Source organism: Heloderma suspectum, chromosome 4, assembly GCF_057233095.1.
Source record: "Heloderma suspectum isolate Gila_16-S chromosome 4, 16-S_ref, whole genome shotgun sequence".
NCBI lineage: Eukaryota > Metazoa > Chordata > Lepidosauria > Squamata > Helodermatidae > Heloderma > Heloderma suspectum.
This window is the reverse complement of record NC_139461.1, coordinates 54,038,626-54,182,804: the sequence shown is the minus strand read 5'-3', so window position 1 is coordinate 54,182,804 and position 144,179 is coordinate 54,038,626. Positions and strand designations below refer to the sequence as shown.

At 42.6% G+C, this 144,179-nt stretch overlaps 1 long non-coding RNA gene across 1 annotated transcript; it reads right to left on the bottom strand.

The window, feature by feature from the left end:
• Nucleotides 1-31,202: 31,202 nt before the first annotated feature.
• On the bottom strand, nucleotides 31,203-130,985 carry LOC146346845 (uncharacterized). Its single transcript, XR_014789831.1, has 5 exons — nucleotides 130,901-130,985; nucleotides 124,711-124,824; nucleotides 82,468-82,546; nucleotides 61,175-61,349; nucleotides 31,203-32,289 (listed from the first exon to the last, which is right to left on the bottom strand). It is a non-coding gene; the product is annotated as an uncharacterized LOC146346845 (long non-coding RNA).
• Between the last annotated feature and the right edge of the window lie 13,194 nt (nucleotides 130,986-144,179).

Genomic DNA, 144,179 nt, shown 5'->3' with positions numbered 1-144,179 from the left:
TCTATTTTACAACTGTATAGATGATGCAATGTTACAGCTTAGTTCTAATTCACTGGCCATTGCCTAGAAGTATTCTGATAATTTATAGTGATGGCTTTAGAAAGTCTTCTGAAAAACAGGGAAAACTGCTCGCTCTCCATTTTTCAATTAACTCCAAGCGAACGGATCATCCTTGCATTCCTCAGTTAGGCAGACTCTCCCATTTAAATTCAAGAATGATGGTAGGGTAACTACTACCCCCATACACATAGAAAAAAATCAGTTATTCTTTGGTAACCAGATGCTAAAGCAATTTCTGAAAGCACTGATAAAATTTTCAAACACTAAACCTTAAGCAACTTAGGAAATCACATCAATAATAAACACAACTCACTACAAAAAATATGCAGATGGAAGGTTTTTCTAAAGTTCAAGAACAACAGGTGAAAAGCAAGTTTTTGATATCAGCACAGCAGCATGTAACTTTTACCTTATGTTACTGCCATATGCTTCTATAGAAATTTGCCTTTGGGTAGATAGAAGTACAGCTTTGAAATCCAACATTATTTAGAAAAAACAAGCAGTGACCCACATTTCACAGAACATCTTGATTCTAATTATCCTCAGTTGTTTGGTTGTGTTTTCTCTTGTGACCCACAAATTACCTTTCCCCTGTTCACACATACACACATACCAGCATGACTGAAACCTAAAACAAAACTGCTGATAATGTTTTTGGTTTAAGGACAGATATTTAATATGTATTTATTTACTTAATTTATATCCCACTTTTCCATCAAAGTAGCAGAAGATGTCTGATCAATGTGCAGTTAGACTGTGTACAACCATTTCATGACATCATAGCAGCTCAGCCAATAGCTGTGAAGCAGGTTCATTTCTATAAAATAAAAAGCATGCTTGATTTCAGCTGTTTCATGATAAATGGGTTTACTGTGAGATCTAAAAACATAGTAGAAAATGGATCGCCTCAATTAAGAGATCCTGAGTGGGCAGAGAGGTTGGAGGGGAAAGTTCATGCTGGAAGAATGTCCATTTTCTAAGTCCTGCCAGGTGTGCATTGGCCAGGGACAAGGTGGAAGATTGAGGGCAGGTTTTGGCTTTTTCTTTTCTCTCTCTTTTTTCTTTTATTAAACTCTCCCTCCCATTGGTTCCAGTGGAAGAAGTAATAACCACATCTGCTCTAGAGCTGGCATGAATTCCCCCTGCTCAATGGGCATGCCTGGGGAAGGAGGACGACTTGGATCTGGTGGATTCAAAATCTCCCCTGATCTGCCCCTGACATACCCATCTTTTGCCCTTATTTCTGGCAAAGCACTGCAGGCAGATCTCCCTTTGCACAGAAAGACTAAACTCTTCACCTGTGGAGGTCCACAGTATCCTATGGCTCATGGTATCCTATGACTATAGAATTGCCCCCTCAGCTGTATTGAAAACAAAGTCTCATTAAAGCAAGTCCCATTGAAACTGAAACCACTGATCTGCAAGTAGGATGTGTTTAGAATGTAAGTATCAATTGGCTTAAATACGAGTGGCTTTTGTTATCAACAAGCCAAATTCTGGCTTACATTTTAAGCCATTCTTTTTGAAATAGAAACTGGCTTCTGAATTCATTTAAAACAGGCTTATGGAACCTATGGTCCTCCGAAGTTGTTGGACTTCAACTCCCATCAGCCCTAGCCAGCATAGCCAATGATTGGTGATGATGGGAGCTGTAGGAAGGGCACAGGTTCCCCACCCCTCCTTTAAATATTTGCATTATAATTTTGAATGTTTTATTGTGCTCAGAGCTATGGAGGGTTCTGAAAGGTCCCAGGTGGAGAAAAAGAAAAATCCAATTGCACATGGCAGTTTCATCTTAGGTCTTCAGGTTCTGAAGGTGATAATATGAAACCTGCAGCATCAAATCCACATGTCCCATTTTCCTTTGGTAAGATTAGCTTCTATCACAATACATCCTTGTGTAGCACTATGTTAAAGGGAGTTCTTTGCCTTCCAAAGGAATTAGGCATGTGTTACATTTTAAAACTTTAAAGCTATGGACAGTTTGGTTTCCTTTAATTTGTTTAGGTGCTTTATTGACATTTTGGTTACCTTTGCTAAGAACCTTGAAGATCTTCTGAAAGGATCTGTCTTAAAGTGATAATGAAGATAAAGGCACAGAAAAGGGAGATAAGCTTCTATTTAACCATTCTGCACACTGAACATGTTCACTGCTGAGGATTAACTACCGCACAGAAAATTCATTCTAAACTGAGGACAAATTTCTCCTGTCAGATTCATATGGTGATAATAGGCTGTTATGTTCTATCTACCTCCATGCATACATTCTACACAGTGTCAATGGAAATGTGTGGATCTTAGGACAAAGAAGGGATATTATTCCGCCACTCATTTTCCTCATCTTGTTCTTAGTACTACCACTATAGCAAAATATTTATTCAACATCAGACCTTGCACAGTTTAGAATACAGATATAGTATGATCTCAGTGTGGTGCAGGAGACAAATTCATGGAGGATATATCCATTGGTTGCTAACAGCTATGGTGGCTAAACAGAATTTCTGTATATAGAAGCAATGTGCTTATTTATTTGTGGAACTGCCCTGTAGCTCAAGTTCTTTGGTCAGCTCACAAAACAAACATTTTTTGTGTTTTATTTTGTATCATGAAGATACAACATAAAACAATGGAAACGATTAAAGGTAAAAACCCAACTAAAACACAGATTTTTAAGCTGAGAGACCCAGGCTATGAGACAAAATTATTTCAAAGGGCCGAGTGAAAAAAAAAGGTCTTCACCTGGTGCTAAAAGGATTATAAAGATGGCACTAACTTAACTTCTTTGGGTAGGCTGTCCCATAACTGAGGTGCTACTACCAACCCCCCCCCCCTTTCCCTAGTAGTTACCTGCTTCACATCATGAAGCAGAGGCAATCCAAGCAAATTCTCCAGAGAATATCTTAAGGTTCAGGTAGGTACATATGGGCAAAGGAGGTATTTCTGGTAATCTGGTCCCAAGACATTTAGGGCTTTAAAGATTAAACACAGCACTTTAAATTAGGATCAGACATGGACTGAGAGCCAGTGCAGCTGACAATGTGGTCACATCCCCCGCCCCCCACCTCAGCTGGACTGACTGCAGTTTTCAAATCATTTTTAAAGTCAGTCCCACTTGCAATAGTCTAAACATGGCTGAAAGTACCAGGAATGGTGACAAATAATAGGGTATGGCTGTCACTACCATGCCTGGCTTTTTGAGCTTCCAGAGCAATCTGGCTCACTGCTATTGGAATTAAAATGTAGGGATGCTTCCAAAATTTTCCTCATCCAAATTTCACTTCCTGGATTTTAGAGTTCCAAAGTAACTCTGGGCTTGGATCCAGAGATGTCTTGCCTGAATGGAAAGGCACTTCTGCTTGCCAAAGGCAGTGCTGCTGAATTCTCCTGATTTCCATCCAAATTCTCTGGATTTCCCCAGTCCATGACAGCCCTCTGTGCCCCATCACACACTGTCACAGAGGGCTTGTAATGGGGGGAGCCCAGAAAACCCCAATGCACATGCAGAGTTCTGCTCATCAAGACCAGCCCAACCATTAGGCAGAGTGAGACAGCTGCCTCAGATAGGAGATGCGGCGGGGGGGGGGGCAGTGGGAACAACTAGGACAGCCCCTCTACTGTTCCTCTTGAATCCTCCAGGCATTCTCCTCTCTTGGAGGACAGAACTGTCTGTGCCACCTGGCCTGGCCTGCACCCTTAAACTAGTCTACTGCCTTCAAGTGTCATGGAAGACACTATCCTGTTGCCAGTGTTGAAGTAAGATTGAACTGCCAATCCAGTCAGCTTCTGCCCATGGAACAGAGGGGCCACCATCTTGTCCTCAGGCAGCAAAATGTCTTGGGCTGGCTCTGCTGCTCATTCATCTCTAGATACAACCCCTGTTCTTGTTTCTGAAATGAAATAATTAGAAATTTACCATTTATCGTGCGGGGGGTATTTCCACATTTTGTGCAGAACATTGTACATGTCCAGTTTGTCATACCTTGTCGACTTCCTTTAGTTTATTTCCCTTTCTACATTACCAATAAGCATGTGTGGATTGAGAAAACATTTCAAAAATATAAGGCTAAACTGAAAGTTCTCTGTAGAAAATCTCAGCTTAAATTTGGAGGGGGAATCAGAGTCCATGCAACTGGGGCTCTTTCCAATTTGGGGAGGGTGTGAAATGTGTCCATTAGGTTCTTGGGTGCTCATTGTTAGCAGCAGAAGTGACTTCTTCAGCTGAGAGGTTCACTTCTTCCAATTATGGGAGGGCATTTAAAAAAAAATGCTGGCAAAGAAAATGGTGAAAAATCACCACCCCACCAGCTGCTGTGAGCCAGCAGAGATCTGGATCTGGTGGTAGCTCCATCACGAATCTCCCACCACCACAACCAAAGGTACCTAAAGTTGCTCTTTTAATCCCATTGGGTAGTATCCAATGTTAGTCCTCTGTAGAATAAGCCCATTGAAATGAATTGTGACTAACTTGTTCGCTATGACTAACTTCTCCCATTCATTTAAATGGGTCTACACTATGTAGGACTAACAATGTAGATGTAAACATGTACTTAACTTTCCTACTGAAATCAGTGATACACAAAAGAACTTTACTTGGCTGCTAACAATGGCTAAAAAAAATTTGTTTGTTTTTTTATAACAAACATATCGTATTTGAAAAATATAAGTTTACTGGAACAGGAGTTCCTTTTTTTCTTTCTGAAACATTTATCCATTTTTCCAATAATAACATCTCATATCCCATGATGTTTTTAATCTCTGCCAGGATTAACAACCAATATCTTTGATCTTAGGTCAAATCAAAAATAGATAAATATTCAACTGACTTCATCTGCATCTCCAACACTTATCAGGATTAGGAGTGAATAGATATGTGAATGGATATCAAGAGAGCACCTCCTCCCCTATAAAACTGACCGATCACTGCGGACATCAGAAGGCATGCTCCTGGTGGTTCCGTATGGACCTATGGCCCAATTGAAGTCCACCCAGAGAACAGCCTTCAGTGTGGTGGCCCCCTTTCTATGGAACTTCCTGCCTCTAGAGGTCAAACAGTTGCCAACACTGTGTTGTTTCCAATGCCTCCTGAAAACAGCTTTATTCCAGGAAGCCTTCCTTGACTGACCAGCCACAGTTTTTATCTGTAATCTGTTGTATAAAATAACAATTTTTAATACTGTGTTTTATTTCTTTTATCTTTTTATCATTTTATCTTTTATTGTTCACTGCTCCAGAATCTGTTTAGATGTGAAGTTGTATATGAATGCTGTAAAAAACCAAATAAATAAATGTGTATTTATAATTGTGAACATCCTAAATTAACAATGACCAAGAACAAAAACAGCATGCATCCTACAAATTAATCGAGATGGCCTATGGTTATGCTGTATTCCACTGCCTACAGATTTGCCTTCCCATGTCTCAGTAATAATAAATAATACAGTTATGATTTTGTTTTCTATAGCACATTGAGTACTTTATTGTAGAAATGCAATTTAGAAATTTCAAGAAGGAATAAGGTTTCCACCAATCTATCATGTTATCTGTATACCCCTTTTCATGTACAGCAGGGGTGGAAATGTACCCCCTCCCATGCAGCCCCCACCATCTCCAAAGTTCAAGGGAATCCCCCCAAAATGTAAAAATAAATTGCAGACAAAATAGCATCAAGAGCTACTACAGTGCACCCAAAGGATCAAAATTAGCTCTGGATGCCATTTTCTTTTTATCCTTTACCCACCACCACCACTATTTGTGGCACCTGCATGGGGGGGCAGCCTGGGGAGAGGCCCCTGCACCTCCCGAAGCTGCCAACCCCTGATATACAGTATGTTCAAAGCAGTTCAAAACAAAGCAGGATAAAAACAACAATACATTCCTATCCATCTTAAATAAAAGTCAGAACAGTTTAATAACAAGAACAGAATGAAATGTCTATATCAAAACAATTAATTAATAATTCCATTGCCAATGAAAACTGAGTGAAACATCCTCTGACCTTGCTGGTTAGCAGCAGCAATAGTGTGTGGCCTTTTACAGAGCTTCAGAGGGAGGCAGGACCAGTTGTCCATTCCAGATGTTAGTAGGAACAGGGTGAAACATTGTCTGGCCTAGATGGCAAGCAATCATCTCTGGTGATGGTGAGAAAAGCAGCAGGAACAAAAGCAGCAGCAGGAGAATGAGGCCTTTCGAAACACTGCACAAGGAGGCAGGAACAGTCCTAGCTGTTAGTACGAATAAGGTGAAACAACCATGCAACTTCTATTCACACTGTTGAATCTTGCTCCAGGAACAGCTTGCAAATATGACCATGTGGAATGGTGCAAAAGTTGAACCTGGACAACTACAGAGAGATGAAGAACAGGAAGTACAAGTGTCTTGTAGCTCCTGTTCTTTGATATTATATTATCTCTAAGGATGGGGAATAAATTGTAATTTTGCACTTTTTGCACCACTATGTGAACTGAAACTCAGTTAGCCTTCAAAATGGACACTTCTCTGAATGTTGCAACGGAGTTCTCCCATCAAAACTTGTTTAGAAAAATGAGTATATTAGGTAAGAGCTCATTCACAAATGCATGATATTAGGGAAATTCCTTGCAAAAATGAGTATATTAGATTAAACTGCATACAAAAATGCATGTATTAGGAGAACTGCAGAGAAAAATGTGTACGAATCTTCGTGCAAATTTTCATGCAGGATGAATCAAATTTAAGATTGGAAAAATTCTCAAAGTTCAGATTGAACCGAATTTAAGACTGAAGAAAATATCAACATTTGAGACAAACCAAACTTGATAGGAAATATTAGAAACTGAATGTAAAACTGAGGGATATATCCATCCATAAACAAAGGAAGTCCAAACAAGCCTTTTTCAGTGAGAGTCCTCCACGGACATTGCAGGTTTTATCCAATGCTAGTCCTACTTAGAGTAAACCCATTAAAATGAATGGGACTTATGTTAGACTAGCACTGGAAATTATACATTGAATACAACCCTATATTTGGTACTACATAGCCAAGTCATTCTACAGATGGTTCCAGTTCCAGTAATATAGAGATTTTAAATTTGAAAATAACTAATGCCACCAATTTACAATGCAAATATGATCATGATTATATTTACATCTGGATCTATGAAACACTCATGTTAGGCTTTTTTTTAAAAAAAAAAAAAAGAAAGAAAAAAAAGAAAAGTCAACATGGAACAGGATGAAAATAGTAGAGCTCAGCTCAGTAGACATATATCTGAGTAAATTTCTGAGGTGTTTCTTTCTCCCCCTCAACCAAGAAAAAAATGACAGATTAGACTCAAGGGTGAACACATGCAAATGTGGCACAGACTAGATGAAGACTGATTTGCCCTTCCCAAAACAATAAATCATATTCTGTTGTAGCACACAGGATTTCGTGTGCCTTTGGGGTAAGCTTCATTGTACAACCAGGCCATCTCTACTGCAGTGCAATCAAGAGTTCTTTTATGCATGATGTTTTTCATCCACAAGAAAAATCACCATGTAGAAAAAACATGTATACTATCCCTTTGTAAGTGTGATGTGTGTGCTTATTCTGTAGTGAGTCCATGGGCCAGAAATCCTATGTCATGTGTGAAGTGGTCATAACATAGAGAGAGGCAGACATTGCGTTTAGTGCTGGCACCACAGAGCTAGTAAAGCAGGTTATTTACAGTTGTGTAAAATGAAATGCTGAGAACTACAGCTGAATGTGAAACAATGGTGTGTGGGCATAAATGGGGAAGCCAATTAAAAGTATTCTTCTGCACTCAATTCTCAATTCTGCACTCATTCCTGCTGTAAACCTTGTACAGTAACACAACAGTGAAACATATGAATTTGGGGAGCATAAGAGGAGGGAGAGAGAGAGGTCATCTGTAAGGGACACTTCAGAGCTGCATATGTTTGATAGGATATTTGTGTTTTCTTCCAAACATGGTTGTGTGCAAACAATCTGGCTTTCTATTTGTCTAAGTGGCTATAAATTCACATTGATCAGGACTTAGTGAAAATTAGAACACTCTCTATGAAACGTAGCCAATGAGATTGTGATTCCAGCAGGCCTTAACTCACGTTAAAAGCCCACGGGAATGTTTCAGATTGTTTAGTGTGTTCTCTTAAACTGTATATTACTTTGCAGTGTCAATACCAGAAAGACTATTGATTTGGATCACATGTTTGTTGTTGTTATTTTAAAATTCAACATTTTAAAATATTAAAAATGGCCATTTCTTAATAGATTGCATTCCTGAGTTCCCCTCCATTATTATTGTTTATGAATATATATGACAGATTTTAATCTTTTCAGCACAGGATGCAAAATTCATGTTATGGCCCACTGTCAGAAGTGTAATGTAATCATATAACTGATTTCTATACACTGTGGTCCGTCATTCATTTATAATCCAAATAGTGCATCCTGTTGTAGCAAAACCACTTGAATTTACAAATTCAAACAAATTCTGTTTCTATTAGTGGTGGTAACAGAGAAATTTGATTTTATAGAGGCTGATTCCGGGGGGGGGGGGAAGAGTGATAGATGATAGATAGATAGATAGATAGATAGATAGGGCTGATCTACATTATGCCCGCCATCACAATGAATTTGGTGTCCCGTCGGGTTAAACACTCTTGCATTAAAACGTGATTATTCACACTCACCCATTTTCCCCATTGCAGTGCTTCATCGAATGTGCAAGCTCGGTTCACACTTGAGCGCTGTGCTGTTTTCCTTCTGTTTTTCTGCACGCGCTTCTCTGATCTCGGATGCTAAGCAGGGTCGGCCCCGGTCAGTAGTTGGGTGGGCGACTGCCTGGGAATCAGGCTTCCTGCACTGAGCAGGGGGTTGTTCTATCCCTTCAAATGAGACTAAGTTTTACCCCCTCCTATCCCCCGCTCCAGATATTTTTTTTTAAATGAAGGCATTATCCTCACAGCATGGGGCTTCTCTGCAATGTTTTTTTTTTTCTAATTCAGGCATGATCTTCGAAAATTCGAAGTTGTGAAGCTTCACAAGACATGGGGCTGTTGAGAGCTGTGACTGGACAGGAGGGAAATACAAACACCGCTGTATATGGACAGGCGGGGGAGGGGACTACGACCGGATACAGTAGCGAAGGCAGAAAATCAGAGTACATCAAGGGGAAATACCGGGATATTAGGGTATTGAAAGTGGGAGTACGGAAGTGGAAAATTCCGGTTCCAGTTTGAGGCGGGTACTGCGTAGTGTGAAAGACGGGCGGTGAAACCTCATTGGAAGCGAAAAAAAGCAGTAAGTGTAGATCCAGCCATAGAGTACTTGTAACAGGAGCTATAAGATAGATAGTGATAGATCTCTGGGTGATTTGCAGTAGATCGTCAAGGTTTTCTGACTCCCAGTACTTTAACTATAGCTGCAACAAAATGTCTCCCTCTCCCACCTGTCCACCAGTTCTAAATTATACTTCTGAAATGAAGAACACTTGGGGTGGGGGAGGGAAAGATTTTTGTGTGGAAAGACTGTGAGCTCCATTCCATTCCAACCCAGCTCCTGGGGGTCTGAAATCTTTCATTCCATATATATGTCTTTTGCACCAGGCTCTGGCTGGTGCAGCTGAAGGTTCCAGTAAGAAACCAAAGTAGGTCCTGTCCTGCAAGTCTGAAGTCTGCCCACCCCCCACTCGCCTGTCCCTGCCTTATGATGCTTTTCCAGATACTACATTTTGATTCTTGTTTGGTGGTATTGGCAGAAGAGCTGTGAACAGGTCAGGAGGGAGGACTTTTTACAGATGCTTTTTGAGTTGATATTTGTGTGAGTTCCAGGAGGCCGCTAAGAATAAGAGAGATGTGAAACCAGGAGAGCAAAGAGGACAGATGTGAAACAGCAGCCCGGCATATGCTATGCAACTATCTGCAGACATGAAAATGCTTTCTAATTAGTAAACATCTAAATGAGGATTAAATCCATATTAGGAGGAATTAGATAGCAGGTCCCATCTGTATGAAATAAGCATTTCCAATAAAAGGTTTTTTTTTGTTTTTGTTTTGTTTTTTTAAAGACTAGTTAGTAATGCATCAAAGACTGGAAATCAGCCACGTATCAAAGATTGCCATATGTCACAGGAGTGCTCATCTCTGCAGTGAAGGCTTGTCATTGAAGGGCATTTTTCACATTATTATTCTGCATTTACACCCCATCCATTTATTCTAGAGTGCTGGCGTCTCTTCCTTGCCTAAAGTACTTCTCCAGTCCCTCTTCATGTCTTTTGATACTTGATGCACTGCCAGCTTATGAGGCAGAGAAGTTTGAATAAGTGGCTCCTCTGTACACTGGAAGATCCCTTCCAAATCATCCCCAGATACATAACCTATTATATTTGGCAGCAGCACCTTAATGCAATATTAGTGGGGGGAGGAGTGTCAGTGGATTAGCTTTTCTACACCTTATCAAAAATATCAGCACCTGTACCGGTTACATGCTACTTCTGGTAGCCACTAATGCTTCAATTCTGGTTGTCAGTGTGCACAATACTATATGGAATCATGGGGTCCACAGGCACTAGAAGCACCAGAGAAAGTTATAGTATATAACTACATATACTATAACAAAGAAAGTTATAGAAAGTTATAGGGAAAAGCAGGAGAGGAGAAGTAGAAGCAGGGCAGATCAGCAAAGCCCAGGGCAATCCGTACCCATTAGGCAGAGTGAGGGAGATCCTGGGAAGCAGGGAGTGGTGGTGAGATGTTCAAGGGCAAAGCTGTGTGGGCCATATGGCCTGCCCTTCAGCCCTAAGCTTGCTTCCTGCCCTCAGGAGGGTGCTGTGCCATCTCCAGTGTCAAAGTAAGATTCAACTATCTAGCCAATCAAGTTCTCTACATGGATTGGAGGCACCATCTTGTCCTTTGCCTTAGGCAGCGACATGTTTTGGGCCAGATCTGGCAAAGCCAGCCTAATAAAGCTCTTCTATTCTGTTGATAAACAGGGCATGTCACACAGGAACATGCGTGGAGCCAGTGCATGTGTTTTAGAATCCCATTGTCTTTGGCTCTGATATTTGTTATGCTGTTGGCCTGAAAAATAAACTGGTCTACACTGAGAGATACAAAGGAGGTGTGGAAATGCCACAGGAGCTAGGGAATATGGAGAGTAAGAGGGAAGGTAGCAGAGAATGTCTTCTTGCATGACTCAGAGGAATCTCCTAATGGGTACCAGTATGGTTAAAGGGGAAATGGGTGGAGGCAGGCCAGCTTTCTGTATTGTTTCTGGTGCCTTGAAATTTGTAAGGGAGTTGGTTTGTGATGACAGAGACCACCATGAGGTAATCTCATTTCCAGCTATCCAGAAGAGACCTACCCACTCTGTGCCCCAGTCCAGTCTTACCTGACTTGGACCCATCCCTTCTCCACATAAGAGACTAAGGAAATCACAATGTCCAAACACACAAAAGGGTGGCTGCTCTTGTCTTTTGCCTACTTCCTGCATGGCATCTCCAGGAGGACAGGCTCTTTTAGCATTAGTCAGGCAACCTCTAGGAATGAAGGGCTCAAGGACAGCCTCTAACATGAACAACAGCATTGAGATAAATTATGGATTACATAGAACCAGTCCATGTGTTTTGGTTTCCATTCTGTGCATATCATTGATGAACGGAGTTGCATGGTTTTCTTCTCCATTATTGCAACATTTGCAGATCTGAGTCTAGCTATACAAGTCCGGAACCTGATTTACTAAAGATCAGTGACCCATCTGACTGAGGAACATTTTCTGTGCTGTTGCTGGTGCCTTGAAATTTCTTGTATCAGTCACCAGATCATGATTTACTAATAGGGTTTCAAGGATTGCAAAATAGCACAACTCTTAACTGCATATTAATATTTAATCTGGCGTTTTAAGTGCACCTAACAATAGACCCTAGAGCTGCTGACAGAACCCTAATTTGCAAATTTCTGATGGATTTGAATGTTTCCACTGTGATTTCCTGTGAAAATGTGAACAAGAAGAAAGAAAGTGAGTGAGACCATTTTCCCTCTGACAGATGCTGTAAACTAATGGCTTTATTGCTTTCTCATTTTTGCTATAACCTGCCTCTTTGCTATGCTTTTTGCAGCCCCAAATTCTGTCACTGAGCAGCAAAATACAGTTCTGTATTATATGGCATTACACAGCATGTTTTGAATACGTGATTTGGTATTTTAAGGAGTGCCATTGCTTGACAACTCAGAAAGATCTTGTTACTGATACATTCCAAAATCCAAGGAAATTAGGCATTCCACATTATGGCTGTAATCCAATGTGGCTCTGAAACACACACACAGCTCTGTACATGCAATGGGAAGAGCATTCCCTGACATTGATTAGAAAGACATAGCCACTGGTTGTCCAGGGTTCTGTACATACATCATAGCCTCCACATGTGCACCAGGACTACTTGAGTATCTGTTATTTTTAATCAACAAAGGGAAGCAAATTCATATGATTTTTTTTTCTTGATTAAAACCTGGCAACTTATATAGTGGCTCTGAGTTGAAGGGCCTAACTTTCCCAAAATGTCTTGAACATTCTTTCTTTTTCTTTTTTCTTTCTTTTCCATCTGCAGTTATTTATGAAAGATGTTCCCTACACTACCTGTAATAACAAACTGTTTATTAGTGTGTAAATGAGGGTTATAAATGATGTTGCTTATCTAAGTAGCCAAACACAAAAGGCAACTTATTAGCAAAAGACAAATTGCTCACCAAGTTTGCAATGAGATGCTGTGTTTGTCATGAAACCCCCAACCCCCCCTCATTTATTTGCACAAGCGACTGCTTTTATAATCCATTTAAAATAATATACTTGCCACTAGGTGGCTATTTCTGATCTGATCATTTTACCATTTTAATTACATTTTTAATATCCTAGCTGCATAAACAAAGATAAATTACAAGTGTTGCACAATCTAGCCTCTAGCTCAGGCACAATCTGTAATAATATCGGCTTTTGTTTGTGCCTCCTCTTAATTAGATTCTGAAATCTCGGCTTTTATCAATCAATAATTTTAATTTCAGAATTGCCATTTGATCTTGCATTTCATGTTTGTTTGCGGAAAATGATCAGTAGGACAAAGCTGATAATTTATGCAGAAACAATCTCTCTGCAGAGTTACAAGCACATTCCGAGCCATCAACAGAAGAAGAAAAAATCCGCAGTCTAAGCTTGACACAGGTCTAATTAGCATGCAGATATGTTGCCTCATTGGCAATTCAAATTGCTTTTTTTTATAATGTACCTCAAATTGTGCTACTCAAACACTGTATTTGATTTCTAAAGCCCCCTGGGCATCCCATAATGTTTCCCCTTCATCCCGGGTATGAAGCATTTATTGAACAATCTGCTACTCTGGCTATCTTTTCGGGGGTGGGGGTGGGAACACACACCCCTAAACATTGTAATCCTGGGACCAGCTTTTCTTCATGTCAGACAGCAACTTGTTCTTCTGCGGAATCCTGTGTGCCACACGCTTGTAGGCTTAGCAATGATATGTTACCTTGTGAGTTTCCTGCTGCCACTGAGGCTGTTCATTCGTGTGCCACTCATTTCAAAAAAGGGGGAGGATGTCTCCCGAGCACATATTAATATGCGGCACATAACCACGTCTCTGAATGCCAGCCTTCCATTCTTCATTAAACAAAATGGCTGGATTGCAGTGATTGTTTTTCCCCTTCATTTACACACACATTCTCTCTCTCTCTCTCTCTTTCTCTCTCTCTCTCCACACACACACACATACACACACACAGACCTTTTCTCCCCCCCCCCCGCATTTTGGTATCATGCACACAAACATTCATGCTTGCCTTTAACAGAGCATATCGCTGTTGCTCTCGTGAGTTTTGTGTCCAAAGTTGCATGCAGATCGCATGATGTACAGGAGTCCTGCCAACATCAGGGCCTTTTTTTTTCTTTATTTTTTTTCTTTTTTGCCAAGCAGCAACAAGTGGCAGAATCAATGGTGTACAGTTATTCAGCAATGTAATTCATTTCACTGGCTTTGGCATCTAGCCAGATCCGCCATCTGTCTCTTGCTCTCTCTCTCTCTCTCTTTCTCTCTCTCTCTCTCTTGAATTTGTCCTACATTTCGTAACGTTACGTGCTTGCCATCCTTATTCTGTGCCAGAGATATAGCACGGCTCTCACCCCCATTCTGGTGTGGAGTTCTCAGAATTCGGTGCCACTCTGGATACTCCAGTTCAGTGCCAAGAGAAGAAAAGGGTAAGCAAGAAACAAAGGAATAACTGCAGGGGGGAAGATGGAGTTCCTGTATATCCAGTTGCCACTGCCTCGTAGGATTGTTTTTTTATTATTATTTAAAGCACTGAGATGGATCCGTCTCACAAGGGAACTTTTCCGGCTTCGTTAGTGTATCTTCATTTTCTTCGTCGGATGCTGGCACTCCATGCCACTGCAGCGCTTTGTTGGATACCTGCAGATCCCTGCCACCAAACAACCTCCTGCCTTGGAAATTGGGTGACTACGCCAGGATCTTATGCGTGCTTGCTGTTTGAAGCTGCAGAAAAGTGAATAATCAATTAAGTATTGATTTCTTGTAAGATTTGGTAAATTTCAAAGGCAAGACAAAGAGGATGGCTTAAGGAAAGCACTGCAGGGACTTGGCGTAAATTAGACAACTAACAGCAGTGCAGAATAAAATAACACCTCAACTGAATATTTCCTGAGAAGAATTAGCACTAGCTATTGGAAGAGGATGGTGGATTTAATCAAGACAGCAGGCACGCTCGAGTTTTAAACCGTGAACCTGAAAGAGGAGCTAATTATAACCACCTTTTTCTATATGGAGCTAATTTGACTGAATGGATGCAAATGTGCTTTATTTATGGATGAAGAAACAAGCCTTACAGCATTGACTTTAGGATCGTTGCATATGCTAAGCATCACAGTGTCTCTTAAAATTAAAAGCCACAGTACATTTTTGTATATTGAGAAGGCATTTATGTGTAGAGCGAAAGGTAACGGTGTCAGGGATTCATCAGAACAATGTACTGTAGCATTTAGGGAGTCTAATGATAATTTTTCCAGCATCTTTGTTTTCCCTGATTTAGTATTGCTCCAGTTTTGCATGCAATGGTCTACAGCAACCAATAAATCTTTGGACTGAATTATTAGAATTTACAGTGTAATGTATTAATTGTCCTTCAGTTCTCTTAATTATTATGTTTCTTGGTTATTCAATACTAATGTATGGTGAAAGAAGGAGTAGTGGTATGTGGTAGATGCTATTCTTGTTGTCAATAGTAGTAGTAATAATAATAATAATAACAATAACAACAACCACAATAATTTGTGATCTTCTTACAAACTGACTATAATGATTCTGCTGTCTGATGAACTCTATATTTGTTAAGGGAAACAAAAATGTTCTGATATTGAGGCACTGACATTACAATGGGCACAATATTGTATAATGAGTGAAAAGAGGATTGTTGTGCTTGGACTTTGAAGAATGTTCTTGGTCAGTTAACTCCTTCTCTTCTGATGGTGGTAAACAAATGTATGAATGTATATGAATGAAAATGCTGCAATAGAGGTATCATTCTTTTTGTGCTCTCACATTGAAAGTCGAAGCTTATTTTTCCCATTCTTTATTGGTCCTCTTACTTCCTTTTTATCCCATTTAAGTCTGTCATCTCCTTCTTGCCTTCTTCTTTTTCATATTTGTTGTCTTACAAGCTACATTCCCTGAGCAACCACAGGAACCAAGTTACATTAAGCTTCAACACAAAGACGATGTAAGAATAATGAATCCTCATTTGCATCGACATTTGTATTCAGATTTGCTAGGCTATAAACTTGGCAGATCAAGCGGAATATTAAGTAGAGGCTTCCATTGTAGATTGTGTGTCTTGCAACTGCTGAGTCGGTTTCCCCATTTTTGTGTTGTGTGTGTGCCCATGTGTATCCTGGATATCAGGTGGAGTCTCATGGTTACTCGATTTCTGAATGTGTTGGCCCTCTTACTTGTTCAGAATATGATGTCAGCATTTTAGCTCAAGATATTGCACGACATGTGACTGGAGTATTAACTTTAGTGTCTAGGGACCATGTGAAAGAATTCTTTAAGCAAACAGATAAACATGCTTGTGAAAGCAAACAGATCCCTTGTATCAACTGGAGATTTGATTTCAGAGCTTGGCTCAGAGAGAGGCCAAAGCACAACATATATAATCACCCTTAAATGCTGTGGAACATGATATATTATTTTATTAAGATAATATGACACTATTATTTTTGATGCCCTTGTAAGTGTGGGCCTGGGTCTCCATTAGAGGCCTAAGGCCTTATTTTGCTTTCAGATACTTATTGACTTAGACATATTCCATATTTACAGTCATGGTCTGGGAGCAGAGTGAGGCCCTTCACCACTGGGAACTAGTGAGTGAAACTCTCCCTGAGGTGGAGTTCAATATGCAAAATCATGGCAAATCATGATTATTGTTAACAACTTGTTTCCATCTGCTCAGTGAGTATAGACATTTTTCCCAGTTAATGAATATATTCCAAGAGGAATGTGTTATACTAAATTTCCTTTGCCACTATTTTAAATATCCTTTCATTTGAAATTGATAAAAAGGGGGATCTTTCCGTTAAAAAAAAAAAACCCACTACACGCTCATTCATTAATCTGGAGGACACCTCACATATACTGCTAGTTCTGATAATAAAAGTTCTAATTACATGGGATTTGCATTGTAAGAAAAGTACAGCAATGGACAGCAAGTGATTTTGAACAGTAAAGTGGTTCAAATAACCCTAATTTTGGATAACCGGTGCTCTACTGCAAATATTGCAAAATATTACTGATGTGATCAAAATGTGCATAGAAACATTTCACTCATGATCAGTTCACAGAATAAGTTACTTTGGGCCCAGTTATTTGTAGGGAGGGAGGGAGGGAGGGAGGGAGGGAGGGAGGGAGGGAGGGAGATAGATAGATAGATAGATAGATAGATGGAAGAAAGAAAGAAAGAAAGAAAGAAAGAAAGAAAGAAAGAAAGACATCTAGTATTGCTCCCATCTAGAGGCCTTTGGCCTCTAGAAAATATCCCCTGTCTATCAAGTCTCTCTTATCATTTGTGCTAAAAGAGTTGCTTGCATAATGAAATAACGTCCCTACGTCTTCAAAACAAATGCTGTTTAGATCAGTTAATGATGTAGGCTGCTTATTGCAGGACAAAACTGTATTGTATCACCAGTTAACATCTGGAGAGAGCTTCTGAACAGCACTTGGTTTCCACCCTTGAGATTAAAAAGATATGTTTTGAATCCAAACAGGAAAACATGCTGGATAGATTGCAATGCTCTGCTGTTGTTATATATTCCCAGTGACATTCTTTCACAACCACCTTATAACTATGAACTCTTGGGGTCCTGCCCACCCTGTTTTGTACACCTTTGATAACTTCAACCTACTTGTGTGTGCAGAATCCCCCATCGCCTCCTAAAATCAGAGTAGGAGGTAACAGGGTGAAAGTTGTTTTAAGCTCCAGTACATCCATCATATTCTGTGAGAGAAAGATAAAAACACCTGGCAAAAGGGGAGGTGTGAAGCTAATATCTCCTAGGAGCACCTCTAATTTTGTCTAGCCTTTTATGTGTACTGTGCTTCTGAATAAAGACCTGGAGCACTAGTCATAGTAAATGGTCTCTATGTGATAGGCATTCTCGGCAACTGGGAACGATGTATCATTGTAGACCTCAGGATAACACACAGTACCTTCTGAAAGCCATCACTCTGCCATGGCAGCCTCACTTATTCTAATTCCAGAGATGTAAAATCCTCTTGCTAGGTAACTTACTATTTTGTATGGGATCAAGGACCACTGCTTGTCCATTGGCCATACAGAGACACTGCCAACCTAATTATTCCTCCCTCAAGCTGCTTTTTGCCTACTTCTATTACAGGAAGCATCTAAGATATCAAGAGAGCTTTGAAACTCTGAATAGTGATTAATAAAGGGTTGGATCCAGACTTAGTCAGAGTAGACCCACTGAAATCAATGGGACTTAAGATAGTCATGACTAGCTTAAGTCCCATTGATTTCAATAGGTCTACCCTAAGTATGACTAAATTGGTATCCAGTCCATTGTTATTGACAGTGAGCTAACTTCTGCAGCCACATATAAATGCTGCCTAAAGTTATAAAGAAGGAAAGCATTGTAGAAAAATATTTTGGAGTATAGATATATGTTTACTGTTTACCTGGAGATATCAATTCATGTATGACAGGTGGGGTCCTACTGTAAAATCAAGGATTAGCCATTTTACCCAGAAGCCAGAGAAACAAATGTGCTTGGGTCTACTGTAGAAAAGGCAAGCAATGTGTGTATACAGTATGTGGACAGACATATCAGTGGCTGTAATTACATTTACTTTGTGTTCAATTGTGGCCAATGCACACACAAATATCCCCATAGGAAACCTGTCTGATCATCAACCTTGAGAGTATGGACTCCTCCAAGGGTATCTGCCACTGGTTTGCAAACTCTCAGTATCATCAGGAGTATGATAGCACTGTTCAAGTACTTGAAAGGTTGTCACAGAGAGGAAGGCCAGGATCTCTTCTCCATCATCCCAGAGGGCAGGACACGGAATAATGGGCTCAAGTTACAGGAAGCCAGATTCCAGCTGAATGTCAGGAAAAACGTCCTGACTGTTAGAGCAATACAACAGTGGAACCAGTTACCTAGAGAAGTGGTGGGCTCTCCCACACTGGTGGCATTCAAGATGAAGCTGGACAGCCATCTGTCGGGATGCTTTGACTTGGATTCCTGCATTGAGCAGGGGGTTGGACTCGATGGCCTTGTAGGCCCCTTCCAACCCTACTATTCTATGATTCTATGATCCTAGGTGGTACTATCATTTATTTCAGTGCATGGAAAGTTACCACATGGGGAGTCACTCACCACACAGAGCTGATAATGTATACACATGGGCAAAGTATCATGGAAGTTACTGTGTTTTTAGGTATCTTATCCCATGTTCTATCTACTTCATAATTTTAACTTTAGACATAATTCCAAAGCCTAACTGTGAATGCATGGATCACAGTCTTATACCAGTTTACCCAAAATGAAGTCCTATTAATTTCAGTAAGACTTACTCCCATTTATCAGTGATTTTAAGATACCTTAAAATCTTCAGGTTGCTTGTCTTCCCAATGTTACTGTAATTTGTGGAGAACTAAAGTGGAAGGTGTGGCTTTCTTGAGGTTTCCATGGCTGAGATTTGAATACAGATTGCACAAATCAAAGTGGACTGGCAACTACTGTGCAGTTCCAACCCTGCAAAACTATGGGTTGGATCCATACTAGCTTAGTTGAACTTGGTTCCCATTGAAACCAATGGGACTCAACTTAGTCATGTGCAACTTTGCACACTGCTTTCAATGGGACCTAATTTCAACTAATGTAGTCTGAATCAAGCCCTATGAGATTATGCTGGCACTGAAAGGGCATTATTGTGACAGCTAGGCCAGCTAGGGTGTCTAGGATCACAAGTGCAAATGGATTAAATATAAGTATGTTCGCCCAGGGTGTTTATGGATTCCTTTTTTTTTTTCATTCTGAATTGTAGTATATGCATCAGCACATGTTAGAACCCCTAGTACATGTTTTGTACACTCTACATGAAATAAATGTAAATTAACAATAATACTGGTAGAGGGGGTGGTAGAAGTGGTAATAATAAAATATCCATTACGTGCTGTGTGCCCCAGACAACGTCTGGGGGAGCATAGGATAGTTTGGTCTCTGGGCTCTGACCTCAGAGATAGGGCTCTAACCTCAGAGCCAGGAAACCCTTCTCCCCACCCCTGCCCCCTCATAACCGGCATGAAGAGATGTGTGCAGAAAACTGTTTAGAAAACTGAGAAAACTCAGAAAACAGAGCACAGAGATGGGGAAAGGGGGACATTCCTAGAGATGGGGAGGAGGGGATACTAGGGCAGTGGCTGTATGGCAGCCTATGTGTTCAGAAGCTGCCAACTGTCCAGATAGGATTGCGCCCCAAGGCTAAAATCCTATACACACACACAGAGAAGTAAGCCCCATTGAAATTAATAGGCTGTACTTCTGAGTAGACATGTATAGGATAGCCTGCTGATACAAGTGTACTAGTATGTCACTACTTTTTTACATATAAAAGAGCTTCTTTACAGTAATTTCACAACAGGTTCTCAAAGTGTCTATTCAGTACCAAATGGTGGGAATCAGCATCATACAAAGTCACCCTTGTTCCAGCAATTGTAGCAGTATGCTATTACTTTTTTTTACATACAAAATCATGTAGTCATTCCTCTTCACATCAACCTCCAAAAGTGTGTATTCACTAGGGATGGAGGAAAAATTCGTTCCATTTGTATTTTAATGTGAACTTACCCAACTTTTCAATCACTATGCGAACCGATATTCAGTTATCCTTCCAAATTCGCACTTCTCCAAATATTGTAATGGAGTTCTCCAACTAAAAGTATGTGTACAAAAATGCCTATATCAGGGGAAATAGGATTAAAAATTCATTTTGTTAGGAAAACTGCTTGCGGAAAAAAAGTGTAAATAAGGCACAAATGTATACAAAAATGCATGTATTAGGAGAAATGTACACCAAAATGCTTATGAATTTCCATGTGAACTTTTAAAAGAAAATTCTGAACGTTTGGGATGAAACAGACTTAAGACTGGAGAAATTCTGAAAGTTTGAGATGAACTGAACTTAACATAGGAAACATTAGAAACGGAGAAAAGGCAAAATTGATTGATTAATCCATCCACAGTATTCACAATGTCATTGGAATCCGCAATTGAAAGTCCAGGAGGGATTTTAGCAGAAGAAGCTTGTTTCCAAAAACCTTAGTGATGTGTCCAGACATGTCTGACCTCCAACAGAATGACATCCATTAGAGGAATGGATTCACCTTCCCCTTGGAGCCCCTTGATGCACCAAAATTGCTCTAGATTTGGGAGGCCCTCTGGAGCAAATTTGAGGGCAGGGGCTGTAGGAAGAGGAGGGGGAGTTCCATTGCATGGGTGCAAGTCTGCTCATAAAACATTGGATGTCACCCACAATTTTTATTGCTGTGGGAAATGAGGGGGAAATGGCAGCACACATTCATTGAGATGTAACATCTATGGGACCATGATCAAATGTGTAAGAGGTAACAATAACCTTAAACGCTGGTGGTATTAAAACAGTGAGGAAATTCAAGGATCTATAGGAATGCATAGCCCTCTCAAAAAAATCTTATCAAGTGTGGGGTTTAACCACACATTTCTCATGGATTCATAATTTATGGTGCATCCAAAGGTGATTCATACCACATGGAAATGGTCTTCGACTGCAGCAAATAAATCTAATAGCCTTTCAGCTACTACTAATTTAAGGCCTGTTCTACTTTCAGTGAAGCAAGCACAATTCCTTTCCCTTCCCCTTAGTGCTGAGACTTGCACTTGACGCATCACGCTACAGGAGAAGACCCCTGTGCAGTGACAGTGCAATCAATTCTGAATAGTAAAGATGATTGGAAGTCTCCTTATTCTGCCACTCCAAAACGAACTGAGAACTGAAATTTGTGATAGGGCAAAATGTCCATGCACCATGAAAACCTGGGACAGGGGCACTTGCTGAAGCAATTCCACAATGGTTTTGCCATGCACCAAACTCAGACTACATTTCAGCGTACTTTGTTGTACAAAGCAGAACACAAGCAATGCCATGCATGGTAAATGGTTATAAGAAGCTCTCCATTATAAATAGGCACATACGTTATAGTTCATTTGAAAAAAAAATCTTAGTGGCTACAATGGATCTGCAGTGGCTGCCAGTCCATTTCCAGGCCCAATTCAAAGTGGCATTACCTCCTCCCATATATACCTGCCCAGACCCTAAGATTGTCTTCAGAGGCCCTTGTCCAGGTGCCCTGGCCAAATGAAGTGAGATGGGAGGCTACTAAAGAGAGGGGCTTTTCTGTGGTGGCACCTGCTTGTAGGAATGGACTCTCCAGCTAGGCTCACCTTGTGCCTACACTGTGGTCTTTTCAGTTCCAGGTGAAGACCTTCTTATTTACCCAGGTATTTTAGTTTATTTACCCAGGCACTTGTATTTTAAATGTTTATACTCCTGCTGGTTTTTACTTTGCTTTTATACTGTAGTTTTAAATCTTTTTGAAGTTTTATATTGGGCAGTATCCAACTGTGCCATTCTGTTAACACAAATGCCATTGTGCTAGCAGAAACTAAGTTCCAAGCTATGCACAAGAAGAGAACCCAACTGAAATTACATTTGCACAAGCAGAATTGTGCAAGTGGTCATGCAACCAGTTGTGCATTATGCTTCTGCAATCCCTTGTGTAACCAGTTGTGCATTACTCTTGTGCAACCCCAGCGCTATTTGAGTTTGCAGAATGACACTATTAAATACCAGCCATTGTTTTTATCATACTGTACCTTATATCTTTAATTGTTGTGAACTGCCCAGAGAGCTTCAGCTGTTGGGCACTACAGAAATGTAATAAAAGAATGAACAAACCAAGGAGTTCTTTACCAGACATTCCACAGCTATATGAATTTTCTCCAGGCTCTTTCCCAGCAACAGCTCCCACATGTGACATCTTTGTATGAGCTGTAAAACATTTTTTCAAGTTTGCCAACTTATCCACCCTACACCTAAGTGCAAACTAAAATAAAATGAAATGAAATAATGATGATGATGCATGAAGTTGATTTGGCAATATGCATGAATGCTGGGAGTGTGGAAGGGTATGAAGAAAGTTCCACATCAGGAGTGCTGAATCTTTTTAAGATTCTGTATTTCACTTTAGAGAAGCTCTCGGGGGTGAGCAGTGAATGATGGTGAAGGCAAAGGGGGCGGGGTCAAAAATACTGAAAATATACCACCATAGTTCAGTTTAAAGCTCTTATTGCCAGCAAGTAAGCCTCAGGAGAAGCATCTCAGCCTTTTAGAGTGGGGAAACACCCCAGAAAATCTGAGAAACCACCAAATGATCGGTGGTCGGCCGGTCAACGGAGGATGAGGCCAGGACAAGGGGGAAAAGCCATCCGGGGAACTCCAGAGGGCTAGATTGGGAGCCCACATTGGCCAGATTTGGCCCCCAGTTCTGAGGTTCTGTACTTGTGATCTACATATATGTACAATGTCAAGATCTGAGGTTTACAAGAACCATACAATTTGATATGAAGTAGCTGCACTAACGGTACTAAGTCAGTGCATCGTTCAGCACATTTTATCCCCACAGTTGGTGTTTAGCTTGAACTAGCTTCCATGCACTAGTGTAGCAAATGGGATGGATAATGAGGCTGATAGCCAAAGAAGTTTGATCTTCTGTGTGCAAACAACACAGGAAGAGCTTGCACATGTAGTCATAGTCACATCTTTTGCCCATACAACATAACATGTAAAATGGACACTGATGGTGAAGTCAATTATTCTCTGAGCAGATTAGTTAGCTGTTTGAGAGGCAGTTTGGGCATCTCACCAGTTTGCACTCTTGCTGATGTTCCCAGTGTCAGGCATTCTGGACACAAAACAATCCACCAGCTACTTAGGAACTGGAACTATGAATGATTCTCACACACATACACAGTCCATAACATTTGTATAGATGAAAATGAAAATAACTGTGTTCATGTAACAGCATAATACATTAACATACATGTTTGTTATTTATGGACTGCATTTTCAAGTTGTAACTTGTATGTATGAAAGCCAGTGTAGAACAACAGCCCACACAAAATCTCCAGTGGAAACAATCCATGCCTTCAGCTGAGAGTTCAAGTGATTTAATATCAAATGATTTACCATATTTGAATCTCAAATTCTTATGCTGATATTTATTTATTTGTTTGTTTATTTATTTATTTATTTGGAAAGCACATACACACACTACCCTTCATCATATATACCCTTTGGGTGTTTACAAGTTAAAGTAATACACCAAAACAAAACAAAATGTAAATACATAAAGCCCTGAAACACATAAAATGACAGGGTGAGTTACGCAATAAAACTACCAGTGTTTTAAAAGTATTTTTAAAGTATTTTAACAGTATGTACAGGATTGCCTGAGCTTTTTTTTTACTGTAGTCCATTCATTTAATACTCTGTAATTATAGGGCCACAGCTGTGGCCCTATGTTAAGGGTGAGTCACAGCATTCCGCCAATATAACCCGAAATTAGGGAGGCAGTAGTTCTACAGCTATTGCTTACTTGCAGGCATGATGTTCGGATCCTGCACATAAGAAGGAAGAAGGAAACATATGAGCCCATATTTTATTCTTCAAACCTCAAGTCTTACAGGCTCCGATTGGGCCGTCATGTGCTCCTTATTACACCTTTGATAGCATTCACCATCATTCTACACTTGCCTGGCATTGTTCAGATTAAACCATACTTGTTTACTTAATTCTGTTCCAAAGTGAATTCCTTTCTACTAGATACTGAGCATTCAGGTTTCTACTGACATCAGCATTATTGGGGGCTCAAAATTATATGCACATAGTTTTGTATGTTCTTATTGTTTTAGGGAATCACTTTCCAGTTATATTTAAATGGGGCTCAGTCCTATCCAGTGTTTGTGAAGGGTTCCATATTCATGCAATTTTAAGTTCCACTCCTCCATTAAAACAACATTAAACCTGAAAAGGCAGTTTGTGGCTTCAGATTCTTTACTCCTGAATTCCCAGCATGAGGCATTTTGAAAAGGACCAGGAGATTTCTATTAGAATCGGTGATCTGAAAATGCTACATCTTGGGACTCCAAAATAAGTAATTTTGGAACTATTTTGGCTCATGGTTTACATTTGGGTAGTAAGATCCTATTTCCTGAAAAAGTAAAGGTAATTCATAGCCTCCTCAGTAATTTTAAACTGGAATGTATTTCAAAGGCTGGTGTGTGTGTGTGTGTGTGTGTGTGTGTATGTATATATACACACACATCCAAAAGTATTATTTTTAACACATAGATCATAAGCAGCACTAAAATGTAGAGAAGCAAACCCCATTCATATTGTTTCTTACATCATTAGACTGTGTTTTTTATTAACATGGAGGTGTAAAAAGCACACTGGGCCCCTGTTCCTGGGGCATATAGATGGAAGCTTCACTTTCTGCCTTAAGGGAAGGACTGGACAGAACTGGCCTGAGCACCATTCTCTTTAACAGGGTAAGAGGAGGGGTCTAGTACAAATAAAAGGAGAGAAAATATTCTCTTTTTATCACTCACTCGTTTAGAAAAGAAACCACAGGTGGGATTCATGAAAGCTTACAGAAGTCAAGAGAGGTCAAAAACCAATTTTCTCACTTGTTGAAAACACCCTACTGATTCTTTGAAGGGATTTTTTTTTTTTTTTGTATTCTTGGCCAGAGAGAGGCAGCTTAATAGACAGACATATGGCTGTATTGAATATTTGTTTCCCAAAGACTACACTGGCATTGTATTTTGCTTCTAGTCTCAGTCCATGATGTTAATATGGATCTATACAGTTGTCAGTGATTTGGATCTTGGTTATTTCTCTTATTGTGTGTGTCTTATTAATGAGAATACCAGAGGAAGCACATTTTTGTGTAGGGCTTTAGATGAGTAATTTCCTCTTTCCCCCTGCCCACCCATACTAAATTAGTCAGCTCAGGCAGTATAGGCGTTTGAAGATTTTAAAAGACCCAATATTATGCATTAATATCTGTATCATGAAGAATAACAGAATATTAAAAACATTTTTTAAGAACTCTGGTGTACCGCATGCCCACCGAGCACAACAACGGTGAAACGAGTCGCCTTATATGTCTTTAAAAAATAAAAGTACAACAAACCTCTTCACAAATGCAATTAAAATGCAATTCTTTGTTGGGTGTGTATGCAAGTGTGCAAAGTGTTTTTCTTATAAATTGTATCCCAAAATGCTTTGTAGATATCAAATGATAAATAATGTTGTGGGGCAGGAAGAAAGAAAATAACTAGTATAGCTCTAGTAGAAAATGTATTGCCCTCACCTTCAGCATTTGAAAATAGAAAAGTTCTCTTCATAGTGCTATGTGGAACATTTTCTCTCTCTCTCTGTCTTCTTTTTTTAAAACTTGAGATTATTGGAAATGCACTGCAATGCTATCCTCCATGTCAAATATTTTACTAATAAATTGTACAATGAAAAATTACAATCCAACACAAAGCTTACCAAGGTCTTCAAGAGGCTAGGTCTCAAAGATCAGGGTTGTAGTTGTGGTTGATTGTAATAACATATTTTTGTCAAAGGTAGCGAATGAGGCAGTTATTAACATTTCGATGTTCCAAAAACAAATAGTTCACCCATACATATGGAGCCAAGATGGACTGTTAATTTTCGCTTTTTTTCAAACAGACTCCAGAAGTCTACAGTTTTGTGTCTGCACAAATCTCCTACGTCTCAACACTATTACAGCAGAGAGAATGCAAGCAATTCAGTCCGACTGCAATATCAGAACACTCCTTGAACATAGAAATCTAACACATCAGGGAGAAGAGTAGGCTAAAACCCCTGATGTATTAGGTTTCCATATACAATGATCTTTTGACAAATTGAAGGATTCAAACATGCCACCTCCACCTACTTTCTGAAATGATACAGTCATTTCAGATATTTATATCCTGCCATCTCATGTGAAAGAACCTCAAGGCAGCTTTCAAATCACATCATAAACGTAACCCAACAACAACAAAACAAAAGCAGCAATACGATCAAAAAATTTAGCCTGTAGCAGAAAAACAAAAACCAAACCAGCTGCTCAGAGGACCCCCGCAAAAACTTAGTTAAGCAGACACTAAGGAGACAATCCTATGCATGTTTAGACATGCTGGGTGGGGAATGCTGGGAGTTGTACGACATTTTTTCTGTCTAAACATGCCTAGGATTGCACCCTAACCTAGTTAGTGTCTGCCAGCAAAAAAAACTCATAGAATACTCCTGCCCAGAAAACAGTGGTGGTGGAATAGATGCCATTGCTTATTGGCTCATTCCCTGGCAAGCAAGCAGGTTGTGGCAATAATGAGGAAGAAGAGGAGCTGGCAACCATGCTGATTAGAAGGGAGACTCACTGAGGGAGGGGCCCAACTGAGGATATCTTGCCCAAGGGTCCTCCAAAACTCAGAGCTAGCATTGGCTTCAGGGCTAGCAACAGGTTATTCTGCATTTGCCAAAGCCGTTCATTCTAGAATTAAAACCCAATAGTGGAATTGAAGAAGCATTTTTGTTTTTAAGTCCCTACATTTTGTACATTTGTGTTCCAGTTTCCAACTGCAACTATCATGATAAAGTCTGGCAGCTGTTCTAACCTGTGCACTCACAGTTGCAGTAGGCTTGCTCTGGGAATTACCACTACAGATCCCCCATAGCTCTTCAGACCCAGTATGGTGTTCACTGATGCAGAATTCAGCTGGCAATCTGTTCCCCTGTGTGTATGTTGGGAATTGGAAGCAAGATGCTTGAAATCACACATTACTTCAGATTCTTGGGATTCAGGCCAGGCAAAAGATCTGTAACTATTTCTTCTCGATTGATAAATGAGAAGAGGAGAAGTTTAGTGTTTTAATCTTCCACTGATTACAATTCTGGGGGCCGGGGGGGGGGGCAGAATAGATATGAAGACAATGTACTGGTAACAGTAGTAGTAGCAGATAGAGATGCTGGAAAAATTCGAGACAGATTAAAAAGAGCCCGGATTTCTAAGAATCTGACCTACGCAATCTACTGCGGTGCGCCCCCCTCAGGCTGCGTGGACTCCATGGACTTTGGGATTTTTTTTCTACTTTCCCGAAATTTAAGCATATTAAGCAAAATTAATAATTTTAATTAATAATAATTAATAATAAAATTAAATAATTAAGCAAAAATATGTACATTTCTGCTGAGGAAATGTTGAATGGAATGGGGCACAATACACTAAATGTTACGTACTGAGATAAATTCTGTAAATATGTAAATACGTAAGTAAATATTTCCATATTTTTCCACATGATGAAAAAAAATATTTGCATCTGTCTGTGGGCAGTTGACAGAACAAAAGGTGCCTGACAATCCACAAAACACAGACGGAGCAGATTTTACACAGTCCGTACATCCCTATTAAAAGAGGCCTTTCACATAACACTCACCACCACTGCTACTGCACTTGGGCTGCCTGCACTGTAACTTAGATAAACTACAATATTCAATTAATGTACTGCACATTAATAATAATAATAATTAATAATATTATTATTAATTATTATTAATAATAATTAATAACTAATAATAATAATACACATGGAAAAGGTGAAGCAAATGGAAAAAACCAATGTTAGACAGCGTTGAGACACCTGTTAAGTAAATGTGTTCCAAGAGCTTCTGGAGAATGGGAGAAATAATAAAGTTTAAATGGGAAAGGAAGTTCCATGTGGGACATAGTTGGAACCTGGGGCTGAGCTGCTAAAATACTGTTTTAAAACGCTGTTTTAATGTTTTAATATAATTTTGATTGTATTGTTGTTTAATTATATTTTAACTTTTGCATATTTTCATATGTTTTAATTGTATATATGTTTTAATGTTTGTAAGCCGCCCTGTGTCCCAGTACTGGGGAAAGGGCGGGGTATAAATATAATAACAACAACAACAACATCAACAACAATGTGGTAAGAATACACTTTGAGAAGATCAGTAGAGTCAACTACAAGGTAAACATAACACATTTACTGGCAATATCTTTCCTCTAGAGCAGACATCAAACTTGCCATGTTCAAAATGCAGGAAATACAGATTCTCATCCTGATATTTACTATATTCTATCCTTTTGAAAATAGTATTGCCCAAGTTTCCAAGTTAGCAAAAACCAAACAAACAAACAAGGAAAGAAAAACACCACAGAGTGCTTTCCATGCCCAATTTCAGATATTTCAGGAATTACAGATGCTCAGTCATTATTACAGATGCTCAGGCTTCATTCGCATAGGTTAGAATCATAGAATAGTAGGGTTGGAAGGGGCCTACAAGGCCATTGAGTCCAACCCCCTGCTCAATGCAGGAATCCAAGTCAGAGCATCCCTGACAGATGGCTGTCCAGCCTCGTCTTGAACGCCTCCATTGTGGGAGAGCCCACTACCTCCCTAGGTAAGTTCCTAGGTTGTCACTGTAAGAAATCTGAAATATTTGGAGGTAAGTTCCACTGGAAAAAATTAGTCTTATCTTCAAATACACGGATTTAGAACTTGTGTTCCAAACAGGATTCCAGTTCCACCAGCAGCATTCTCTCATTTGCAAACTAATAATAGTGTTTGATATCACAATTGACTAAAAACTGGGTTACACGTTCCACTAATTATGTTCTAATTTTTTATACTCCTTCCTACTGGCAGTTCCTACAGCCTAAAAAACTAGAGAAGCTTGAATGCACTCACCTGTACATCACATTCCCATGTGTTCACCCAATAAATAAAACACACCCACACCCCACAATCATACTGACAGGGAAGCAAGAGCTGCTGCCTTCCTCTCATGCAGAGCTAATCTTCTCTAACAGTTGGGTGGAGGAAGGGCAGGTAAGATTAGCTGTATGAGAGTTAATAAAGGAAAGGAAAAGTTAATTCCTACCCATGTAATCTATTTATACTTTTTTCATGGCAAAAAAAATGTGTAAGGCCTTCTTGAGTACAAATCTGTGTTTAGGCCTCAGATATACTCACATGCATTTGTATAGTTCTCTCAGACAGTCATGCTTGTGATCCCTATAAGATGAAATGCAATCTATTCTGTTTCAAAGGCATCTAAATAACAAGTGGGGGTTGCATTTTTATGGTTTGTATGGTTCATGTTCATGTGAACGGCAGCTACCTGACTGACTTTAGGATAAAGAGTTTTTTGTGACATTCTTTCTACAAATTAACATGGCAATTATGATATCGTTTATTTCACACAAAGAAAAAATGTTTCTTGGAAGAAAATACTATAATAAATTATATAAAACTACATAATTAAAATAGCTGGTATAAGTATGTACCGGTTAATTCCTGGGTTTGTAGTCCCACGGTATCGGTAAGTGGAGGACAACAGAGAAAGAGAGAAATCTTTGCATGTTATCTCAACTGTTCTCTATGGATAATCATCAACATTTCTAAATCAAACTTTTCATAATGTGAGCTGTGATGCATGTGGGCATATGTCAAGATGTTTGGACAGTTGACATTCACACAATATTTATATTCATATTTCAGGTAGCATATCTTCTATCCATTGTATAACTCTGGCTTAACAGTCATGTGAACTGGAAATACAGATGGATGAAAAGCTTAGAATGTTTCCACTTCCTTGTAAATCCATAATCAGATTCTATTATTCTGGTTTCTTTTCTTCAAATGTTTTTAGTCCACTTATAATGGTGAAGCTAAATTGTATGTCATTTATTGCATAACAAAGTATTGTCTCATTATAAAAATGTCAAGATGAGCTAGATAAACCATTGCTGTTTCTGAAATTCTAAAACAGAATCTCAGAACACCATTAAAAGTATATATTCTAGGTTAGTTTAGACTTAACCAATGAACTTTGGGCAAGTTCTGTTTCTTTAACAGAAAGTTCACCCAAACGCCATCAAAATGAGCTGTAACAAAAAGAACTGCAGCATTAAAAAAAAAAAAAACCAACAACTTGGATAAATCTTAACTTGTGAAACTTTTGATCCAACATATGTTGTCCATAGGCTTCCTTACAGAAATTTTTGATAGAGGAAATATATCCTTCGAGTCCCAAATACAAATCTGGAAAAGAGGTCATGTGGGAAGCATACACTCTCATTAAAAAATGGGAACATTCAGGTCATTTTCCCACAATATGATCTATTTTCAAAGCCTACCACTCATTTTCTGGCTTCTGGGTTTTATATTCTTTGGTATTTCATGGCAATTTATCTTCCATGTCATATTTTAAAAAGAGGATTCCTTGTCTTAAAAAATGAAAATGTTACAAGATTTTACTCTTTGCCTGTACAGTCTAATCATTTTGTATATAATCAGCACACTATATAGCACAGAGTATGAAATATGAAATCTAAAAGAATACAGATCTTAATCAATCCATGAACAGTAAAGTATGCTGTTTATTTCACCTGCCTTTTAAACATTAACATCCAATCAATTTCATGGGTTCTTTCTTTTTAGTTCCTTTGTTTTCTTCTTCCATTTTTACTGATAATGACCTTGTAATGAAACCTTGGTTTGAATATACATTGTAAATTCCTTCCTCTGTTAAACCAGTAATTGGGTTTTGGAATAAGTTGGATTTTCATGGAACCAAGACTGCTGACTACCATAGAGCTAGTTGGACAGGTACGTCTCGGACTCATTGCCAATGAAATCCAGTTGGTTAACTGCTGATTAATGAAACAAAAAGGTGTGAGAATGCAGTATCATATGGCTGTCTTTGTAAGAATTTTTTCTGACTTGATTAATTTGTTGTTGTTGTTGTTCAGTCGTTAAGTCGTGTCCGACTCTTCGTGACCCCATGGACCATAGCACGCCAGGCCTTCCTGTCCTGCGCTCTCTCCTGGAGTGTGCTCAAGTTCATATTCATTGCATCGGTGATGCTATGTAGCCATCTCATCCTCTGCCGTCCCCTTCTCCTTTTGCCTTCAGTCTTTCCCAGCATCAGGGTCTTTTCCAGGGAGTTTTCTCTTCGCATTAGGTGGCCAAAATATTTGAGCTTCAGCTTCAGTATCTGTCCTTCCAATGAGCACTCAGGGTTGATTTCCTTTAGGATGGACTGATTTGACCTCCTTGCAGTCCAGGGGACTCTTAAGAGTCTTCTCCAGCACCACAGTTCGAAAGCATCAATTCTTTGGCGCTCAGCCTTCCTTATAGTCCAGCTCTCACAGCCATACATTACTACTGGGAAAACCATAGCTTTGATTAGACGGACCTTTGTCGGCAAGGTGATGTCTCTGCTTCTTACTACGCTGTCTAGGTTTGCCATAGCTTTCCTCCCAAGGAGCAAGCGTCTTTTAATTTTATGGCTGCAGTCACCATCTGTGGCGATCTTGGAGCCCAAGAAAATAAAATCTGTCACTGCTTCCATTTCTTCCCCTTCTATATGCCAGGAAGTGATGAGGCCAGATGCCATGATCTTAGTTTTTTAATGTTGAGTTTCAAACCAGGTTTTGCACTCAATGCTGTTGTAGAAAACACAACAGGAAGGAGAAAGTTATAGCAGTGAAAAATCTGTGTATTCAAGGAATCTGACAAATGCACAAATATCATTTTCCCTCTTAAAAATCAGATTAAATTGGGAGACATATTTCAGAGAAATTGGGTCCAGTGGTTCCGTCGAGTCTTCTTTTACTACGGAATTATACCTAATGAGAAGAAATTCCTTGTCCTTATCTTCAAAGCCCTGTGTTGCCTTGCCCCCCCACCTTATCTCTTTGCCCTCTTATCCTGATACATTCCTTCCTGTGACTTTTGCTCCTTTAACTCTACAAGCCTCAGCCACACAAAGATCTCATATTTTATTTTCCTGATCACAGGGTATGATCTGCAGGCTGGTGAAGAACCCACCTTGCTAAAGCTAAGCACATTTGGGCCTGGTTAGTGCCTGGATGGGAGACTGCCAGTGAACTGCATATGCCTTTGGTTCCAAGATGGAAGAAAGGTGGATATAAATGTAATGATTATCCCTATTCAGTCATTCAAAAGTTGAAAACATGGAAGGGAGTGGGGATATATGCTCTGGTCAGTTCTTCATGTTGATGGGAAAAGATCAGAAATGTAAGAGCATATTTATTTATTTATTTATATCCCGCCTTTTTCCCAATACTGGGACTCAAGGCGGCCTTACAATGTTAAAACTTCTACAATTAAAACCTATAAATAGAAATATAAATACAACTGTATAAAAGTTAAAAATATAATTAAATCATCAATATTAAAATTGTAAAGATATTAAAACATTAAAAGACAACCAGAACAATAAAAATGGTATCCATACGTCGCATTTTCCCAGGTCCAGACTAGTTATCCCCAAAGGCCTGCTGGAACAAAAAAGTTTTTGCATGCCTACGAAAACATATCAAGGAGGGTGCCACTCTCACCTCCCTGGGAAGGGAGTTCCAGAGCCTTGGGGCAGCCACCGAGAAGGCCCTCTCCCACATTCCCACCAGGCATGCCTGTGATGATGGCGGGATGGCGAGAAGGGTTTCCCCTGAAGATCTCAGGGCACAAGTAGGCTCATAAGGGAGAATACGGTCTTTCAGATAACCTGGACCTGAGCCATATAGGGCTTTATAGGACATAACCAGTGCTTTGAATTGTGCCTGGAAACAGACTGGGAGCCAGTGAAGCTGTTTTAACAGGGGAGTTTTATGCTCCCTGTAGCCAGCCCCAGTCAGCAGTCTGGCCGCAGCTCTTTGAACCAGCTGAAGTTTCCGAACACTCTTCTGAGGCAGCCCCACGTAGAACGCGTTACAGTAATCCAAACGGGATGTAACTAAGGCATGTGTCACTGTGGCCAAGTCAGACATCTCAAGGAACGGGCACAGCTGTCGCACTAGCTTTAACTGTGCAAACGCACTTCTGGCCACCACTGAAACCTGGGCATCCAGGCTCAGGGCTGAATCCAGAAGTACACCCAAGCTGCAAACCTGTGTCTTCAGGGGGAGTGTAACCCCCTCCAGCACAAGCTGTATCCCTATTCCCTGATCTACCTTTCGACTAGCCAGGAGCACCTCTGTCTTTTCTGGATTAAGCTTCCATTTGTTTGCCCTCATCCAGTCCATTACTGCCGACAGACACTGGTTCAGCACCCCAACAGCTTCCTTGGAATTAGATGGAAAGGAAAAGTAGAGTTGGGTGTCATCAGCGTACTGGTGACACCGAACCCCAAAACTCCAGACAACCTCCCCCAGTGGTTTCATGTATATGTTAATAGCATGGGGGACAAAACAGAACCCTGAGAGACCCCACAAGCCAATGGCCAGGGAGTCAAACAGGAGTCCCCCAGCACCACTTTCTGGGTCCGCCCCTCCAAGAAGGAATGGAGCCACTGTAAAACAGTGCCTCCAAGTCCCATCCCAGCGAGGCGGCCCAGAAGCATACCATGTACCATGAGTGCATGTACTGGAGGTTGGGCCCGAAGGGCAGTCTGGGGATTCTGCTCGTGTACCGTCCACCCCGCTGCACGACTGACTCCCTGGCCGAGGTGCTTGAGGTGGTCTCTGATGTGCGTGTACAGTCCCCTAACTTACTGGTGTTGGGGGACTTCAACGTACATTCGGAGGCCATCCTCACAGGAGCACCTCGGGACTTCATGGAGACCATGGCCTCCTGGGAGCTGCACCATATTCTAACTGGGCCCACCCATGTAGCCGGTCATGCACTAGACCTTGTGTTTGTTTCTGGAGAAGCGGGGAGTGATCTGGAAGTTGGGGGTATATCCACCACCCCCTTGTCATGGTCAGATCACTATCTGGTGACGTTGGACTTCTCGGTTCCACAACCCCTCCGCAGGGGTGGAGGACCCATTAAAATGGTCCACCCCAAGCGTCTTATGGATCCAAATGGATTCCTGAACATGCTTGGGGATTCTCTGGGGCACGCCAATGGCCACTCGGTTGAGACCCTGGTGGGTGGGTGGAATGCCGCAATCACTGGAGCATTAGATCGGGTGGCTCCGAAACGCCCTCTCCCCCTGAACAGGGCTCGGACTGCACCATGGTTCAATCCGCAGTTACGAGCTCTGAAACAGGAGGTGAGACGGCTAGAGCGCCGGTGGCGGAACTCTCGCTCCAAAGACGATCAGACACGGGCTAGAGCTGTATCTTCAGCCTATCACGTGGCGGTGAAGGCAGCAAAAAAGGAATATTATGCTGCCTCCATCGCGTCTGCAGAGTGCTGCCCCAGGAGGCTGTTCCAAGTGGTCCGGAGCCTGGTCGGTCCTGTGGCTCCGGAACCACTGGAGCATTCTAAGGCCTCCTGTGAGGCTTTGGCAAGGCACTTTGCAGATAAAATTGATCAGATTAGGTGTGTTACTCTGCACACTGTGGATACAGTTAGTGAGCAAGAGGCGGCCTGTGGCAAACCAGTTTTGTGGGATCGGTTCCAGCTTCTTCCTCCTGATGAAGTGGACAAGGTGCTTTCATCTGTAAGGCCGACCACCTGCTTACTTGATCCTTGCCCATCTTGGCTCATTATGAGCTGCAGAGAGAGACTGGGTGAGGGGATCAAGGCGGTGGTGAACTCCTCCCTTGAGGAGGGAGTGATGCCATCAGCCCTCAAGGAGGCAGTGATAAGACCGCTCTTAAAGAAGCCCTCCTTGGATCCTCAAGTTTTGAACAACTTTTGCCCAGTCTCAAATCTGCCATTTTTGGGCAAGATGATTGAGTGGGTGGTGGCGGTGCAGTTGAAGGCACACTTGGAAGAAACTGATTATCTAGACCCATTTCAGTCGGGCATCAGGCCTGGGCAAGGGACAGAAACGGCCTTGGTCGCCTTGGTGGATGATATGAGGAGGGCTCTGGATAGGGGTGAATGCTCCTTCCTTGTTCTCCTCGACCTCTCAGCGGCTTTTGATACCGTTGACCACGGTATCCTCCTGGACCGCCTGGAGGGGTTGGGCATTGGAGACACTGTATTGCGGTGGTTCCGGTCCTTCCTCTCCGGCAGGTACCAGAGGGTAGCACTGGGAGAGGAGGTTTCGGACCCGTGGCCCCTTACATGTGGGGTGCCACAGGGTTCCATCCTCTCCCCGATGCTATTTAACATCTATGTGAAGCCACTGGGGGCTATCATCAGGAGGTTTGGGGTGCAGTGTCATCAATATGCGGATGACACACAGCTCTACCTCTCATTCAAATCTTCACCAAGGTTGGCCGTAGAATCCCTGTCCAAATGTCTGGAAACGGTGAGTGGCTGGATGGGGAGGAATAAGCTGAAGCTGAACCCTGACAAGACCGAGGTACTTTTGGTGGGAGACAAGAGGAGGCTGGGGGATGTTGACCTGGTGTTGAATGGGGTACGGCTACCCTTGAAAGACCAGGTCCGCAGCCTGGGGGTCATTTTGGACTCCCAGCTGTCCATGGAGGCTCAGGTGTCAGCTGTGAGCCGGACAGCGCTGTATCAACTCCATCTGATACAGCGGCTGCGCCCCTTCCTTCCCGACCATCTGCTCCCATTGGTAGTACATGCCCTGGTCTCCTCTCGTTTAGACTACTGTAATGCGCTCTATGTGGGGTTACCCTTGAAGACGGTTCGGAAGCTGCAGCTGGTACAGAACGCAGCCGCTCGCCTGATTAAAGGCAGCTGCCGGCGAGATCACATCACTCCAGTGCTGAAGGAGTTGCACTGGTTACCAGTTATTTTCCGGGCCAAATTCAAGGTGTTGGTTTTGACCTTTAAAACCCTATATGGTTCCGGCCCAGCCTATCTTAAGGAGCGCCTCCAGCAACACCAGACAGGCCGCTTAACAAGATCAGCCTCGGATGGCCTTCTCTCTGTCCCATCAGCCAGGACAGCTAGACTGGTGGGGACGAGGGAGAGGGCCTTTTCTGTGGTGGCCCCCACTCTGTGGAACTCCCTCCCTAGGGAACTCCGTCATGCCCCCTCTTTAATGAGCTTCCATCATGCATTAAAAACGTTGTTGTTCAGGCAGGCATTTGGGGTGGGTTAGGGTATTTTAAAAAAAATGTTTATGGTAAAATTTTATTGTTTTAAATTGTTTTATGGTGGGTTGTACATTGCCCAGAGTGGCTGGGTGACCAGTCAGATGGGCGATTAATAAATTTAATAAATAAATAAATAAATAAAATACCATGGTTGAAGGTATCGAAAGCCGCTGAGAGGTCCAGCAGAACCAACAGGGACACACTCCCCCTGTCTAGTTCCCGGCGTAGGTCATCCACCAAGGCAACCAAAGCTGTTTCTGTCCCATAACCGGGTCTGAAGCCAGATTGAAATGGATCTAGATAATCTGTCTCATCCAGGAATCTCCGGAGTTGGGAGGCCACCACGTGCTCCAATATCTTGCCCAGAAATGGAATATTGGAGACTGGCCGATAATTATCCAATATAGTGGGGTTCAGGGAGGGCTTTTTGAACAAAGTTCTCACCACTGCCTCCTTCAAGCAGGCTGGAATTCTGCCTTGCCTAAGGGAGGCATTAACCACTCCCCTTACCCACTCGGTCAGTCCACCTCTGGCTGCTTTTATGAGCCAGGAAGGGCAAGGATCTAGAACACATGTGGTGGCTCTCACCTCTCCAAGGATCCTGTCCACATCCTCAGGCTGTACAAACTGAAAAGTATCCAACAGCACTGGACAAGCAGGGGCCAAAGTTACATCCTCTGGGTCTGTAGCATCTATAGCATCCAAGTCAAAACGGATCCGAGCAATTTTGTCTGCAAAGTGCTGAGCAAATTGTTCACAGTGGGCTGTCGAGGGGTTTAAATTATCCTCTTGCAGGCTAGCGTGTAAAAGACCCCCAACCACTCGAAACAGCTCCACTGGATGGCTCTTTGCAGACACAATAGTGGCAGAAAAAAATATTTTCTTTGCTGCCCGTATTGTCACAGACTAGGCCTTCAAATAGGATTTAGCCAATTGTTCAATTGGATTCACTCCGAGTTTTCTGCCAACGTCGCTCCAGTCATCTTCTCACTCATTTCTAGGGATGTACGAAAGTTCCGCCACGGATCTCGGGGAGGCCGAATGCCAGCGCATTCAGCCCCCAAAATCGGTGGTGGAACGGCCCGCCACCCCCCCGGGACGAGACTTACCTTGGGCGGATGTTCCTGGCGGTGGCGGCTCCGGCGGCAGTGCGGCGGCGGCGGCTGCAGCGGACGATCTTCCGACCGGCTGCCGCCACCGCCATTTCCAGGTTAAACAAAAAACAAAAAAACGTGATAGGCTACGTAAAGATTTATGTAGCCTATCACGGCTAGATTTTTAAAAAACACCGTGATAGGCTACGTAAATCTTTACGTAGCCTATCACGGCTAGATTTTTAAAAAACACCATGATAGGCTACGTAAATCTTTACGTAGCCTATCACGGCTGACTTTAAAAACAAAACGCGTACGCAAATGGCGGCGGCCATGGCCGCCACCATTTGCGTTCTTTATTTTGGCACGTCTTAGTCTACGTAAACATTTACGTAGACTAAGACGGCGAAAATAAGGGGAACGCAAATAGTGTAGCATCTACGCTATTTGTGTTCCCCTTATTTTTGCCATCTTAGTCTACGTAAATGTTTACGTAGACTAAGACATGCCAAAATAAGGAACGCAAATGGCGGCGGCCATGGCCGCCGCCATTTGTGTACGTGCGTGTTGTTGTTTTTTAAAAATCAGCCGTGATAGGCTACGTAAACATTTACGTAGCCTATCATGGCTGACTGCAGGGACGCAAACGGCGGCGGCTACAGCCGCCGCCATTTGCGTCCCTGCTAGCCAGTGGCCAGATGTCCGGCTGCTGGCGGAGCCGGCCGGCGGCTCCGCAGAATTGCTGCGGAGCACAGCCGGCCGGCCAGGATTCAGGGGGGGAGGGACGGAGCGCCTCCCCCCCCCAGCCAGGATTCTGGGGGGAGGGACGGAACGCCTCCCCCCCACCATCAACATAATCCGCGGAAAGGTAAGTCACTTTTGTACATCCCTACTCGTTTCATCACTGCCAGCTCCCTAGAAAACCAGGGTGCTGATGCAGCTCCACTTCGTGAGAGAGGACGCTCAGGAGCAATTGTGTCCACGGCCCTGGTCATTTCTCCATTCCAAAGATCGGCCAGGGCTTTGACAGAATCGCCTGCCAAGGCAACATGAAAATCCCCAAGAGCCGTCAGATAACCATTCGGATCCATCAGCCTGCTGGATTGGACCATCTTAGTCAGCCCTCCACCCGTGCAGAGGTTCCGAGTGCCAGCAAGTCTAAATCCCACCAGGTAGTGATCTGTCCATGACAATGGAACTATGGAGAGTACCTCCATTCTCAGATCACTATCACCCCATCCAGCACAGAAAACGAGGTCCAGAGTGTGCCCAGCAGCATGGGTGGGGCCAGATACCTTCTGGGACAGACCCATGGTTGTCATGGCAGACATGAAGTCCTGAGCCACTCCCGACAGGGCAGCCTCAGCGTGGATGTTGAAATCCCCCAGCACAACAAGCCGAGGGGTCTCCAACACCAACCCCGAGACTACCCCAGCTAGCTCAGGAAGGGAAACTGTTGAGCAGCAGAGTGGACAGTACACCAACTAGGGGTGGACGAAAGTCACTTACCTTTTCTCGCAGCTTGTTCGCGGTGGGGGGGAGCGCTTCGCTGCTCCCCCCGCGAAGTTCAGGCCGGGGGGGAGGCTTCCCGCCTCGCCCGGCCGAAATTCAGGCCGGGGGGGAGGCTTCCCGCCTCACCCGGCCGAAATTCAGGCCGGGGAGGAGGCTTACACAAAAGTTAAAAAAAAAAGTCCCCTGATAGGCTACGTGACGATTCACGTAGCCTATCATGGCTAGATCTGGAAAGTCAGCCGTGATAGGCTACGTGAATCGTCACGTAGCCTATCACGGGTGACTTAAAAAAAAAAAAAAAAGTGTGTACGGATAATGGCGGCCCCCATAGGGAGCCGCCATTCGCGTTCCTTATTTAGTTGCTGTAGTCTACGTAAATGTTTACGTAGACTACGGCGAAAATAAGGGCAACGCAAATAGCGTTGCCCTTATTTTCGCCGTAGTCTACGTAAACATTTACGTAGACTACAGCAACCAAATAAGGAACGGGAATGGCGGCTCCCTATGGGGGCCGCCATTATCCGTACACACTTTTTTTTTTTTTTTTAAGTCACCCGTGATAGGCTACGTGACGATTCACGTAGCCTATCACGGCTGACTTTGCAAATCTAGCCGTGATAGGCTACGTGAATCGTCACGTAGCCTATCAGGGGACTTTTTTTTTTCTTTGATTGCAATGGCGGGGGCGGCAGCCGGTCGAAAGACCGGCTGCCGCTCCCGCCCCGCTCGAACACCGGACGAACCGCCAGCCGGACCCGCCGCCGGGAGGGACATTCAGGGAAGGTAAGTCCCGTCCCGGGGGGGGGGGGGCGGGAGGCGGGGGGGCGGAGGATTTCTCCCCGAAACTTGTTCGGGGGGCCGAACACGTTGGCGCTCGGCCCCCCAAAGTTTCAGGGAGAAATTCTCCACCATCCCTAACACCAACAGAATCCCTATTCTGTCCCGGGCACCCACCTTCAAATACACACACTCGAACCCAGCAGACTGCGGGATAGGGCACCTGGTAAGGGGGATCGAATCACGACAGACCACTGCCACTCCACCTCCCCACCCCCCAGGTCTTGCCTGCTGCTGAACAGAGAACCCTGGAGGGCAAAGCTGAGAGAGATTAACTCCCCCAGCTTCGTCCAGCCAGGTCTCTGTAATACAAGCCAGGTCAGTGCGTTCATCGAAGATCAAGTCCTAGATAGCAGTTGTTTTACCATTCACTGACCTGGCATTCAGCAGCAGCAGTTTCAACCCAGGAGGTCTGTTGCCAGGGCCATCCAGGTTATTTGAATTGGGGAACAGTTTAGGGACAGTCAGCACCCTATTGTTACACACTCTGCCTTTAGAGTGTGACGGTCTCCCCCCTCCGTATCTCCCTCTGCCCTGTAGAACCGTAATGGCCATTCCCTGGCTCCCAACACCTCCCTCCTTCATTGGAAATCACATATTTAATGCAGGCAGTCCAGCAGGCCACACTGAGGCAAACTGCATTCAATCTAACATGCTAAAAGCACCATGTAATTGGGAATGCTGATAAGGGTTCAACTTTTGAGAATGTTATTATATTATTAAACAACTCCATCCATTCTATGTTGCTGCCCTTATGCCTGAAACTCCCTTTCAGAACAACTATGTTGTGCTACATCAGGCTCTTTGACCCACCTCCTTCATATGCCCTTTGGTCTTCACTCTTCTGCCCTACTGAAACTCAGCCTACATCTACATAGCATTTGTGCATATATTATTATCCTATTGTCCAAGCCTCTGTCCTCCTTCTCCTTCCCATCCCTCCTTCTGTCACCTCTTCCTCTTTCCAGTTTAGATTGAAAGCTCCTTGACATTGCCAGCTCCAGATAAAGAGGTAGATATTGGGGAGGGGGGCTTTGGGCAAGACACCCCTCAGTGGATTCCCTTAAAATGTCAGGTATTGAGGGCATCAGTGGAGGCTGGTGTCTTGTATTTCAGTAGGGCAGTGCTACCCTCTAGATTTCAGTCAGAACCAGTCAGAATTCTAAAGGGGTTATCCAAAGTGCTGAACCCTAGTCCCAAAATGGTTTCAGAATCTTGGATAGCTCCTTCAGAGTTCTGACTGGTTCTGATGGAAACCCAGAGTGGATTCACCATCCCATTGAAATAGGAGTCACTAACCTCCACTGTAGGGCATCTAGGACCTCACATGAAGCAGAAATAGAACCTCACCTGAAGCAGAAGTAGCAAAGAGGACCTCACATGAAGCAGAAATAGCAAAGAAGACTTGGGTCTGTGGAGAACTCAAATTTCACTACAGCTTCTTCTTCCTTTTCACCCATACCTTGAGGTGACGGGAGGCTGGAGGGTCCTTGATGCAATCCTATACAGTAGGGAATTGAGTCCCATGTTTCCCCCAAACAGTCCAGGTTCCCCAGCCATGCCTCCCTTTTCTAAAGTTCCAAGCTTCTTCTGGGTCCAGAGGGTAAGATGGTGGGTAAGCAGTGAGGAAGAGGAGCAGCTATTTTTCCTTCTGCCCTCTTTCCTTGAGTCCTATCCCTGCTGTTGGATAATAGTGGTGGACCCTCCCACTGCTTATTCTGCTCCTTTCAAGTGCAGGCCCTACTGTCTATCTAGCAGCTATTTTCAGAGTCAGCTGCAAAATGCTGGATCTCTGCTGGTACACAGAGGTTCATCACATGGGGGCAGAAATCCACATCAATACTGGGGCGTTCTCCACCCAGTTTCATTGTGGGATTAGATCAGGCTCCTTTACACAGTGGTTTCTAGTCATTATATTCCATTCCTACCTTTTCACAGGGTGGCTACTTTTCCGTGAAAAGCCATTACATGCACTGGGGGCATCGCAAAATTTCCTCGCTGGTTCCTGCCCCTTTTCCTCCCCTCGCAGATTACTGGTGGCTTGGTTGTGATTGACATGCAATGCAGGTGGACAGCAATCTCCACCAAACTGTCCAAACCCCACCCCACAGGCACTGGTTTCCTGGCAAACTGCTGGCATGCCGGCATGCTGGCCATTCTATGTTGTGGAGTAAGCAGCAGAAGTCGGGAGCAAAAGTCAGTGCATTGCATTTAGTGATGGCATGGCAGCAAGCTGGCATGGCAGTAAGCTGGCAGGTCAGTGTACCGACACACCCACCACCCCAACATCACTTCCATCATCATCATGACCACACCCCCAATAACCCCAAACAAAGTGCCATGGGATAAGTATATGGGCAGGCCATGGCGCTCCTGTTGTGCAGGCTGGAAAAATACCGCTTTTTTTCCATTTGGGGATAACACAGGATAGGCAGAGGAAAATGGCAGGAAAATCATTGGAGGGTTACGACGTCGTGTAATAGATCCGCAAACTTCCATGACTGGCTAATCATGAATGTGTGATAAAATTTAGATGTAGAGATGCCCATAGACTCTGGAAGATGCCAGGCAATACTGAGCGCTGATGCTGGGTCTGCTCCTTGGGACTTCCCTTTCCCCCCTATTTGTGTATATTAATCTGTAAAGCAGCATGTACATTGACAGCACTGCATAAATAATAAATTATAATTTGGAACATTTACAGTGTTCTACATCGTGCATGGCAGTCTTGTACAAGAATAACAAAGGTGTCATACTAATTAGACAGACACAAAAGAGGATGAGATAGATCCTATCTCCAATTACAAACTCTAAGACAGACTTCCCCAGCCTGGTGCCCTCCAGATGTTTTGGACATCAACTCCCAGCAGCCTCAAGAATGCTGGGAGTTGGAGTCCAAAACTTCTGGATGGCACTAGCTGCTGTAATATTTACAGAGTGCTTTCATAACTGCACCATTTGTGGATCATTTGTGACCTGTACCCCTGTTAACTACAGCCTGGCCACTTCAAGAAGTAGATACTCATTGACTAGATGGACATTTGGTCTGATCGAGCAGGATTCTTCTTAGTTTCTTAAGTTTCTTTAAATAAGAAAATATTTTTGCCAAAAATGAGGTGCAGGAAATACACTTCATCTCAGGCAATAGATGAGTAAAAGCAACATTCATGAAATCATGTACATTTCCAAAGAACAGTGTATGTCATTAGGAGGAGAAAGGTGTCTAGAAGTCATCCAAGCAGCAGGAACAAAAATGCTAGTTGTACTGAAATTATGTCAGGTATTCCGAGCTGATGCACAGGACAATTGCCAGTTGAGAGCTCAGTAGTAAATATGCATAAATGACAGCTAAGCATCAAGGTTTAGGAGATTATTTTAATATAGACAGACATATGTTTGTTGCTTATTCTTATTACAATATTTTTATCCTACTTTTCAGACAAAGAATTTCTCCCAAAGTGGCTCAAATCAATGTTTCAGTGGAGAGAAACAGAAACCTGTTCTCAGACTTAAAAACGAAAAAGACAAGAAACTCAAGCAAAGGGTGATGGAGGAGAAAAGGTGATGACGGAGATCGATTTGATAGTGCCAGATCTAAATGATGAGATATAACCAGACATTGATATGGCCCGTGGTCTTGCTTGGATAAAGATGTTACAACTGACTCAGCAGTCATAAGAACATAAGTAGAGCCGTGCTGGATCAGACCAAGGGTCCATCTAGTCCAACATTATGTTCACACCATGGCCAACCAGATACACACGAGAAACCCACAAGCAGGACATGAGTACAACAGCACCCTCCCTCCCATGTTCCCCAGCAACTGATGTACACAGGCATATTGCCTCTGATACTGGAGGTAGCATAAAGCCATCAGTTCTAGTAGCCACTGCTAGCCTTCTCCTCCATGAATTTGTCCAATCCCCTTTTAAAGCCATCCAAAGTGGTACCCATCACTACATCTTGTGGAAGTGAATTCCATAGTTAAACTATGTGCTGTATCTGTCTTGAATCTCCCAGCAATCAGCTTCATGGGATGACCCTGCGTTCTAGTATTATGAGATGGCGAGGAAATGACTCCCTATCTCCCTTTGTCTCCTAGTCCTTATTCCTTTGGTTGCTGGCAGAGGCTAGTATCAAGTGGTCTTTCTGGCAGGGAGAGAGAAGCAAGCTCTCTGCAGCTGCTCTTTCTGTGGCCAATACCGATAAATGGGGCTAGGCTACTCTTCCCCTTGGGGTTATATTCTTTCTGGGAAGCTGGAGGTGCAGCCTCTCAGTTGCCCTTGGTCTGCTGGCCGATGGCAGAGGCCAGAGTGTGTTTCCCTTCTGTAATGGCCCCAGGACTGTAACCAAGCCACTTATAGTTTTAGAGGGGCCTAGAGATCCATAATTCTTTGCTTAGGTTCATTATAAGTGCAGTTTCCTTGCTAGTGGGCCTCTGAGCATGTGAGAGGTCGATAGCGCAGCCTCAGCACATTCCATGCTAACGAAGGCTAGCATCTTATCAGGGCCTAGGATGTGCCTGAGAAGTGAGGCTATGCTTATGCCGAGCTACAAGTGTCTGCGCTGGGAAAGTTCTGATTGTTTTCCCTCTGAATAAGTACTGTTAGCCTATGCTGGCAAAGTTGCAGATGAACGCTACTTAATGCTTGCTGCTGTCATGCTGCCTCACTGCTGACATGTATGGTATAAAACCCATTGTACCCCTTGGCTCTGGGTTCAGAGAAGCTGTCTGATCCAACCATTGGGTATGCCTGTGTGCTGTAAGTACTCAATAAAGTCTCCTTGTAAGCAAACCTGGATCTGGCTTATCATTATCTCAGCACCTCCAAACCTTAGCAGCCCACGGCCGGGGCATACACCTTTTTTTCTGCAGTCCCAGGACAGCTGCACATGTCATTATCAATTAAAGGCAGGCATCTTGAGTCCAAAGCCAAGTATCTCATCCAAGACACATAGAATCTTGATCTTGTTCCAAAGCCCATTTGAAACATTGGAGAAGAGGGAGAACCAAACTGTAGACTTGCTAGTGCAGTCACTCGGTGGCTGAGTGTGTGTCTGCCTTTATGCTACAGAAAAACCCCACAGTCCTCCCGTTCTGGAGCCTTTCCACATTTACCGCAGGCTCCCAGACAGCAACCACATGATTGCTGAGAGGGGAAGCTTTTAATTTTCATAGTTCCATAGAACTCATTGAAACAGCGCCATCTAGTGGCTGTTTTAATCGCATAACATTCCAAGTTAAAAAGATAGTTCATTAGTTCCGGATCTTTATGAGATGAAATAACCATGAAAAGGACCTGCAAATTTCCATGAGTGAGCAATCTCAACAGCAGGATAAAAGCTGCATGTGAAGGAGCCCTATAATTGCAAGAGCAGTACCTGTGCTGCATCAACTTTTGTGAAGCCTTTCATTCTACTCAAAGATCAGCAAACCTCAGTAATAACTCATTTTGATTCCTGACACATCTTATCAAGAAAAAGGGCCTATGTCCTATTGATTTTAATGTGACTTATTTCTATGACGGTATCCTTAAAACTGGAGTGTTGATATCTTTGCAGCAATATTCCTCATCCCGCCCCTTAGCCCTTCTTTGGCAAACCAGAATGGACCAGGAACTAGTAAGGTGGTGGGATGACTTGCAAAAGCTATCTGAAAAGAAATTATTTTACTCCAAATTACTATAACAAATTACAGTCAGTTGTATTACTATTATTTTCCTGGATGCTGGTCACATGCCCCTCTATCTCTTCCTCAGTTACCTCCATCTCTTCAATGAATGACTGAGTGACTGATATGAACTGTGCTGAAGGCTGTTTTTGATCTAACTGCTCATGTGTGCACTTAGATCAGCTTAGGGGACCACTTGAAGCTCAAAGAGAAATGAATCCTTTCAAGAAAGGAAAACAAATAGAGAAAACATAAAACAAATTCTTCTTTTTCTTTTTTTTTTTAAAGGAAAATACTCATTCTTAGAAAATAAGTTTTATGGGTATAATTAGATTTCATCTTTAAACTCTCAAAATGGCAAAAAAAATATAGCCATGTGATTTTCATTTGAGGAGAGAAGAGTATCCAAGTTTTGTAAACAGACTGGAAATTGTAGGATTAAAAAAAAAATCATTTGGAATTGGTGACAATATATTGCATAAAACTATACATAATCATATCTGTTATTCAATCAATTTCTTTTAGACTGAGTGGGCAAGCTTTTGAGTTTTCAAACACTTATATCAGTCCAAACTGATGGTATAAAATATTGTATAAAAGTACAATGGTAATATTAAAGTTATTTTATTATTCAGATGTGCTAGTGCCAGAATATATAAGTTGCAAACATGATTCCATGATAAAGGATTCCTTGTATGACTTTTTTAAAGAGTTGTGAGGCAGTGACCAATATGCATTAGAAGGTTGTAGGTGATGATTTCTAGGATTTTACAGTATTATTACAACCACTGCAGTTAACTTCTCAATACTAAATGTATTTACTCAGAAATGAGCCCCATTGGTTGTAGACCACCTGACTAGAAGTATACACATTTCCCAAAGGCAACTGTAACCTTTAATTTCACAGCAGCCCTACTCAGGGACTCAGATTGTATGTAGAATCAACATGCGAGGAGAAGGAGCGCTCCACCCCTGTGCCCTCCTCGCATGTTTCTGTCACCCTGTACTGGTGTAGGGCAACAGTCTGAAGAGCTGTACGAACCACAGTTTATTTTCCTTCATTTTGCCACTTCCCCCAGCATCATCTCTTTCTCCCCTATCCATTGCTTTCTGCTGCTCATTTCCCTCTTGTTTTCCTTCTGTTTTTCCCCTCTTCCATTTATTCTTCTCTTCTTCTTCTTCTTCTTCTTCTTCTTCTTCTTCTTCTTCTTCTTCTGCTTCTGCTTCTGCTTCTGCTTCTGCTTCTGCTTCTGCTTCTGCTTCTGCTTCTTCTCCTTCTCCTTCTGCCTTTCTCTTTTTTCTTCCTCCCACCTTTCCCTCCTGTCTTGTTTCGGCTCTTTTGCCTTCCCTTCCTTTTTTTCTTCACCACCCCAGGGGTTCTTCCCCTCACCTAGGTCCCAGAAGATACAGTGGGCTACCCAGTGGGAAGCCCATGTCAGCAGCATAAAGTTCAGCCTTGCACTCAGTTCCAATTCCTTGGGCAAGTTGCTTGCCTCTGAGCCTCACTAGCTTGCTTTCAGTGAAATGGCCATGGCAGCCATTCTGTGAATGGGTTTGCCCTCCCATAATAGCCATTTTGTGACAGTGCCCATGACATTTCCTCAAAATTCCAAATGTGCCCACTGGCCAAAAAGGGTTGGAGACCTCTCAGAGTCATTATGGCTGGGGAGCTTAATGAAACAGACATTATTGTGGCTAGGAACCCAGTATAAGTGCAGTTTCATTTTATGTGTGAATATGTGTTCACAAATACATTCACATTTGAGAGAGGGGGTAGCAAAATTCCATACTTCTACAAACTGCTGTACAATTCAATAAGGTCAGACTATCTCTTGATGAGGTTGGCACTTTTCAATGGCTACAATAAAAGAACTTTGGGGGGTTTTACACTGAAGCTTATCAGTACAATCACTCCTCACCAGCATTACAGTTCTTGATTATGGTTCTCCAATGTCTATCAGGAAAAGGTTTCTTTTAGCCAAGGCCTTTCATTAAATATGCGAGGAATAAACCAGGTACCAAATGAATGCAAAAAAAATAAAAATAAAGGAAGATAAGGCTATATTAGACAAACATGGAGGATAGGACTATCAATGGCTACTAGTCCAGATGGCTATATGCTACCTTCAGTATCAGAAGCAGTATGCCTATGCACACCAGTTGCCGGGCAACATGGGAGGGAGGGCGCTGTTGCACTCATGTCCTGCTTGTGGGTTCCTGGTTGACAGATGGTTGGCGACTGTGCGAACAGAATGCTGGACTAGATGAACCCTTGATCTGATCCAGAATGGCTTTTCTTAAGTTCTTCATAAAGTCACTTGTACCGAAGTAGCCCAATTAGCTGCAAATATTAACATGCCTTATGTGAGGCATCATGTTCTAGTCTTCCCACTGAAAAGTCCCTACTTTACAATAGATTGCTTTAATTATTTTATTCTGCTAAATAGCATTCAGTATTGTACATGTTACACTATCAGAAAATGCTATAAAGAATGCAAGATTTTTTTCTAACCTGGCTACCAGAAAATTGTCTGTAACCTATACCTAAGTTCAAGTCACATTACAACATTAAAAATGTAGTAGCATTCCACTTATTTTGTTTTTGTTTTTCAACTTCAAAGGAACCCACAGGGTAAATGTCATAAAGGACATTTGATACACTTGTGGGTGACAGAATACAATCAGTTTCATAATGTTTCCAAGATTAGTTTTTAACTTTTTCAGCCTTATGAATAGCTCTCTCTCTCTCTGCCTGCCTGCCTGCCTGCTGCAAAGAACTGGGAGAAAGGAAACATAATTCTTGCAATTCCATCAAAATGTATATAAAAAATCCATGCCCATTTAATCAGATGGGCAATTTATGTTAATTACATGGATTAAAATTTTTGTGCATACAAAAATGATAGATCTGATCATTCAAAAACACAAAGCCTTTATTCCCTAAGGTAGGCACTAATGTGGAATCATCCTGCACTTTAGCTAAAATCACCATTATTTAGGTAAGAATTAAATGCTCTTATTGAATTGGGAACAATGAGTGTGTCTTTGCTGTGCTTTGAGTCCCAAATTCGAGGCATACTGCACAAGCCTGAGATGAATTAGCTCTCCTTAAATTAAGGAATATTACAGCCAGTAATATGACATTCTTTTTTTATGGCCATGGCTTGGGTTATAATGTGACAGGAAAAAAATGTAATGTTTCCAAAATGACAGTTTTTAGATTTGTGTTGCCTGAGGTAGTTCAGCCGAACAATAAACTATAATTTGATTGATGGAAAATTGAAGTGGTTCATCTAACTTGCCAGCCTGTCATACCCACAAGGCTTTAGTTTTGCATGTATGATGATGTATCACAGTTTTAGAGATAATGTTGTTTGTATTATACATGAAATTTTTTTAGGCACAAAAATGAAGACTTCATTACTCAGTAAAGATCAAAATATGCTACAGAGTAGCCAGAAATCAGATTTGTTTCAGGATGGATTTTTGTAGATATAAATGCGCTCCCTTTGTGGAACCAAATGATAAATAACATCTGGGCTGAGACTATTTTTATTTTCATGTGGAAATTGCTATATCACTGATTATGAAATTATTAACTTAAAAGTAGGGGACATATGCACCCAAGAGAGACAATCAGAAACCTGCAGTTTTGCCTGTCTACCAAATTAATGCTGCAGATTCCTGGACTGGTCAGCAAAAATCCTTTAAAAAGGGCAATAATATTTTTATAGATTTATAAAGACACTATTTCAGAGAAAGAAGATCCATGGGAAAATAATAAAATCTCTCCCTCTCTCCATATATATATATATATATATATACTGATTCAGCTTTCTAGGCAGCAGAAGCTTTCTGAAAACTGCATTGCAACAGAAGTTAACATATCCAATAAGAGCAAGTTTTATATATGTGCATATTTAGTACACAATGCACGGGGAACTTCTCTTACATAAATCCCATAGAAATGACTGGGAGCAGTGCAAAAACATGGTTTTGTAGAAATGCATTGTGCATTGCACCCTTAATGTCCTATATTTACTACTTAATAGAAGCTTTCTCCTGTGTCACTTGTCTGGAAATGGGGGGAAAGGAATTTGCTCTGAATCAGAAAAAGCAATCTGGATGAAAACATGCCCTTCTGCAAATGGATCACACTTCCAGAAGCTGTCAAAGGATTCCGAATGGGCAAAAACACCTGTACAGTATATGTGGCAGTGTAGGAATATCTCTGCAGGAGAATCTCCCTTGACAAATAAATGCTTGGTGCTCACAGAGCCAGTCGTCTTGGTGCTGTCGAATCCAACAATGCCAACCTTAGCCAGGAGCCAAAGAACCATGAACAGGGCTGGCCCTACCATTTGGCAGAATGAGGCGGTTGCCTCAGGTAGCAGATGCTGGGAGGCAGCAGCAAGGTGTTGAAGGAGAGAGTTATGTGCCAAGCGGCCGGCCCTGTGTCCCCTCAGCTAGCTTGCTGCCTTCGGGTGTGGTGCAGGATGCTGTCCTGTTGGTAGTATTGAGGAAAGATTCAACTACCAATCCAGTCAGCTTCTGAACATGGAATGGGGGGGGTGCCATCTTGTTCTTTGTGTCAGGCAGAAAAATGTCTTGGGCTAGCTCTGACCATGAATAGAGTTCCATAAGCCCAAAGGGATTTTAGATGTGTTTCTCAAGGAGCAGTCCCCACAGCCTACATGGCAAACTAATACTGCATAATACTGCATGTACCAAGAAAAAAAGGTGGGCCAATAAAGCCCTTTGCTTGAACCCAAGCAGCTCTTAAGATCCCATCTTACCTGTTCAACTAAAAACATTCTTGCTTGTGGTTGAAAAACATTCTTGCTGGGTGCTTGTAGGACAGCTCCAGGCACTGTTGAATGAAACGGATTACCTAGATCCATTTCAATCGGGCTTCAGGCCTGGTTTTGGAATGGAAACTGCCTTGGTTGCCCTGTGGGATAGCCTCTGCCGGGAGAGGGACAGGGGGAGTGCGACCCTGTTGATTCTCCTGGACCTCTCAGCGGCTTTCGATACCATCGACCATGGTATCCTTCTGGATAGGTTGTCTGGGTTGGGAGTTGGAGGCACTGCACTGCAGTGGATCCGCTCCTACTTGGATGGCTGATTCCAGAAGGTGGTGCTGGGGGATTATTGCTGTGTGCCATGGCAATTGTGCCATGGGGTTCCACAGGGCTCTATTTTATCCCCTATGCTGTTTAACATCCACATGAAACCGCTGGGGGAAGTTATCCGGAGGTGTGGGCAGAGGTGCCATCAATATGCGGATGACACCCACCTCTACCTCTCTTTCTCATCAAACCTAGGGGTGTCAGAGAATTTCTCGCCGAAACTTTGGGGGGCCGAGTGCCAACGTATTCGGCCCCCTGAAGTAGTTTCGGGGAGAAATTCTCCCCCCCGCCCCCCCCCCCACAGGATGGGACTTATCTTTCCCGAATGTCGCTCCCGGTGGCGGGTCGCAGGGGCGGTTCGGCAGGGCTTCGACACGGGCGGGGGCGGCAGCCGGTCTTTCGACCGGCTGCCGCCGCCGCCATTCCAAGAAAAGTAAAAAAAAAAAACGCCCCCATGATAGGCTACGTGACGATTAACGTAGCCTATCACGGCTAGATTTGCAAAGTCACCCGTGATAGGCTACGTGATGATTAACGTAGCCTATCACAGCTGACTTTGCAGATCTAGCCGTGATAGGCTACGTAAATCGTTACGTAGCCTATTACGGGGCATTTTGTGTTTTTTTTTTACTTTTCTGTTGAAGTTCGCGGCCAGGGAGACGGGGCGCTTCTCCCTGGCCTGAATTTCGGCCGAGGGCGAGGCGGGAAGCCTCCCCCCCGGCCTGAATTTCAGCCGGGCGAGGCAGGAAGACACCCCCTGCTCGCATGAACTTCGGGGGAAGAAGCGAAGCGCCTCCCCCCCACCACGAAAAAAGCTGCTGGACAAGGTAAGTCCCTTTCGTACATCCCTAACCCAGGTGAGGCAGTGGCTGTTCTGAATCAGTGCCTGGGCACGGTAATGGACTGGATGAGGGCCAATAAACTGTAACTCAATCCAGACAAGACAGAGGTACTGTTAGTGGGTGGTTCATCTGCCTGGCTAGGTGATATTCCACCTGTTCTGGTGGGGTTGCACTCCCCCTAAAGGTTCATGTTCATAGTTTGGGGGTGCTCTTCGATCCAGAACTGTCACTGGAGGCACAGGTGAACTCAGTGGCACGGAGCACTTTTTATCAGCTTAGGCTGGTATACCAACTATGCCCTTATCTGGACAGAGATAGCCTAGCTACAGTGATCCGTGCTCTGATAACCTCTCGTCTGGATTACTGCAATGCGTTATATGTGGGGCTGCCTTTGAAAATGGTCCGGAAACTTCAGCTGGTCCAAAATAGGGCAGCAAGATTGTTAACAGGGACTGGCCTGCGAGCTCATATTACGCCAGTACTTTTTCAGTTGTGCTGGCTGCCAGTCCATTTCCTGGCCCGATTCAAAGTGCTGGTATTAACATTTAAAGCCCTTAATGGCTTGGGGCCAGGTTACCTGAAGGATCGCCTTCTCCCATATGTGCCTGCCCGGACCTTAAGATCATCGTCAGCGGCCCTTCTCCGTGAGCCTCTGCCAAAGGAAGTCAGGAGGGTGGCTACTAGGAGGAGGGCTTTTTCTGCTGTGGCACCCCGGCTGTGGAATGAGCTCCCTAGTGAGGTTCGCCTGGCACCTATATTGTATTCCTTTCGGCGCCAGGTGGAGACCTTTTTATTTTCCCAGGCATTTTAGCATTTTAGCTTTCTAGACTTTTAGCTTTGCTGTTTTAAATTTGTGTTTTAAACTCCTGCACTGCTGCTAGGTTTCATTGTGGTTGTATTGTTATATTGTGGTTTTAATGTTCTATATATTTTAAATTGTTTTATTGTGTGCTGTTTGGTTTTAATTTTTGTGAACTGCCCAGAGAGCTTCGGCTATTGGGCGGTATAGAAATGGAATAAATAAATAAATAAATAAATAAATAAATAAAATTGTGGTGGCAGCATGCACACAAGGACCACCAGAGTGTGGTACCACATTTAATATAATCAGGGACTCTATGTCAGTGGCTCTTTCTAATGAACAAAAGGAGATTGCAAGAAATCAGGGCTTTGTGTGTTCTGATCTTCTCTTCCAATACAAGTTTTCCAGTGCTTGTGCGAAAGTAGCCACAGCACTGATGCACAAGAGGGATGCATCAGCCTAACACTGGGCAACACAAATTATAAAAAAGACTCCAGAGTGGGGGGGGGATGAGAGAAAAACCCCTCCAAGTGTACCAATATTATTCAGTGGCACAGAATATTGACAGGAAAAAAACCTGACAATTTGAAGAGATAATGGAATGTAGTGGCTGGACAAAGGGAAGAGAGGAAGAAACACATAGAGATCAAAAGAGTAGAAGAATGGCCTCGTTTTCTGGGTAGGATTCTGTCACCAGGGATGACAGTGAGAGCTGCCTATACACGTTAATAAAAAAACACACACACACAAAGATGTTAATGAATCTAGGATTGAGCACAATTGTGTTCACCCATGCATCAGGAAAATAAAATCCAAAATGAATATAAAAAACTAGAGCGGCTGGAACTCTGAACAGAAGCACTCCACATTGCAACATTTTGTTGCAGGGGCCTAATCACTATTAGTAGTAAGGAGTTCAAAATACTTAGACCAGGCATGGGCAGACTTCAGACTCGTGGAGTACGATCTTCTTCCTTTTGTTACTAGAACTCTAAGGTCCACCAGCTGGAGCCAGGTGCAAAACAGTGGCTGAAAGAGGTGGAACCACATTAAAATGGTGGCTTAGGAGGTGTAGCCAGTTGATTGCTGTGTTCCATTAACCTTACTTTGGGACAATTTCCATATGCAAGAACAAATTTACATCTGATTAAATTTCTGATCAGAAGTTTTAACTAAAATTTAGAAATTTTAACTGATGTTAACTAAATATTAACTAATTTTAATGGATCAGAAATTGTAACTAAAGCCAGCCCTGCTTTTTTCAGCAATTTACATGGAAGGGCAAAAAAACTGAGAGCCAGTGTGGTGTAGTGGCGAGAGTGTTGGACTAGGAGTCCGGAGATCCCCACTCGGCCATGGAAGCTCACTGGGTGCCCTTGGGCCAGTCACAGACTCTCGGCCCAAACTACCTCACAGGGTTGTTGTTGTGAGGATAAAATAAAGAGGAGGAGGATAATGTACACTGCCTTGGGTTCCTTAAGGAGGAAAAAGGCAGGATATAGATGTCATAAATAATACATACTGTACATACATACATACATAAAAAGAACAGTGGGGGTGGCTGAATTGCAACATAATGTGGGGGTGGGGCTTGAATTACCTTAGTTTATGGATGAGGAGTTTCAGGGAAACCCCTCCCAATTTTTTTTTACACTTTAAAAAAGCCTCGCCAGCCACAGCCCAAAACAGTGAGACCCTCCCTCTCTGCAGCCTCTAGAGTCCTAGCTATGCTTTCTCTTCCTGTTGCTGATGCCCATGGGAATGATGTTACATGATGCAGGGTCATTCCAGTCGGTATCTGGCACAGGAAAAGTACCACACATCTGGTACTCAGGAAGTTGCAAATACTGAGAGCCTCACTGCTGTGACCAGAAACCAACAAGACTTTTTTTTAAAGTGCTTTTAAAAGAGGAAAAAATCTTGGCGACCTTATCCATAAAGGGAATCCAAAACCACCCACCCAAAGAAAAATTATCAGAATTTCTCCCTTCCCCCCAAAGCAGCTGAAAATCCCACCACCACATTTTCAGAGAGGATGAATGGTCCCCCCCCAAAAAGTGTGTGGGGGGGAGAGATTTTCAGCACACCTTTTGACATCCCAACTTAGGGGGAAGGGTGCATTTTTGTTGTTGCCATTATTAAACAATTGGGAATCTGAACGTTTTACTACTCTACTGCAAATCATCCAGTAATCTTTCCAGTTGATCCTGATCTATCTTCTGCCAGTTGCTGGCTTAGGATGCAATCTGCAAAAACACTTTGGGCAGTGACATTCCGCAGACTCCAATACCAATAGCAAAGCTCTTGTGCATCGTGCCTGAAGACTGCGTGACCTCTTGTGCAAGTGGTTGTGCAATCTCTTGCACAAACAAAACCTTAGTTGGATTCTCCTCTTGCACATAGTTCAGAACCTAGTTTCTGCCAACTTAACATCATTTGCACTAGCAGAATGACACAGTTCGATACTGCCCCTTGGGATTTATCTCCCCAAAATTCTCTGTCCCATAAATGTCCTTAGCTACCCAAATGTCCTTATCCAAAATGTACTCTCTCCCACTCTGCCTTGCTCCCCTTGTGCTGCTGACTGACCCTCAACCTTTCACCTTGCTTCCCCTCCTCCACTGTTGTATTTTCCTCTTAGAGATCTTTAGCTTCATCCACATTCAGTTCCGCTTCCTACTTCTTTACTTCTGAGGAAGTGTATGGAATGACAGAGGATTAAAACCTGGCAAGGTGTCAGGATTGGGGTCAGCATCTCAAGGGGCCATGAGAACAGATTCAGAGTCAGATGGGGGAAAGTGTGAAGTGGGACCAGAGCTTCAGGGAGACAGAGAAGAATCTGTCCATGTGCAGGCATAATCAGTTGGAGTAAAGCCCATCCATAACTTTTCCATCTCTGGGAACACAGCAACTCACCAGGGGTGGGGGGTGGACATGACAGATGCAAGGATCAGATGTCAGGTCAAGAGAAGAAGCAAATTCAGGAAGTAAAGCATTCTACAAGGTCGGCCCATCACAAGAGTTCTCTAGATGAAGACCCTCCCTGAGGGTGGGACTGGAAAAGCCTCTCAGGTTCTGTACTGCAGACTGGCACCACATTTGCAGCAACTTCTCTCCTAACAGTAGTGCATCCATCAAAGCGATCTTCAGGTACTCGATTTAGTAGTGTTTCAGATTAATCCAGGATGTTAGCACTATGTTGACATAGGACGACAAAGTCTATAACCTGAGCCACTGTGAGATTTACTGTTTCCCATAATAAAGGCTATTTACTTGGAGATCGACTTCTTTGTTTGACTGCAACCATGCTGGGAGGGTTCAGCACTTGACAGCAAGTGGGCATATTTTGCCTTTCTCATCCACATGGCACTGAAGATGCTTCCGGACCAGCAGCTTCTAGTGCCACCAATTGAAATACATCATGCAGCTTTTCTTCATTAGTGGATTTTTTTATGGAAAGAAAAAAAATGGAAGAGGCACTGGGAAAAAACAGGAGAGTTACAAGTGGAAGATAAAGTTTTCTGCAGCCCTTGCAAAATTCCATGTATGAGGCAGTGCAATAGCAGGATAAAGGCCTCAACTGGAAGCACCCTGAGAAAAAGGTGGCAGGGGAGAGGGAGGGTTGGCAAGGATGGAGCTATGTTACTCCCAATGGATGTGCTGTCACTGTTTATGCCAGATTAAATGATGTGTTGATTGCAATTATTTTTGGTCTCTGCTTTTAAAAGATTCCCTTTCATTAATAGGAATGAGGGATTCTTGTCCTGTGCTCTTTAGTCTAGATCAGCCTTCCCCAGCTTGGTGCCCTCCAGATATTCTGGACTTCAACTCCCATCAGCCCCAGTGCGCATGGCCAATAGTTGGGAATTCTGGAAGTTGTAGTCCAAAACATCTGGAGGGCACCAGGTTGGGGAAGGCTGGTCTGGATATTTGTTAATATTTCTTTCCTTAAAATATTTATTTATTTATTTATTTAAATGACCGTCCTTGTCAAGCTGGAGGAACAACACTTGAATCCAGAAATGTGTGTGTTCTGTTTTTATTGTACTGGCAAACCATGCATGCATAAGGGGCTCAAACACAAGGATAGTCAATTGGTATGCTGCACTCCTGATTTCATGTACTCGGAATTAGAGATGCTGAAGAGTTAGGATTTAATTGACACACAGAGCCTCCTGTTATTACACTGAATTGTGTTTGAGACTATTCTTGAAGTAACAGAGGATCACTCTGTAATGAGATTTCTAAGATTACTGTTGGGAATTCTCTGTAGTGGAAGTGCTTCCTTCTTGGGTCATTACATCGCCATAAGTCTTAATTTTCCAGACATTTTACTCTTTCTCCCCCGGTGTCACTCTTTTTATCATGGACTCAAATCTGAAAGTAGCATTGTCTTTTCCCTATTTTAGCTTAAAACTGAACAGCTCACTACAGAATCTGGGGAAAAATAATGCACTGAAAATAGAGGTGGCCATTTCACTAGTGGAAGAGTATCAGCGGGCGAGCTATTTCAGCTTTCAGAACTGTAACGTTCAGCATGATACACAGAAGGCTGAATTGTGGGGAACCAGCCTGTTTTAGAGGCATTTTTGTTATCACTGTTTCTTTCTTTTAAAATATTTCTTAGGTATTCAATCAGGAAGTTGAGAATTCATTTTCAGCTTTACTGATGTAATATTAAAACCAGGGAACAGAGACGTTACTGTGACATGTGGGTTAAACAGATGGAACATCTTGGAAAGCGCAAGTGGGTTTCAGTATCAGTCCACATTATTCCAGTGGTCATTTGTACTTCCAACTGGCTATGGGATGTAGAATCTATTTATCACATTTGAATTGGTAGTATATAAGTGGTTATCTCATTTTAACTGCTTAGCCTGAAAGAAGGAAGACAAGCAAGCATTACTCACTGAGAACCAAACTACATCTTATACTAAGGCTGAATCTACACATAGCAGTTATACCGTTATCATAACTATTGGTGACCATTGGTGTCATGTACACCAAAAGTTTGGATAACGGTATGATAACAGTATAACTGCTATGTGTAGATCCAGCCTACTTATGTAATGTGCAGCTGAAGTTTAACTTTTTATTTACTCTAGAGCAAGCATGTGTGGCCCCAATTCAGACTGGTACCACCTTGTACTGGGAAGGGTGGATTAAACCTTCACCCGCGTGCTATTTCCTCCCCCCAACAAAAATCCTACCACCACCACTGTGGGAGGGTTAAAGAAAAAGAAAAAGTCTCCAATGGCATCCATTTTATTATCTGTTTCCTTAATCCTCCCCATGGAGGAGGGGTGGATTTCAGGGGGAAATTGGGTGGGGGAGTTTAATCCTTCCCCCCTAGTGTGCAGTGGTCCTGATCTGAATCAGGGCCACACACACATTCACTAAAGTAAATAAAAAGCTAACCCTCAGCTGCACACTACGTGATTAGTGTAATATGTCAATTGGCTCTGAACTTCACAGCTTAGTGAGGAAATGAACCCACCAAGTCCAAGTCTAATAGTCTATCCACTACACCAGACGTGTTGTACTTCTTTCAGCCCGAGAGTTGAATTCAATTTCAGAGAAGCGCTCGGGGGGCCACATTCTAGTGGTGGGCAAGGCCAAAGGCCCAAGGGGCAAAAATACCAAAAATACCAGAATATAAAGTTCTTACTGCCAGTAACTGAGCCTTCAGAGAGGCATGTCAACCTTTCGAATTCGGGGGAAACCACCAAATGATTAGTGGGTGGGGGAAAGGGGGTGGGGGAAAGGGGGTGGGGGAAAGGGGGATGATAGGGCTCTCTGGGGAACCCCAGAGGGCCCGATTGATACACCAGGTAGGCCAGATTCAGTCCAAGGGCCTGAGGTTCAACCCCTCTTCTCTACATCACAATGGCTTGAGGAGGATTTGCCTCCCTGGGTGCCAAGGCAGAGGAACAGCAGCATGTTGGCTTGGGAGACAGCAGCAAGCAAGCAAGCAAGCAAGACAGACAGACAGACAGAAAGAAAGAACTATTGGGATTGGAACTGGCCAGAAGTCCACGAGTGCTGAGGGCCAAACCAGATGTCACTGTGAAGAACCATGGTCATGGTTTTTGTTTCGCTAATTAGTTGCCCCATAGGGCTGCTTCGATGAACAGAATGTTGCTGCTCTGTGAAAGACCTTTCTCCCGTGCCTTTATTAGCCATGCTATTTGCTCCCAAAGCTGCTATTAACTCCATGGGGGCAGCAGGGAGAGAGATATGGAGGCTTTATTATATCTGCATACAAGGGGATGGTGATATTACAGCCACTGGCTCTCTATGTACTCTCAGCATAAAGACTCGTACTCTATTCAGGCATTTGGTATCTGCGGGCCACACATCCTGACTGATGCACAATCAATGTCAGTCTGAAGGAGGGTGCTTCTAGGCACATAGGGCTTCCTCTATGGGGTTGGAAAACTTGATTGACCATCCCCATGGAGGAAGAAACCCTACATACATACAAGCAGCCCTCTTGAGACTGATGCTGATCACATGTTGGCCAGGATGTGTGGGGCCAGCACATCCAGCATTGTTGATGGGATATGCTCCAGATGGCCTCTTTAGGTGTTCTGTATCCATGGGAGCCAAATGCCTGAATAGGGCTACAATGCATGTACAAACAGTGGAGAGGCCATGGTTCAGTGGTAGAGTATATGTTTTGCATGCAGAAGGTCCCAGATTCAATCCATTGCATTTCTAGGTAGAGCTGGGAAACACTTCTGTCATTTCAGAGATACAAAGAGAAGTTGCCAGTCAACGTAGACAATGCTGAGCTAGATGGACCAATAATCAGGCTCACTATAGGGCAACATCTTATGTTCCTAGATGTGGTCTGTGCAATTGGGATCTTTGCCAAGTACTGAGGCCCCTATCCCATGCTGGGGCTTGTATCTTGGAGAAGAGGCTTAGCTATGAAGACAATAATAAAAACGATACTTGGAGACAGTGAGGTTTCCTTTTCCATTGACCCAGTCAAACAGCTAGACTAGGTCCAAGGGAATGACAGGAAGTGTGGCATGCAGAGTCCAAGCCAAACTGTGTATTCAGAAATAATGCATTAGATCCAGATTTTACATTCCTTGAATGGAAAGGCTCCATCCACAGAAGGCATTTGATCCAGTGGACAAATCCTGCAGTCAGAAGCGGAGAAGGCAACTTTTGCTTATTCTCCCTTTCTCCCACAGCCACTTGTGTCAGAAAATCTGCTCAGGAGGGTCCCCCAGCCTTCTGGAGCAGATTTTCAGACAGTGTAAGCAGTTGCAGGGGGAGGGGGAATTGGCAGACGTTACCTTCCACCAGCAAGAACATCCCCTGAGTGAAACTCCATTCATGAGATATTCCCATTGGCAGAAGCAAAGTTCTGGATCTAACCTATTGCCCTTTGGGGTCTCTATCCACCAAAGCTCAGACTGGGAATCGCATGTTCATGCACCTAAAAAACCAAACTTCCATTCATTAAAAAAAATATATCTTAGAGTAATTCCTTGGAAAATCAGTCCATCTATAAAATTCTGTTATATAAGCAGGCTAATTCAGCCACCAAGAACTCAAGAACCCCAACTTGTGGCCCTGAGTTGCCCAGGGAATAAACCACTGATTAATGGAAGCAATTTAAGTTAATACAGTCAACATTTCCGTGAAGTGAAGGATCTACCAAATCTTATTGTCTAGCCAGTCACTTGGGAAGTACGGATTTCTGGAGAAAATAAATACTGGCACTACAGATGTACATGTGTTGGGAGTTGGAAGCCATGGCTGTGTTAGAGCAGTCTGGGATTTTGAGCTAGTTGAGATCAAGGAAGGGCCTGCAATGATTCTCTCTTAGTTATATCACTTTTTGTGCCGGGTGCTCTTCCCATGTATTCTTTCTCTCCTTTTAAGTGTGTAATAACTTCTTGCTAATGGATCATAAAATTCCAGTGTGCTGTCTTATGAAGGAAACTGCCATATAAAGAAAAAAGGGCAGGAGAGAAACATTGCTTTTATAAATACTATGTTGTTGCACCTTGCAGCATCTGATATACACTTCTCTGTACTTAGACGGGATCAAGGTTCATGATTAAGTAATTCATTATTAATTAGTGATGAGTGAATTTTCCCCAAATGAATTCACTATTTCCTTAGAAAGTAACAAATCCATCCATGTAGCCTTGGACTAGAGTCCTCCTTTCATTCATGATCTCATTCTGTGTATACGCATTTTTGCACATGGCCACCTTACATAATGTAGGGAAAGAGTTAAACCAACCAACTTAGCACATGCACAGAAATGCTGTAGTTTAGATGCAGACTGCTCATGCCCCAAAGCTTGCTGTCTATTCTGAAATTAATAATGAATTTCTAAGACCATGATCCAAGCCCACTATAAAGGTGAGCATCACAAACACATAAGTTTCAACCAATGAGTCAACTAGTTATGAAATTCAACCACATCACTATTATTAATATAGATGGTACAGCCAGAGTAAGGCTGCAATCGTATGCACACTTACCTGGGAATAAGTCCCACTGAATATTGTGGGAATTTGTTCCAAGCAAACACCCCAATGATTGTCCTGTAAAGGTCTCTTCTTGAGCATCTGCTTGAGCATCCACATCATAGGTGACCTGTGGTCTCCTGTCACATGGGCACTGAAGAAATGTGTTGAAATCTACTTGCGCCATATGCTGAAAAGAAAACCAATCCAAGTACAAGAACATGAAACCAATGATCCAAAGACAGTAGTGACCATTAAGACATAATAAGTGCTCCCTGTTTCTCAAGTGTTCCGCATTCAATCTTTTCCAGTGGCCATTGTGTTGTAGCTCATCTGTATGCTTATTTCTTTGCAATAAACTTTGTAGCATAAGTACCCACACATCTGATCCTTTAATGTACTCAACTATTTTCATAGAGATTTTGAACATTAAAGAAGATCAACCAACTGTGACATTTTAATTGGTGCCAGTTGGCTGTACCATTGTTGCTGAATGACATATGTTTTGGGACTCTTCCCTGCTAGAAGGAGGTGTACATAAAGTGTCACTTTGCATTTTTACCAACTAGCCAGGTGCATTGGCTTTGCACTGCATGTCATTATTAACATCACACAGTATGACAGTGTTTTTGTGCCTAAACTGAAATGCTGATTCCTAGATGGAGCGTAGGATTCTTTTTTTTTTTTCCTTTAGAAAGTAGCTCTTGAGATCATCCAGGGGTTGTTGTTTTTTCTGCACCAAAATAGGCTGGTGGCATGTCACAAAACCTTAAATTGGTAGGTTCTGCACAGGAATTCATTACAGTGCTTCACATTATCAACACATCGCAACTCTTCTGCCACTCACTTATTTTGGTGCAGGGATGGGGTTATCGTAACCTGGCATACTGATACTGAGCAGAGACTATGGAATACAATACTTACTTATTTCCATATTTCTCCAAATGCCTTTTAGTAATGGCATGTGGCTTACTGTATGGACTGTATATATTTCTCCTGAAAGAGTTTCCCTATCTTTAGGTATTAAAAGGTCCAGTGACATAACAGACGTGGCACAACAGAATCTAAGATCATGATAGATAGATAGATAGATAGATAGATAGATAGATAGATAGATAGATGATAGATAGAGCAAGAGAGCTAGTGTGGTGTAGGGTTAGATGAGGAAAACTTAATTTTAAATCACTCTCAGACATGAAGCTCGATAAATGACCTTAGGCCAGCCTGTGTGTGCGTGTGTGTATGTGTGTGTGTGTGTGAGAGAGAGAGAGAGAGAGAGAGAGAGAGAGCCTGACCTACCTTACAAGATTGTTGAGAGGATTTAGAGCGAGGTATCCAAATTTATAAGGTACTTCAAACAACTGAAAACTGATACACTCAGGGTCAAACAACATGTTGAATAATTGCCCACCAGGAGGGGAAAATTAACCCCTTCTCCCAAAAAAACTTTGCTTCCTGACTCTCTCTCTCTCTCTCTCTCTCTCTCTCTCTCTCACACACACACACACACACACACCCACACCCCTGTACAGGGATTTTTAAAAGATCCCTTCTTAAAAAGCCTTCTCATGAGTAAAAGGAGAGAGAAATAGCCTCTGCTACACAATTAACGTAATGTGTAGTTTGACCCTCACATTTCAACATGCCCCAGCCAGCTATGGGAGTTGCAAGACATTTTTCTGTCTAAACATGCACAGGATTGCTCCCTAAATGGCTGAAGGCCTGAAGGAGCACCTTGTCTCACATGAACTTACCTGGACTTTATCCTCAGAGGCCCTTCTCTGAGTCCCCTGCCCCGATTTTCAAGGTAGTGACAGTGGAAGGGCCTTTTCTGCTGTGGAGCCCAGCTGAGGAATGCTCTCTGCAGGGAGGCTCACCTGGCACTGGCTTTGATGTATTTTCTCTACTGGATTAAGGCCATTTATTTTCCCAGATCTCTGAATGTTCATTATTCAAAACAGAGTTTTATTTCCTCTGTTTTGTGCTGCTGCTTTTATATTGTAAACTAAGTATAACCTTTTCTGAAAGTCTTCAGACTGAAGAATGGGGTGCACCAACTGGCTGTCAGATTTAGAATGTTTCTGAAACTCCATTCCTGTGAGCTGAAGGGAAAGGACAGTTTGGTAAAACAAAACAAACAAACGAAAACCTCACACATGCTTAGGAAGACAAGCTACCACTGAGTTGTGTAGTGGTACATTTTGAAGTGCAGGCACTCATCATGACTGTCCCCTTAGCCACACCACAAAGGAGAGTCCAAAAGTGTAGGCAGCTGTGTTGATCCAGATAAACTACCTGTAGGAGTTTCATTTGCTAGGTCTTTTGTAAAGCTAATGGGTCTTAACTGTCCATTCTGAGACCAAGCCACCCCAAAATACTTTGCTTTACAAAAGGAACAATATACCGTTGCTCGGAAAATTCATTTCCCCCCAGCTACCGTGAGGATTAAAGCTAAACTTGGAAGGAACAGGGACCTCAAAGGCCCATGGCAGATGATGTGAGCATCCCTGCTAATAAAGAAGTGCTGGGGCTCCTGCAAGCCCTGGCTCCCCTATGCCACTGTTCCCAACAAAGGGAAGGCAGGGATACTACCCTGAAAGTTCAGTGGAAGGTTCTTCTGGAGGTAGAGGAGCTCAGCTGAATGAAGCCAAGATAAAGGTTTTCAAGTGATTTCTCTGTCATGATAGTTTATTTTATTTTTTATCGTATGTGGAGCTCTTTTACTAAACTTATCTGACCATGTGAAAATAGCATGGTAAAGTCACCGCTTGAGGACTGTACAGTTTCGCAAAATAACACAGGACTCCTAGCTGGGGTCTTTCACATCAGGCAGAACCGTGATATTTCAGACATGCCTGCCTACCTTAATTTTTATTTTATGTACATTTGGGTTTAGAAAAAGTTAGAAAGCGAGGCATCGGCCCGACATACTGTAAGAAAAACAAAACAGAACTGGTTTGTATTATATTACTATTGCTTTGGATTTGGCCTGATTAATTGAGTGATTTTATGTCTGCTTTAGACATCGGTGTCCCCTTTGTAATGTTAGGAGAATATCAAACAAACCTTCCACAAGCTATTTTTTTAGGAAGCCTGGAAAAATAAATGTTAACAGGAATAGCAAAAGGGTAGTATTGTATTGCTTAATAGAAAAGAAATAAGGGAATAAAAAAGGGACAACTTGGCCAGGAGAGGTAGTCATTATGTAAAGCTCCTGGTTCTTTTCTGAATTCCAGACTTTAGGCAGGATAGAAGCTATAAAAAAAATGGTGCTATTTATATGAAAATTGGATTTGATCTCTAAATCTTTCTCCTGCGCTGAGAGCCACTTGAAGCCAGAGGATATTCAAGCATCTCTCCCTTAACTGATCAGACATGCTGGAATTGTCCAGGGAGTGGCAGAAGAGAAAAATCATCTAGTCATGATAACTCTCTAGAAGTTAGGGGGAGTAAGGTGTCTGCCCCTACATTATTAGTTGTTTGTAATTTTTCCTTCACATTAATTTTTAAAAACCAATCAATTTTCAATCTGATTTTTTCCTTCTCCTCACTCAAACAACCACCCAAAGCTGTGAGTTGTATCCAACAGTGTCATTTACATTAGCAGATTGGCCTCCCACTCATGGAAGCTGCCCTCCTTCTCAGCCCCCCATGCCACATGTCTTCTGACCCTCTGGCCTGGTTTGCATGTAATGAGAAGCCACCAGGGGGAACTTCCCCATAGGGCTTCTCGTTGCAGCAGGGGCTGCCATTTTTAATATTTGGGGTATGGCGGGGGGGGCACCATAGCTTGCGTGTGAACTCAGCAGGGGCGAGTTGTTGGAGTGGTTGACAAGTCACCCACAACCCTAAAACAGTGCATTGGTTCTGGGTGGCTTATCAAACACCCCAACATCCCACATTCGCCAGATTCACATATAACAAAAAGCCATGGCAGTGGGGGCTTGGATCGCCAACCTGGTACGCATGAGCACCGCAACCCACCATGGCTAATAAGCCACAGTGGGCTGTGGTTCATGCAAACCAGGTCTCTATGTTGCAATTGGAAGGGCTATGGAGGCTGCCAGGGAAGATAGGGGCAGGGAAATCCACTTCCATGAATTCCTTTCTGCCTGGGCATCGTTGGATGGAATCCTACGTGTTTAGAGTAAAGACATGTTTAAAGTAAGTAATATTATCCGCTGGTCAATGTCCTTTCCACATGCAGATTAAGCTCTTGACCAAAGGAAAGCTTTGTAAGATATTTGAATGTAGTCTGATGTTCTACAGTTTTGATGTCTAGAAGCAATGATACATTCCCCTTCTTTTTTGGCCGGGGCAGGGGCTGTTGTTTGAAATCTGGAAAGGAAAAGTACCCTGACAAATTATGCTGAAATTAAGAATGCTTGGAGGGAAAGCAGGAGTAGATTTGTATGTGAAGGGATTTGTTTGAGAGCTCCAGTTCTGGTACTAAAAATTAATTCCTAAGCTGATCATCTACTAAGAGGCACTTTGTTCTGCAATTCGATGTCCATCTTCCAGTGCCACTATTCTGCATCTGCCTCCATTTTGTGGTTTCAGAGTTCTAGTGAAAGACAAAGCAAGTCCCACAAACATACAGTCTGCCTGTCCTTGTTCAAAACCAGTGGAGTTTCTGAACACTGTTCATGCAGAGAAGATGTATAGCAGCCTCATGCAGAGCACATAACAGTAGTCCAAACAAGATGCAACTAATGGTACATCTCTACTCAGAAGTAAGTTCCATTAAGTTCAGTGAGGCTTACTCCCTGGTAAGTGGGTATAGGTTTGCAGCCAATGGCATGTGTCACCATGGCCGGATCTGACATCTCCAGGGAGAGGCATAGTTGGCACCTCAGCCTCAGGGGTGTAAAAGTTCTCCTGGCCACTTCTGTCACCTCTGCATCCCACCTGAGGGCTAGATCCAAGAGCACACTCAAACTGGAAGGGAAACGGGCAAAACCAGCACCATTTTGACAAGGTCCTCATCAAGGAGAGGATATAGGTAGCACACAGCTATCACCTGATACTCCAGTAGAAAAGCCAGGTCCAGGAATACCCCCAAGATACCAGCCTGCTCCTTCAGAGGGAGTGCAAACTGATCTAGAGTAGGCCATTCATCAGCTCCTTGATTTAAGGTCTAAACCTTGGTGTTGAATGGGGTACGGCTACCCTTGAAAGACCAGGTCTGTAGCCTGGGGGTCATTTTGGACTCCCAGCTGTCCATGGAGGCTCAGGTGTCAGCTGTGAGCTGGACAGTGCTGTATCAACTCCATCTGATACGGCGGCTGCACCCCTTCCTTCCCGACCATCTGCTCCCATCGGTAGTACATGCCCTGGTCTCCTCTCGTTTAGACTACTGTAATGCCCCTTCATGGATCACTGCCTTGTTGTGGCGAAGGGGCTTGCGTAACTCAGTGAAGCCATAAGCTATGCCGTGCAGGGCCACCCAAGACGGACAGGTCATGGCAGAGAGTTCTGACAAAATGTGGTCCACTGGAGAAGGAAATGGCAACCCACTCCAGTATTCTTGCCAAGAAAACCCCATGGAACGTATCACAAGGCTAAAAGATATGACGCCGGAAGATGAGCCCCTCAGGTCGGAAGGTGTCCAATATGCTACTGGGGAAGAGCAGAGGGTATTTCCAAGTAGTGCCAGAAAGGGTGAAGCAGCTGGGCCAAAGCCGAAAGGACACTCAGCTGTGGATGTGTCTGGTGGTGAAAAGAAAATCCGATGCTGTAAAGAACAATATTGTTTCGGAACCTGGAATGTCAGATCAATGAATCAAGGTAAGCTGGAGGTGGTCAAACATGAGATGGCAAGATTGAACATCGACATCTTGGGAATCAGCGAACTCAAATGGACAGGCATGGGTGAATTTAATTCAGGTGACCATCATATCTACTATTGTGGGCAAGAATCCCTTAGAAGAAATGGAGTAGCACTCATAGTCAACAAAAGGGTGGGAAAAGCAGTACTGGGGTACAATCTTAAAAATGATAGAATGATCTCAGTACGAATCCAAGGCAAACCATTCAACATCACAGTAATTCTAGTCTATGCCCCAACCACTGAGGCCGAAGAAGCTGAGGTTGATCGGTTCTATGAAGACCTACAACACCTTCTAGAACTAACACCAAAAAAAGATGTCCTCTTCATCATAGGGGATTGGAATGCTAAAGTAGGAAGTCAAGAAATCACCGGGATAACAGGCAGGCATGGCCTTGGTGTACAAAATGAAGCAGGACAAAAGCTAATAGAGTTTTGCCAAGAGAACAGGCTGATCATAGCAAACACTCTTTTCCAACAGCACAAGAGGCGACTCTACACATGGACGTCACCAGATGGTCAATATCGAAATCAGATTGATTATGTCCTTTGCAGCCAAAGATGGAGAAGCTCCATACAGTCAGTAAAAACAAGACCTGGAGCTGACTGTGGCTCAGATCATGAGCTGCTTCTTGCAAAATTTCGGCTTAAATTGAAGAACGTAGGGAAAACCACTAAACCTTTCAGGTATGACCTAAATCATATCCCTGATGAATATACAGTGGAGGTGAGGAATAGATTTCAGGGATTAGACCGGATAGACAGAGTGCCTGAGGAACTATGGACGGAGGTCCGTAACATTGTTCAGGAGGCAGCAACGAAATCCGTCCCAAAGAAAAAGAAATGCAAGAAAGCCAAGTGGCTGTCTGATGAGGCTTTACAAGTAGCTGAGGAAAGAAGGGAAGCGAAAAGCAAAGGAGAAAGGGGAAGATATATCCAACTGAATGCAGAGTTCCAGAGAATAGCAAGGAGAGACAAGAAGGCCTTCTTAAATGAACAATGCAAAGAAATGGAGGAAAACAAGAGAATGGGAAAGACTAGAGATCTCTTCAAGAAAATTGGAGATCTCAAGGGAACGTTTTGTGCAAATACGGGCATGATAAAGGACAATGAAGGCAGGGACCTAACAGAAGCAGATGAGATTAAGAAGAGCTGGAAAGAATACACAGAAGAACTATAGAGGAAAGATCTGAATGTCCCTGATAGCCATGATAGTGCGGTCACTGAACTTGAGCCGGACATCCTAGAGAGTGAAGTCAAGTGGGCCTTAGGAAGCATTAGTAACAACAAAGCTAGTGGAGATGACAGTATTCCAGCTGAGCTATTTAAAATCCTAAAAGATGATGCTGTTAAAGTGCTGCATTCAATATGCCAACAAATTTGGAACACTCAACAATGGCTGCAAGACTGGAAAAGGTCAGTTTACATTCCAATTCCAAAGAAGGGCAACGCCAAAGAGTGTTCAAACTACCGCACAATTGCGCTCATTTCACATGCCAGCAAGGTGATGCTCAAAATCCTACAAGCTAGGCTTCAGCAGTATGCGAATCGAGAACTACCGGAAGTACAAGCTGGGTTTCGAAGAGGCAGAGGAACTAGAGATCAAATCGCCAACATTCGCTGCATCATGGAGAAAGCAAGAGAATTCCAGAAAAACGTCTATTTCTGCTTCATTGACTATGCTAAAGCCTTTGATTGTGTGGATCACAACAAACTGTGGCAAATTCTTAAAGTGATGGGAGTACCAGACCATCTTACCTGTCTCCTGAGAAACCTGTACGAGGGTCAAGAAGCAACAGTAAGAACCAGACATGGAACAACCGATTGGTTCAAAATTGGGAAAGGAGTACGACAAGGCTGCATATTGTCACCCTGCTTATTTAACTTATATGCAGAGTACATCATGAGAAATGCCGGGTTGGATGAATCACAGGTCGGAATTAAGATTGCCGGGAGAATTATCAACAACCTCCGATATGCAGACGATACCACCCTAATGGCAGAAAGCGAAGAGGATCTCAAGAGCCTCTTGTTGAGGGTGAAAGAGGAGAGTGCAAAAGCTGGTTTGAAACTCAACATTAAAAAAACTAAGATCATGTCATCTGGCCCTATCACTTCCTGGCATATAGAAGGGGAAGAAATGGAAGCAGTGACAGATTTTACTTTCTTGGGCTCCAAGATCACCGCAGACGGTGACTGTAGCCATGAAATTAAAAGACGCTTGCTCCTTGGGAGGAAAGCTATGGCAAACCTAGACAGCATAGTAAGAAGCAGAGACATCACCTTGCCGACAAAGGTCCGTCTAATCAAAGCTATGGTTTTCCCAGTAGTAATGTATGGCTGTGAGAGCTGGACTGTAAGGAAGGCTGAGCGCCGAAGAATTGATGCTTTCGAACTGTGGTGCTGGAGAAGACTCTTACGAGTCCCCTGGACTGCAAGGAGGTCAAATCAGTCCATCCTAAAGGAAATCAACCCTGAGTGCTCATTGGAAGGACAGATAATGAAGCTGAAGCTCCAATATTTTGGCCACCTAATGCGAAGAGAAAACTCCCTGGAAAAGACCCTGATGCTGGGAAAGACTGAAGGCAAAAGGAGAAGGGGACAGCAGAGGGTGAGATGGCTAGATAGCATCACGGATGCAATGAATATGAACTTGAGCACACTCCGGGAGAGAGCGCAGGACAGGAAGGCCTGGCGTGCTATGGTCCATGGGGTCACGAAGAGTCGGACACGACTGAACGACTGAACAACAACAACAACAATGCGCTCTACGTGGGGTTACCCTTGACGACGGTTCGGAAACTGCAGCTGGTACAGAACGCGGCGGCTCGCCTAATTAAAGGCAGCCGCCGGCAAGATCACATCACTCCAGTGCTGAAGGAGTTGCACTGGTTACCAGTTGTTTTCCAGGCCAAATTCAAGGTGTTGGTTTTGACCTTTAAAACCCTATATGGTTCCGGCCCAGCCTATCTTAAGGAGCGCCTCCAGCAGCACCAGACAGGCCGCTTAACAAGATCAGCCTCGGATGGCCTTCTCTCTGTCCCGACAGCTAGACTGGTGGGGACGAGGGAGAGGGCCTTTTCTGTGGTGGCCCCCACTCTGTGGAACTCCCTCCCTAGGGAACTCCGTCATGCCCCCTCTTTAATGAGCTTCCGTCATGCATTAAAAACATGGTTGTTCAGGCAGGCATTTAGGGTGGGTTAGGGTATTTTAGAAAATGTTTTTATTGTAGAATTTTATTGTTTTAAACTGTTTTTATTGTATGTTGTACATCGCCCAGAGTGGCTGGGTGACCAGCCAGATGGGCGATTAATAAATTTAATAATAAATAAATAAATAAATAAATAAACCACCTCTTGGCTGCATCACTTCTTTGCATGGTGGAAGCATCACACAAAGATCAAATCAGCACAAAGATGAGTGTGGAAAGCAATCTTTAGTTTTGCTGCCTATAGTAGGGTTGGTGGGGGGGGGGAGTGGCTTCAGTATAATGCCTCTAAGATCCTTAATGATAGACCCTATTAAAGACAGACAACTGAAAAACGGCTGCATTCCTTGCATGAAAAAGTAGCAGGCATCTTATCTTGAAAAACCTGTGTTAGGGATTCCTGTTTGGGGCCAAGTTAACATTAAAGCAGCAGCTCTAATAGTGGAAAATCCTAGAAAATCTAAACTGGGAGAAAGGATTACAGTACTTAGCTGCACTCTGGCTAAAGGATGCAGCCTTAGGAGCCCTTCCAAATTGGCTGAAATCAAGATATTGTGTAAGCAGATAAGGACTCTGGGAGCAAAAATGCTTAGGAAGAGAATGACAGATCTTATAACCATTCTAAGAGCCCTTGGGGCAATGCAGAGGCCAAAGACCATAGCCCTCTTCTGCTACAACACTCATTTCAAGAGAAAGATTGGGATTTTAGTACTGCTTAGATGGATGAGGATAGCTTTTCTTAAGGTTTTTTTTTTTCCTACCAAAGGGAAATCGTTCATGTTTAGTCTAACTTGCCATAAAAAGGAGTTTAGCCAATAACTCAACTTTGAATTTAGGTACAGATAGTAGCTACAAAAGTGATAATTAAGGAACATATCCATATTTCTATGGACTGGAGTGTTTTCTTCCAAAATGTTTTGTCTTAAAGGACTGTGTGAAACTGTTATCCCAATATCATGGGCAGACTTCTTTTTAATTACAGGAGTATGATACCCAAAAGTATGATGGCAAATGTCTCATGCCTTCTCTATATATACAGTAGAATGAGGAGGTAGAATAGACTGAACTATAGAATGGGAGATGCCAAAATACCAACCAAGGGCTGGATTAAGATATTTCTTCTTGGTCTGCTAGTTTTTTGTTTGAAGGGAAGGTGGGGTTTGTTTGTTTTTGTTTTTTGTAATGCTGTCATACAGTCCATTCTGAAGTGGTACAGTCCATTCTATTACCTCCACATTCTACCACCTCATTTTGCCACACGTGTAACCCAATCAGAGATGAGAATCTCTCATCCTTTGACAACTGCCACTATAATTGATTGTGTGCATTGGCACATAGGTGTGTCCACTGAAACAGCTTGGTCAGTTCATCAGGAAATGTCCATTTTCTCTGTTCACTTATCCATGTCCTGTCAATGAGCTAACAACATTTTCTCTAAATGCCTTTACTATGCAAACTTAAAGAAGAATTTGAATTATTAAAGCCTGATCTTGAACAAAGTTAGGTGTATCTAGTAAGCACATTGAAATTAATATTGGTCTTTAGCGCATGCTTGGTAACAAAATTAATAGCCTTTTCTATGGCAGTATCCCAATTAGGGAACTCCCTCCCTGACAAGTTCAAATTGGCTAGTGCTATGCTGAAAATTTCAATTCTTCCATTTGGGGCACTGGGGGTGGGGAGCAAAACAAAAACTCTGGTGAAAGAGGCTAGGAGAGGTGAGAATTTCGGAGAATGTTCTCCTTGGGGAGGGGAATAGGGTTTCCACATAACTTTTTAAGAGTAGGGAGTTGTTAGTGGGTCTTCTTTTTTCTTTTTTTTAACACCCCCTGCACTTGCAGGAGCCCAGGACTCTTCTCCAGCCGGGAGTTCTTTCTCAATTCCTATTGGAGAGGGAGAGGTCACATGGTGTCCTGAGAGTTCAGAAAGAATTGCCAGGTGGAGAAGAATCCTGGCTCCTGCAAGTGCAGGGGGTATTTTTTTTAAAAAAAATAGAAAGAAGACCGCTCAAGAATCGCATACACTTAAAAAGTTATGTGGAAACCCTGTCTCCCTCTCCAAGGAGAAAATTCTCCCCCTCCCTGTGAAAGAGGCAGAAAAAACAGTGCCTCTTTCACAGGGAGAGAAAAAGTTCCCAAAAATAGGGGGCAGGATTCAGCATGACACTAAAATTGGCCCTATCTTTGGCTAGGGATGGGTGAGAATTTCAGTTCAGTTTGGTTTTGATAAGAACTTTCCAAGTTCTCCATATTCAGCACAAAAAGAATGTGAGATTTAAAGAATTAGAATTTAGGAGACTCTGAAACAGACTGATTCATCTCATCCAGGTCTGGAGATCTAAGTGCTTTGTTCTTAAAAGTCTGTGTTTGAATCCCTGTGTATTCAACCATATTAGTGCTGAATTAGGTTTGCCACCTCTTTTTTTTTCTGATAGGCTCTTAATCTTTAAGAGCTCTGTGGCAAGCAGGGACAATGTGGTCCTCTCCATGCTGGGAATAGCTGTACCTATTGAAATTAGCTGGTGCAGATGGGTGAGAATTTCATTTTGAATAAAGATTTTCAAAATTCTTGAAGTTCTTCATATTCAGGAGAGAAAGAACTTGAGATTAAAAAACTTCAAATGCGGAAGAAAGCAAAACTGACATATTCATCCATCCCTATCCTTGCCTAGCTTTAGGTGGGCAATAAAGATTGTTTTATTTTTGCTGGCTTTTGATGAGTTTTAAAGTTTTATTCCACTCCCTCACTCTCTCTGAATGTTTTAAAGATGGCTTACTCTGTTATTAATTAGATTGCTTTGGTTTTAAAGTTGTATTTTGCCTTGGTGACTGTTTTGGGCAATTTATAAATATATATTTCAAGAAAAAAATAGGTAAGTAAGTAAATAAATCCTAAAGATACTGATCTGATTTCATCCCTGCCTTGAAAGTGTACAGTCTGTTTCAAGAGAAGGAGCTTGATGAAGGAAAGTGGTTGATGAAGAAACAGTTGGATGGGGCTTTGTAGGGCATCTAGTCCAATGCAATTAGGAGAAGTGGGAAAGACTAGCTAAGCTCTTGTCAGTACAATGGACTGTGTGTTCATGTTCCCATAACACCTTTTCCTCATTCCCTGGCCAATTCAGCCTTGCATGATACCACTGACTGATACACATTCATCATAATAGGGATTTATACAGAGGAATACCACAGCATTCTCACACACACACACACACATACACACACAGCCCTCAGATTCATCAGTCTATTTGCAGGGAGACATGGAAATTTGTCAAAAGATTTCAGAATTGCTTCCACAGCAGTGAGCAATGACAGTTCTTTCTTTTTCTAAAATAAAAAACTTTTAAGAATGTATTCTTGCCACAGCTGTGGAGCTCTTCTTTCTAGCTTCAGACTGACAACTGCTGAAAAGACATCTGCTGCAGCCACTGCCCCGCTGCCTCCAAAAAATTCTGCAAATTACTTGGGAAGACAGACGGACTAATGTCAGCATACTGGAAGAAGCAAAGACCACCAGCGCTGAAACAATGATTCTCCAACATTAACTTCACTGGATCAGCGATGTTGTTCGAATGCCTGATTATTGTCTTCCAAAGCAGCTACTCTATTCCCAATTTATGACTGGAAAACGGAATATTGGTAGACAGCAAAAGAGATTTAAAGATGTTCTTAAAGCTAATGTAAAAAAATGTAACATAAGCATTGAGAACTGGGGAGCTCTAACCCATGAGCATTCCAGCTGGAGGTCAGCCTATATTAAAGGCGCTATGGCCTTTGAAGAAGCACGAGTGCAGGGCGAAAGGGAGAAACGGGCTCAGTGGAAGGCACATCAAGCAAACCCTCACTGTGACTACCTTCCACCGGAAACCTATGTCCTCACTGTGGGAGGCTGTGTGGATCCAGAATTGGCCTTCACAGCCACCTGCAGACCCACTTTTAAGACTCTACCTCTGGAAGACAATATTACTTGGTCAAGAGTGATCGCCATGAGGTAGTGGCAAAAATGCCCCATAAAAAGGGTTTTGCTAAAAAAGAAAAGAAGGAGAAACTGCCACTGCTCACCACCACAGTAAGTACACCCTGCCCTGAAACCCTTAAATTTCAACCCCGCTGTTGAAACACACATTTGTTGTTGTTCAGTCGTTCAGTCATGTCCGAGTCTTTGTGACCCCATGGACCATAGCACGCCAGGCCTTCCTGTCCTCCGCTCTCTCCCGGAGTGTGCTCAGATTCATATTCATTGTATCGGTGATGCTATCTAGCCATCTCATCCTCTGCCGTCCCCTTCTCCTTTTGCCTGAAACACACATACACATGTACATAAGTTTCAGGGGCTCAAAACTGACTCCAAAAAAGTATTAAGCCAAAGATTTGAACTTCTGGCTCAGTCCCATTGTAATTCTTAGAAGTGGAAGTGGTTGGAAAGATATTTATATATTTATTTTAAAACTTTCTTGGCCACCTTTCAGGGTAGAAGCCCTCCCAAGGTGGCTCACAACAATGAGATACATAAAATCGGTTAAAATATTAAAAATAATAAAAACACAAACATAATAAAATAGCAATAAAATCGGAAATAAAAGCTGACAATAAAACCAGCAACAGCAACAACAGCAATAACAGCAACAACAGCAATCATATCAAGAGAAGACCATGGTAAAAAAATACGTTTTCAAGTCCTTCTTAAAAGCCTGCAATGACAGAGCATGGCGGACCTCCTATGGCAACTTGTTCCAAAGGTGCGGGGCCACTGCAGAGAAGGTCCTCTTAGGGGTATATGAAACCCCCCTTACCTGGCTCCGCTGGGTTCCGCTGGGGGGGGAGGCGCTCTGTCCCTCCCCCCAGAATCCTCACCTGCCGGCTCCGCTCTGTGGGGATTCCGCGGAGCCGCCGGCTGACTCCGCCAGCAGTCGGACATCCGGTCTCTGGCTAGCAGGGACGCAAATGGCGGCAGCCGTAGCCGCTGCCGTTTGCGTCCCGGAAGTAAAGACTTACGTAGCCTATCACGTCTGGGTTAAAAAAATAAAAACGCATACGCAAATGGTGGCAGCTATGGCCGCCGCCATTTGCATTCCTTATTATTGGCTGTCTTAGTCTATGTAAATATTTACGTAGACTAAGATGAAGACAAGAAAGGGGAACGCAAATAACGTAGCAGATGCTATTTGCGTTCCCCCTTATTTTGGCCGTCTTAGTCTACGTAAATATTTACGTAGACTAAGATGGCCAAAAATAAGGAACGCAAATGGCGGCGGCCATAGCTACATAAGTCTTTACATAGCCTATCACGAATGGGGAGGGGAAAAAAACAGACTGCAAATGGCGGCGGCAGCCGATTGGAAGACCAGCCGCTGCCACCGCAGCTGCCGGAGGAGCCACCACTGTCAGTAATCCGCCCCAGGTAAGTCTCATCCCAGGGGGGATCCACGGGGGGGTGGGGGGGTGGCAGGCCGTTCCACCACGGACTTCGGGGGGCCGAATGCACTGGCATTCGGCCTCATTGAGATCCATGGCGGAATTCTCTGACATCCCTAAGTCCTCTCATGTGTGGTCACCTACCTAACTGTTCTCATGGGTGGGAACATGAGAAAGGCCTCTCTTTCTGATATTAAAGTGCTGGCAGGCTGATATGGGTGAAGGTGGTCCTTCAAGTAACTTTGTCCCAAACTGTTTAAGGCTTTAAAGGTCAAAAACAGCACTTCAAATTGGGCTTAGAAACACACTGGTGACCAGTGCAGCTGGTCCAGTACAGGCATTATGTGATCAAATAGCCGCACCCCCACCAATAGTCACGCAGGCTCATTCTGCACCAGCTGAAACTTCTGAACCATCTTCAAAGGCAGACCCAGGTACAGCACATTTCAGTAGTCCAGCTTGGACATGACTAGTGCATGGATAACTGAGGCAGGGTCCATCCTCTCCAGATAGGGCCGCAGCCGGCGTATCAGCCTAAGCTGGTAAAAAGCACTCCTGGACACCACAGCCACCTGGGCTTCCCCAGTATGTTCAGAGTCCAGGAGGACTCCCATACCTGGTCTTTTAAGGGGAGTGCAACACTGTTTAAGACCAATTGTAAACCTCCATCCAAAGTAGTTGGTTTTCCAACCCACAGTACTTCTGTTTTGTCTGGATTCAGTTGCAGCTTGTCCACCCTCATCCATCCCCAAACAGCCTCCGGACACTGGTTCAAGAGTTCCACAGCCTGCCTGGGATGTGCAGATGGAAATGAGAGGTAGAGCTGAATATCATCTGCATACTGATGACATTTCAGCCCAAACCTCCTGATGACTTCCCCCGGCGGTTTCATGTAGATGAAACACAGTTCTCCATTAATATCCGATGCTACTGAAATAGAGCTGAGCAGAATTTTTGTGAGTTTGTTTTTGTCTTAAAAATTGTCTTCTTCAGTGAAGGAGAATCTTCCAAGGAACAGCCAAAAAAAATTGCACAAAAGAGAGAACTAACCACAGCTCACAGAAATCTGTGCAAAAGCCCCTCAAAGCCTGATGGTTATGGCTCTGGGAAACGGTGCATTTCCTGGGCTAGCCCTTATATCCTCTCCGTGAGCCCTCCCACAGCTCATGTGGCTTTAGGCAGGGTTGTGGGTGAGACTAAAAAGGGCTGGAGTGGGGCTATGGCAGGCCTGTTGTCAATCACACGTGCTGGGGGAGGGCTACCAGAGATTTGATTGGGTCCTGACAAGCCCTTCTGGTTGCAGAAGGGCTTCCATTCATGGAAAGGGATGCAGATCCAGCAGAGGCTCCCCCTGGAGGAAGGCATAGGAAATGATTTTCACTGATTTGCCATTCTTCCTGTAGTTCTCCAAAAAGCTGCTCCCAAGGGTCAGGAACAGTGTGGGTTGGCTGAAGGGAGAAAGAGGAATCAGGGAAAATCACGTCCCCTTTCCCCAGTGGAGCATCCTTTGAGTAGAATTCTGCTCATAGAAAGTCTGGATTGGACCCAGTACATGAAAGGACTGTGCCTAAAGGTCATGGTAGAAAATAGCTCAGTTTTAGAATGAACCAAACAGACCCCATCTTTTTTAATTTTTTTATTATTATTACATTTATATTTGTGTGTGTTTTCCTCTTGCAAGGAACCCAAGGTGGCTTACACGGTCCTCCTCCTCCTCTTCATTTGATCCTCACAACAACCCTGTGAGGTAGGTTAGGCTGATAGTCGGAGAGTGGCCCAAAGTCATCCAGTGAGCGTCATGGCTGAGTGGGAACTAGAACCCAGGTCTCCTGAGTCCCAGTCCAATACTCTAACCACTACACCACACTGGCTGTCTTGGATAGAAAACAATAAGCTTGGAGCCTGTCACCCTTGACCTTGGCAAGGCAGACAAACACAGACAAAGGGATAAACCTCAGCATCTATGTCACCTACACAAGACTAGATAGCACATCACCAGATTCTAATCACACTTGCAAATGTGCATATGCCTCAAAGGAAAAGGGAGGGGTAAAATTGAGCAAGGTGTGCATGTCTCATACACAGAGTGATTTCTCTCCAGAACATTGTAAAGCATTATGAATAGGTGTCCACAGTGTGACACCAATTGCCATAGCAATCCTCACCAAGTATTCCTTTTGTGCAAGCAATAGCTTTTTCAAGAAGGGCAATCAAATCCTTTGTCTGAGGAGAAGTACCACCATTTCCAACACATAGACCAGTTTTGCAAGCTTTTCTTTGGGTTGTCATACCAGGTGTGATGTCAATTCTTTTGTGAGATATACATATACATATACATTATATATATATTACACAAAAGAATTGACAAAAGTTATTATGTGTTTTATATATATGTGTGTATGTGTGTGTGTATATATATATGTGTATGAGAGCCAGTGTGGTGTAGTGGCAAGAGTGTTGAACTAGGAGCTGGGAGATCCGGGTTCTAGTCCCCACTCGGCCATGGAAGCTCACTGGGTGACTTTGGGCCAGTCACAGACTCTCAGCCCAACCCACCTCACAGGGTTGTTGTTGTGAGGATAAAATGAAGAGGAGGAGGATAATGTAAGCCGCCTTGGGTTCCTTGCAAGAGGAAAAAAGGCAGGGTATAAATGCAATAAATAAAATAAAATAAATCCATCCATCCATCCATTCAACGATCCATCCATCCAAAATGTAGCTGGAAATGTGACAAAAATGGATGTGCATTTTGATAATAACCAAAAAAACCAGACCCTAAAATTAAACTAAAAAGATTGCATTAGTTCAATCCTGGTTAAAACTTTATGCAGCCAAGATAATTAGTTGCACCGTTCATGTGGCCCAATATGGAAATCCAAGTATTACTTCATAAGATCCTTTGCATAAGGGGTATGGATGGTGGGGTACAGTGCCCTAAGCAGGAGATCTGGAATAGTCCATCTTTGATAGCGGGGAGAGATACCACCCTTTTCTCAGTTGTGTCAAACTTCACTTGAGACTTTTGTTAAGCTGAGTCCTGCCCTGCCTGCGAACACATCAGTACCTCTGTCATCTGATCTGACGACCTACCCTCTGTAAAGGTAACCCTGCAGAGAGAAAAGTCTTCCTTTTTTGCCAATTATTATGTTTGCCTTCCTGGGCAAAGCCAGTAAGAGCTCTAACTCCTGACAGATTGTGAGGAGCTTTTCTGCCACTTCCTAGTACAGCTTGCTTGTGTTTGAATTGTAGAGCCGGTGCCTCCACTTTCTGCCTTGAAGCTTTGCGGGGAAGATGGTGTTGTTGACCTATCTAATGCTGTCAAATGGTCCCTCTTAGTCTGTTTACAGTCTTCCTGCCAAACTGGGATTGGGATCATGACCCTTTGCCCCACCTCATATGTCTAAGCCATAGCTTGTCAATCACACCATCCTTCTGCTTTTCCTGTGCTTTAGCAAGGTTATTTTGTGCTGAGGCCATAAACTCTTTTGCTCTCTTGTGGAAGTCCAGCATTTATTGTAGTCCTGACTGCTTTGATGTTCCCAGATTGACTTTCCACTTGGCTGTTGCAAAGCCTAGCAGTCTTCAGGTCCATAAGCAAACAAGGTATTCTGCGTGCTTTCTGGGAGGCTTTTATGCAGATTACAGTTGTTGGTGAGATTTGCCTTATCCATGCTTTGTGTGATGGGAGGTGTGGAAGCCTCCTGAGAAACATTGCTATTGCTTTCACAACTGTTTTTGCTTCCCTCGGAATTACTTGGATATTTTGCCTGAGCACAAACCTCAAAGTTCATCTTGAATTTTTTCTGTAGGTGAAATTTAGTGGCCAATTGGGGATGTGAGGAATCACCCTGAGAAATTCTGCCAGCCTTACTGAAACTTTTTGTTTGCATTGAAATTCTTCAGCTGTTTTGCTCATGGAAGAACCTCCAAAGTGACCTCTAAATTTCATTTTAAACTAAACTTTGAGTTTAAGGTGGCCACTATACACAACATTGGATCTGATTTCTTTTTTTACTGCTTTCTCAGAACCCTGTTAATATGGGTGGGTGAGTCCCTTTTTTTTCTGAGCTGAGAAAGATTCCTGATAAATTTTACTAGTTCTGCCAACTGGCTAGCCTCTCTCTCTGAATCCTCCTTAATAACAAATGAACACACTTGCACCTTTCTAGATATTTATCTATCAAATGCTCTGACACTTAAATAATTATTTGCCTGAATATTGCAGTTGGAAATAAGATTTGGCAACAAGTAAATATAAGAAATGCAACAGCTGATCAGTTTGTTGGTATATTAGACTTACTATTCAAACTCCCTGGAAAAGACGCTGATGCTGGGAAAGACTGAAGGCAAAAGGAGAAGGGGACGGCAGAGGATGAGATGGCTAGATACCATCACCGATGCAATGAATATGAACTTGAGCATGCTCTGGGAGAGAGCGCAGGACAGGAAGGCCTGGCGTGCTATGGTCCATGGGGTCACGAAGAGTCAGACACGACTGAACAACTGAACAACAAAATTCACACACACACACACACACACACACACACAGTAGGCTGGATAATGCAGAAAGTTCAAGGCCTCCTTAGTGATTGGAGTCATGGATAATTCAATTTCTCATCACTGTATTCCTCCCACACAGATCCTGGACATACGAGAGCAGATTAAAATAAATGCCTAGACAGCCAACATCTCAAACTCAGTCATTCTCACTTTTGTACTTAAAACTAAAGCTTTACAAATTAAATATGAGTATGTATTAATGTTCCAAACAATATTTTTCTTTGAGAGCTTGCAGATGAGGCTTTTAATCTGCAATTGCCATGAGTCTTCATGGAGTTTTATAAGACTCAAGACAACATCATGTTCCACTTGCATGTTTTCTCACCGCCTTTTCCATTTGTATACCAGTTGCTAGAGAACATGGAAGGGAGGGTGCATCTTTTACTTGGCAGTGCTAGGAGCTATCTGCTTGAAACCGCTACCCTTTCTTCCTTGGTAGCCAGATCCTAACATTACCTTCATCACATTCTTGAAAGCCCAACCTTCTGTCACAGCATGGCCAAGTTTCAAAAACAGCAGAATGTGATCAAACCAGTTTGTAGATGATGCCACTTCAGACAGATGAGGGTTCACATGACTGAATGCTTCTGCATGGGAAAAAGTTTCTATACACACAATATCTTCTATACACAGTATTTCTATATACAGTATTTCAGTTAGAAAGCTAGGCTAGAACCCTTCTCTCTGGGACATTTAGTTTTCTCTGTGTTGGATTGATTTACTTATTTGCTTGCTTGCTTATTTTTGGGTCCAGAGGAACATTCAGTGATCTGAGCCACCTTCATTCTGAAGTGGTATAATCTAGAAGCAGGTTTAGCTCTTCATTTGCTGTTTGTAAGACGTAGGCTCAAGAAACAGAAGCAGGGCAAGAATATGTTGTACATTAAGAGCTGGCAGATGTGGATTTGGCTTGGTTCTCAGTTTCCATTGCAGTCTATAGCGCAAATGAAGTGTGCTTCCATCTGGGACACAGCTGAGAAAGGGGCAAAACCAGAGACTAGGTTCACCAAGGACAGGTTTATCCCCACCCCAATGGAGTCCCAGACTGTGTACCCTTGTACTTTCTCCCATATGAATAAATCACTCACTGCTTTTCACTTCCAGTGGGGAAAACAACAGCAAAGAGTCTTGTGGCACTTTAAAGACTAAGATTTATTGTAGCATAAGCTTTCACAGACTAGCATCTACTTCATCAGATTCTAGTCCACAAAAGCTTAATGTCACAATATATATTTTTAGTCTTGTTTAAAGACCTGTTCTTGCTGTGCCTGAATAACACAGCCATCCCTCTGGAAATTTTCACAGTGGGGGGAGGGGATTCACACAGAACATGGGCGCAGTCTTGTAATGAGGGCAAAGTTGTTTACCCCACCACCACACACACACACATACCCTACAGTAGGTGGCCCAGCCTCCACTGACAATAACCCATCAACACACACACACACACACACACACACACACACTTAAATGTACAGGCCTTCCTTCCATAAGCCCTTCACTCATCATACCACACTCTAGTAACTCCTTGTCTGGAGTACTGCAACTTGTTGCATGTGAGGCTGTGTCTGAAAATGGTCCAGAAACTTCATCTGGTCCAAAATTGGGGAAGCAAGATTGTTTACAGGGACTGGAAGATATGATCATATTACACCAGTGCTTTGTGATCGGTCTTGGCTCGCAATCCATATCTGGGCCCATCTCAAAATGCTAGAATTTAACCTTTACAACCCTAAACTGCTTGGGGCCAGGTTACCTGAAGGATCACCCATATATACCTGTCCAAACTCTAAGATCATCTTCAGAGACCCACCCCAGGTGCCCCCACCAAATGAGGTGAGACAAGATGGCTTCTAAGGAGAGGCCTTTGCAATTGTGGCATCCTAGTTGTGGAAGCCCGGTGCCTGCATTGTGGTCTTTTCAGTGCCAGGTGGAGACCTTTTTATTTTCCCAGACATTTTAGTCCTTCTGGTTTTTAAAGCTGTTTGTGCTTTTTAGATCTTAGCACTGCTGTTGACTTTATTCTGTAGCTTTTTTAAAAAAACTATTTTATTATGCTATATTGTATATTTTATGGTTTTAGCTCTCTCTCATGAACTGCACAGAGAGCTTTGCTACTGGGCAGTACAGAAAGGTAACACATAAGATGCGACAGAGAGAGGGAAAGAAAGAGAGAGAGAGAGAGAGAGAGAGAGAGAGAGTATAATGTGTTTTGCTAGTGGAAAATCTTTTGGACAAAGGCTGAAATCCTATACCCAATTACCTGAGACTATGCCCCATTGAATTCAGTGGAACTTACTTCTGAGTAGACATGTACAGGATTGTGCTGTTAATTATTTTCTTTAAAAGGTACACTCCTCCACAGTGTTATTGTGTCTCTGCAAGGCAAAACAGAAGGTTGATAGTACTGAATGGATGTTATTCTTTCCTTACTATGCAATCCTGTATACGTCTACAAGTGTGCCTAGGATTGCAGCCCTAATTACTTTGTAGTGATTTTTTCCTAATAAACCCTTTCCTGATTTTACAAAAACACGGAATAAATACCCAGGGGGGGGACATCTGCTGCATTTCTTATATGCTCTTGTGCAACATTTAAAATAAGCATATTATTTCGGTACAACACATTATAGCATTTAAATGTATTCTAAGGTTTCTCTTTGTAACTATTGTTGCCTTGCTTACTTTCATTGGTTTCTGGTTTTCAGATGTACCATGCTTGATTTATTTTAAGAACGTTTAAGCATATTATTTTGGTACAGGTAAAGAGTCACCTCAGAGCTTTAATCTTATAATTATGTAGACTTATTTCACATCTGGAAGTTTTACAGTACCATATTTGAAAGACATTCTCAGTCTAAAGAGAAGAAAGGGATCTTATTCAGTATGAAATGAGACTGACATGCTAACATTTGGATAAATGAATTTTTTGTTAATTTTAGAAAGTGTACGTTCCGAGGCAATTTAGGGTTTCTGTGTTTGTTGATATTGCTTTTTTAATGTGACAACTGTGACATACATTTCCACAACAGATGGATTAATGTCATTTTAAAAAATTACTTCACCTAGACAGGTGTTTCCTGTATATGTTTGACATAAAATTAAACATAGCTCCAGATGTTCCGTTTGCAGCAAAGCCAGTTAATTTTATTAGAACATTTAATCACAGATCAACAGTCTAATAGAATTGCAGTCCATGTGAAGTGGATATTTAACAGAACTTCCTAATGAATAAGTAAAAAAGACTATATATGGAGAGCTGCGGCATTTCTTGTGTGAATCCCATGATATTCGGGCCACAGTTTGTGAATTCAGATCAGGAGTTTGAATGTGTGTTTACTTCAAAGAAATTTCACAGAGCGTAGGAAGTTTCAACCAAGGATATTAAAAGTGTTCAAATATTCCAGATGCTCATCCATGTGCTCTAAAGAAAGTTTGAGCTAAAGCCATGGAGGAAAATGTTAGGGATCACACATTGGCTGCATTTTAGAGAGATTGCTATGTTTTTTGGTCCTTAGTATCATCCCAGCCGTCTGGAGCTGTTGATGTTCACAGCTGATTGCTCTGCTTATATTACCTGCAGCTAGAGACAGCTGCGGAAAGTTCTGCTATGCCAGACTTAAACATCATTACATGCCTGGTTATTCTTCTTCCTCTAAGATTAGCTATAGATTTCCCATTAATTATTACATCAGGTTTATTCATCATTAATAAAATAGATTTGGGTTTGCTGTCATGGATTCCTTCAGCTTAATGAAAACAAATGAAGAAAATCTCACCCCATCTTTGTTATACCTTTATCATTTTTTTCCATTCTGCCCTCATGGTCATCTGGGGGCTGAAGCAACCATATTCATGATTTTTCTGCTTTGAAATATTAGTGTATCTTAGGTGCTCTAATAAAAACTTAAAGCCTTTTGATGATTGATGCTTTTTGTTGGCCTGTCACCCCATTGTATGGAAGTTTGTTTTAATGAGTTTCTTTAATGAATATTTTATATTGATACTTGGATGAATGGCATATGGTAAATGCAAGGTAAATTACAGCTCTTTAAATAAATATTTTTCATAAATGATTTATTTTGTGATGCCTGTATTGTTTAGACATCATGTCAGATGAAAGCTGGAAACTATTTACTAGAACACTTATTTGGGAGTTGAAAAAAAGTAACAGACTTTTAATTATTAACAAGATTCCAAAATGTCTATGTAATTTATGGGAAATTACCATAAATTGTATGAGATTACAATTTTGCAAGAATAGAATTTTTGCTGCACCATGCAAAAGAGAATTTGGTGTTCCTGTGATAGGTCTGGACATTTATTAAAACCAAAGCAATAATATAGGTTATTAAAAGAAAGAAAAGAACCCCCCACATACTTTGGAAACACTCTGATTTCCACGGGATTAACACCCTGATGCACAAACTGAGCATCTGTATATAAATGTATATAGTCCTGCTGTTTTCAATGGGATTAAATTGGCATGAATCCAATATTTCAGCTGATTCACATATGCATATACACCACTCAGTGTCTCCTCACTTGATGAATTATTACCCAAGACTCTCTGCTGAATTTCTGCTCTGCCTCTGTTATTAAAGTGTTATCTTGAGATGATCCAACATGATATGAAAGCTCAGTTCATATCACTTGATGAATGGACATAGATTGGAAGCCATGTATCTGTGACCTCACCTGGTCAGTATGGAATTTTGGAGATTCTTCTAAAAAAAAAAATAGGGATTCAACATAAGGCCTATATTCAGCACTGTTAGCCCAAATCCTATTCCATCAAATATCTACTATTGCAAAGTAAACCTGTGTCAGCCAGCCAGTTGTTTTTTTTTTTTTTTCTGGACTCCCCTCTATTCCTTGGGCTGGGATTATTTACCTACCAGGCAACTGCTGGACACAAGGAAAAGAAGAATGCACAGCTGTATTATGGATATAGCCACCACCATCACAAGAAACTACGATTATTATTTCAGCAATGCAGAAACACTTCCAAATCCTTGGACTCTAAAATAAGGAAGAGTAGAAGGGGATCATGTGGTAATGATGTGGGAATTTTCAGGGCTAATAAACGATAGAAGGGAAGCTCATGAAATTAATGTCAAATCTAGTCCCATTCTCACACTCAAAATACTGGAAAGGAAAACTAGGTTTGTCTCATGGAAGCAGATGGGTAATATGCTTGGGAACCGTGCATTTATGTTGTAATCTTCTACCTTCAGGGTATGGTAGAAATGAATGTATATGAAAGCACCATGAGGGACTGCTCCTGTGTTTTTAATCTTGTTCACTTCCAGAAGATGTCATTCCACTGCAGGGCCGGCCCTACCATTAGGCAGAGTGAAGCCGTCGCCTCAGGCAGCAGATGCTGGGAGGCAGCAGCAAGGTTTTGGAGCAGAAACCTGTGTGCCGTATAGGAATGTACAGATTGTGTAAAATCTGTTCTGTCTATGTTTCGCAGATTGTCAAATGCCTTTAGTTCTGTCATCGATTGAATCAGATTTTTTCCTCGAATGTGCACAAATTCGCATTTGCTCAAATGCTCAGTTGTTCAAATTCGCATGTGCAAAATTGCACAAATTCCCCAAAATGTGCATTTTCACAATTTGGCCTATGGGGGAAATGTGTGTTTTGGCCGTTTTTTTTATTTTGCATATTTTTCTACAAAAACATTTGTGCAAAATTCAGGAAAGTTATAAAACCACTCCGCAAAGTCCTTGGAATCTGCTGGACAGGGGAAAAGCTAGTCCACTGCAGAATTCTTGGGTCAGATTCATGAAAATCTGAACTCATTTGGTTCTGTTATCAATTTCTCCAACATCCCCAGTGCCATGTATCCTGCTGTGTGTGACTGTGCCCCCTAATTTAGCTTGCTGCATTCAGGTGCAATGAAGGATGCTATCCCATCATCAGTGTTGAAGACTGTTTCATCTGCTAGTCTTCTGATGGGATGGTAGGTGGCACCCTCATGTTCTTCACCTCAGGCAGTCAAATGTCTTGGGCCAGCCCTGCCACACTGAATATAAACATAATATGGAAAGGTTTGTTACCACAGTGACTCATGTAATTCAAACACAGGAGTAATTAAGAGAGAAGGGTAACAGCAGGTAACCATTACCCTCAGTGTTAATCTTGATCTTGTAGCAGCTTTGATTTACAGATATGTCCCCAAAATGCCCCCAAATGGACAAGTTGAGGTAGTCTTATTGAAATTATTTTGGTTTCCCACAGGATTCCTCAGGTATTTCCCTTTATGATGAAAACCCAAATCAGCTTCATGTTTCACTGTAGGCAAAATTTCAGGGATCATTCTAATTACTGAGTGGTTAAAAGGCAATTGTCTGCATCCTGCAAAAAAATCGAATCAAATCAAGATATATTACATTTCTTGTGCTCTTCCAGCGAACCACGAGGGAAGGTCCACTTCTGCTGTGGTACTTTCCTGCATCTCATTTCCCACTGCAGCCCGTGTACATGTGCCCACACATGCATGCACAAACACATACACGCAAATAGCCATACCTGGGGAGATTTATCCAAAATGGCATGGGATATGGTTCACTGAGTTGCAGATGAGAGTGAGAATCGGCAAAACAATAGAGGACCCCTCCTTCTTTGCATGAGTAGAAGTGCCTTCCAACTGTATAAGGGGCTCTCTAGATACTGCTCATTTTTTCATGTTACTAACAGGAGAAACTGACATTGTACCACTTCTTCTATCAAAATTGTCTGCACTGAATACCAGCGGCTAAACACAGAGTCTTGTGGTGGGGATGAATGAGATAAAGATTGTGAAGGGCTTTGTACTTTAAAGTACCAGAGAAATAGTTAACAGTAATAAGTGAAGACTTTAAAGAGGGAAGCTTTCCTGTATTTCAGTAAAAACAGAAGAAGACAATGTTCTCATTCAATAGACTTAATTGATACTTGGAAGGGGGTTTTCTCCAACCACAATACCTTTCATTGAAATGTAAGTCATTTTCAATTCAATTCATTTATACTTTATTAGCATGCTAAAATTACAAGAAAAAGACAGGACTCTTTGTTTGGGGACATAGGCCTAGAATTCCTATAGATTTTTTTTAAAAAAAAACTGTAGAATCACTGATTTCTAAATTATAGCACCGAAAGGGATTGAAGACCATCTAGTCCAAACCCAGACATGGCACAGAGCCATCTTCCTCAAAGTGCCCCCACTCCTCCCCAGATTCATGAACACCCAATGCAGCACCAACCAATAGCCTTCAAGTGGAAAGTAAGTGTACTGCCAAAATGTGGCCACATAGGTAATAGGCAATAGGTCCATAATGGAGATCAACAAAAATGAGCCAAGCCATATAGTGCCTTCCATAGACATAGCTGTGCTCAAATTAAGCCCTGGAGGGTGTGTTCTCCTGCCATTGGTCCCTCACATGAGAAACTGCTGGAGCTGGGGATGGAAGAGTCAGAAGTGGAACACCCATCCACAATCTTGCTCCACAACCCTTATTAAAGGGAAAGTGAGTTTTGCCCAACACATTTCAGGAATGGAGCACATGTTTGTGGAGAGAGAAGTGCATCAACCAAAGTTGTTGCAGCCTGCCTTATGCCACCTAGCTAATCAGGGGTACCTAGCCAAACAGCAGTGGGAAAATTACATCCCACAGACTAGATATGGCACTCCAGTCTTCTGTGTCCAGCCCACTAAGCCAAACTTAGGAATGCTGGAGAAATCTGCTGCAGACTCAAATGAGGCCAGATTCCAAAGAATCAAGCCTCCAGAGTCTGCAGTGGGCTGGGCACACTCACCTCCTGGTCTGGACAAGTTCCCATGAGGCTGCTCTCCCACTTCCTATAAAATGTGAAGCACTAACAGAGGCCGCCATTAGCTTATCGCAGAAAAGTTACAGTCGTAAATGGCGTATTGTACGCCATTTGCAGCCATAAAGCACTTTATGGTGCATAAAGCACCATGAAGCTGTAAAAAGCTGCAATTTAAGTTTAGGAAAGTGCTGTACGGCCGCAAATGGTGTAAATACACCATTTACAGCTGTAATTTTCCCATGGCAGGCTAATGGCAACCACCATTAACGTATCGTGTTTTATAGGAAGCCAAAGAGCCACTCCGCCAACTCTGGCGGACATGACAGGGCTCCAGACAACTCTGCAGGGCCTCAAATGGCCCAAACTACCCCACAATGGACCACCCCCAAACCAGGCAGTGGGGGGTTACATCCCTAGCCTTACATCCCTACATCCCTACATCCCTAGCCTTACACCCTTACATCCCTACATCCCTAGCCACACCCCCTTTCTGAGGTCACACATTCCCTCACCTGTCCTCACAAATGGTCCCATTCAGCCCCCTCCACATTTGCCTTGCTTTTTCTACGCCTAAGTATGCTGCCTGTAATCAAGAAAGTAGTCTGCACTCTAAGATAGCATTCCGGCATGTTCCTTTTTTCTTCATTTATTTCTGGAGCACTCGTGCCTTCTTCATGAATTGCTGGAGAATTTCAGTCTTCTTTGCAACCACTCATTCTTTCCCTTCCACACTACCAGCATGTGCATTTTCACAAGCAGTTTTACCAACTTTTCCCCTGCATGGTTCAGTTATGTACATATTTGATGAGGTGGTCCAAGGGCAATCTGTCACATTTTTAAAAACTGTTTCAAGCTGTTTCGAGCTGCTAGAAAGTGTGGTGCCTGCCACACAAGGTAAGAATGCTAGGGGTGTACAAAATTATGTATGGTGTGGAGAATGTGGCTAGGGAGACATTTTTTCCCTCTTTCATAATACTTAATAATAATAATAATTCATGGGATAATAATTCATAATAATAATAATCCATAATAATTCATGGGATGGCCCAATGGGGTCATCCCATGAAGCTGATTTGTGGGAGATTCAGGACAGATAAAGGAAGTACTTCTTCACACAGTGAGTCAAACTATGTCTGACACACATAGTCAAACTATGGAATTCGCTACAAGATGTAGTGATGGCCACCAACTTGGATGGCTTTAAAAGGAGGTTAGACAAATTCCTGGAGGAGAAGTCTATTGGCTACCAAGCTTGAGGGCTATGTGTTACCTCCAGTACCAGAGGCAGTACTCTGGTACTGGAACATTTGGTTCCAGTTGGTGGAACCAAATTGGTGGGGAACATGGGCACGAAGGTGCTGTTGCACTTGTGTCCTGCTTGTGGTTTCCTGGTCAACAGCTGGATGGTCACTGTGTGAACAGAATGCTGGACTAGATGGACCATGGTCTGATCCAGCATGGCTCTTCTTATGGCCTTAAGTTATGTTCTTAAGTGAAAATGTACATGCTGGCAATATGGAAGGGAAACAATGAAAGTTTATGTTGTAAATGTTTCACACTAAACAATAACTGTGTTTAAAGGACCAGGAACCCTTCTTTTTGCTGCTACCTTTTGTAGTTTGGGGTGTGGAGAATGGGGTGGACACACTGATGCCCAATTCTGGCTACACTAAAATATTGGATTTCTATGTTGATTTCTCTGGGTAGCTCTCCTTTCTTTCCCTAGGGACATTTAAAAATAGCCTTTCAGTGTGGACTAGGAAATGACCTACTGTATCTAGACAATGGGGCCGCAGTGGCTTAGTGGTTAAGATGGTGAACTGCAGACCAGAAGGTCGGCAGGACAGCAGTTTGAGACCCGAGTGCTGCGTGATGGAGTGAGCTCCCATCTTCACTCCCAGCTCCTGCCAACCTAGCAGTTCAAAAGCAAGAAATTGCAAGTAGATAAATAGGTACCGCTTCGGTGGAAAGGTAACAGCATTCTGTGCACCTTGGTGTTCAGTCATGCCGACCACATGACCATGGAAGCATCTTTGGACAGCGCTGACTCTTCGGCTTAGAAATGGAGATGAGCACCACCCCCTAGAGTCGGACACGACTGGTTGGGGACACCTTTACCTTTATCTAGCAATGAGTGGTTTTCTCTACCCTTTTATATTTATGTGTCTCTTCATCTGTTCTCTCCCCGCCCCCTTTTTTTAGAGAAGGAAAAAGTCTGAGCAAAGGACAATAGAGGAAGTGACACAGAACTGCCCAACTTCCACTGTCCTCGTGACCCCCTGTATTCCTTGCCTTGACTCTCAGCTTGGCTCTCTTGTCAGCTGATCTGCAGTCATCCTGAAGCTTCCCAGGCTGCCTCACCATACCCTCCCCTTCACCAGAAGATTCCATTCATCCTCTCCTGGTTTTCTTTTCCAAAGGAGTCGATGTTCCACAGCTAGTGAGCATGCTCGTTGGGCTGTTTGTGTGTGGGAAAGCGCCCCTTGTGTTTTTTCTTAAGTTTTTGTCTACTTCTGGAAAACATGGGGCTCCCCCAAGCATGTTGTTCCCTCCCTCTTGTGTGTGAGTGGTGCCAACATGGCTCCATGACCATTGGCACTCTCCCCTTGCAGAATGGAAATAGAGTATGTGGTGGTGGTGAGGGTATTAGGATGCCTGCCTTTTCAACTGATGCTCGGTATGCTCTGACTGGCAGTGACTCTCCAGGTCTCCAGCAGAAGTCTTTTCTGCCACCTTGTGCCTGATCCTTTTTAAACTGGAGATGCCATGGATTGAACCCAGAACCTTCTGCATTCAACTGAGTTATAGCCCCTCCCTGAGCTACAGTCCTTCCACTAAGTATGCGTCTCTATTATTTGCCATGTTGTATAGTTTAGCTGCACCAAAAATCCTGACTTCCCTTCTCTCTGGCATTATAAAAAGTTCCAACAAAGATGTTCACTCATGCCTTAGACTTCAGCTTTTTGCTCTTCCATTGAAATTTCCAATGAGGAAATCGGACAGGGTGGGGTGGGAAGAAAACTCTGTGGATCTCCTGCCCAAGGTCCTCTTAAGGAGGAGCATGAAACATATGAGTATTTGCTCTTCAGTGTTTTTTATAACATCGGAGGTCCCACCGCCACTGCCACAGCTTTATCCCTATGCCCACTACAACAACGTCTTGACTGAAAACAGCGAACAAAAACTGGCATAGGTATTCACTGTACTCTGGAACACATTTTGCCACTAATGCTAGCTGCTTTTGTTGGTGCTTATTCTCCCTCTGTTTCTGGCCCTGTTCTCTCTTTCCTTCTTCCAGCACTGGTTCCACCAAATCTGTTGCCCTGCCTTGTATCATGCCATCTTATTGAGTCTCTGAGCCCTGGTTTTTGACATGGCTGCTAATGGTCATTTCCATATTTTGATCCATGCTACTAGCTTCCTGATTTTGAATACATAATTGGCCCTTGTGCTTAAGGTATCCCCAATATTTTGGGTCAGCGGGCACATTTGGAATTCTGAAAGAGTGTTGTGGGAGCTCTCACAAAATGGTTGCCTTGGGAGGCAATGGCTTGCCTATTCATAAAATGGCTACGGTGGTGGGCATGGCCGGTCATAAACCACTCATTTCCCAGAGGGCAAACTGGTGAGATTAAAAGAAAAATAACCTCCCCAAGAACCTAATTGCAAGGCAGAAGTGGGATCTGAGCTCCAAAACTCAAAACACGAACAAAGATGGCACTGGTACAGAGCATTTCACTTTGCAGCCTGCCTCCTAGGTTTAAACAAAATGTGTGTTTTTTTAATTTAAGAAAATCTTAAGAAATAAAATAAAAATCAGGAGCGGCTAGGAGCCCAGTGGGCGCCAAGAAAAGTGCTGGCAATCTCAGGCTTAAACAAAGTTTCATGACCTGAACAAGTATTTAAGAAGAGTTTGTGAGTGACTGCGTGTATTCCCTTTATATGGAATCCCTATATATGGAACACAGACTCCTGTTTTTCTTGAAAACTCAAAACACTAGGCTTTCAATCATGAAATAATACCCCAAATATTTTTTTAAATCTCTAATTCCATCAACAATTTAATTAACAACCATCCCATTTTGCATTTACTAAGAAAGTGAGTATACGCATTGTGAGTTTCTAAATTTACAGGTATGCAACAATTATCTCTCTGTATAGGGTGTCTTGTATGTGCTGAATATGCTTTCAACCCAAAATATTCAGTTGTCCAATCATAGTGAATTCAGAGGTCTATTTTGTGTCTAGGTGGTTGGTGTGTATGCATGTGTTTTTTTCACACAAAAAAAAGGAGTCTGGCTTTAAAAGATAAAGCTAGGAAGAGAGCATTTAAAAAAAAAAAGCAGTACAACTATTATTTAGTTACAGGGCAAGCATTTGCTAACAATAACGGGCAGGAAATTGAAGGTTCCCCTTTATACTGTAATTTTTTTGGATATGCTTACAATAATGCCCTCCATTTCTGTGCTGGCAAGAAAATGGCTTGCTACTGACAACAGCTGGGATTTATTTTATGCCTTAAATTCCAATGCATATTTCTAAGCTGGATGTCTGAAAGTTTAACTTTATCTCTCTTCATCTGCATTTGCCCAGCAATAACAGAAAGTGTTTATTAAAATGATGCTCCTGTTATACTAAAAAATATCCAAAAAGTGGCCACATTTTACTATTTCCTGACAAAACGTAGTTCCACTATTTTCCCTTTAATGGCTGAACTGTATAATATCTGTTGGCAAATGCCTGTGTCTCTCTAAACATGTTGCCTGGTGTGGTTCCCATTATTATAAAAGTTGCTTATCATTCAAGAGCCTCTCCATCCATCCAAGCACAGCTTTGCGCTATCAGAACCAAGAGATCTTTGACAATTAAATAATTGCACTCCATAGTCTTGAATTATGCACTTTGACTTTTGCTTTCTTCTTAATATAAAACCCCTTTAAAAAAAATGCTTTTGGGTCCAGCCGCTGACTTTGACGCCCCTGGACAGTATTTTAAGAACTCATTTGTTTGAGGGGGTTTTAATCTGAAGACACTGAAAAGTTATACCCGCTGTGATGTCGTCAATCACGCCAGGAGGAAAAATAGTGGCATGATTTGTTATCTGTTATTTCCCTTGCTGTGGTGACTGTCTCGCAGTGCCAGGTCTGTCCTTAAGGCCATCACTTATAGGACCCACTGTCTGTCAAAACCACAGCCAACTTTAAGGACTGCCTTTGTTGGAGCAGACAAATGAGTATGACCTTTAACAATAAAATAGGCACCCACTGAGCGAGATGAAACAGCAACTGAAATTAAGAACACCATACGGCCATTTCAAACACTTGTGAAAAGTTAAGAGTTGAACTATAACTTAATTATAAGAGTAAATGTGGGCAGATGCTGTCAATAATGAAACAGACATGGTCAGAATCATCGATCCGCCGTGAGGGCTAAAAACTTTAGTTCATCCAGGAACCATCCTGCAATTCATTAATTATGAATGGCATTGATGGGGTTCATAAAGAATTGTGGAAGAGATTAAATTATAGCAGTTCAAGGTTTATCAGGGGATTGAAAGCTGGCTGCAAACGTGTACGGATCATTTATGAATATTCGAGATGGGCAATGGGAAATAAAGAAGCCTAGATAAGAACACACTAAACCTTTGATTTGCACTAATAGCTACTTCAAAAGATCTTCAGGAAAGGACCTCTGCCTGGGTAGTTATTGGATATGGAGCCATCACTGATATTTTGTAGTGTTTCAAAGCACAGCCTGAGAATTCCGGGCAATGTATTGTAAAGACGGCAGTACTATTTGCGGTTTTCAAAGGCTCTTGCAACCCAGCTTGGCAAGTGGTCAGTCGAGACTCTGTGTTACAGAAGGTAAAACACAAATCAATCTTATTGAGCACTTTTCAGGTAATATAATATTCTGCCTGTGGCAATAATGAAATTAGCCTATGGATTTTGTTTAAATATTGCAGAGCCATTTGAATATTTAATGAAATATAGGACTCTGTAGATATGCAGATTTTTGTGGTCTATATAAAAATATAGTATTGATTTAAAAAAATAGGTCATAGACAATTATCAAGACAGCTGATTATGCTGTTTATAATGCCTTCCATTAGAATAAATACTGTGAGATATTGGCAATTATAATATACTCATGGAGCTCCACATGTGTCGGTGCTCCTCCATTCTCTTAAGTGGAAATAGTGGGTCCTGCCAAGAGAACCATTTCTTTGCACTGATCATTGAGATTCAAGTTATGCTACAGCATGATGGGGTTTCTCTGACCTCAGCAAATTTCTGTGTGAACTCATTTGATATGCAATATGGGAATGTCTGTGTGTACCAAGCATTCTCTTCAGATAAGTAAATGTGAACTCCCACTTTCCAGAAGGCTTTCACCTTGTATCCGGAAACTGAGCTAGGCTACCTTTAGGTCCATTTCAACTCCATGATTTTACGAAAGACCTATCATGAGCAGTCCATGGGGCTGACCCCAATTCGAAGGTTCGAAGTTGTGAAGCTTCACAACTTTGATTCTTCGAAGATCATGCCTAAATTAGGGAAAAAAAAACATAGCAGAGAAGCCCCAATTCTGCGAGGATAGCGCCTTAATTTTTTTTAAAAAACATGTGGCGTGGGGGATAGGAGGGGGTAAAACTTAATCTCATTTGCAGGGATAGAATAACCCCCTGCTCAGTGCAGGAAGCCTGATTCCCAGGCGGTCGCCCATCCAACTACTGACTGGGGCTGACCCCACTTAGCTTCCGAGATCAGACAAGTGCGCGCACATCCAGCCCTTTGCTTGTTGCTGAGGAAACGGGGGCTGCTGAGGAAGCTATGCGATCAGTAGCCAGAAGAAGACATGGGGCCATTGAGAGCTGTGATTGGACAGGAGGGAAATACAAACACCGCCATATATGGACAGGTGGGGGAGGGGACTACGACTGGATACGGTAGTTAAGGTGGAAAATCAGAGCACATTAAGGGGAAATACTGGGATATTAGGGTATTGAAAGCAGGAGCACGGAAGTGGGAAATTCCAGTTCCAATTCGAGGTGGGTACTGTTTAGTGTGAAATAGGGATGTCAGAGGATTCCACGACGGATCTCAGTGAGGCCAAATGCCAGTGCATTCGGCCCCCCGAAATCCATCACGGAATGGCCTGTCACCCCCCCACCCCCCACGGATCCCCCCTGGGATGAGACTTACCTGGGGCGGATGTTTTGGACGGCGGCGGCTCCCGCGGCAGCTTCGGCGGTGGCGGCGGCAGCGGCTGGTCTTCCGACCAGCTGCCGCCGCCGCCATTTGCAGTCTGTGTGTTTGTTTTTTCCCCCCATAGACATGATAGGCTATGTAAAGACTTAAGTAGCCTATCACGTCTGGGTTAAAAAAAAAAAACGCATACGCAAATGGCGGCAGGTACGGCCTGGGCCTGGCCAGCTGCTCCGTGGAGCCGCTGTGGAGCACAGCTGGCTGTCGAGGATTCCGGGGGGGAGGACCAGATTGCCTCCCCCCCCCGTCGAGGATTCCGGGGCGAGGGACGGAATGCCTCCCCCCCACCATGAACAGAATCCATGGAAAGGTAAGTGACTTTCATACATCCCTAGTGTGAAAGGCGGGTGGTGAAACCTAACTGGAAGCTAAAAAAGGCAGTAAGTGTAGATCCAGCCTGGCACAAGCTTAACGTATCTAGTTTGGCTATACCTGAAGAGCTGAACAAGCTCGAGTATATGTAGAAACTTCCGGAAGATTCTGGAGGTAGAACATTTTAAAAAACAGCTTTGTTCTTTTTCTCTGGAAAGAAGACACATAAGGGATTGTATCCAGACTTCATCATGCTTAGAACAGACCCATCAAAATCAATGGGTCTTAAGACAGTCATGACTACCTTAATTTAAATGGGTCTAGTGTAAGTCCGATTAACAATGCACTTTCTGCTAGCAGAGCTTTCTGAGACCAGAACTGGGCCACCAGGAGGGATGGACTGCTCCTTGCTGGTGGAGGTCCTCTCCACTGGTGAGTGGACACCTCCTCCCCATGATCTGGCAGATCTGGGAGTTAGGATTGCTCTGGATCCTAACCCTTGTGTTCTACTTACAAAGTCCTAGAATGTAGCAATTTCCAGCTACCCTTGAGAGTGTTGCAAATGCACCCTACACTGTTTTGCTACCCCTGAAGTAGAAAATGAGATGATGTACTAACAGTAGATCTTAAAAAGCACTGCTTCTTACAAATTAGTCATATTGTGCGACCTGGATTGCGGAGGCAGGTCATGTTCCAGGTATGAAGGCCTGACACACAGCAATTTCAACACACGAGATGGCACAAGTGCCTCATAACTAGCTTGGCTAACCCTGAAGTACAGAACAGGCTTGTGTACATGTAGTACTTCTTGTCTAGAGATGCCATTATGATTTCAGCTAAGGTAAAACTGGAAGCAAATTTAGAGGATACTCCTTGGGCAACACATCCGAAGGGAACCAACAGAACATCAATAAGAGTAGAGGAGTTTCTCGGAGGTGGGGCAGGTTCATCTATCCTTAGATAAAAAAATTATAGAACCGGTGGGGACAAACAAGAGTATTTTTAGGGCTAAAAAAGATTGTAACACTAAACATCTCACTTACTCAAACATCTTTCATTTTTTAATTGCTACTAGCAGGCATGGATGGGGGCTGATTTTTGTTGGGACTGTAGCACATGAGGAGAGGACCAATAACCCTTTCCTGTCTCACTACAGCCCTGACAAAAATCCCTTCCCCACAGCTGCTATTAGCCCCAGAGGGAAACCGGGGGGGGGGGTGATTTTCTGCTGGACTGTGGCAGGAGAGAAAAATGTTTAAAAAAACATCCACACACACCATGGTCCCTTATGAAAATTGGGAGGAGTGTGCCTGCTATTAGCAATTAAAAAAATGAAAGGCACAACAGGAACTCCAGTTTGACCCTTAAATACTTGAATACCAATCCAGGAACCAATTTCAGAACAAAATTAGAGTCATTTTATTTATGGATCCCATATCTGTCAGGGATGCTGTGACTTGGATTCCTGAATTGAGCAGGGGGTTGGACTCGATGGTCTTGTAGGCCCCTTCCAACCCTACTGTTTTATGATTCTATGATTCTATGATCTACAGATATAAAGGTGTGTGCCGTAAAACAAAAACAAACAAAAATGGGCTGTGCTACATCCACAGAATAGACATCTGTCTATGGGGCTTTTCTTTCCAAAGTGACATAGTGTGTGCTGTAATCAAAGCCCTTCGCCAGTTGAATGGCTCTGCTTTTTTTAATAGGCTTGAAATTACAATTGTAATCATACTCCAAAGTGGTAATCCACTCAGTTTAGGGTTAACAAGCTTTGACAAAGCACCATGGGGAAGCTTGGATTGCCCTCACCTATACTGTACCTAGCCTTGGGATGGATAAAAACAGTCTCATTCAGTAATGCGACAGTACCGAGTGCCTGCAGAAACACTAAATGTTGAGAGGGAAACCATGAATCTTGACTTTCAGCAGAGGTGGAACTAAGCCATTGTTCACTCCCCTTAAAAAAGACATTTGGTGGCCAGTTCAGCCTGCCCTGGGGACACCTAAAGCTGCATTAAGTACTTGTGAAAGTGAAAATCCACTGGGAAACCAATTGCAGTGTTTAAACCTCAGCATGAGCAGCACAGTTGCTGGCAGGGTCACTTTTACATGTCTTTATAAGCAGGTTCCATATCTACTGTATATGCAATGGGGATCTTTGATCTGAGCTCATCTGTAAATTGGCAAGAAAGGAAACTGCTAAACTTCAGGCAACAGTGAGTAGGAAGAGTAGGACAGCTGGAGGTGGCGGGGAGGAAGGCAAATGAAAGTCCTCCCTTCTATATTACGAATGAAGGTTATCTCTTTACAGGGCCATGCCACCTCCATGAGGGCAGCCTCATGTTCTAAAATGAAGCAAAACATAGAATTCAATACCAGCAAGGCATAAAATTCTACAAAATTTACTAGCCTGAAAAAGATTGAACAGGTTTCGCTATGCAAAGCAGATGGTTATTCACAAGCCTGGAACAGACAAATATCAGAAACTGGGCACAATACATTATATCATTTTAAAATATATTTTAAGGTTTTTCTATGTAACTATGGTTACCTTCCTTACTTTCCTTGGTTTCTGGAATTCAGATGTACCATGCTTGATTTATTTTAAGATAAACGTTTAAGGATATTATTTTGGTACAGGTAAAGAGTCACCTCAGAGTTTTACTCTTATAATTATGCAGAGTTCTTTCACATCGAAGTTTTACAGTACCGTATTTGAAAGACATTCTCCGTCTAAGGAGAAGAAAGGGATCATATTCAGCATGAAATGAGACTGACATGCTAACATTAGGATACATAATTTTGTTATTGTTAATTGTTGAAAGTGTATGTTCCGAGGCAATTTAAGGTTTCTGTGTTTGTGGATATTGTTTTTTTTAATCTGATAACAAATATCTGATGTAAACTTATGTAAAATCACCCCTGACCTTTTTAATGGTAATGGATTAATGACAGTCTAAGCTCAAAGCTCTTGAGCTACACCTGGAAGATAATCAGATTTGGTCAAAGCTTCTGGCCAATGATGTTCAAATTTGGTGCTTTTGCTCAATCTAAATAGTACACACGGAAGGTCAGAATCTCAAAAATATGCACAGCCCTGATTAGAGGAGGGTCCAGAAAAGCAACTGTTGTAGAATAACATGGTATGGTATCTATGTGTGATGCAAGCCCTATTCAGGTATTTAAATTACTCACGCAATGAAGGAGAGCAGGGATGAGCATGCTATCTCCACACACACACACACACACCAGCACTCTCCTCGTCGTCCTTCACAAGTTGGAGACAAACATCTGCACTGGACTCATGAGTAGAACCTGATTTCTCATGAACCTGATTTCCCAGTGTTCTAAATCACACAGGGAGCTTTCATGAGCAGAGAAGTCTCCCCGCTGCCAATATTTGCCTCCAACTCATGGAGCGATGACAAAGACAGCAACAGAGAGGGTAGAACCACCATGTTCATCCCTGCTCTCCCTCATGTATGAGTAATTTGAAAGCCTGAATAGGGCTATAATGGCCTACACATTGGGTTTTGGATGTGGGGAATCCCATTTCAAATCCTGCATTGCTGTGGAGCTCACTGAATATCATTGAGCAATTCACTGTCTGCTAGGTATGGGGTCTCCAGTGTGGTGCCCATAGGTACCAAAGTGCCCATGGACACTTCTGTTGTCACCTGCCAGGCTCCCTGCCCCTCCTGATTTTTATTTATTTCATAAGATTTTTTTAATTTTTAAAAAAAACTATTTTTTTTAGCCGGGAGGCTGGAATGATGCAAAGCAAAGTGCTGTCCTAACTCTAATTGGATTCAAAAGAGTGCTTTTGTGTTTTGGAGCTCAGACCCCACCTCTGCCTTGTTCTTAGGTTCTTGGGCAGGTTACTTCTGGGTTGCTTTCTGGGAAATGAGTGTTTTGTGACCATCCATAAACACCATGGCAGCCATTTTATGAATAGGCAACCACCCCCACCCGCACCCTGCCATGGGAGCAATTTTGTCAGAGGGCCCATGACACTCTCTCAAATATGCCTATGTCTTAAAAAAAGTTGGGGACCCAATCAACCTAACACGCTAAACATGGTCCCAGGCCATGATCAGAAAGCACAAGATCCAATAACCTTGCTGAAGCTAAGGTGTGGATCTAGTCAGTTCTTGAAAGGAAGACTGCCTGATAACCCTACACATGCTGCCTTGAGTTCCATGGAAGAGAAGCAGGATATAAATGTATTATTTACTTGCCATTGAGGATAACATGAAATAAATCCATGCCCTGAATGCCTTGAAAGAAAGATGGGATAAAAATGTGACAGAATAAGCTATGGGTTGACTTTTATCTTCTCATCCTTTTTCCACTACACAGAAAATGTAGTGCAGTGCAGTCCTATAAATGTCTACTCAGAAGTAAGCCTCACTGAATTCAATGGGATTTACTCCCAGATAAGTGTGTATAGGAATGCCAGCTTGGTTGCCTTTTAAATACCATCCTTTCTTTACGGTGCTCAGACCAGCATTTTGTCCTCTCAACAACCCTGTGACATAGGTTAAGCTAAGAGACCTGCCTGAGGTCATCAAGCAAGTTTCATGACAGATTAGGACAGCCTTCCCCAACCTGGTGCCCTCCATATCTTTTGGTCTATAACTCCCAGCATTCCTGACCATTGGCCATGCTGGCTGAGGCTGATGGGAGTTGAAGTCCAAAAAATATGGAATGCACCATGTTGGGAGGGCTGGATTAGGGATTTGAACCTGATTTTCCATGCAATAATAGCTGGCATTGTGGAATTTGACAGGGCTACAAGGGATGATTTCTTGTGATAGGGTTAAAACATCACAACATTTAGTTATTATTTATTTATGGCATTTAAATACTAAATATTAAATAATATTTCATCTTGTCTGGCCTGAAAACATTTTAAAACTGTGAAAAATGTTATGCCACAAGAAGATATTATCCTTGTTGATGTCAGCAACATGATAACTGCAGTATTTGTGTGTGTGTGTATGTGTGCACGTGCGTGTGTGTGTGTGTGTGTGTAGGGATGGGTGAGAAATTTGTTCAGCTCATTTTTGACCAAAATTCATCAGTTTCTTCATAAATGGGATATAAATAACTTGATACTTAAAACACTGGAAGTGGAAGGAAGCAGAACTGACAGATTCATCCTTCCAGACAGAAGGGTTTGAGTATTTAGCTCTTAAAAGTCTGGAGTTCAGTCCCTGTGTATTCAAATATGCTTGTGGTGCTGAATTAGGGTTGCCACCTCTTTTTTTCTGAGAGGGTCCTCATCTTTAACAGTTATATGGCAGACTGGGAATAGCTGGGAATAGCTGTACCTATTGAATTCACGCTGGGAATAGCTGTACCTATTCAGCCAGTGTTGGTGTGTTCAGTTTTGAACATACCAACACTCATTTCCCAGAAAGCAACCCAGAAGTAACCTGCCCAAGAACCTAAGAATTTTGTTCAGTTGGGGTTTTGATAAGAATGTACTAACTTGAGATTTTAAAAAAAATTCAAATGTGGGAGAAAGTGGAAGTGATGATACATCCACCTGCTCTGTGTGCATGTGAATTTTGGCAGCAAGTCTAACAAATCCATCAGATTGTATGTCGGATCAGTGGGATATATTGGTTGTTTGCTAGACCTTTAAATGAAGCCAAAGGATACTGGAAACTCCACTTAATTGAAATGACAAATGAGAAGCTGTTATGTGACCAGAGGCAACTCCAGTTTTGGGGGACCAGGCTCTGTTTTTAAATGAAGTGTATTGGGAGGAAGTGTCAGCAATTACAATGGTCACTCACAACACTGCTGAATCTCTAGCCAGCGAACTGTCAAAACACAGCAAACTTAAAGCAGAAATGCCCTAAATAAAAATCACACACGGCTGTTGGGTGACCAGAACTCAGTGAAGGCTAAATCACTGAACTACCTGATCTTGCATTCTGTTAACACAGCAGTCGAATTCAAATGAAAACAGTAAAGTGCCACTTGTAAATAATGTTTAGGACACTTCAGAAAGTTACTGAAGGAAACAGTGTTCCTAAAGTCATCTTGGGTGTATGTGTGATTTTTTTTACATATTTTGCTTCGCTCTTGAAACTTTAGCTTACATGACCGATAGATTTTCAAACTTATTTTGTAACCATTTAACAAATGCAGTAAGAACTTCTCATGGGTTTATCCAGTATGTCATCATTATTGTTTTACAGTATCTCATAAAGTCACATCTTAACGTCACCAAATCTCAGCAATAGTGCTGAAACTAGGAATTGAATGATAATTGGGATTAATGCAAAATAACATACAATTTAAATGCATAGTGATATGTTGTATAGGTAAACAATCAGAGTGATGTAACAGCAATCCTACAGTAGTGCAACAATTATATGCCATCCATAACACAGTCTTACCACCTAAAGAAATCCATTTCTATAATCATCACAGAGAAAAATCAAGTATTCCTCATCTTAAGTGAATAGTCTTTGCACAATCTTGCAGCAATGATAAGGTGCGTAGGAAATTCTGCTAATAAAGTAATGGCATTCACACTTAGATAGCATGCACTGGCAGTTCTCCTTAGAGCTAAAATGAATTTGCCCAAAAGAAATACAGCTCAAAACTCTTTTCTATGAATTCTGTTGCCAAATCTTGTATGATTGTTCTCAACATGAGAGCAATCACAGAGGATTTTTCTGAACATTCAATAAATATTTGGTATTCTCCACCTGCATTTGAAATCTACAGGTTTTGCAGTTTTTGACAGTACCTGACATGCAGCAGTTGTCAGCTTTTTAGTATTTAACATGTAGCAATCAATATTGGACAGTATGTGGCAGCTGGCAAACAGTGGAAGTCAGTACTTGACAGAATCTGAGATGAAGCAGACAGTGGATATGCAATTGCAGTCAGCTTTTGACACTATCTCACATGAGTATTAGTGAAGATTTGACAAGATTTGACCACAAGCATGCCAGAGTAGTAACAGACATTTGGCGGTATGTGATGATAATATTTAGTAAATTGTATATTCACTTCATCCATTCATTACCCCAATCAAAACAAATGACGGTCAAATTTTGACATTAAAAATTGATTTAGCAATTCAGATGTTCAATTTTGACATCAAAACACAAACTGCATATTTTGAAAGTTCATCACATTTTGTGGTCTTTTGCTTCAGTCAGCTATATTTTGTACAACACCTTTCTGCTACTCAGAGAGCCACGTATGTTCTCATATACATGCAGAGCTCTTGAGCCTGAATTCTGCAATAAAATGAATGCATACACCCCTGTGGATCCCCACATTAAGGGGATCCTTGTGGATAAGGAAGCTTCCACACCCAGAAGTAATCACTGGTTCAGAGCTTCATATTTTTAATTTTAGCGATGTGCCACAGAAGGTGTGTCTATTCTATTCATGCTTCTGTTCACTGAAAGAGAGCATATTATGCTCTGTGAGTCCAGTAGTGTGTCTTGTCAGTCATCTGACTCCTCCAAACTGGCAAACCATTCTCGGTATTGTATATTATCAACCCTATCTAGAACGTTCATCACACTTGTGAAAGTCATCGCACGCACTCTCCAGTCTACAGGTAGTGTCAAGAAATTTCTTTAAAGACATGTAGAGAGGCATTTTTGCTCTGCGCGAAAACATTGTATGGTTCTAGCCCATTACAGCTTACTTCACTACAATTTTGATCCCATGACTTATTGTGCCATGTCTCTTTATAGTATCAAAACAGTTTTAAGTAAGAAAATGCTAAATTTAAAAATTACTTTGTTGTTGTTTTAAATAGTGCCTGAAAACACTGGATATATCAGCATAAACCATATTGATTTTATTTTATATCCAGTGCCCATTTTCTGAATTCTCATGGGCTGCTCTAATCCAGGAAATGTCACACAACCCAGCCCCAAACAGATGACTAGGCTCTGTGAGCAAGTCAGCAGTGCCTAGCACCAAAGCTGTGGAACCCATCAACTTAGGTGTTCCTTGGTTATTGCACACAAAACCCAACATCAATTGATACATAGGGTTGGATCCAGGATCCACCTTCTATGGATGGAAGGGCTCTGCTCACAGAAGGTGCCTCTGCCTGATATTCGGGAATCTACCTTCTCCCCTGCAACACAGCTGATCCCATCCAGCAGGGTCGCATTTTCAGGGGGCTGGAGGGGTTGCCATGGTGAGGAGGAGCAGGAAGACCACTCCCACCAGCCAAGTTGTACTTGCCTAAATTCCAACCCATTTACACTACAACTGTATGCATGTTTACTCAGAAGTAAGCTTCACTGAGTTCAATGGGGCTTACTCCCAGATAACATAGGATTGCTGTCTAAAGTGAAGAATCTGTTTAGATCTAACAACTTTTGAAAATGGTTCCCTTTAACATTGCACCTTAGGTTGATTAACCTTGGATAGAACTGCCAGAGGCCCGATATTTTGTAGGCTGGAGTTGGCTATCTCTGGTCTGGTCTCAGTGCAACAACTGCACTAAATCCAACCCCACAAACAGTTGGGTTGGGACAGACCTCTCAAGTGTCACTTATTGTAAAGAGGTTGAGAAATATCAGCAGGTGTCCAGTGAGGAGAGATGGAAACAAATATAGGAAATCCTTCATAATGAGGGATACAAGAAACTTGAGAGGCATGTGTGAGTAGCTACAATGCATATATAAATCTTCCCCCCCCCCCCGGCACCCTTTGTTACAGGAAGAAATAATAACACATAGCAGCTATCACCTTTTTTAAAAGGCAAAAATCACCTCCTAGTCCACCTGGTAGGTGAAGGGCAGGCATAGAGCAAAACCCACCTATATCAGACAAAGAAAGCTCTGTAAGACATTTTTCCTTGAGCCGGTAATGAAATATGAGAGTGCACAGGGCAAAGTTAAAATGGAACTGAGTGAAAAAGCAGAGATATATGAAACTTTAAAAGGCAGAAAGAATTACTTTTCATACAAGCCTCCATAAACCTGCAGAACACAAACCTGTATGATATCATGTAGGTTTGCACTATAACAGCTTTAGACAAGGGTGAACTTGCTAGAGATAAAGGTAGTTTTGTTGAGAGGATGGCTAGCTGTGGCTTTTTACCATGAGTGTCAGGAGATGATGACACATTAAGCAAGGGTTATGCCTACATGCCTTATTCCCAAGAGCAAGAAAGAAATGACAACAAATGCAGCATTCTACAATTTCCATGTTCTTGTACTCTGTCTAGGAAGCATCTGGTTGCTGATGAGGACAACTGTGTTTGTTCCATATTATTTTTATTTTTTAATTCGTTATTTAAATTATTTCCAAATCGCCGTTTGTCCAGATGGATTGCAGGGCACTGTACAAAGGCATGAAGAGAACTAATCATGCCAGTATAAATACTATGCAATAAAACATCAGTAATGATCAAAACAAACAAGAGGCAGATGATGAAACGACAAAACTATATATATATATAAAAAGATGCAGGAGCAGGCAAGAGGCGGTATTACCATTTAAAATTCCATAGCAATTTTTTTAAAAAAGTCTTAACCTGGTGCCAGACAGATTGTAAGGTCAGCACCAGATGTTCTTCTTTGGGGAGGATGTTTCAGTGTTGTGATGCCGCCACAGAAAAGACTCCCTCCTTTATAGATAATACGGGATTTCCCCTAAGGAAGGCACTTGAAGAGGAGACCCAGTAGAAGATACCTTCTTTGGGGGGAAAAGATTCCCTTTGGGGGCAAGGTACTAGAAAGTGTGGTAGTGGCCCAATTCCAGGCACTGTTGAATGAGACAGATCATCTAGAGCCATTTCAATCTGGGTTTAGGCTGGGGTCAGTCTTGGTTGCCCTGATGGATGACCTCTCTTGGGAAGGAGAGAGGGTGAGGGTGAGCTTTTGTATTCTCCTTGACCTCTTGGCAGCTTTTGGTATCATCAACTATAGTAGACTGGCTCTGTGGGTTGGTTCCATACGTAGCTGAAGGGCTGGTTTCAGAAAGTAGCTTTGGGGAATTTCTGTTCAACCCCCTTCATGCTTGGGCTGTGGCGATCTTCAAGATTCTATCTTCTCTCCCATGCTCTTTAACATCTATATGAAGCTACTAGATGAGGTAAAGTAAGGTTTTGGTGATGACACCCAGCTCTATTTTCCAATTAGCCTGTAAAAAGTCTCCAGTGGCACACACACAAACGCACACACACCATGAAAAATCACCTCTCCCCAACTGCACTGAGGCTCTGAAAAAGCCTCCATTGGTGCCACTGGAGGCTTTTTGCAGCCTAATTGTGATGGAGGGCATGGGGAGGTGGTCTGCTGCTGGGGAGGAAAAGCTAACCTTCGCCTCCCCAATTCTGTGACACCCCTCAAAAAAATCCCCCCTCCCCCCTGAAACAGCATTTTTTAAAGCCTCCATTAACACCAATGAAGGCTTTTTCAAAGCCTCATTGCAGTGGGGCAGGAGTTATGTGTGTGTGATTTTGTGTGTGTGTTTTCTTTTCAGGGAGCCATCCTACACACACACACACACACACACACACACACGGGTCCCAGTCTGGACTGGGGGTCCTGCACCTGCTGTAGAATAAAAATGGGGGGGGGAGATGTAGCTGCTAGATGTGGATGTTTTTGGCCCTGTGGAAACACCCAGGGCCGGCATCAGCACCAAGCATTCTTGGGCAGCTGCCAGAGCTGCAGCCATGGCAGGGCCCACTACTGATGCCTGCCTTAGCCCCACGCCCACTTTAAAAAAAGAAATCTTCTGGGCAAGCACTCCAAGCAGGGCCAAGCAGATGGCTCTAGCCACCCTTTCAATGACCCACAATGCCCCTGGTCCCCTATCATTCAGGGGAATTGTGCGAAATTCAAAGTGTGGCTAGGCACAGCCATCTGGCACTGCTTGAGGGACCACCGCAACAGCCAGATAAGCCCACCAAGGCCCAATGGCAAAGGGGAGGGGGCATGAAAGGGCACTTTGCCCAGGGTAATGTGCTCAAACACTTTGAGAGAAGGCACTTTGCTCAAACCTAAAGCCAGCCCTGGGAACACCAAACCACCCCCAAAGTAAAGACCAATTTAGATAATAACTCAGATAAGTTTTTAATTGCTTGGTTAGTCAATTCAATTTGCATAAATTTGCATAAATGTGTGCCTTAATAAAACTTCCTAATACAGTGGAATGCTAATTTATGCTAAAGAACCAAATGCTTTGAAGAGCTTCTGTCTTCATTCTCCTGTGATGCCAGGGTTTTGGATTGGTCACGAGTCTCATGAGAAATGTCCCCAGCTAAAAACAATAATCATTCGTTATTCCCAAAATTCACAGCCATTCAGACAGCTCCATGTGTTCATGAGGTCAAAGCAAGATTTCTGAATTCTGAGGTTTGGCAATGCCACTTCATTCCCAAATTCATCATCAGCTGTTCTTCATCCAGAGAATAACTTTGTCGAGTCACAGGGAAAGATGCAGCGGAAAACTATTTTTTCCTGTTGGAAAAGGAATGCGGTTGTTGATACACCAAAGTAATATCCCGCGGATTGCACAACGAGAGCCTGACAGCGAAGATTTGTGCTGTTCTGCTGGTGACAGTTGGAGAGGCAGGGAAACTATTGTCCAGAATTGCAATCTTGAGATGAAGCATGCTATTTCAGTGCCGCTTTTGTCCTTCTTGGAGCCTTCATTGACCTTGGCATAGTAAGCATTTTCTAGAGATACAGCTGGAAAAGTATAGTTTGGGTATACTTCTTGTGGACAGAAACAGAAAGTTCAGTATACAGCTGTGCACACATGGCCTCTCAGAATTCTCCAGGCTATTTGTGGGCAGAGAAATTAGGTGCACAATTTCACCGAATTTCTCCTAGGGGAGAAGTTCTCCAACAGTTTTTCTCAGATAGGGCTCACTGTTGGCAGGGGCTGTAGCACAGGTTCTTTCTTTTTTCCTAAGGGTTTTGATTTGTTGCACTGCTTCTGTAGGTGGGAACAGCATCAACTGTGTTGAGGCTTCCACGTTTTTGAGGCAGAATTTAGAATTTATTTTAGTGGTATTTTTGAGCTGACCTAATCACTGAGAGGTGGCCTAAGGTGCTGTGTGTGCACCTTCCTCTAGATCTCCCTCTATTACACATCTTTCCATTGCTCTGCAGTCTCCCAGGCCACCTGCACTTCCTGAACTGAACCCTACCCATATGGGAGGAATTGCCTCATGACGTCTTCCTCATGATGCCTTTAGCTGAAGTGTGGGAAGCCGAGGAGTCTGCAGGACACTTGCACACACTCCTCAGCCACCTCATAAGTCAGGTAAGCACAAGAACCCCAAACCAGCCCATGAGAATTTCTGCGAAATTTCTCCACCTTTGAATTTCTTTCCAAAAGCAGTTTATTTTCTATCATATTGAATGAGAATGATTGAAAAAAATGTGGGAGAAATTTTCAGCACAGCACTAGTTCAGTGGGGCAAGCAATGCTGTCCCATAACCTGGAAGAGAGATCATTGCAGCCGTGGATTGCCGGCCCTTTCTATGGGCCTACTTCAGGTTTGTTGAACCTCAGGCCCATGGGCTAAACCCAACCCTCTGGTGTTCCCCAGATGGCTACACCCCCTTCATTGGCACCACCCCCTTTCCCCTCGCCACCAGTTTGGTGGTTTCCCAGCTTTCACACAGGGTTTTTTTTCCATTCTGAAAGGTTGAAATGCCTCTCCTAAGGTTTAGTTACTGGCAGTAAGCGCTTTATGCTAAAATATGCTGGTGTTCTGGCCTTGCCCCCTTTTGTCTTTGGCCCCACTCCTCTTCTCTTTCGCCCCACCCACCTGGAATATGGCCCTCGAGAACTTCTCTGAAATTGATTTTGACCCTCAAGCTGATAGAGGTTTGACACCCCTGGTCTACTTCCATGATGCGTTAATCTGAGAGTGTGGATTCAAAAGGATTTAGCAAATGGTTTGCATCTCGGCACTGGACCCTTTCTCTAAACAACCTGGGCAAATGATCAGCCCTTTTTAGTGTGGAAAGTCAGGTTCATGTCCTTAGATTGGTGTACAGTCATAGGCTTGTGGAATCTACTTCCTTTTTCACTAGAGAACCCCTTGATCCACGAACCAAAGCCAGGTGCATAAGACATACACTTAGAATTAAAGAATTCTAAGCCCAGGGATTTGTTCTGAGTACCAGAACTGAACAGAGTACACAGCCCTTGCACACACAAAAATCTACCTCTAGCCTTGCTCTTTCTCTCCCCACCATCTCTTTGCCTTGCTGTTTCCCCTTCCCTCCCAGTCTCCAATGTCACTATTTCTCTCTCCCCACACCACCACCTCTTTAGCTCACTTTTGACAAGCCAGGCCCGCACGGCAGCCATTATGTGGCTAGCCATAACCACATCCACATCCATTTTGTGGTAGTGCCCACAGCAGCACCTCAAATTTCCAAATGTGCTCAGGGATCCAAAAATGTTGGGGACCTCTGGTGTACACAGTTAACATCAGAATCCATTACTTGTTTGTGGGATGAATGGAATGGCAAGGGCAATCTCATTCAAACTGCTGTGAGGGAGGCTAGAATAATACAGGGAAAGGTTAATGATGCTGATGCTTATTATTGATAGAGAGCTTTGGCTATTAGGCGGGATAGAAATGAAATACATACATACATGCATACATAATAAAATGAACACATTTCTTATGTGTTCTGCATGCACTACCTCAGTAGCTCTTTCAGCAGCTCTGTAAGGTACTTGGGGGGTAGGGGTGGAATCTGAAATGCTTAATGGTCCTATACTACTTATCTGGGGCTAAGCCCCATTGAATTTAATGGGAATGACTTCTGAGTAGACACAATTCACACACACATCCATCTGTATTATGCAGTAGGAATACAATGAACTCAATAGGACTGACTTCCAAGTAGACAAGCATAGGATTGCACTGTTAGGCTACAATCTTGTGCATGGTCACTTAGAAATAAGCCCCATTGCACTCACTGCGACTGCCTTCTGACTTTACAGGCATATGATAAGGATTGTGCTCTTCATGCTAGCCTTAGGTCACATATGGCTGAAGTAAGATTTGCCGGGGACTTCCAGCATATAGCTCATTCACTTCACTGCTATTCTACAACAGCTCCAGACCAGAAGAGAGAGAGAGAGAGAGAGAGAGAGAGAGAAGCTTGACATGCTTTGACCTATTAATACTGTTGGTTTTATATATAATATAAATTGGTTTCATTTTGCATTTCTGATTCCTTTTAATCAGCCATTTTGAACATTAACCAGTATGGAATATTATTTAGGGGGTAAAATGAGAGAGAGAGAGAGAGAGAGAGAGAGAGAGAGAGAACCAGGAGGAATATGAGTCCAGGCTTCCAACAGTCAGGTGCTTACCTCCAGCACCATTTCCAGTGCAGGCCTGGCGGTCTGAGTTCTGTGCTTCGAGGACACCATCTGAGCATTCAGTTAGCTCTCCCCGATGGCTAGAACCAGTTTCCTATGTCTGGGGTGGGGATCCTGTGAGCCTCCAGATGTTGTTGGACTACAACTCCCATCAACCTAACATACTGGCAGTGATTCATCTAGGCCTGGATGACGCATGGGGGGAGGCAAATGTTTACCTAGAGAATGGCAGGTGCAGAAGCAAACTCCATTGTATTCCTGTCATCATTGTGGTGACATTATTTACGTGAGTTTAAAATGAAGAACTGCACATGCTCAGAGAATTCCTTTTTAAATCGGGTTGGCAAAAATATTGTTGTTCTAACCTATCAGGAATGCAGAAGAAAACTTAAAGCATGGAATGGGGGGCAGGGAGATAAATGTTAGTTGCGTGCTTCACAACTGAAGTAATACAAATGACTGTATAAAGGGGGTGGGGCATAAAACCAGTGGAAGCTGGTGGCATCAATGTCAGTGGGGTGGTGAATGCACTCCGGGTTTCATTAAGAACCAGTCAGAACGTTAAAAGAGCTATCCAAGGTGCTGACTGGTTCTGACTGAAACCTGGACTGGATTCACCACCCCACTGATATTGGAGCCACCAGCCTCCACTGCATAAAACTGTGACATGCAGGGTCTAAAATTACCTAGCTGTACCACTAATGCTAGCAGTGCCTGATGAAAGTTGGACTTCCCCATCCCTGGCCTAATGTGATTCCCCTGATTTTCATTCTAGAATTTCACCCGTGCCTGGTGTTGACTGTGCACTTGTCTCTGACCCATTTGAACTGACACCCAGCTTCCTGGATCCAGAACTTGATTGCCCGGAGCCTGACCCTAGATGTGCATGCGTATGTTCTGACCCTAGATGTGCATGCGTATGTTCTGACCCTAGATGTGCATGCGTATGTTCTGACCCTAGATGTGCATGCGTATGTTCTGACCCTAGATGTGCATGCGTATGTTCTGACCCTAGATGTGCATGCGTATGTTCTGCCCATTTGTTATATAGAAAATCCAGGTAGATTTACTATCAGAAAAAATACATTCCATCGAAATCTGTTACTATTCACCTGAAAAGATGTATTTAAATACATGACGTTGCAAACTGTTTGACAATAGATGCTCAAGCCAAACGTCTATTTGATATCCAAAAAATGTCAAAGTACTGCAACTCTCAGGGGTCACATAGAGGTAAAAGCAGATTAAACCTTGGAAATGTTTATTGAATATGATCGGAACACAAATAATCTTCAAGTTCACCAGCTTCTAACTGGTTGGGACTTGTCTAAAAACTGAGAGAGAGATCTTTAAAAGAAAAGGGAAGTGTCAGGTGTGTACATGGAAAGTGTTGTGCCCCTTTGAATTGTGGCCAAAGTCTCCATCCCCTAGACTATATACCGGCTATTGTTCATATGCACTAGATGCATTCCAGCTGATCTGCATCATAGCACAGATGACTGCAGCAATGGCTTACATTAAACGACTTTTCCAAGAGGTCACGTTTATGCAGAATAATCACTGCCTGATCCCAAGTTATTTCCAGTTCACAGCTGGAAGAACATGGTTCTAACTGTTCTATATGACAGAGTATGCATTGGGGAGCAGGGCAATATTGACATATGTTCTGAGATTAATGAGATGAAAACGTCCAGAAAGACCCCAGTTTAGCCCTACAGAGAGTGCTTTGTATAAAGTTCTGTGGGCCCTTGTTTGTATAGCACCTGTGGTTCCTCAACGTCCCTTATCTCTGGGGGTGCTTAGGTGGATAAACTAAGGGTTTCTTAATATGACATATTGTGATTGCAAGAGGCAATTCCCAAATACAAAAGATGTGAATATAGCATCCATCAGCATGGCCATTTATAGAAATCACATTCCATGAGAAGAGCCCTGAGAGATCACACCAAAGGCCTTTCTAGTCCAGCCCACAGTGGCCTACCAGATGCTTATGAGAAGCCAACGTGAGTTCAATAGCACTCCCTTGCTCCTCTCCCCCAGCAACTGGTATTGAAAGTCATACTGCCTCCGATACTGGAGGTAGTTTATAGCGATCATGACTAGTAGCCATTTATACCCTTATCCTCAACAGCCTCGTGTGGCGCAGAGTGGTAGGCGGGAGTATTGCAACCAAAACTCTCCCCATGACCTGAGTTCGATCCCAGCGGAAGCCGGGTCTCGGATAGCCAGCTCAGGTCAACTCAGCCCTCCATCCTTCCAAGGTCGGTACAATGAGTACCCAGCTTGCTGGGGGAAAGGTAGTCACGACTGGGGAAGGCAATGGCAAACCACCCTGCTACAGTCTGCCATGAAACCGCCAGTGCAAGTGGCATCCCTCTAGGGGCCAGTAATGACCCAGTGCTTGCACAGGAGGAACCTTTCCTTTTTCCTTCCTCCATGAAACGATAGGCATATCCTCCATTGGAAAGCCCGCCCTTTCCAATCTATGTGAGCAAACTCGGCCCAATCATTTCTTAGTCACTGCTCATGTATATTTTACAGGGAAAGGATTTATACCAGTTGGTGCTTATGACACCCTCAGGTCTGTCTGCCTCTGCATTGGGACTGTCCCACAAGCTTCAGTCCCTAAATTCACCAGGTAAAAGAGACACCCAATATGCCTAATTGGTTCCCTTTCCCCAACCAGGAGAAGTATCCAGGAAATATGAACACTATTGGTAGCACAGAAAGATGAACAGGATGTGGGATTTTATAATTTAAAAACAAACAAATTAAAGTGTATTTAATACAAGGGATGTTATATCTTATAATTAATCCCTCAGTCTTACCCTGACTACTTCTTCTAACTCCTATTCCCACAACCTCATTATCTACATGTAGTTTCATCAAACCGGAAGGTCCTATCTCCCAACCTTATCTATCTAACCAACTAACTGTCTGCTTCTGCCTTTTATAAACTCAGTCTCCCCCCTCCCCACACACACACAAGCCCCCCCACACCTTTCACTCACTCACTACCAAACAGTTAACCCTAACTTACCCAGGTTCTATTCAACACAGCAAATACATATACACATTCATATAGACTCCACATAGCAAGCATTGTGATTTTGTCACAGTGCTCTTCAAATTTATTGCTATATGCTTATATTCTGTACTCAGGAATCATTTCCTTGGTACAAAAATTGTTGCAGAAAATGGTACTGAGGCATGCCTTTAGTTTGAAATGTAAACCAAAGGGATGAGCTTGTGTAACATATGGAGCTGCATTATAATGAATCAGACCATTGCCTATCTAGACTGGGTTCGCACGATCAGGGAAAGAAAATAAACCATCATAGCGTATTTTCCCACCCTGCGCATGCCAGTTGCACAACATAACATTACCATAATTATCCTTGCCAGGTGCGTTTTGTCATGTCAAACCATGGGTTGTGGGGTGTTTTGTAAACCCACCTGCCACGCACCCTCGCCGGGCTGGAATGACACGGCAAACATGCCACGTAATTATGATAATGAAGCAGCGTGCAACTGGCATGCGCAGGACGGGAAAATAAGCTTATTATCCTTCCCCAGTCATGCAAACCCAGCTCTAGTCTAATCCAGTCGTGTTTACTCTGACTGGCTACAGTCACTGGCAAACACATTTCCCAACCTAGTTACCTCAAAGCCTTTTAAACTGGAGATGCAGTGGATTGAACCCAGGGCTTTCTACACGCAAAACATGTATTCTGCCACTGAACTATGGTCCTTCCCAAAGTTTTCAAGATGTTACCAATTTTTTTCTCTTCCCCCCTGACAGTAAGGGATAAACCGAGTGAGATGTTGGAAATCCATGATCAGCACTCTCATATCTTTTAATCGGCCTCTCCCCAACCTGGTGCCCTCAAAGATATGTTGGATTAAAACTCCCATCATCCACAGCCAGCATGGCCAATAAACTCCCATCATCTGCAAGGATTATGGGAACTGTAATCCAACACATCTAAAGGATGACAAGTTGGGAAGGTCTGCTTTAAATGTTTTGCTGTCATGGCAGCAGGGGGAGGCAACTTGATTCAGATTGGGACAGTGGACTTGGGGGGTGGGGTTAACCCTTTCCCCTTCAGCACCATTTTTCTTCCCAAAGCTGCTCTTTGCCCAGTTAGGGGAAACTTATAGATACACAATTGATTTCCATAACAAGGCAAAAACAGCCTGCGGGGGGAGGGGGATAAAAACATGTTGTAAAGATTTAATCTAACCCCCTCCCCTAGCACCACAACCCTAATTAACCCACCCTTACATGGTTACGTTTTATAGGAGAGATTATTCAGGTTCTCCATCTCATCTAATTTGGCCCTTAAATGAGTCCATGTGATGTCAGGACCACCCAGAAGGTTGATGGGGCCTGGGGCAGATGAGATGTTGGGGACCCTGCCACTTCCCCCCACAAGGACACCAGTGCTTGTATAACTATGGTGAGAAATATGGCAGGGCTGGGCCAGGGGCCAATAGTTCTTACAAGAGAGGAGGTAGAGAGGATCCCCTGCTTAGGGGTGCAGAGGCTGAGGAAAATTTCACTGGGTACTTCTGGGCAGCTCTGCATGGTATTCACTCCAATGGACAGACCTCTCATTCCTCTACTTGAAGCACATTGAAGTGACATCATTATTATATGCTCCGGTCCCTAAGATTCTATCTTTCTATTGAATAAGGTCTTCAGTTCAACTCTCTATTTTCCCCGCTCTTTCCCCCCTCCCCCCAACGAAGGATATAGCTGACTAAGTATTGACAGACACTACAAAAACTGGACTTACAAACCTAACGCTCGGAATGGGCGTTGTGCTCCCAAAACAAACATTATTGCAGAACATTACAAAGTACACTAGGGAAATCAACTGGAAATTGTAAAGCTCTTTGAGTACATGGCAGCTTTGAAGAGGTTGGCAGGAATGTGTCTTTTTGAGTCATTCCAAGATCAAGTACTGTAGGAAAGATGTTTTGCACCGCATGAAGTTTTACTATGAAAAGGATCAGGTTTGCATCATGGCTGTTGTTGTTATCCTTATTAAACATTTGTATTGCACTTTTCTAGAGTACAAAACACTGGAAAATTCCTACTGATCCTCAGTTTGGCCATGCAAAGGAAGATTAGATTTGCTTATGGCCACCTAGTGTGCTTTACAGCTGAGGGAAAATAGCAATCTGGGCATCTCTATCCAAGCCAACATTCTCCCCACTACACCAAACTGGAAAGAATTAATACTCCAAGGTAACATTAATGTGGACCGGGTTTGAAGGGCCCCTGGGCAAAGTGTCTTCAGTGGACGTCCCCCTTGTAGGTTTTCCAGGCAGCAGAGAGTGGGTGGGAGACCCAACTACAGCAGGATCAGGTGGCCCAGCGATGGCACGGATATGCCTGCTAGCCTCACATGGCTGGACTCACTGGCACTTGCATTTTAAATTAGGGTAGCCATGTGTCCTATTTTATAGAGGGCAGTCCTCTATTTGAAGGGTTGTCAGGGGACAGTCCTCTATTTGAAGGTGTGTTCTGTTTCAGAGGATGTCTGTCCAAGTCCTGTTTAAAGATCAAGCACATTAAGAAGGGAAAGCAGAGGCCTTGAAGTTGCCCATCACACTTAGCATCTTGACAGCTGACTGAGCAAGCCCACGTCACACCTGGTAACAGGACTGGCTTGCATGATTGCCAGTGGCTTAGTTAAATAAGCCACAGTGAGTTGCGGTACATGCCAGCTGCCACTATGAATATTCAAGCTGGGGTGGGCAGTCACTGTGACTTATCGTGACGTTCAAACCTGGCCAGTGTGACTTGTTGCTATGGTTAGCAAGCCACCCCAGAACCCTATTGCAGCCCATGGTTTCTGGTGGCTTGTTACCCACAGCAACATGCCACCCTGCCCAGGTTTACACATCCTGATAAGCCACAGCAAACACCCACCAGAGCTTGAATATTCACAATGGCAGCTGGCATGCACTGCAACCTTAAATAAGCCATGGTGGGTGATGGCGATTGTGCAAACCGGGTCTCAGTCTTCTGCACTATGGTGAAATGCATTGTACTTTTATTTAAATTATACTAATTATTTCTGAATGTGAACCTGTACATATAAATCCGCATGTATACATTTCATACAAATCTTTATCCTCTTCTCTCCTCTTTTTGGAAGGTGCATTTTATCTTTTTTGGCTATGTGTAAGCGGCCACCCTTATTTTAATTCTCCCACAATGCAAAGCAATGGCATTATCCAGCCATCTGGGTCCAGCACATAAACAATTAGCTCCTACCGCCGCTAGTGCAACATTGTACTAGGAAAAGAAGTGTAGTGATAATCATTTCAAGGGGATTTAGTGAGAGGTTGGACCAAGCACTGCCCCTTTTCACCAAACACAGGAAGCTGTTCTATATGCTGACAGCAAACTTATTATCTGAGTGCTGATCCTTATGTAGCCACAACAGCACCATCGATGCACAGAAGAGGTATCAGCATGCGGGGGGGGGGGGGAACCACAAGGTTTGCAGTAACAGAAAATAATTTAAGAGGAGGGAGACTGGGGGAGAGAGAGAGAGAGCCAAAACTGGTCTCCACTGTTTACCCTGTTGTGAAGCTAACTTCTGCTTGTGCCACAGCAGGTAAAACAAGAGAATAGGAATGATTTCCCCTTTTACTGATTAATTTTTTAACAGTAAAACCCTATGCATGTTTGCTCTGAAGTCCCACTATGCTCAGTGGGACTTATTCCCACATATAGATAGGATTATTATGTTTTTATTATTCAGCTGTTCACTATTGGCAAAACATGCATTCAAATTTCAAACATATCCACATTTAAATCTATAGGGAAATTCACATTTCTAGATCCCCTCCTTCCTTCTTTCTACATATGACACTAGAAACTGTCTGTGGCCAAATAAATAAATAAATGAATGAATAAATGTTGAGATAAGAAAAGACGATGTTGACAACAATGTTTGGCTACATCCATCCTCCAAGAGGACATTTACTCAGCTTCTTCAGCCTATGCTGCGGGTGTTAATCCAGATAATATAATCATACTGTGACCTGGCCTTTCCTATGAATAACAATTGATTTCAAGTAGGACCTTGCTATATTTCTTTCCTGGAAGAAAAAAATAAATAAAACTTTTCTCCATGTGGCTTGGGAGCTTCATCCGTCTTATTCTTTATATTTTGTTCCACAACCTTGAAATGAGAAGCTAATTTCAGTCGCAGACTTGACCTTTAATGTTGGTGAGCCTTACCTTTGCTCTTACTTTTTTCCCTTTAACCTTCGAAGGCACAAAAGTCACCTGAAACCCATACAGAGCGTTAAATCCTAAATATTTTCTAAGTAGCTCTGATATCCTTGCCACATTAGAGTTGTAAATTAAGGTCTCACACGATGCAGAAACCAGTCTTCCATATCATCATTTTCTTCTCTGCATGAGGCAACAGCCGGTCAGTAAATATATATATGGTCAGCTTCAGGTTTGCCTCACTGGGAGTTCACATGTATTTTTTAACTGCCTTCAATTGTTAATGTATTCCTCAAATGAGATGCATCACCTTGAAGAATGGCTTTTTGCCCTCTGGGAATACACCAAACAAGTATTTCATTCACTATGATAATCAGTTCTACCTCCAGCAACATATGAAACCCAAATTTAATAGGCAGTAGTGATTAGGTTTTAAGACAGAAGGCCATCATTGTCCACTGTAAATAATAATAATAGCAGCAAGAACACTAGAGAGTCCTGAAAAATAAAGCAGGTTTTCATGTCTAGAACTCATTAAGAAAAATAATGACACTCTTCAAGCGGTACAATAAACATGTGTGTATGTATGTGTTTTCTTCTGAAGATTTCTGTGGGGATTTGAAAAAAAAAATCTCCTCAGACATAGGTCCTGTCTTTTAAGATTTTCTTTGTTAAAAGAATGGGTAATTTTAAAGGAGGTGGGGAAAGAACTTCAATTATTTAAAACATTTACATTATATTATACAATGGGAGATAGAGGTTTACATGGTGAAATATTTGCATGCTCAAAATGATCTTTCTCAAAGTTAATTTTGTTTTGTATCAAAAACCAGAAAACAGAGCAGAATACTCTGAGAAGAAGAGGAGGGGGAGGAAATTAACCCAAACGTAAGCCCTTAAATCAGCAACTTGGGTCGTGGACAGTAAATGATACAGTGGTTCCACTTTCTTGGAACTGAGAAGCAAGAGAAAATGAAGGATGCTGCTGACAGGGTGAGGATGATGTGAGCAAGCTAGCATTATGAATGATATGTTAAGTGATTGGCTCAGATGGAATCATGGGATGGCTGCCTTTTACAGAGGCTGATTTTCATCTATATTGTTTGCCTTTTTCTCGGCGACCCTTAATATATGCAGGCTGCATGTGTGTGGGCAATATATAAAACTACAGATGTTTATTTACATTACACCTTATATAGCATACATATTTATATAGGCTCAGAAATCACCTTATGCCTATTAAACACCCTTACACCTTATACAGGCAGCTGATCAAAGTAATTTACTGTATTGTGCTATAAAAGATCTATTTTATAGGACTCCTGTATCCTTTTGCTTTCCATACCAAGGAGAGTAAAGATGGTTTTTATTTGTGAGCTTGCTTGGTTGTTTTGATTTCCCTGAGTGTTAGGAAGCAAAGGCAAAAAGATGGTTGCTATTTGGCGATAGAAAAACAGGAGGATTTTAAAACAAACAAATGACCCGTTTTAGTTACGAATGATGCATTGTATTATGAGATGATATCCTCTTACACGTGTGTATTGTGCATTCATAGTTGCAAACTAGGAAGCGTTGCTGGGGCTGTTTAGCCTGCTTGCTTCTTTCATAGATCAACAGCAAGCAAGATAAGCTGATTCCTAATGCTGATGAGATAGTTCAGAAACACAGGTATACAATTAAGTATGATACCATTATTGAAAGGTTGGTTTGCCTACGTTAACTTCAGCATCATTTTCCCCCATTGGCCAATGCAGAAGATGAGCCTTCCACATTTAACTCTTTGACTTGGCTGCTGCTTACCTAGTTAAGAGCACAGTCGACCAGGAAGTCCACCTGGGCAAACCTCATTGAACCGACTGGCAAGACTGTCTGTGATCTAGCCCACCTCCCATTTATTTCAGTGGGGTTTCTGCAACAGCATGTCATAGTGGTTTGGGCCCTGTGAGCCCAACCTTGAAAACACAACAGTTTATAAACTGCTTGAATATATAACTTGAAAGTCAGTGCAGTATGGTTGCTACAGTGTCAGGCTAAGACCAGACAGACATAGGTTTACATCCCCACTTAGCCTTGGAGCTTTTTGGGTGAGCTTGGGCCAGTCTCCATGTCTTAGCCTAACCTACCTCACAGGGTTGTTGTGAGGATAAAGTGAAGAGAGAACTGTGCATGTGCCTGAGCTCCTTGTACTGTTTTCTGTTTGATTTCATCACTTTTCATTCTGTTTATTGTTTTCAATTTGTTAGCCACCTTGGACTTTTTAAGAAAAGGCAGGATGCAAATGTTTTTAAAATATTAAAATATTAAATATTTGGTATATACACAGAATATTGGGGCCCCTTAACTGTGTATATACCAAAGTCTAAATTACAACTTCTTAATATGCATCCTGCAATGCTATCCAGACATACCTGGGAGTAAGTCTCCCTGAACTCAGTTGGGCTTACTTCTGAGTAGACATGGACAGGAGTGTACTGTGAGAAGCATCAGGTACAACTGTGTCTTAAAGAAGAAAAAAAACTTCAGGGAAACATATACACAGGAAGGCCTGGCGTGCTATGGTCCATGGGGTCACGAAGAGTCGGGCACGACTTAACGACTGAACAACAACAAGAAGAGCTACTTTTGTTGAAAAGAGCAGGGTTGATATTCTCAAAAGCACTGTAAATTTGTCATTAAAACTCTAATAAACAGTTTGTTACATACACAGCAAATCAGCATATGAATCAATATTTCAGAAAACTATTCCAATTAGTGTCCAAAAAACTTTACTTTCTAGATTAGGTCACTGTTGATATGACTAATTTCTTGTGGCAATGTCAGCTCGCCAATTTTGTTGTTTTGTCTCATATTTGCCAATTGCTTGTGGGGAAATATAATGAATTCCCTTTCCCCCCTTCCATAAAAATAAATATTGATAATTAAACTAATGAAGCAATATTTGAGGAGGAGAACTGGACATAAAATTGACCCAGGTGCTCATCAGTAAAACTTTTAAATATATATTTTGGCAGAATGAGAAAATGAACATCAGTGGCCCAAGATAATTAGCATGCCTTCTAAATAAATGATATAGTTAGATACTTGTTAGTATTAAGAGAACCTACAAATTTCATTTACCATGATATAGCCCAGCAGGCATTTCAGAGTGAAAAGGGCGCCTGTGAATCCCCAGTCTACCACTCAGATCACCCCCTGAGGGGAAGTGGTACTCACATTCAAATCAAATGTTTTCCTATCAAATGCTTTACTAATGGCTTTCCTATGAGACCCAAGCCTGTCACTCACCCACAGCCTATTTAGACATGTTAAAACGGAATTTGTTGTTTATTTGTATTTCATTGAAGTGAGTTTGTTTTCTCATATTGAATTTGTATCCAAACCCCAGGCTGTCAATACCACTTAGCTAGAGCTTTGGTTTGTTGTGTGTTTTGCTCTGCATGTAATCCACATAGGGAAAAAGGTGCTGTTCAGGTTCTTCTTCTGTGGTATATTAATGAACTGTTGAAAACAACAAATGAGTCTATTGTAAAAGAATGAAAGAAAGAAACAGTTTCCGATATTGCATGCTTCTCGATCAACCACTGAGTTGAATAGAGTACAATAAATACATACATGCATACATACATATGTCGGGCTGAGGGAAGGTTGCCTAAAAGGACAAGCTAAATGATAAGAAGGGTCCAAATAAGAAACAAATGAGAAGACTTTATTGAAATGCTGTTTTCCATCTTCCTCACAAAACGACTAGGCTGAATTGCGATTTTCTGTGAAAGCTGCTTCTTGGAAACACTCTGCTACCATTTCCACGTTAACAGTATCCTTGTGCTTAAGAAGACTAATTCTGTGCATTAAACATTCCATAAAAACAAGAACTAAGTGTTATGTTTGATATGCACTTCAAACGCCTAAAAGGCCAAAGAAAGCCCTTCCTTAATTATTGAAGAAGTGTCTGTAAAGGAAACATGAGCAAATAGCATCCGTGCTTTCATCCCCAGTAACCTTTTATTGTCCTTTTCTTCAGATGGCCAAGTCAGTATATTTAATAAAGAGAGAAGCAACCATCAAAGAAGGCAGGGGTCTAATAAATGGTCCTGATTAAAGGCCCTGACAGGGTATGAACTTTGCATAAATTTTCTTATGGTGTCAGACTAGGATACTGATTGAAAACCCATTAACATAATCACACATTTAGAAGAAATGCTGTAATGTATCAAAAACATTTCCCTTCGTGTAATAATTTTAAGGACATTAAAATGCAAATGATAATAAGGAGCTCTGTTCAACGGATGTGCTGAATGCCTGATTATTCACATATTTAGTATGAAAGATAGTCTTTTTTTAGCAAATGCAACTATAGGTTTTCAAAAGGTTTTATCCATATTCGTACTTGGGAAGCCATTTATCCTCAGGCAGAATGTTACTTGTTCATTTTGAACTTGAAAAAGTCAGCAAGTACATTCTGCTTAAATGGCAGCGTGAAAACATTGAGGGGTTCGTTTCTTTCTTAAAACCATGAGATGCCAAACAAACCAGCCCGCCCATGGTTTGATTCCACCTAATGTCAGAAACATCCATTTCTAGACTGCAGAGAAGTCAAAAGCATTATGTTGTCTTGCTTTTATTAAAATGTGTGTTTAGAGTAACAGATTTACTAGAGATTCGCAGCAGTGATTTCTCTAATGCTAATTTTTTTAACAATAAAAAGAAACACGATCTGTGCTCCCACACAAATAGCCATAATTATGTAAAGAATGACTGCTTCAGACTAATGACTTTCAATACGCTTTTCGTCTAACACACTGGTGGAAGAGGCCAGAAAGGTCAACAGTAATTCATAACTGCTATAAAATTGTGTAGCATCCCAGGGCTTCTGGAGGATGCTGACATTATCCTGCTTCTTCGACTGGTTTGTATATGTAAATTTGTGATAGGAAGTGCACTGCTTGTGCTGTATCGCATGCAGAGCATCAATCAGCCGGTAGAATACATCAGAGTATTTTCATTATGCCTAGTTATTTACTGCATCAGAAGAAATTACCCTGGCAAGCCAAGCGGCCTTCTCTGGATAGCATGATATGACCAACCAGGTTTCAGCTCAGGAGTCTTGTAAACATTACAGGATTAATCTCACAATCACAACCATCAATCTTTCCTAGTCTTGCCTGGGTACAACTGCAGAGATTGGTAACCAGGCAATGTAGATTTAAATTTAACCCTGAACATCGAGAACTCTATGTCAGATCTGGACACCCTGTTACAAAGAGCACTAGTATAGATTTCTGACGAAATGATGAAAAGATAATATCTTTTACACCTTAAAAAAAGGTGTAACATTTTTCTCTTTCTTTTTTTAGATATAAAGCTGGGAGGTGAGTAGGGATAGACAAATCTGCCCATTTCGGTTTCTGACTGTTTCTCATTTTTCTAATCTTAAATGTGTTTGGGCCCATTTTCTATCCGTGTACATTGTTTAAGTCCTCACAATAATTTGTATGCACTGTTTCTGCTAATATACACATTTTGCATGCAATTCTGCTTAATATGCACATTTGTGCAAGCAATTTCCCCTAATATAATGCATTTTGGTATGCTATTTTCACTAATATATGCATTTTTGTACAGTTTTTGACTGGAGAAGTGCATCACAACATTTGGAAAAGTACAAACACCTACAGATGAACTGCCTTTCAGGTCACATATTTGTACAGGAAGTGTGAATTAGGTAGGTTCATATTAAAATGTGAACCAAATTAATTTCTTCCCCACATTCTGGAATGCAAAGTTCTCATCCCAAGAGGGTCCCTATAGATTTATGACTACAAATGATAGCTGCTGCAATTCCTATTGAAATGAGAGGAAGCAGCAGATGAGCACAAACCCCAGATCACCAGGGCATGCTAGAGAAACTCGAGGGGAAGTGAAATGCATAAGAGGAGCTAATCCATATTTGATCAATTGGTTCTGATATGGATAGATGTCAGCATGCACAAGCAGACTATATGCATGAGTAGGAAGAAGATGCAGTAGCAGAACTTGTGAGCTGAGGATTTCTGCATCCTCAGGACACCCCATCAATAGAAGCTGTCACTGCATTCTGCCATGAGTGGGCTCCTCCAGTGATTCACTTCTCATGCATGTAGACCACTCATGTGAGCAGCTACTCCTGTATATCTGTGCCAATTCATAGCTACTGGCTCTGTGCCTTAGGACCATGTGGATTCCCTGGCACTGACCTGGTAGTTGTAGAGGTTCTTCAGGAGAGGAAGCATGTATAAGTACCATCCTATAACGACTAAAGCATTAAACACAACAGGCCGATTCACAGGTATAACACACATGAATTGTTGAAAGAACTACTTGCTTGCCCCATCACTGAAATGGAAAAGAAAAGGTTCAGGCTGCATATGCCTTTCCCGCATAAAGAGTGGGGAAAGGCAGGCTTCCTTGAAAAATATGCTGTTCCTATAAACATTTTATCATGTTATGTTTAACTATGTGCACTATAGAATGTATCCGGGTGAAGCAAAGAAAAGATAACAGGCATTTGGTTTTGAAAGGCAGGTGAAAACAGCACTGATAATGATCATTTTTGATAGTGAAGAAACAATAAATATATAATGAGAAGAACTCATATAAAGGCTATATGGCAGTATAATTTCAACTCTGATTTTTTTCGTCCTGTCCAAAAACACTTTCTACAGCATGCTCGCTCGCTCGCTATCTCTCTCTCTCTCTCTGTGTGTGTGTGTGTGTGTGTGAGAGAGAGAGAGAGAGAATTTTATTCAAGGTTGGCTTTTTAAGGTTTATTACTGGATTTTTTATTGTATTATTGTTACGTTTTTAATTGATTTATTTTCTATGACACCTAAGGAACTGGGTTTATAAGACATGTAATAAATAAATAAATAAATCTTTCTTATAAGGTAAGTATAATTTTTAGAACTCTAGATTTATATTCAATCTGAGCAGAAATGCTCAATGGTTTGCGGCCTTTTTAAGCAATAGTTAATGTCATCAAAATATCCTATATGTGAAACAGAATGAATGGAAATAATTAAATCACAATGCAACTGTGCATGACAGTTGCCACAGAAGTGAAGTATTAGCAAACACTGAAGTTCCCACTGATGTTCACTAGAGAGTAGAATCGCCTATATCTTAAAACAACAACTAAATGAATGCGAACTGCTGAAACCAAAGCCAAGGTGCAATAAAGCACATTATGCAAGTCAGTTTAAACTGAAGAGTGTTGGCTTTGGATGTGACACCCCCAGGTTCAAATTCCTGCTTGATCATGAAGCTCACTAGGTGGCCCTGGGAAAAGTTAACCTAATTTATCTCACCAGGTTGTTGTAACAGTAAATGGACACTGCAAAGCTCTTTGTAGGCATGAATAGTAATTGACTTCCATGTCTATGAAGTCCAAACATTGTGACAGAACTAAAGGAGAAGGAAAGCGTGAACAACAAATAGTACAAAAAGGTAACCATACAAAATCATAATGAATTACCTAGTCTCAGGCTGTGGCCTAAAGTCACACGATGCAGCAGCCTTCCTGCACTGGCTCTGGTCAGTTCCTGGATGGGAGATTGCCCTGGAAACTCTGTGTATACCACCTTGTTTTCTGTGGAAGAAAAGCAACAGTTAAATGTAGTAAATAATTAAAATAACTAGGGAAAAAACCTGTTACCTTGATCCAGTTATACATGGATAGCACCAGTCACTGTTTGATAGTACTAATCTGATGCTATCTGATAGCACCCATTACTATTAGCACCCATACAAAGTCAGACCGCAACATTGTCCAGCTGATTACTACTCTAGAGTTGGCTGTGGGGTAGTTTGGACTCTGCCCTTTCATAGTACTAGGAATGTATTTAATTTTTGCTGATTATATTTAATTGTGGGAATTGTGCCATTCATCTCAGTGAAGGAACCTGATCCATACACATGTTCTTTCATGTGTACTGATTTGTCCTCCACTTCCATGAATGGGAAGCTTTTGCTTACTGGAGATGTAAGCAGCATCTGTGTGCAAGAGGTATTCTTGAGCTCCAATATGCTTGTAAGGCTCTGTTCAGGCAGGGTGCTGACAAATACAAAGGAGAGGGTCCCCGAAGCACAAGACAACAACAGGCAAAGTCAATAGGGCCTGTAACAAGTGAGTAAAGTGAGTATTATTACTACTAGAAAGTGGCAATACAATGTATAACAATGATACATTAAAAAAAACATGAGTTATTTCTACATATGTTTTGTATGTATCATTGTTACACATTGTGTTGTCACTCCCCATTCAGGGTGCTCCATGCTCTGCAGTACTGAGGAATGATTGAGGTAACCATCTATCTAGGGATCGGTGAGAATTTTGTTTCAGCTCATTTTTGATAAGAATTACCAGAATTCATGAATTGCTTCATATTCAAGATGGAAAGTATGCGAGATTTTTTAAAAAATTTTTTTTAAGATTGTTGGAGAAAATTAAACTGACAGATCCATCCATCCAGGGGTAAAGCTTTGAATACTTAGCTCTTAAAAGTCTGGGTTTATGCATATAAGAATATAAGAGGAGCCCTGCTGGAGCAGACCAAGGGGAGGGCCCATTTAGTTGAGCATTCTGTTTACGCAGTGGCCAACCAGCTACCTGTGGGAAGCTCAGAAGAAGTACATGAGTGCAATTGCGCCCTCCCACTCGTGTACCTCAGTAACTGGTATACAGAGGCCTACTGCCTTCAACAGAGTTTGGGTGTCAATGCATTCAACCACATTACTGCTGAAATAGGGCTGTCACCTCTCTCTTTTTTCTTTCTTTTTGCAGGCTCCTCATCTTTAACAGCTATATGGCAGACATGCTGCTCTCCAGGGTAGGAATAGCTGTACCTTTTATATTTGGCTGGTGCAGTTAGATTTGAATTTTGTTGTAGCTGGTTTTTTATAAGAATTTACCCAAATGCTTATCAAATTTACCAAAATTTATAAATATCTTCATACTGGGGATGAAAAGAACTTAAGATTTTTTATTTTTTTTAAGATGAATGTAGGAGAAAGTACCTGTGTTAGAGACTGTGGGCCAGTGTCTAACGCAGAGGAGAATAAGGAAATTTCTGGTCATGCACAGCTTATGCAGTGCACGCTTGACCTATGTATGCCCACAAGAGTCACTGGATCGAGTGTAAATGTTGTTTTCTTCACACTGTAACAAGGAGTCAGACATGAAAGACATTTGTGGAAGTTCCAAGAGGAAAAACAATGACAGAGCTAATGGACACGGACAAGCTCTTAAGGTAATGAGTTCCTTCATCTAACTTGAGCCCAGATAGAAGAAAATTATGATTTATTTTCTCGATCTCTGTTTGAAGAAAATTATGACTTTTGCAATTTGTTAATGTTGATATCTCGACTCTCTTTGAATCAGTATGGTATCCAAATGAAAATGTCAAAGTGCAACTCTCAAGAAGGCTTTCTCTGTTTGATAAAAACAATGGACTGGCCAGAATGAAATGATCATTTCATGATCTTTCAAGTGGCAATTATGCTTAACTCAGAGAGTAATGAGGTGCAAGCTGGTTCATTAATTTATGCAATGAGGTATGAGAATTTCAAACTACTAGCAAACCACAGATCATGTTTAAAATAGTATGGGCTTGGATGGAATGAAATGGAAAGACTAAGTATGTTTGCGGGATGCGGGGTTACTACTAGTGATGACCATTATCTTGTTGGTTAGAAAAGAAATACAAACTCTATTTTAAACAAGCCTATTATGGTCATAAATCCAAGTCATCATGGCGATCACTCGTGACCGAGTAAGATTGTCTTCCAAAGATAGAGTCTATATAGATAGCTCTTTAAAAGGATTAGACAGAAGATAGGTCAATCAACACATTAATCTCTAGCAGTGGGTCTGCAGGTGGCTGTTAAGGCCGATTCTGGATCTACACAGCCTCCCACAGTGAGGACATAGGTTTCCAGGTGGAAGGCGGTCACGGTGAGGGTTTGCTTGACATGCCTTCCACTGAGCTCGTTTCTCCCTTTCTCTCTGTACTCGTGCTTCTTCAAAGGCCATAGCACCTTTAATATAGGCTGACCTCCAGTTGGAATGCTCCAAGTCATAGCAGCCACGTTGCACCCAATATGAGGTTTGAGGAGGAAGAAGAAGGAGTGAGGGAGCAGGCAAAGGGAACATCAGGGCCTGCTCCAGTTGGACTGCCCCTCCCTTGGGAGATGAGAGGGGGGAACAGGGCCATCCCACCAGCCCTGCTGACAGTCTACCTAACTCTTTTTTCTCCCCTCCCCATTGCCTTTTCCTTGTGTGTTGTGTCTTTTTTAGATTGTAAGCTTGCTGTCATCTTTGCTCATTGATTGTAAGCTGCTCCGGGAGCCTTTTTTGGCTGAGGAGTGGGATAAAAATACAATAAATAAACAAACAAACAAACAATTAAGCTTTATACATTAGTGACAAAAATGGCTGATGTAATTAGAGACAAGCCATATAACAGGGGTGGGAAGAAAGTAGATTGGGATCTACTGATAGATCTCGGAGTGATTTGCTGTAGATCAGTAAAGGTGTCTGACTCCCAATAGTAACAAATGAAAAAGGCTCCTCCATCCCGAATTAGGCTTCTTAAATGAAGAATGCTTGAGTGGAAGAAAAGTAGGAGTGGCTTTGTGGGTGAAAAAACAGTAATGTCCGTTCCGAAACTGAAAACACATTTCTGGATTGAGTATATGCTTGGGGTACCCTGTTCCTTAACATTGAATGTAAGTCTGGTGCCTAAGCTGCTATTTTTCATTTGGATCTGGTTGGTGGATCTTGCAAAAGACAAAGTAGATCCTTTAAGCCTGAAGTCTACCCATTGCTGCCATATAAGAACAAAATGCCAAAATGCCTATGGTTGTCATTTTAATGTCACAAAGATTTCCAGCCGACTGGAAGAATAAGTAATCAGTATTCATTAAATGCTAGACAATTATTTATTTATTATATTTTTAGTCACCTCATAACATGCATACTCTGGGTGACATACAGCAATTAACTGTGCAATCCTATGCATGTTTACTCAGAAGTCCTATTGTATACAATGAGGCTTACTCCCAGGTAAACATACATAGGGCTGTACCCTACATTTTAAAAAAGTGTTTTACAACATAAAATACAGTAATATAACCAAATTTAATACTAAAATCTAGCTCCAACAAAAAGAATAAAATGACCACCAACCACACTCAGCAACCGGGACATATAACAAGAGTGAAAATAACCTTCTAAGGGCTAATACCAGCCAACTGCCATCAAAACAGAGACTAGTAATATTAATATCAATCTTTAAAAGATATTAAAATAATCTTTTAAACATATTGAAATACGTTACAAAAAAGTTAAAAGACCTAGGACAGGGCAAGAGGCAGCTCATGGGCCACATGCCCCCCCCAGCCTCTATTGTGGCCCCCACTGCCACCGCACTACTGAAATTTGGTAGCATGCCGCAAAAAAAAAATCAGCAGTGTCCTACCAAATTTCATCAGTGAACTGCAACAGAGGCTGCAAAAGGAATGCGTTTAGCGTGAAAACAAGCAAAATGTGGCCCTTTAAAGCCTCCATTGTGGTGTGCCAACAAAATTCAGCAAATCATCCTTTTTTCTTTTTCTTTTTTGCGGCTGTGAAGCCAAATGTCAGTGCAGTAGCAGGAATGAAGCCACAGGGAGGTCCCAGGATGGAAAGTGAGCCCTGGACCCCCTGAAGTTGCCCACCCCAACAGAACCAAAGCATCTATGCCTTGCACTGAAAAGACAGTAATATAGGCACCAGGCAAGACTCTGGAGGGAGAGTGTTCCAGAGCCAGGAAGCTACTGCCAAAAAGGCCCTCTCCCTCATCTCCACCCTCTGTATTTCAGATTGAGGGGGTACTCAGAGAAGGGCCTCCATTGGTGCCTCCAATGATGATCTTAAGGCACAGTTAAGTACTTACAAGAAGAGCTTTCCTTTAGGTTAGGGTTCCCTAATGCAGGAAAATAAACTACAACCTTAGATGAGGAAAATATGGGTGGGGGGCTTTAAAAAGACTTGTGATAAAAACTTTGGCAAAGTTATCAGAATGTTACTTTGTTCCAGTAAAATGGTCCAAAACATCCTCACAAAATTATCCATTTCTGCCCACTGCTAATCACTTGTATTGCTTCCTTTAGAAGATGTTTTTTATTCTTATCTTCACTAAATATAACTCCATTTTATTTTCCTAGTTTTCATCAATTCAAGATAGAAATGTGATGATTTCTGTGAACTGAAACACATTTCTATCTTGAATTGATAGAATTCAATTCACGGCTGCAAGGACAGCAATGGCGGCGGCAGCCGCTGCCGCCGCCACATCTGCCGCATCCACCCCAGGTAAGTGCCGTCCTGGGGGGATTCCGCGGGGGGCAGGGGGCAGAAGGCCGTTCCGCCACGGATTTCGGGGGGCCGAATGCACTGGCATTGGGCCTCACTGAAATCCGTGGCAGAATTCTCCACCATCCCTACTAATAGGGCTTTTTCTGCTGTGGCACCCCCGCTGTGGAATGAGCTCCCTAGTGAGATTCACCTGGCACCTACACTGTATTCTTTCCGGTACCAAGTGAAGACCTTTTTATTTTCCCCGGGCATTTTAGCATTTTAGCTTTCTAGACTTTTAGCTTTACTGTTTCAAATCTGTATATTAAATCTCTGCATTGTTGCTGGGTTTTATTCTGGTTTTATATAAGTTGTATTGATACACTGTGGTTTTAATGTTTTATATATTTTATTTTGTTTTATTGTGTGCTCTTTGGTTTTAATTTTTGTGAACTGCCCAGAGAGCTTTGGCTATTGGGCAGTATAGAAATGAAATAAATAAATAAATAAACAAATGCTGCTAATTTTGGTGGTTTGGGTCCCACCCTTTTCACCTTCAGTCCCACCACAGGAATGTGGCCCCCAAGAGCTTCTCCAAAACTGAACATGGCCTTTGGGCTAAGACAGGTTCCCCACCACTGGGCTAGATCGTGGAGCTCTGTAGAACATTTGGGAGGCCATCAATCCTAGCCCAAGACTGCCCAGCTGTGATAGGAAATCAGTTAAGCCCTTGGCACATGGTCGAAGGCTATGACACTTGTCACAGGAGAGCATGAACCACTCACTCTGAATCAAGTAGGCTCTACCACATGTATCAGACATGGCATATGGCATAGATTGCTTCAGATTGCTTCAGGTAGAAGTGATGTCACCTAGTATCTTCTGCTCGCCACACAACGTTCTTTTTTCTATAAACAACAGGTTTTCTTTTTCTTTTCATTCTCTTGGAGAAGCATTTTTAAAATTTTATTTCTTTTTAAATCTAAATCCAATAAAAATGTTGATTAGAATAAATTACTTATATGAACATTAAAAACCTGGGAAACATGTGTTTACTTTTCCTCTAAACACTGCCAAAACTACCAAAGTGTGCTTACATTACAGCAACAGATATGAACAGTATGCTTTCAGAGCCTGCTAAAATATGTTTCCTGTAAATCAGGTATTTCCTTACTGTGGAGAGAGAGAGAGAGAGAGAGAGAGAGAGAGAGAGAGAGAGAGAGCAAGCAATATTGTAATAAATTGTACATAAAATGGCAAAGAGAAATTTAGGTTGCAGTTTTATACACACTAACCCAGGGAGTGCCATTGAACACAATTACTTACTTACTTCTGAGTAGACATGGATAGGATTGCATTGTTAGATCTGCTATTGACTGGTGGTCTTATCCGTCGCCTGTTCTCGTTCCTTATCCAAACATTTCTAAGTTTGCACAAGTTAAACAGTAATGAACACACAAGGAACTAATGTGTGTACGTGGCTTCTCATATGAATTATACAGCCCATGTTTAGGCCTCAGGCCCCATTCAGATCATGCTGGGCTTCACAGGGTGGAGGAGCAGCATGGCTTCCCCTTTCTCTGTCAGACAAATAACATCAGTTGTAAGCTGGGCATGTTGCACAAACACGAGTAGAGGGGCCGTAGCTCAGTGGGAGAGCACGTATTTTGCATGCCAGTGATCCCAGGTATAATCCTATATCTCCAGTAGGTTTGGAAAAACCTCTGCCTGAAACACTCAAGCTGCTGCCATCAAGAATACTGGGCTAGGCGGCCCCATCACCCGACTCAGTATAAAGCAGCTTCCTACATTCCTGTGATCGCACAGTCGAGGAAAGAAGGGGGTCAGGAAGTAGATTAAACTAGAACTCCTCCCTGACATGCTAGGTTTCTATGTGCAGGTTATTTTATTTTATTTCTTTGGTTTAGAGAAGCATTCAGTCATCTGAGCACTCATCTGCAGTCCAGTTCTGGTAGGGTGGCCAGGTGTCCTAATTTACAGAAGACAGACTTGTATTGGAAGAGCTGTTAAAGGGCAGTCCTCTTTTTGAAGTTGTCCCCTGTTTGAAGGGCTACCCCATCTGAGTCTGCTTTAAGGAGAGCCATCAGAAGGAGAGCAGGGACTTTGAAGTCAACCATCAACAGCACCTGGACACCAGACTGAGCAGACACGTAGTCTTCCTCATATTCTTCCTCACTATGTATTGTATTTCTATTCAAATTGTAGTAATTATTTCTAAATTTGCATCTATACATATTGACTAGCATATGCAAATCTTGTGCAAATCTATGGCTTGGATCCAGAGTCTGCCTCCTGCAGAAAGAAGTGCCCTTCTGTCCACAATAGACTTCTGATCCAAGAGGAAGAGGTATTATTGGCCAATTGCCCTCCCCCTGGAGTTCCCTATTCCCCCCTCCCCCATGAAAACCTGTTCTAGAGGTTTGGGGGACCCTCCAGAACACTGTGTGAGGTGACCTCGGGGCAGCAAAGAGAGGCAGGCATTGGCAAAATCATCTCCACAACTTCCCACTGGATGGAGCTTCTTGAGAAGGGGTCTACTCATGGACAGCTCCTGCTGGCAGGAGAAAACCCTGGATCCAACCTATTGTGCTGGAACTCAGAAATGTGTGTGATGTCCTGTCCCTGCAACATTTGTCTTAAGCATGTGAAGATCTTCTTCAGAGGACTTTCCCCCCGGGGGCTCTGCCAACTGAAGTGAGGCAGGTGGCAATACGAGAGTGGACGTTCTCTGCGGTGGTGCTGGACTTGGTGGATGCTCTCCCTAGGGAGATTCGCCTGGCAGCTCCTTTGTTATCTTCTTGGCACCAGGAGAAACCCTTCTTATTTTCTGAGGCCTTTTAATAATTGTACTTTCAAAAACGGTTTATGCTGCTTTTATTGATTATGTGGTTTTAATGTTTGGGGGGGTTGTATTTTATTGCTACTTGTAAGATGCCTTGGGGAAAGTCTTTTTGAAGAGCAGAGTATAAAACTGATAAGAAATAAACATATAAGGAATTATGTAGCCTTATTCCTCTGCCTGGCAACTAAGTGCAGTGCACAGTTCTGTTTCTGTTCCTGGAATGGGCGAGTGCCGTAGCCACTGTTTCTTCTAGGTGTGCCAACGGGGCAGCTGGATTAGGGCCTTGAGGCTAAAGTCCAGAGCCCTGCAACCCAGGGGGCCCCCAAATGACTACCCACTCCATTTTCATCCTGTAGTCATGATGGCGCTGTGATTTAAGTGCGCAATCTTATGGGATCTGCCTGGGCTACTCAGAACCCTCTGAACTTGGAGGCTTATGATTATCCTATGCAGAGCACGAAGCACATTGCGCCTCCCACTCTCCATTTTAGCTTGACGGGTGATTTCACCTGTCTAGCGAAGGCTTCAGGGAGGGGGAGGGAAGGAGGCTGGGGACAGCTGGGGATGCCTCATAGTCCCACGTCCCCAGTCTCCTCCCCTCCCTGCCCCCAGGAACCCCCACCTTTCGCCCCCTAAGAGCTCGCGTTTGAGAGGTTGTAGCAGCTGCTGGTGCATTTCTTTCTGCCCTGGCTGTGACAGGGAGCAGGAGGGGAGTGCAATTTCCTGGCTCAGAGCCCTGCCTCTGAGTTCAGATCCAGGAAAAGGAAATATCCTATGTTCCCCAGACACTGTCTAGGGGACACAGGATTGCTCCCTTGCTGTTGTTGTTCAGTCATTCAGTCGTGTCCGACTCTTTGTGACCCCATGGACCATGGCATGCCAGGCCTTCCTGTCCTCCGCTCTCTCCCGGAGTATGCTCAAGTTCATATTCATTGCATTGGTGATGCTATCTAGCCATCTCATCCTCTGCCATCCCCTTCTCCTTTGGCCTTCAATCTTTCCCAGCTTCAGGGTCTTTTCCAGGGAGTTTTCTCTTCACATTAGGTGGCCAAAATATTTGAGCTTCAGCTTCAATATCTGTCCTTCCAATGAGCAGTCAGGGTTAATTTCCTTTAGGATTCACTTATTTGACCTCCTTGCAGTCCAGGGGACTCGTAAGAGTCTTCTCCTGCATCACAGTTCGAAAGCATCCATTCTTCATCACTCAGCCTTCCTTATAGTCCAGCTCTCACAGCCATACGCTGCTACTGGGAAAACCATAGCTTTGATTATATGAACCTTTGTCAGCAAGGTGATGTCTCTGCTTCTTACTATGCTGTCTAGGTTTGCTTTCCTCCCAAGGAGCAAGCATCTTTTAATTTCATGGCTATAGTCACCGTCTGCGGTGATCTTGGAGCCCAAGAAAATAAAATCTGTCCCTGCTTCCATTTCTTCCCCTTCTATATGCCAGGAAGTGATGGGGGCAGATGCCATGATCTTAGTTTTTTTAATGTTGAGTTTCAAACCAGCTTTTGCACTCTCCACTTTCACCTTCAACAAGAGGGTCTTTAGAACCTCTTCACTTTCTGCCATAAGGGTGGTATCATCTGCATATCTGAGGTTGTTGATAATTCTCCCAGCAATCTTAATTCCGACCTGTGATGCATCCAACCCGGCGTTTCTCATGATGTGCTCTGCATATAAGTTAAATAAGCAGGGCAACAATATGCAGCCTTGTCGTACTCCTTTCCCAATTTTGAACCAATCAGTTGTTCCATGTCCGGTTCTTACTGTTGCTTCTTGACCCTCGTACAGGTTTCTCAGGAGACAGGTAAGGTGGTCTGGTACCCCCATCTCTTTCAGAATTTTCCACAGTTTGTTGTGATCCACACAATCAAAGGCTTTAGCGGAGTCAACGAAACAGAAATAGATGTTTTTCTGGAATTCTCTTGCTTTCTCCATGATCCAGCGAATGTTGGCGATTTGATCTCTAGTTCCTCTGCCTCTTCGAAACCCAGCTTGTACTTCTGGTAGTTCTTGGTTCACATACTGCTGAAGCCTAGCTTGTAGGATTTTGAGCATAACCTTGCTGGCATGTGAAGTGAGCGCAATTATTGGGCCATGGGCACATCTGGCAATTTGAGAAACTGTCCTGGGCACCACAACAAAATGGTGGTGGCCACAAAATGGCCATGGGAGGCATGGCAAAGGACAAGCAACCTGCCCAAAAGACTGACTACGAGGCTGAAGCAGTCTGAGTCCCAACACACTAAACAACTCCTTTGAACCCACAGTTTTCAGCACCAAAGAAATCTATTTCATAGCAGTCCCACCCGCTGATAAGTAAATGTGTTAGTTTTTTTAAAAGTGGGAGGGGTGGGGCACCTTGGTGGGTGCCAAGAAAGTTGTCCAGGGACACACTGGTGCCTATGGGCACCACATTGCCTACCCCTGTTCCAACATATCAGGAATGTCGATGCAGATATAAAGTGTGGATTGGCAGGATGTGAGGAGAAAAGTTGCATGCTTCACAACTGAAGTAACAGACGTGGCCATCTAAAGTGGGAGGGACCCATAACACAGTTAGGTCCAGGGTCTAAAATTACCTAGCTGCACCACTGAGGTGTGGTAGGCAGCCATTGCCACCTTATAGCCAGCCAGAAAAATGCTACAATAATAGACTTATTCACACAGGCATAATCATCACTTGATGACTGAAAGTGATAACTTGAATGAGATTATGAGAGCATCACAGATCTAACAACACAGATGCTGTTTTAATCAATGTCACCTCAAATGCAATCTTTTGCACTGGAGTCATCTGCCAGCCCAGTGTCAAACATCAAGTGGTGAAAAACCAGTTGAGGCACACGCATGTGTGAATCAACTCCGTGTCTCTCAGAAATGCTACAGATTACATTTAGTTCATAATATGTAGGAGGCTAACCTTGAATATAGGACAGGAAGGCCTGGCCTGCGATGGTCCATGGGGTCACGAAGAGTCGGACACGACTGAACAACTGAACAACAACAAACCTTGAATATAAACATTCTGATTGTGAAGGTCCTTTGTTGTTATCACTTTGTTGTTAAGCGATTTGTGGCCAGGACAAGGAGAAGGAGCAGAAACTTCATACTCTTCAAAAGTTTTTAGTTGTTGTTGTTTTTTAATACTCAGCCACATCATTGCACACATAATGGTGGCGAGGAGATTGCTTTCTCTGAGCAAACATTCATGTTTCCGGTCATCAAGCCATCCAGTTGCACTTTGCTAGCTTTTACTGGTCATTAGGGCATAAATATGTTTAATAAATAATATATGTGAAGAGCCTTTTGCATCTATTAAAATGCACAGCACATAATTAGCAGTGCTTACGTAGAATTCATTGTTTGTCTTCACTCTTCCCATTGCATCTGTTTATCTCTCAGGACATAGAAGAGAGACCCAGCCCAGATCAGATCTACAGGATTTAACATAACTTTAATGTATGGGCAATCGCTTTATGAATAGCTTTGCAAACAGTAGATAGCAATAAGGAGGAATCAGTTGTTGTTAGTAGTAGTAGCACTACTACTAGTATCATCATCATCATCATCATCTTCTCTTGTTATTTGTATTATTTGTTATTTATGTAGCACCATCAACACATTGGTGGTTTTCCTAAGGCCACATGTTCCTGCATGCATCCCAATTGCATGGAGCATCTGTGTGCGAGCAGCTGCTCGTGCCTACTGTCGCATATGCACCCCTTTGCAGATGTATGCACTCAACACATGGCTGTTGGGAGAGGAGCCAACATGGGGCATGACATCAGGGGTGGGGCCAGGAGGTGCAGCCCCATTTTGTCTTCCATGCATTATCCCTACACATGAGAACCATGCGGATAGGGCTCAGATCTTATACCAAATTACCAATGCATTCTGCAGGGTTCAGTTACTTAGTTAAGGTAACACTGGCAAACACCGTTTTCTTCTTTAAAAGGCATAGGTTATGACAGTAAATTGAAGAGATCAACCTATAGCCTTGAAATCCACTCAATTTTTAGCTGCATTTTTACCACCAGCATAGGACAAATACAGAATTATCCTTCTGGAAAGTCATCTAGGGGCCTAGGGCAACCCAACAAACTAGGTGAATGGCTTCTCTCTCACCAAAGCAGACAAGCTCACATTGTCCAGATGTGAAGTAGGTGAAGCATCTCCTTAATTCTGTTCTGCTAGTATTACTGCTGCTATTTAAAATACACAATATACACAAATTGCCAGGCAATGCACAGCGCATGGGGAGAGATAGAGTCTTTGCACAAAGAATTTACAACCTGTCTTCATTACACAAGAAAGACATGTAGGGATTGACAAAGGGGTAGCAGGGAGGGCATACAGAGTGGTAGAGTAGCCTTGCCCAAGCTGGTGCCCTCCAGATGTTTGGTCTACAACTCCCAGTATTCCCGACCATTTGCCATGATGGCTAGGGCAGATGGGAGTTGAAATCCAAAACATCTGCAGGGCACCAGGTTGGGGAATGCTGTGGTAGAAGAACAGAAAAACTGCAAATAGGGCGTTTTAGGAAAGATGTTGCTAAAGGGGTGAGTCTTAAGGAGAGACTAAAGGAGAAAAAGGAAATGGCTTGACATAAAGGGAAGAAGTGTTCTAGGCATAAGGAGAAGAGACGAGGTTGTTCCTGAAGCATTGCAGGAAAGAGAGGAATACAAGAAGGAGACAAAGGAGTTTGACATTGGCCTCAGTACATACAATCACCAGGGCTTAAACAAGCCAACAACAGCCAATGGGTAATTTCCGGGCTGTTTCCCCCTGTAACAAGCCATGCCACCTGGGTTCAGATGACATGACAAACCACACCCAGGTGGGTAATGAGGCAAATGGTGTCCAGCACTCACCGACACACATTGTGACTTAAACCACCTTGGCTTGTTTGAGCCATGGTGATCATGCAAACCAGGTCATTGGAGCTTGTGAGAGATAGAGCCGGTGTGCATGTAACAAGAAGCCACTGTGGGTGGATTTCCCCATGTGGCTTCTCACCATTTTGAAAATTCAAGCCATTGGTGGGGGTGTCCCGCACCAGTCTGCTGCCCAGGATAACGTAACATGGCAGTGTGAGAGGAGGCACATATTCACACCTTGAAGAATGTGTGTGAAGACTGACACTTCTTTGCTGGACAGAAGGCTATCAATATGGCTGTATGCTCACATATTTGGTTTGTGTGGGAGGATTCAATACATAGAAATTTGTGTTCAAATTTCCCCCTGGCTGGGGAATTATGGGAGTCTGGTCTGTTGGGGAAGGCTGACTTAGCATTTAGAGGATGTTCAAAATGCTTCACATGCACCACTATCTCTCTCAGATACCCTTACAAAATAATGAGTTGGATCCAGACTTAGTTATACTTGGAACAGATCCACTGAAATCAATAGGACTTAAATTAGTTGCATCTAGGGATGCTGGAGAAATGTACAATGGAATCAAATGAGTTCGGATTTCTATGAATCCACCCCATGGATCCGGTGGACGAGCTCTTCCTTAATTGCACGGATTCTGTAGAATTGCGGACTGATTTTTTTTTTTTTGTTTACTTTCCGGAATTTTTATTATTGCATTCACATTTATATTCCAACTTTTTTCCTCTTGCAAGGAACCCAACGCGGCGTACATAATCTTCCTCTCCATTATATCCTCACAACAACAACCCTGTGAGGTAGATTGGGCTGAGAAAGTGTGACTGGCCAAAGCCACCCAGTGAATTTCCATGGCCAAGTGGGGACTAGAACGTGGATCTGCCAGCTCCCAGTCCAATGCTTTAGTCATTAAAAAAAAAATAATAATTAAAAAACACCAGCAGAAAATGCACAAAAAGAGCCAGCATGGTGTATTGGCTAGAGCATTGGACTGGGAGTTGGAAGATCCAGGTTCTAGTCCCCACTTGGCCAGGGAAGCTCACCGGGTGACTTTGGGCCAGTCACAGACAGGCTGACCTACCCCACAAGGCTGTTGTAGGGATATACGAAAGTCACTTACCTGTTCACGGATTATGTTGATGGTGGGGGGGGAGGCATTCTGTCCCTGCCCCTGGAATCCTCGCCGGGGGGAGGCACTCTGTTCCTCCCCCCTGGAATCCTCCACGGCCGGCTGTACTCCGCAGCAGCTCCACAGAGCAGCCAGCCAGGCCCAGCCAGGCCAGAGCCGTCCGCAGCCGGATTTCCAGCCGCGGAGGGCTCTGGGTAAAAAAAACAACAAAAAACCGCGTATGCAAATGGTGGTGGCTACGGCCGCCGCCATTTGCGTACCTTATTTTTGCCCTCTTAATCTATGTAAATATTTACATAGACTATGATGGCGAAAACAAAGGGGAATGCAAATAGCATAGTGGGCACTATTGGCGTCCCTTTTTGATTCCCCGTTTTAGCCTACGTAAATATTTACGTAGGCTAAAACAGCAAATCAAAAAGGGACGCAAATAGCGCCCGCTACACTATTTGCATTCCCCTTTGTTTTCGCCATCATAGTCTACGTAATATTTACGTAGATTAAGAGGGCAAAAATAAGAAATGCAAATGGCGGTGGCCGTAGCCGCTGCCATTTGCGTATGCGGTTTTTTGGTTTTTTTTAACCCACCCAGCCATGATAGGCTACGTAAAGATTTACGTAGCCTATCACGTCATGTTTTGTTTTTTTTTTAAACCTAGTCATGATAGGCTACATAAATCTTTACGTAGCCTATCACATCTTTCTTTTTCTTTTTTCTTTTCTTTTTTTTACAAGAGTGGAAATGGCGGCCGCGGCAGCCGGTCGGAAGACCAGCCGCCGCTGCCGCCACCCAGAAGAACCGCCCCAGGTGAGTCTCGTCCCGGGGGGGATCCGTGGGGGGGCAGGGGGGGCAGGCCATTCTGCCACAGAGTTCAGGGGGCCGAATGCACTGGCATTCGGCCTCACCGTGATCCGTGGCGGAATTCTCTGCCATCCCTAGTTCCTTGAGGAAAAAAGGTGGGATATAAATGTAATAGATAAATAAATAATTTTCCCCAGAGGCTAAAGCATGGATATGCACATTTGGGGGTGCATTTGGGGGGAGATGTGGGCATTTTCACACGGATTTGTGCATTTTCGCAAGTGCGAATTTGCGCAAATTTGGGAAATTGGAAAAATCCAATTCTGTCAATAAGCAGACAATGGAAAGAAAGGAACCTAACAATCCATGGAACACAGACAGAATGGATTTTACAAAATCCATACATCCCTAGTCGTGACTAAATTAAATCCCATTGAATTCAGTATGTCTACTCTGACTAAGTCTGGATCCAACTAAATTTGAGGTAGTATGTCAGTATTCTTATCTCCATATTCTATCATGGGTGACTGAAGCTGTGAGACAGCAACCCTAAGCTCAGGCCACCCAGTGGGTTCAAGGTTGAGGTAGGATTTGTAGCAGGGACATGCTCTAAGTTTTGGAGCAGTGGACACCATGCCCCACTTTTTGAACTTTCAATGTGCAAGGAAATACCCTCCTCGCCACTTCAGCCCCTCTTTGGCCTTTTGCTTTCAGCTCCTCTTTCTCCTTTTCGAATTCAGCAGAGTGTTATTAGCCATGACCCATAAAGCATGGGCATTTTCAGGTGAGCTTCCCTTTCAGCATCTGGTACAATAAAAAATTCAGGCTCTCTGGCTCAAGTGTAGCCAAAGGGAGAACAGGGCCCTTGAAGTTGTTCATCAGCAGCTGACACCTGGACAGCAGGTGAAACAGGCACAGCCTCAGTCTTCCCCACTAGAGTAAGATGTATGGTATTTTGAATATTAACATTAGTAATGATTTCTGGTGGAGGCTGGTGGCTCCTATTTCGGTGGGGCTGTGATGATTCCATTCTGGGTTTCAGTCAGAACCAGCCAGAACTCTAAATGAACTATCCAATGTGCTGAACCTATTTTGGAGATAGGGTTTAACACCTTGGATAGCTCCTTTAGATTTCTGGCTGGTTCTGACTGAAACCCAGAATGGATTATAGTCCCACCAAAATCAGAGCCACCAGCCACCAGTGATTATTTCCAAATTTGCATCTATACATAGAAATTAGCATATGCATATTTTATGCAAATCTCACTCTCTCTTTTTGCTAATGCATTTTCTCTTTTTTGGCCATGCATAAGTAGCCACACTACTTGCACAATTTATTTATACAATATAAAGAGGCAGATTGGTGGGGGGATGTGGAGAAACTAGGAGGAAAACAGTGCTTAAAAGGAAAGGAAAGGGAAACCACTGTATTCCCACCTACTCCAGAACTCTCCAGCATCACCGTGTGTGGTTTGCTGAAACTCTAGACTATTTAATTTTATTTCAGTTCTATTTCATAAGCCTTTTCATATGCATCTGGAACAAAAAAAAGGTAGCTTTTAATGTCTTTGGCCCAAATTGTGTCCTCCCATCTCTTCAAGTGGCCACAGGGGAACACGGCCTACCGAGAGTCCTTGATATAAAAACAGAGCAAGAACTTCAGGATTTGAGGACCTGCCCTGGGGGTAGGTTTGGTGACCACAAGAGACTAGAAGGGAATCCTACAAACCACAGAGACTTCAGTAGCAGTAGCATCAGAGAAGACTAAGTCTTTGTTTTTGTGTGTGAAATATGTGTTTGTGTATATAATTTTTTCACCGAGCATCTTTTATGTCGGTCAGGGCAGGTAGCATGGCCTCCTTTTGTTTGTGTAGCATTTAATGGAGGAGGGTACCAACCTTTATCTAAAACTCCTAGGATTTGTGAGATAGCAGTCAGTAAACAAAAGCACAAAATAACGCATTGTCATGCAAAAAACTGCTGAGAGCTTAAGCTTCCTTTTATTGCTGAGATTCCTTCTATGTTGCTTTTTAATCTTTTTTTAAAAGGCTAAATCCAATAGGGAGCATTACATATATTCTTTTACAGGCATTCTTTTATATCAAAAACACTACATAAAATTATTGTACAGCTTTTTCTCTTCTTTTTTTAAATAAGAATTGACCTAATTGGCTAGGTTTAATTTTTTTTTTGTGCTCGGTAATAGGAGATCACAGTGTTCACATTATTGGCAGCACCACAGATTCCTGTTGTTGTTGTTATTTTTATCTTTTGTCTTCTTTTTTTAAGCAATTAATCCTTTATTGCAACATACCCATTTAAATTGTTAGGTTTCTGTGATTCTAAATCTGGTGCATTGTTAAACAAACAAAAAACAAAAAAATGTTTAATAACACAAACACAGATCAAGCTAAGTTTATGAATTTTACAGATTGCCTAAAAATGCTAGGAGTTAATTACAGTCTGCTTTCCCTGGCATGTCAGCTTGATTAAATTTGGAGTTCCAAGATGAATTGGCCCAAATTCATTAGTGTTCCCTGGGTGCATATGTTGGTCAAGGTCAAGCGAAGCACACTGATTCTAGTGTTAGTGGGGGGGGGGATTCTAAAGGAGGTGGACTCTTAAAAGGTCTGGGGTTGCAGCAAGAAACTTTGATACTTTTTAACTTAATAAATCTTGACAGCCTAATCATGGCTAAGCCTTTGCAGTTTTATTGGTACAGATGGCAAAGCTAGACATATTTAAAGAGATCTCGGTGGCTAGTGGCAGGAGAGCATTGAATCCAAATGTGCTTGTGGGGCTGGAGGAGAAAGTGCAAGACGGGAGGATAAAAAGCTACACAGCATTTCCATCTCTTGACATCTCCAGCAGCCTCCGATACAAAATATGATAAGGCCCCTGCTGAGCTAATAAGCCCAACAAATGTCTGTGTCCGTGAAGTAGATGAAGTGGGATCAAGTAGTTGGGGGCTGCTGTATGAAAATAAGCCAGCACCCAGGGTAAAATGGCACCGGAGAAAAGCAGCAAGGTCAGACTGATGACAGAAACACTGGAGAAGAAAAGACCCCATCAGTAAAACAGGTTTCCTGGCTGGATCCGTGCCACGTGACTTATTAAAAAAAAAATCCCAGTGTTTTGGAAAAGGCACTGAGTTTAGTAAATAAAAAAAAATGTTTCATTTTGTTGCAGGAAAAAAACTGTGTTGACTTGTTACCCATGACCAAACACAGATTACATACTGATTTTTTTCTCCAGTACAATTGTCCATCAAAAACAAACAAACAAAAAACCCGATCTTAAATGAGAATTTGATTGAATGCTGGTAAAGCTGAGGCTACTCACAGTGCTGCCACAGTATGCTTCTTTCTTTCTTTCTTTCTTTCTTTCTTTCTTTCTTTCTTTCTTCCTTCCTTCCTTCCTTCCCTCCCTCCCTCCCTCCCTCCCTCCTTCCTTCCTTCCTTCCTTTGAATATCATGTGAAATAAAGATTGAAATCCGAATATGAGGGGATTAATAATGTTGAGCTTTGTACTGGCCAGTCATAGTACTGACTTGCTGAAATGGTTTTTAGAAACCTATGTACAAGGGGGGTTCACACAACACATACCTAGGTGCACATTCAGTGAAAGCATGGAGGGGTTCTCGGGGCCACATGGACGAGCACCGCCCACTGACGGAAGTGTGCACAGCCTCCCCTGACAAGTGTTCTTTGGACATTCATGAGAAAGAGTTCTCTGCGTGCACCAATGTACACATGAACCCTTAAACTCCAGGAGGGACACTGCCCAATCAGGGTCCCTCCTCAAGCGCAGGAGTTTGCTACACTTATATCTGCATGTGCAGAGAGCTCTTTCTCACAGATGTCCAACAGATGTTCATCAGGGAATGGGGAGACAGCGTGCAGCATGCATGCCTGTATGGCTCCTCTGTGCATTTATCGAACATGAGGAGGGGAATGCCGGAACCTGCCTTATACCGAGTCAGACCACGGGCCCTCGTAGACCAGTACTGTCGACACTGACTGGCAGCGCGTCCTAAGGGATTCAGGCCAGAGTTTTTCCCGCTCTATGTTGAAATACAGGGGATCGAATCAGGGACTTTCAGCATGCCAAGCACGTGCTTTACCACTGAGCTGCAGCCCCTCCAAATTAGGTCCATGTCAGTCCCTTACACACACACAGGCGCACACAAAATAAGTAATGCTTACAAAAGCCAAGTACTATGCCTAAATGCTATGTACTAATACCCTCATCCGAAACACACACTGGGCTGGATCCAGACTGGCCATTCCATGAAAAAAGCTCCCCAGAGAGCCTACCCACCTGATGCCCTCAGAGCGAGATATCGAGCAGGCAGCACGCCGGGGAGTCATGCTGGGCACTCTGTTGTTGCAGCCTTTGCTCTCCAGAGCAGCCACCCACCCGCCTATGCCTTACTCAGAGTGAGGCGTAAAGTGGGCAGCGGCAGCTGCTCCAGAGAGCCACAATGGCTACTCTCCTGCAGGAGGAGAGCGGCCGCCAGGGCTCCCCCAAGCAGCTGTCCGCCCTATGCCTCACTTTGAGAGGCGTAGGGTAGCGGAGGTAGGAAGACCCATGGCCCTACTGTTGGCAGGGCAAGCAGGATCTGCCACCCTTCCAGACCCACCACCCAAGGCAGGGGATTCACCCCACCTCATGGGAGGGCCAGCCCTGTCCTCCACACACACACAGTCTACCTCTGATTTCCTCTCACTCCTAACATCTTGACTTCTCTCATTCTAGCAGCCTAATTCATAAAGTCAAGATGTCATTCTAACAAACGAAAACAGAACAAAAACGTACGAGCACAGTGCAAGAAGGCAGTTTTATACTCATCTGTCAATTTTCATGTTGATGCAGCCTATCAATAAATTCAAAAAGTGGGTGAAAGTTGAACCAAGAA